The sequence below is a fragment of the Rhipicephalus microplus genome, chromosome 4 (genome assembly GCF_043290135.1).
Source record: "Rhipicephalus microplus isolate Deutch F79 chromosome 4, USDA_Rmic, whole genome shotgun sequence".
In the NCBI taxonomy this organism is placed as follows: Eukaryota; Metazoa; Arthropoda; class Arachnida; order Ixodida; family Ixodidae; genus Rhipicephalus; species Rhipicephalus microplus.
Genome location: NC_134703.1, coordinates 33,540,639 through 33,684,817, shown reverse-complemented (window position 1 = coordinate 33,684,817; position 144,179 = coordinate 33,540,639). Strand labels below are relative to the sequence as shown.

At 46.4% G+C, this 144,179-nt stretch overlaps 3 protein-coding genes across 3 annotated transcripts; 1 reads left to right on the top strand and 2 right to left on the bottom strand.

The window, feature by feature from the left end:
* Positions 1-3,137: 3,137 nt before the first annotated feature.
* On the bottom strand, positions 3,138-7,970 carry LOC142813879 (uncharacterized). The gene is made up of 3 exons (XM_075891838.1): positions 7,765-7,970; positions 5,507-6,844; positions 3,138-4,133 (listed from the first exon to the last, which is right to left on the bottom strand). Exons 2-3 carry the CDS (start codon positions 6,636-6,638, stop codon positions 3,556-3,558), a joined length of 1,710 nt encoding a protein of 569 aa, XP_075747953.1. The 5' UTR covers positions 6,639-6,844; positions 7,765-7,970; the 3' UTR covers positions 3,138-3,555.
* A 59,284-nt stretch (positions 7,971-67,254) lies between these two features.
* Positions 67,255-140,946, top strand: LOC119171853 (amine oxidase [flavin-containing] B). The gene is made up of 15 exons (XM_075892502.1): positions 67,255-67,386; positions 88,054-88,321; positions 116,549-116,643; positions 120,960-121,103; positions 121,712-121,819; positions 126,454-126,545; positions 127,731-127,872; positions 130,273-130,333; positions 133,179-133,267; positions 134,892-135,051; positions 136,654-136,753; positions 137,493-137,604; positions 138,503-138,600; positions 139,885-140,062; positions 140,271-140,946. Exons 2-15 carry the CDS (start codon positions 88,273-88,275, stop codon positions 140,409-140,411), a joined length of 1,569 nt encoding a protein of 522 aa, XP_075748617.1. The 5' UTR covers positions 67,255-67,386; positions 88,054-88,272; the 3' UTR covers positions 140,412-140,946.
* Positions 69,884-74,620, bottom strand: LOC119171854 (carboxypeptidase inhibitor). Its single transcript, XM_037422716.2, has 3 exons — positions 74,463-74,620; positions 71,113-71,229; positions 69,884-70,132 (listed from the first exon to the last, which is right to left on the bottom strand). Exons 1-3 carry the CDS (start codon positions 74,512-74,514, stop codon positions 70,008-70,010), a joined length of 294 nt encoding a protein of 97 aa, XP_037278613.2. The 5' UTR covers positions 74,515-74,620; the 3' UTR covers positions 69,884-70,007.
* Positions 140,947-144,179: the final 3,233 nt, after the last annotated feature.

Below are 144,179 nucleotides of genomic sequence, written 5' to 3'. Positions count from 1 at the left end.
TTGTCGGCGGGTCGACGGAACCCCAGAAAGGAAATTTTCCGCGTGAGTCATGTGAGCAGTCACGCGAGCGGCCCGTCGCTAAAGCGTCCGGCGCGGTATGCGTAGGGGGAGACGACATGGCGCCATTGAGTCAGAGCGAGAGGGTTGCAACGCTCTCGCCTGTAGCGCAAAGTTGGAGCGAGCTGTCGAGGGATGATCGAGAGACGCCCATTCAAGAGCAGCGCGAGGACCTCTCTATTAAAGCGCCAGTGGAAAACCACATGAAAGCTTCACAAATGTTGTCGAAGGAGTACTACGACAAATCGGCGAAGAAGCGTGCTTTTGAAGTTGATAATCAGGTAATGCTGCTGCAGCCGTCCAAAAGGAACAAGCTTGAGATTCATTGGGAAGGGCCCGCCAAAGTAATATCGAAGCTTTCCGATACGAATTATGAAGTGAAATTAGGAAGGCGGCCAAACAAAATTTACCACAGTGATTTGTTGAAACCATACGTTCAACGTCAAGTGGTCGTAAATCTGCTGTTGAATGCTCCAGAGGAAGAGGAAGCAGAAATTTTGAGTTCGAGTGACGTAATCGAAAGGAAATCGGAGGTAACCTTGGAGCAGTTGAACCTAGAGACTAGGTCAAGTGAGGTCCAAAAGGAGGACCTGAGAACGATTGTTTCCGAGTTTGAAGACGTGTTTACGGACCGCCCCGGAAACACGAGGGTGATGGAACACGATATCGGGCTAACCGGTGAGGAATCAATCCGTAGCAAGCCGTATCGTTGTTCCCCTGTGCAACGTCGCAAGTACGAGCAGCCCTTAGTACCGCATAGGTATCGTCGCCTAAAAGTGGCCGGTTACTGAAATGGAGGGTGATACTCCAACAGCGCAACTTTGACGTTCGCTAAAGAAAAAAAAGGAAAGCCTAACGCTAATGCAGGTGCATTGAGCAGTGCGTTCTAGCTAGTACCCTCTCAGCCTTTCGGTTTCTCGCTGGCGATTCGGGGCAAAATTTTGACCTCATCACGACCTGGGCTGAGCGCTCTCGTCCAGAGTGAGCTCAAGGAGCCAACTTTATGTTCTATTCTGATTCGTTACGTTGTTGTACGTGAAAAAAATTTGAGTTGTCATTTTAAGTCTTGTGTCCCACATGTGCCTCTTGATGTAGAGGGAACGAAATTCCGAAAGACACGTAGCTAGGTAATTGTTCTACTATATTTTGTCTGGTGTTCTGTCGGGTGACCGAGGGCACTTGCTTGTGTCGTGTGTTGTCTGTTGTCGATCCGTTCTTGACAAGTTGCAGAACCATCGACAAGTGCTGAAACCAAAGATTGTCAGAAGAGACGAGCGAAGCTGGTCGACAAGTTGTGGCGACAAGCCAGTGGAGCTGGGATCCGTCCTCAAGAATGGGATGTGTTCCCGGAACGGAGTCTGGAGCTGCATTCTCCCCATGGCCCTGGAGGCGAACCTGGAGGGACCTGGCGAACGAGCGCGCCTGTCATCCGAGCCACGTGGAAGCAGCTCGTCTTTTCGGCGCATTGTCTGGAAGCGGGGGTGCTGTTATGCCTGCGAGTCCACAGCGGACGTTCCTGCCTCTGAAAAAGGCAATCTGTGTCAAGGCTAGCCCGCCTGACGCGAACAACTCAACGGCGTAAACACGCGCGGCGCCTTTCTGTCGCCCACGTGCAGTGAGTCAACGCAGCCAGCGAGCCCGTCGAGTAAACAACCGGCGACTTCCTGTCTGGGGGGGGGGGGGGGGTGACGCAATGCGCGGCGACGTCACTCGTCCTTGGGTGCAGCCACCTGCAGCGCAGCCTCTCCAGATTCGATGAGAAAGAACGACGCGGCCCAGCGGCGCCCTCATTGGAGGATTCTGACCTCGCGACCAGCGGCGCTTCGGGTTGGACGTTTGGGTTGGACCCGGGGCATATAAAAGAAGCCCTGCGGCGCGTCGAGGAGACCCATTTTAGAGCAGACCTATGTGTTAGAGAGGAGAGCTCGGCTATTCGAGTCTCTGTCAGCCCTAGTGCCGAATTTGTAACGCCTCTGTATATATGCTGTACATAAACCTTGTTTAAACTCACCGTCGTCTCGTCCGCTCGTCTATCAGCTCTGCGCAGAAGCAGTCGCGAGCTGAGAAACCTACGCTACCAAACGGCTGGTGACCTTCCCTGCGGAGTTCGAAGCAGTGGCGCCTTCGGGACCGTGTTGGCGTCGCAGTCTTTCGAAACAGTGGTAGCAGCGGTGAGATTTCGAGGCGCCCTTCGTAACGTCGTCGGAGGTGCGCTTCGCAACAGCGTGTGAAAGCCCTGTTTAATGTGCTTGCGCTGTAATGAACACAGCGACAGTTCACAGATTCGTGGTGTCATGTAAGAAGCAGGCAATTTTATGGCACAGAAAATTTGAAATGCTGCAGAACGAATCGCAAACAATATGCCATAATAAAAATAGTTGATTATCTTATTTTTTCGTTGTTTATAAGTGGTCCTTACGTGATGGATATATATATATATATATATATATATATATATATATATATATAAATATATATATATATATATATATATATATATATATATATATATATATATATATATATAATATATATATATATATATATATATATATATATATATATATATATATATATATATATATATATATATATATATATATTCCAGCTGACGAGCGAGTTATGTTTGCTCTTCACTTGCAAAAAAGTTGGTACGCGCCTGGCCGCGCCGCGCCAGAACTGTTGCGTGTGGTCAGGCTTTTAGCCATGAGGGCGCTGAGCTCGCGTTGTTCACTGGTCATGCGTCCAGTGAACGGAGGCGCGTTCGGGAGAATCGGAAGGAGATGGTGGGGGCGATCCGTGGTCGCTTCTCGTGGTAAGGTACGCTATGCGGTGAAAACAACTTATCAAGGAATGTGAGCCTCCCCGCAACTTTACTACGTTTCTTATTTTAGCCCCGCCGTGGTGGTCTAGTGGCTAAGCTACCTTGCTGCTGACCCACAGGTCGCGGGATCGAGTCCCGGCTGCGGCGACCGCATTTCCGATGAAGGCGGAAATGTTGTACGCCAGTGTGCTCAGATTTGGGTGCACGTTTAAGAACCCCATGTGGTCGAAATTTCCGGAGCCCTCCACTACGGCGTCTCTCATAATCATATGGTGGTTATGGGACATTAAGCCCCACATATCAATCAATCGTTCTCGTTTTAGGTTTCCAGTCAGTTTTTGTAATATGCTGCCATCACTGCTGAAGAGCCATGCGCAAATGGTAGGTCACAAAAATGCCTTAGCCAGTCTATGCCTACTTACTTGTCTAGTCCTTGGAATACGTATACATATTGTCGCGCAGAGATGGGTGAAGTATAGGCAATTATATATACTTCGGGCGTGATGAAAGTAAACGACCTTACTATATTTTAATGTACCCGAAGGCTGTCGTGATAACATTTGTAAGCTTATATTATAGAGTTGGCGGAAAACATGCAGTGTTAATTAGCACACCTAACATGTCGGATGTCCCGTAATTGCGAAGAAAAGTTGTATTGTTCAAAATGAATGTAGTTAGGTGCACGGGTTCTTGGGTGGTCTGAAGCAGTTGAAAGCTGTCGCGAAGCTAAGAGAAGTGCGGGCGGCATACTGGAGGCTTTTCACCGCTGACGTATCTTCGCCACAGATAGACATGGCGTATCGCAAAAAGAAGAGTCGTTGGTGCAGTAAGGGAGACCGAGCGGTTGACCTTTCTCTCTGTAACGACTCGAAGGATGCATTCATGGACCATTGCATGTTGACGTATCGCTGCCAGTCCGTCTTGTCAAATGGTATGGCGTTGTGCACTGTGAACTCGTCCAGGCAGTCGACGTACTTGGGGGAATGCCTTTCGGGAAATGCGGCGTCAAATAGCATCCGGGCCATGTGGCCGCCAAGAGTGCCGTAGTTGATGCTGGCTTCTGTGGAGTCGTTGTAGTAGAAATCCGGTACAAGAAGTTCCGTTGCCACTTCAGCTTCGTTCTCGGTGGGCAGCATATAGGGGCGGAGCTCCACTTGCTTTCCCGTGTGTCTAACCAGTATTATCAAGTTGGCCATAAAGTCACTGCTGTACGACACTTGCAGCAGGCCCCCATCCGGCTCCACGTCGTCTCCTGCAAGTGAAGATTGGAGACATTATCGCTACGTAGTTCGCATCATTGATGATGTAAAGCATCGGCTGTTTCACTGTGGTGGCATTTTTCCCGCATGTACAAAGCTGTACAAATGCTGTATCAACGATACTTAAATATGTTTTTTTTCGAACTCTAGCATGAAGAACTTCAGATTTATTGAAAAAAAAATTGTAAGCGCTATAGTTTGAACAAGAGAAGGAAACTGAAGAGCAAGTTGCTTGAAGTTTTGTGTGTTCACAGTGTCCTTAAATGTTAAGGCAAAAAAGTAACAGTCAAACAGATCTATCCTCTGCACCAGAAACTGTTACGTCTTTTTATTCCGCACTAGGTCACGCGGAACTCCCAATTTCAAGTATGACGAAGTTTCGCATCCTATGTGAAAAGCGGACTGCTCACGACAGACCGCATAATCTGCTTGGAACAGTTTTGATGATCTGGCGGTGGCCAAAACGGCAGTGAACAAAAGCATGATGACTGGTGTAATGTTGCACGCATGCTCGCACATACGCAACGCTGGTCAACTGGAACTGCGGTTGCAACGCGGTTTGACCGACTCCTCCTCTGAAGTTACGCCAGCTGCATGATGCGGCGAGCGGTGCGACCAATGTAGCTCTGGCTATGAAACTTTCTTATTCGATTATGCATACAGATGCGTACGTATGTGTGTTAACGAATTGGTGAGAGCGATGGCGAAAACCCGCCCAGAGTGTCGTGTAATTTTTTTTGTTGAAAATAAGTCTGTCGGAATGTGGGCGGCTTGCAAGGCCGGACTAACAGCGGAGCTCGTGGCTGATAAATTATTAGCGTGACTTCAATTTGAAAAACCCTAATCAGTGATTCCTAATTAGAATGTATCAATTACCATGCTCCTTATTACCAAGATTATTTCTCCGATGCTGTTTAGGTCACTGTATTTTTAGTGTGCCTATTTTGTTTTCAGAAGGCCCAGGCATTGAGGAAGTGCTTACATCATAGAGTTTCTCAATGACTTACGTTGCACACTCATCGTGTCAACTTCAATAGGTGTGCTGGCCACGGTTATTATTATCCACTAAAATACTAGGTGATACGTACAAAAGCGTACAATACCTGTTTTCATTTCTGGGATGTACGTCGCCAAGTCAATCTGTCTTTATCGTCAATTCTATGATGAAGAAGACGAAGATAGAGTGCACCAGCCGAGTTAATGTGTTGCACGCGCTGTATATAGCTGGTCTAGTTGTTACGCTACGCGAGGTGCCATATATGATTGTTTTCCGGTCATGCGAGCCGACTGAACGAAAGCTGTTTGTCGTTACCATGCAGTTTACAATTTTTTTGCACGTAGAGAATACTAGTATCGTCATACTCACTGTGAGACTTGAGCGTTGCGTTCAGCAGGGCGTCTCTGCTTAGCTTGAAGCCAGTGCCAACGTAGCGTAGAGCTTGGGATTGCTGTCTTATATTGTTCCACATGTAGCTACTTGCAGCCTTGTCAGTGCCCATGACTTGCATTAGGGTAGCGTGTGCGCTAGGTCCAAACATCGCGTAAAGGTAGCGAATGCATAAGCGGGCCATCATTGAATCTGGCAGGAAGCTTCGTCGAGATGCTGCCCTGAGCTCGAAGCTGACGTATCTTGCGAAAGGAACAATCAACAAGTACATCTTGGCGGCGTGTAACGGTGCTGAAGCCAGTATCTGGAATATCTCGCGAATGGCGCCTTCACTGTTAGTACGTGGAAGGCGCTTGAATCCAGCTGGTGGAGCGTATTTCATCAAGACGTCGCCCCAATAAATGCCATGCGCTGGAAGATCTGCTCTGGTCGTCAAGGCTTCATGGAGTGTGGTGTCTTCTAAATGAGCATCTGTGATGTTCATGATAAGTTTGTCCAGCGTTTCCATAATACCGATTATCTTGAAGACACCCGTGTCCCCTAATGACGAGGCTAGTTGCTCGAGCAAGGCTTCTTCAATTTCTGGTATGAAAGATGCCGAGTGCATCGAGATTCCTGTCAGGACACCTACAGTAGCGTGTGTCATGGCGTAGACAACCTTCACGACTGACGTCAGCCTGGTCTCAACGTTGGTTTGGATCGTTAGTTGAAAGAGCTGTGAAAAGTTTTTAACATTGATGAAAGCTCGAGGATTTACACTGGCCGCCTTGAGCATATTTTCAAGGTTTGTTGACGAGTTGGCCCAGAAGCCGACACAGGAGCTGTAGGCCTGTGCCATGTTGTAAGCGTCGGTGCCTTTAGCCTGCGGTGAAAATAGTGTGCGGGCGAGGGCTTCGTACACCATGGAGCTGTAGTTGAAACGAAGCGCCTTGGCATAGGACATCTTAGGACCAACCGGTGTTTTGGCATCCCAGAGGCCGCACACGAAACCGTAGAAGTCCGAGCAGATGTCCACACACGTATCGCACGATGCGTTCAAAAGCCACAACGCTTGTCGGCATCCGTGAGACTCGCAGATGTTTGCCAGATCGTGGACGAGCTGCAGCCTCATCGTCAGAGCGCTGTAAGATCGTATGACCTTCCTTGCGGCTATGAACGTGGCGACTACGAAGGATGCGATGATAAAGACAACGGTGCTGCAGATCACGGCGCTGGCCACTGAGGTATATCTCAGCGTACGTCCTCGTTCACTGGCTGGTGAAGCGTGCGGGCTGTCCTCTGGACCCAACGGATTCTCTGGCAGAAGAACCAACGGGTCTGCAAAAGTGATTGCGCTCACTTGAACACATCTCTGAAAACATATCGATGAACGATTCTGGCGGGAACCCTGACTGTGAACGTTATTACGATTACCATCGAAGCTATGCGGTGCCATCCAATACTGACTACCATAGCTCGCCAAGCGTCGAAGTGAAAACGGCTTTCGCCTTACTCTCACCTTATAGCGGCGAAAGCTTGAAATCGACAGTCGTCGGCGGTATCAAGAAAAAAATGCATGCAGTTTCACTTGTAAGAGCTGTAGGAAGTGTGGGGCAGTTATTCGCCTGCCGCTGTTCGCGGGCGGACAATGGTAAACGTGGAAAGTTACAGAAATCTAGCTCAGTCTGCCTGCGACCGTATGATCCCGTGCAGAAAATGTTAGTGTATATATATATAATTTTTTCTGGCCCGAGTAACACGTGAAAAGTTGAAAGAAAAACAAATGAGTTGCTTTCTTTTGTCCCCTATTCACAATATGTATTTCACGTCAGAAACAGGTGTGCATAGAATAGGTCAAGGGCAATAATAATTATACAGTTTCACACATTTTCCACGTGTCCTTTTTTTGTCTCATGAAAGGACCTGCTTGTATATGGGACAAAAGGCACGCAGAAATGATTTGTGATTTTCTATGTACGACTATAGGCTTCAAGATCAACTGTCACGTCTGATAGTTGGGTACTATAAATCAGAACTTTGTGGCATTTCCTCCTTAAAGGCAGATGCACGCAAGCCTGCACCAATGGCCACGCACATGAGACTGGCGTCATGAACCGGACGGCCGGTGAGCCTGGTTGTGCAGGAAATTGCCCTGTGCATGCACGGAACTATTTGCATATTTCGTGAAGGTGATCGGTTGCCGAACTTCTGTGTAATACGGATGGGGCACCTTCTAAGCTTCTGGTTGACGGCCTCACCACTTTTGCTGAGCTCCTTGCAGTAGGGGTCTTCCGTTTGGCCAACGGGTGGTGCTGTAGTGATCAGCCTTCCGGCTTGGTTGCGCTCTTCGACTGCACAAAGTTAGCCCTTCACAATTAAAAAAAAAGCAGTGCTACGAATTTTAAGGTAGTAAACGGTTGTCACATCATAGTCTACTGTGTAGTAACCGAATCTATTACTAATAAAGTATATTGCTAATTCTACTGCTACAACTGTTAGTACTAGTAAATGACGTGCTACTTGCAGTTACTGCCCGCAAAGAATCAGTTACAGAGAATTATTCACTTCTCTGACAGCCTCAAATAGATGAACTGAGACTAGTATTGTCTGTTCATATTTGATTATCCTGGTAAATACACACCACAGTGACAACCTCAGATACGCAATACATACATGCCCAGATTCCCAAGGCTTCTACGCGATACTAACAGTAACCAAAGGCATGCATGCGTGCGTGCAGATGAAAGATGGCTTTACTTTGGTTGCTCACATTGTACAGGTTAACTCACCATCAGCTTTATGTTTTGGCAGTATTTTGCATAGGACTCGCAATTATAACGTAACGCACCACAGTCTATAGGGTTAGTAACGTTTATTAAGTGGTCACACACGCAAGTAGTGATCACCTTTAATAACCCCTACACACTAAATATGAGAACAACAATTACAATGACTTTACAAGTGCTAACGTTGGACGATAGTAAACGTGTAAACGGGGTACTATATGCCCCAGTTACTGCCTTCAGCTCTGCCCTCACGGTCGTGTCATAGGTGTCGTGTCTCTTTCGTAACACTTTTATTCATTTAATAATTTATTTAATTTATTTATTTATTCCTTGAAGTACGGCCATTTTGCTTTAACCGTGTGTGCAATCTTGTTTGTAAATGGTAAACACATGTACTTACTAGCCAGCAGCTAGTAAAGATAGTAAATTTTGTAGGACGACTGAAAGCTGGGCAGTTTGTCACAGTACTTTAACGCATTTTAACGCAGCGTACGACTACGCGGACGCGAGAGAAGAAGGGGGCGCTGGGGCTTGTCCTTTCTGTTGTGTCCACGGAGTCGTGCGCTGTGTTAACATATTGTTACGGGGAATAAAGTATACACAATGGATATACTGGCGAGCAAAATGCGTACAACGCTGCTGCAGTCCGAGGACGTTCCCCAGAGCACTTCGTCGTCGTCATCCTCAGGCATCTACTTAGCCCGTGACATTACCCGCCGGCGGCAGAACCACCGTTCCGGTGCGATCGATTCTCGGGGCGTGAGTAGTATGATTTAAGCCGTGAGACGTGCACTATATCGGTCGGGACTGAAGCTGGTACTGACGTGGTATGGAGTGGAGCTATCTCATAGGTCACGCTGGTGACCTTGCGTATGACGCGATATGGGCCAACGTAACGGGACATAGTTTTTCGCAGAGACCAACACGACGCGATGGTTACCACAGCAAGACGAGCGACCCCGGAGAGTACTGTACGTCGCGTGCCGGCGATCGTAAGCACTCTTGTGGTTAAGCTGCGAGGCACATAAACGATCCCGGGCGACTTGGCGGGCGATGTCAGCTCGGGCCAGGGCATCACGAGCATAAGCAGTCGATGAGGGGGCGTCAGATTGGAGCGTGGTGTACATGGGCAAAGGTGGGTCATAACCAAACAGTAGGTAAAAAGGTGAAAATCCAGCTGTATTGTGACGTGAACTGTTGTATGCGAAGGTAACGAAAGGTAAGTGGATGTCCCAATCTTTGTGATCCTTGGAGACGTAAATCGCTAACATATTCGTCAGGGTACGGTTGAGGCGTTCCGTGAGGCCGTTGGTTTGTGGGTGGTACGCTGTAGTGAACTTGTGGTGGGTAGAGCAGGATCGCAGGAGCTCGTCGACTACTTTGGATAAAAAACAGAGGCCGCGGTCGGTGATCAACTGACGAGGAGCACCATGACGCATAATGAAGTCATGAAGAAGGAAATCGGCTACATCAGTAGCGCAGCTGGTGGGGAGGACGCGTGTAGCGGCACACCGCGTTGCGTAGTCGATAGCAATAGCAATCCACTTATTACCGGTGGCCGACACGGGAAACTGTCCTACAAGATCGAGGCCGACTCGGAAAAATGGCTCATCTGGTACTTCAATGGGAAGGAGGGTACCAGAAGGTCCCAGAGCAGGTGTCTTGCGGCGCTGGCAGAGGTCGCATGCCGCAACGTACTGTCGCACGGAACGGTAGAGGCCAGGCCAAAAGAATCGGTGGCGAACGCGGTCATACGTGCGTGACACCCCTAGGTGTCCAGCGGAGGGGGCATCATGGAGCTGGGCCAAAACATCTGAGCGAAGATGCGCAGGAACAACGAGTAAAAGCTCAGCACCATTTGGGCGGGCGTTGTAGCGGTGCAAGATGTCGTTGTGAAGAACGAACAGTTGTAAGGAGTGGTCAGGGGGGGGGGGGGGAGTGCAGACCATTGATAATAGCACGCAAAGAGGGGTCGCGGCGTTGTTCAGCAGCTATGTCGGTGAAGTCGGTAATTGAAAGAACGAATACCTCTTGTCCATCTTCCATTATGTCAGGGGGATCGACTGGGTAACGGGACAAGCAGTCGGCATCCTTGTGAAGTTGTCCGGATTTATAGGATACGGAAAAAGTGTACTCTTGTAAGCGCAGCGCCCAGCGACCAAGGCGTCCCGTAGGGTTCTTGAGTGAGGAGAGCCAACAAAGCGCATGGTGGTCCGTAATAACTGAGAATGGTCGGCCATAGAGGTATGGTCGGAATTTCGCAATTGCCCCGACGAGAGCTAAGCACTCGCGTTCTGTGATCGAATAATTTTGTTCCGAGCGCGACAACAGTCGGCTTGCGTACGCGACGACCCGGTGCATTCCTTGTTGCCGCTGCGCCAGCACTGCGCCTATGCCGTGGCCACTGGCGTCAGTACGAAGCTCCGTGGCGGCAGATGGGTCGAAGTGTGCTAGGACTGGTGGATTGGTGAGAATCTCAACGAGCGACGAGAAGGCGTTTGCTTGCTGTTGGCCCCAGGTGAATGCGACATCGGTTTTGAAGAGGCCGGTTAGAGGACGGGCTACTTCAGCAAACTTCTCGACAAAACGACGGAAATAGGAGCACAGTCCCAGAAAACTTCCGACGTCCTTGGCTGAGCGGGGTGTGGGGAAGTCGCGAACTGCTCGGACTTTCGCAGGGTCTGGTTGAACGCCCGCAGTGTCAACAAGATGTCTGAGTACGCAGATTTGGCGTTGCCCAAAGCGACATTTAGACGAGGTAAGTTGCAAGTTGGCACGTCGGAAAACATCAAGCACTGTGGACAGACGGGTAAGATGGTCGTCGAAAGTAGTCGAAAAAACAATAACGTCGTCAAGATAGCAGAGGCAGATGGTCCACTTCATGCCTCGAAGGAGAGAGTCCATCATGCGCTCAAAAGTCGCGGGGGCATTGCATAATCCAAAAGGCATAATCTTGAACTGATAAAGTCTATCAGGAGTCACGAAGGCCGTCTTCTCTCTGTCTTTGTCGTCCACAGTAATCTGACAGTAGCCTGACCGATGGTCTATTGAAAAGAAATATTTGGCACCGTGTAAGCAATCGAGTGCATCATCTATGCGCGGTAAGGGATAGACATCTTTCTTGGTAATATGGTTGAGATGGCGGTAATCAACACAATGAGGGCAATTTTCCAGTACAGCAAACAGAACTGAAGTTTGATGCTCAGAAATCGTTATTCGCGCAGTGCACATTCCAAGGACAGCAGGAGTATACTCCCATCCGCTGTACGAACGGTAGGTGCAATCGCAGGCGTCAGAACTTTTTGGAGGTGGCAGCGGAGGTCTGAGCTCATCACAGATATTTGCGCACCGGTATCAATAAGAGCAGTTACACGTAAACCATCAACGAGAATTGTGAGAAGGTTGCACCGCTGGTCGGGAGTAATCAGAGGATTTGCGTCCGAGTCGTGTATGCAGCGTCACCTCCGGGGGCTGCACCGGCTAGTTTTCCGAGCGACGGTCGTAGGGAGACCGAGAACGGCGGGGTTGGGGCGAGCGGGACTGACGACGCACGGGCGATGGCGAGCGGCTGGTCCAACGTTCTGAATTATGCTCTCCACCTGTCTCTGCATGGTAGGACGGGGCATAAGGTGCACGTTCGGAGCGAGGTCCCCAATCGTAGAATCTCGGTCGAGGTGATGAGGTCCAACGGTACGGCAATGGCGAGCGATGTGTCCTATCCGATGGCACGTGAAACATATGGGCCGATCATCATGAGTGCACCATTCAGCTGGGTTTCGTCTTGGCGCGAACTTGCGGTTCGGAGTGGCAGCCGCAATGACTGGAGCCGAGCTGGAAGTAGCAGGGGCATTTTGATGAGGTGGCGAAATGCCCATATTCGCGATCTCTTGGCGAACCACGGCCTGTATCATTGAAACAGCATCGAGGTTGTGTCCTGGCGCGCTGACGCTAGACATAGCGGGTGCCATAGCCTCGAGTTCCCGACGGATTATTCTGGTGACGTTTTCCGGCATTGGTGGTTGATGCAGTGTGGGCAAATCTTCGCAAGAGGACGTAGCAGCCGTGTTGGGAAGGCGTTCAAATCGGTGAACTATGCGCCTAATTTTCGCCTGTTCGAAGCGACGACATGCTTCGATGACCGACTCCACCGTCGAGCAGTCCTTGCACAGCAGAAAATTGAAAGCGTCATCGGCGATTCCTTTCAGGATGTGTCCAACTTTGTCCTCGTCGAGCATGTCCTTGTCGACCTTGCGGCACAAAGCCAACACGTCCTGGATGTACGCGATGTATGGCTCTGTGGATGTCTGGGCACGAGTCGCAAGCTCTTTCTTTGCGGCCACTTGACGTCCGATGGGTTTGCCAAACAGATAGCGCAATTTCTGCTTACAGACGTCTCAGCTGGTCAACTCTTCTTGATGTGTCTCGTAGCAGAGTTTTGCCGTGCCACGCAAGTAGAAGATGATGTTCGCCAACATAAGCGTCGGATCCCAATGGTTGCTGCTGCTGACGCGCTCATATAGGACCAGCCAGTCGTCGACGTCTATGCCACTTGTGCCGTTCAATGGGACTGGGTCACGAGGTTGCACCACAACGATCGGTTGCGGGGCTGACGGCTCTTGTTGACATTGAGTAGCCTGGTCAGTTATCGTGGTAGCTGCAATGCGCCGTCCGCTGCGAAGATCCAGCTCGTGGGGCTGTATAGCGAGTTGTACCCCGCACCTTCCACCAATGATGTTACAGGGAATGAAGTATACACAATGGATATACTGGCGAGCAAAATGCGTACAACGCTGCTGCAGTCCGAGCACGTTGCCCAGAGCACTTCGTCGTTGTCAACCTCAGGCATCTACTTAGCCCGTCACAATATGTTCAAATTTGTTCTTGTAAATTTTACCGTTTCAAGCCTGGGAAGCTTTCTTAGTGTTTTTAGCTAGGTAATTACTGAGCCATGAATATTGCCTGATGCCTTACATTTTGCCGTAATGCTGTACGATATTTTGCCGTAATCGTGACAGCCTTAAGCAAAATTAGGACAAAATAATTTTTTATTGTGTTGAAATAACATTTTCGTGCTACGTAATGGCAGAAACATATTCATAATGGTACAAAACGTTGCGTATATAAAAAACGTCGATTATTGTTGTAAATTCTGTGGTTTCTAACAAGTTCGCGATGCGCATTCTTTAGTAGGTGCACAAATAGCCTTCAAGCTACTGTTACAGTAGATACTGAGTACGTAGAAGTCTTGATATTTCGTGTGTGCCTTCGTATGTGTGTTCTTGTTTGTGGTCCGTTCAAGCTCCTATGTATGTCGTTGCGATGTGTACTTACCATTGTAATTACTTGAATTAATTAGCGGTCACTATTTAGTACGTGAGAAAGATGCCGTTTTGTTGTTTATTTAGTCTTATATGTGACTTTGAAATATACAAACAATAAACCTGATACGGCAATCCACACGCACATACGAACAAAATTCGCGTACACCTCTATTTGGCTAATGGTAGTTCACCAGAGTTGGTTACGGTTAATAAGTCCTTCTGCGCTTACTAAAAGTTTAGCAACGGGCTATACAACCATTCCAGTCAGTACGGCTCACTTAATAACCAGGTAGTGAGGCCTGCATTTTACTAGCTTTGCTTACTAAAACGCATGATGTTTTTCGTTTGCTGTATTTTTGTGATGATGGAGCTTGCTCATGTTTGTGGCTGTTCCGCGTTGAAGTGGAACATTCGTGCTTGTTTGATGTTTTTACTTTCAAAAACAAAGGAACAGTATCCTCAATGAAAAACTCTCACAGTTCAGTGATTTGTCTGAAATGGTCGAAGAGTGGTAGAGCGTGAACGTGCATGGCGTCCGGCAGCATTTCATGTCTTGTTACTTTCTGACTGTATGAACTGCATGAAGCTTATTTCGAATGCAGGCTTAGTGATGTGTCACTTGAAAGCACCAGCACCAGTCGCGCACACTGGCAGGTGTAACAGCGAGAGCACACTGGTTCATCCGAGCACACAATGCATCGTGCATTGTGCGTAGTGGCCTCGACTATGAGCTCTTGTGTCTGTATACACTTCTTTCTCTACTCTATACTATAGCTTTGCTTACTAAAACGCCATAGTGTTTCTTGTAAAAAGTAAACGGTCAGTATTTAGTTAGTGAATATGTCGACCTTTGTTTCTAAGAGTGAGAAACACGCATTCTCTCGTGACTTTGAAGGCATAAGGAAACTCGTGGCTTGAGCCGCGGTTCTTTGAGTCGGGATGAATTTCTAAACCAGAAATCGCTTCCGCAATAGCGTGCAGTTCAGGTGTATATGAATGTTACTTGCATACGAAACACTGCAGCCGATGTAAACATGCTGCCAATAGACACAATCATACAGTGATCCTTTACGAATGATGATGAAAAAGTTTATCTATGCACTCCGCGTAAACCAGTGCAATTTCGGCCGCACATGAAAATGTACACAGCATACTACTTATACAGAGCCGGCGCCATCTTACATTATTTGATTGGCTTCGCGAAATGTGTCTCTTAATGTTATTAAAGGAGGCTATTAGGAAAATTATGTACAGCTGTTGAAAGCTCTACGACAATTGTAATAATAACAATAGGGGGTCTTACTTCCCAAAACCACGATGCCGAAGTGGAGGGCTCTGAAAATTTGGCCATCTCTCTTTACAATGCGTCAACATGGTATATATACAGTACACGAACCTCTAGCGATTTGCATCCATTGAAATGCGACCGTCGCAGCGGGAATCGAACCCACAACCTTTCGGTCAGCAACCGAGCGTAACCACGCATCACCGAGGCGGACCGGTGTTGGAAACTCAATAGGATGGCTTGGGTATAATACATCTTAACGTTACAGACACCGAGACGGGGACAGGCACGTCAGCGCTGCGTCGCCTTCCTTTGTCCCCGCCTGGGTGCGCTGTGTCCGGTGAAGCGGTTACGGCACTGGACTGGTAATGCGAACTTCGTGGGTTTGATCTATCCCAGGCGTGATGGTTGAATTTCGATGGAGGAGAAAACCTATAGAGTGCGAACACCAGATGGTTGGACTTTCTGGAACCCTCCACTACGGCGTCTCTCGTAATATTATTGTGGTTTTGGGACATTAAGCATCCAGTCTTATTATTATTATTATTATTATTATTATTATTATTATTATTATTATTATTATTATTATTATTATTATTATTATTATTATTATTATTATTATTATTATTATTATTATTATTATTATTATTATTATTATCCTGTGGGCACTTTAACCTGTCTGTGTGAGCATCTCTTTTGGGTGTGCTTCCGATCCGCGAAAATGCGAATGTGTAACATCACATTACCGAACAGTGCAGCGATGCGTTGTGCACGTGTAGCGAAATGATATTCCCCAACATAATAAAGCCTCGGCTTGAGGGCGACATACCTGGGAGTTCGCTTCCCGCCGGTTGTTCCCTGCATGGTCTCGGCGCCTCTTTTGCGTTCCTTTCGTTGCTGCCAATCTGTCAATGCGGGAAGAAACTTAACTCGGGCGCGTATCACAAATAGCTCGCCACGTTGTTCCAAAGCTCGTGAAAAAGGCCAAATTTAAATGAAGTTAATTAAGACCTTACGAAAAGTACTGGCCTCAGTCGCTGCAACGCGGAACACGAGCACTGTACAATTTGTCTTGGCAATGAAGGGATAACCACGGGGGTGGTGCTTCTGCACACGTTCAGAAGCTCCACTTTGTGTAGCCTACTTCGTGCGGCCTAGTTTGTGTTTTACACGAAGTAGGCCAGCTTGGCGCGGGTTTCGCACCACAGTGAATGGCTGCACGAGAAAACCGCTCCGTACTATTTGCATTGCCTGCTCATATTTGTGGGTGAAATGATAGACAAAATTGTCTGAGTTGTGCAGACGGAAGCTCTGCTGAAGGCAGGAGTGACGGCAAGGAATTGTGAGAGGGAGTCTTTTGAACTCCTCTGCCCTTTTGCCCCCGTGTCTTGTAACTATCCCTTTGCCCACCTGCAAAACGTCGGGGCATTTCCCTACCCTTTTGCGCTTCCCACCAAGCAACACTCGCGTGGATCGTAGACCGGTGACGGCAGAAACCATTCTGGAATGTCGTGCTGAGATGTCATCGCGGGTGAAGGCGGCGAAGGAAGTGCTCAATATCATCAAGGCAACAGACTTGCACAGGTGGTTATAGACTTATTATGACTGTCAAGTATGACGTTGTGTGTGCTAGCTGTCTCTTCTTTTTCTCGTCTATATAACTCGCCATACCTTCCCCCAGTGTAGGATAGCATAACCGGTCCTTCTAGACTGGCTAACATTCTAGCTTTTTCTTCCCCTCCTGTCGTTTGCTTCCTCCCATCAAGCAACACCGGCACTTGCTCGCACGCAAGTTGCACCAGTGCTCTCCCCTTCCCCGCTCCATGATGCAACACAGGTTCGCCCCCCCCCCCCCCCCCACCTCTCAAGAGAAAATATTCCTATTCCTTATGCCTGAAAGCGCACTTGCTATTTTGTCTCTCAGGTACACACCTCAAGTGTGCGACATTCCCACACCTGCGAAAATTGCCTAAACTATTTCGCCTCGGCGTCTTATTTTCAAGCGGGACGCCCACACAAGATTAAACCTTCTCACGTGGAAAACGTGAGCGCGATAGGGCGCGATTCATGAACAAGAAACACAGTGACTCCTTGCCCTTTCTTGTGAGCTTTCTGCAGATAACATCCATAGTATACCAGTTGATATACAGTAAGAACGGAATGGTTCAGACGAAAGTTCCTCGATTGTTCCCTATAAAGAGAAAAATCTAGAGACTTTAGTTCACACGCAATCGACGTTCTTTCATTGATGTTCCTAAACTAACAATGTTCATCCATTCCCCGGTGCATGCTTCCTTGCATCGCTTTTGATATTACTTGGATGGAAAGTTCGGCTCAATTTCACGAGCAATCGCGAAATAACAGGTTCCACTGACCTTGAATGAGGCTTGTCCCCTCCCCCTCCTTTTTTAGCATGCTGTTGATGCGATGGCATACAGTGCTTTCTTTTCTCCCCATGTACACATTTATTTATTTCGCCTGTTATGTAGTCCATTTATATGGGCTAATTGTTATACATTCACTTTACACCACAACCACCTTGGACTCAAAACTGCGGGATGATACAGGGCCTGTGGGCTAATATGAATATGTTGAGTGACAGTGGCCGAGCTTGAGCAAAGGACAGACCGTTCCCGTCTGACTTGCGCAATTCTTATGAAAATTCAGGACGCAGACTTTCGTTTGCTCCAAGTTAAGCAGTTCCCTGCAGCGCAGGAATAAGCAACGCGCTTATAAAATCAAACTGTTTTGCGTCTGTTTACAATCTGTCATTAGAAACTTCCTATGCGAATCTGCCCGATATTTACAGGGAATCACAACGAGAGTCTTGTTCTAAGACGGGATATGTAGAAAGAACTTCATCGTGTGCTACGCTTGTTGCTTTAAACTCCCTGCATGGGCACAAAATGTCAGAGATGTTCACATGTCTCTCAACAATTTATAGGTTTTTCGGCGACCCTTGAACGACCTGAGAGCTAGGTGGAGCGCACAGGGGCTCAAAACATTGCACCATCCGTAGAGCGCGCAAAATCAGTAACATACGAAGCCTGCCTATAGGCTCAGGTGGATAATTATGAAAAGGATGCAAAGTTTCGGTGCAGCCGCAGCCTACAGGCCAAGCGAGCGAAGCCTCTTAGGCCTCTTAATTGGTTCTTTTGCATCCACCCATTTCATTCACTTTTTGGCGTTACAGAGGGTTCTGTATGGTTTATTTGCCTTGTTCATTTGCCCCTATTTAGGGTGTCCACTTATAAGGCCAGGGTAACTGATCGGCCGTGCTGATTGGTAAATTTGGGCCCTCAGTGAACGCCACTTCGTCGCCATTGTCACGCTTAAAGGCCAACTCCGGTGATTTTTCTACAGTGGCAAGTTAATGATGTTTCTATATTCCTGAGACACTCTTGTCACGAGTCCAATAGCTGAAATGCTCACGAAATTCGAAAATAATTTTTATAAAGCAAAAAGATGCGAACCCGAAACCGAAAGCCGACCGGGCGCCCTGTCTGCGTATGACTTACTATTTGGTAAGAACCGAAGGTCATATACTGGTCCCGCCGGCACGTAGTATGAAACTTGTGAAGGCCAGACCACTCATTTAGCTCCGACCAAACACCGCAGAGGAATGAAGGAAGCTTTCCTGTGCTTTACCAGTGCCAAACACCGCTGCCGTCGTCTTGTGGCCAGCACAATAAACGCTGTAGCGGCCAAAGTGGCGATGCCCTCGGCTGCGTCACTTCCGTTGACATGCCAAACATGACGTCACACAGACAGTGTTGCCAATAATTCTGACAATCGACGTGAGCTTTTCGGGGCGATATTAAAAATTCGTCAGCAAACAATCAGCGCATCTCTCAAGCCCGTAATTTGGCATAAATGACGGAAATGTGCAAAGGAACATACCCAAGAAATTTTATTGAGATCCACTGACCTCGAAAAATCGCCGCAGTTGGCCTTTAAGGCCTGACCGCAAGCAGCCGTTGCAGCGCGTCAAAAAGCCATGCTCTGACGTGGCGTCGACCGTGCCCCTCCCCATGGAGAGAGTGGGCGCGCAGCTTCGCGCAGCCACGCGCCCAATCTCTCCACAAGGAGAGGGCACGACGCCGCGTCAGAAAGATCCGCGCTAGAGTGTCCCGCGTTGACGCGCTGCAACGGGCGCATGTGGGTGAGTCTCCCAGGCTTGCACGCCGGAAGGCAGGCCGCGTCTGTTTGGCGCCTAGCGCCGATCGGCGACCCCCTTGCCATGGTATGGCCGTCTACCCAAAACAAAAACTTCCCCCTAACACGAACCTTGGGGGAGGGGTGAAGACATGCCGGGACAGTCGAATGGATGATGATGGGTCGATGAGTTATGTGTGACTCTGAGACAAAGCGCCTTCGGCCCCGCGTTTCCTTTCTATCTGACAACGGCAAGTGAGGGTTAAGAACATTGCGTACGTGCCTTCAAGGCGGGGTCCTCCTGATCCTTGAGCAATACGCCAGTTTTCTTAGAAGCTTGACTCGAACCGTGCAATGTGCCGTGCTTGCTGCGGCGCTTGGTCGCCGACGGCGAGGTTGGCTTGCTTTCGACGGGCATTCTCAGTGCCTGCTTGTTCGCTTGTTTCTACCCCACTACAACAAAAAAAGGAAAGGAAAGAAAGAAAAAGAAAGGTTAGCAAGATTGAGGACGCAATTTCGATTGACCTCGTAAAAAATGAATGTTTTTAAATGACAGCGCTGTGCAGATAAAATTTAGCAACAATAAAGTGATTTTGCATGCGTCGTTGGGATGTACCAAAATGTTTAACAAAAAAGGAAGTAAACTGACCTCCTTAGGTAGCACAAGAATTCTCTCTCTATTTTATATTTACTTATTTATTATAATTTCTTCCACCGTAAAGGGTTGGGCCATTCCTCCGGGAACCACCATCATTAACATTGTAACTCGTAGTGCACACGTTTATGTTACTAATTGGTGCAAGAACTTAATTTACGGAACAAAATGTCAAAATATTATCTGTTAGGTTATTAAACAGCAGTCATTGTTTTGAGGTTATTCATAGATTAACAGAGGAAAAACAAGAACGGAGTCACATCTATACGCCGTGGCGCATATCATCTGCTCCATGTTATAATCACATTCACTCCGTGAAGCATCTGTAAGAAAGAGTTATGGCGCATAGTAGATGACACCAGACCCGACAAATGTATGCACGAAAATTTAATGGAGGTCGCCGGGATATCACGAGAGATATTTCCGATTAACTTCTGGAACACCGTTGATCGTCCTACGCGCGTTCCATTGTCGGCTGCGATTGCACATTGTACGCTCTCCGCTATTATAACATTGTAACAAATGTCACTTGTCTAGCATTTGGCTTTCTTGCCGACGCGGCGGTGCGGCGACGAACGCCGCTATACAGTAAATCAATGGACTTATAAGGAGGAGGGCTCTACGTCGAACCTCTCCCTCCCTCCCTTGAGAGAAAACCTCAAGAGGCTTGGCAGGAAGCCCTCAAGAGCAATCAATACAAGCTGCAACTACAGGCGGTCCAGAGGGCCCGGGACATCGCTACAAGCCTTCGGCTGCCAGCGCCATCCTGGGCGGAGCCTCCAGGTTGAATTAAGGGTCGGAATGGTCATTTCTCAACCTCCTCGGGATATGTAAATAAAGTCAATCTCTCTCTCTCTCTCTCTCTCTCTCTGAGGGAAAACCTCGCGCCCACCATTGCTGGTAAGACCAAGTACAGCTACTCGCTTCCCAATGGAAGCCTATCCAAACCCTCGGCTTGAAGGCGAGGAACATCGAGATGACGCAAGATGTCAATTCCAGCAGTGCACGTGGGACCTTCCGGAGGTTGTTTTCAGTAATTGCCCGTGCGGTCGAGAAAATCATCATCGGGAATTCGCGTGTGCACGCACTCGATACGTGCCTCGAGATGAGAAAGAAGAAGCCATGGGCCGCCGGAGGAGGAAGCGGGACGACCTGTCGCCGCAGCCCGTGTACTGGGACCCCCGGTACAAACGCTACTTCTACGCGGGCGTCCTGCCACCCCTGGATGCAGCGGTGTTCCCGCGAGTGGAGCTCGAACCGATCAAGCCCACGCGCCGGCCCTCGATCCTCGTCACCAACCAGGCGTCCGAGTCAGTGGTTCGGTTTGTTGTTAAAAGCAGTACATGACGCACGTGTTAAGAAAAGCGTGTAGGCACGTGCAGCTCTGGTATACACCCTCGTAGGCCCTCGTAAGAAAACGAAAGATACTTGCTCAGAACAACCATGGAAACGCGCTTGACCGCACTGGCCTTGCTTTTGCACGACCAGTAATTCTCGCTTATTGAAGGCTAACATCAAGATTTGGCATGGATGAAATTTGGCATGAGTGAGCATATATGTACCATTGAAACAATCTGGGCAAAGGCGCGCTGGTGTATAGTGGCAGCCTTCAAACATACGATGAGTGCGCCGGCTGGCTGCCATTGCGGCGTATATATGCACGCCCTTTCCACGATTCTCATGACGCCATGACCAACCGCTGTCACTGACTTCTTTAGAAAGGCATGCCGAGTAGTGACGGGCGTTTTTAGTCGGGTATCACTTCCGGATAGCAGTAATTATAGTATTTTCTTTAGTCGGTTGATTGCAAACGGCAGTCCTCTTGCTAGTTTATAGTGATGATTCTACTCATTTCAAATGTCATTCTACGAGCGTATTATACGTTATTGATTGGTATGTGTGGTTTAACGTCCCAAAACCACCATGTGATTATGAGAGACGCCGTAGTGGAGGGCTCCGGAAATTTTGACAACCTGGGGTTTTTGACGTGCACCCAAATTTGAGCACACGGGCCTATACGGCATTTTCGCCTCCATAGACACGGATGCGAAGTGGTCCTAGAAGTATTTCTGATTAAATTATTTTTGCGTTACGTGTTAGTCAGGCGCTTACAATCGCGGCTAGGCACTGCATGCGTAATTTCTCGGGAACATGTTAATGAACGTTATTTGTCTGGGCAACTAGCCAAGTTTACTTTTCTATCCGGCTAGCGCGGTACGTTTTGTAGCATGGAGAGGGAAGCATTGCTACTATACATACCGATCACCGTCACATGTGCGAGGGAGACGTGATTTGAGCAGCAACGTCTGCTGTGATGTCACTGGTATAGCGCGGTACGTCGCTCTACACTCTGCTTTTTGTGATGTTGGCAGAACAAGTGACAACCGCGAGGTGGCACGGAGTGTGTTTCCGTAGCCCCACGGTGACACCGCGGGCAAACCATGCACCTACACTGGCAGATACTTTTTTAACGTCAGCCAGAATATTTCGTTCAAATTTCGGTGGTGGTTTTACGCTACATGCGACGTTTCTTCTCAAATCATGTGACTCTTCAGCATGCGTGCCAGATAGCGGAAGCTCCGCTGCCGCTTCCTTACACACAGAAACACGCATTTATGCGATGGTCGGTTATGTAGTTTTGCTACAGCCCAAAGTAAACGCCTACGACGATTCGCGAGCCTCAAAACTGTCGACTGCCTTTTCCGTCAATCGTAGGCGCGAAGAGCGGCGAGAACGCCACATCTCGTGGGGCCCGCCGGACGACGACGACGACGACGAAGGAGGCGCCGCCGAAGACGACCAGCGAGTCGCAGCTCCAGCGTGGCGTCCCGCCGCAAGCGCCACGAGCCTGGTGGTGGCGCTCGCGCTGCTTTCGCTGCTGGCAGTCGCTTTCGCACTATGGGCCACGGACACACTCGAGTACGCGGGACATGGTGCCCTGACCGCCAGGCAGGACGTATCCGCGACGGAGGCAACAGTTGGAACGACGGTTCAGTACCGCGAGGTGTTCGAGACAGGTGCAACCGCTGGAAAATTGGCCAGTGTCGGTCGGCGTCTTCCCGTCACGACGCTGACCGACGAAGCGGAGACGAAAATAAACACGAAAGCCGGTGCGACGCCAAGTGACGGACAACGACGATCGCGCAAGCCTCGCCGACGAACCCTCACGGTGACTCGGGTGGCAACAAAAAACACGAGGCGCGATGACAAAAGAACTGTGCCTCTATCCTTGCTTTCTACAGAGTATCGCGATTTACGACGGCGGCGAAGACCAGACGGTATTACGTCGGACACGCACTCTCGCAATAAAAAGGGGTGAGCAGGTTTGTGGTTCAGCCTATCGTCCACAGATATTCGCCCCTGCTGCTTGGTCTGTGGTAGGAAGCCTCGGCACCATAGCATTACCTGTTGTATTCTGTCTTCACTATTTTTCTTTACAAAGTAAGTTTTATTGCGATAGCAATATGGACAGTTTCGGCTGGTTTTTACCGTCACCACCGCCGTCATTCACGTATGTGTTTGTGTATATATGTATACGGGGAAAGCTGCGCTAGCCTCTTTCTGCGGAGCGAAACATCGCCTTGTCCGGCCGGCGTCGTCTGCGCGCGCGCTTATCTCGTGAGTGAACAGGGGGTCGGGTGCGCTTATGAATTGCGGCAACGATCAGCGCGCGCCTTGTGCCCCCACAGCGGGCGGGAGCTTCTACGGGCTGCGCTCTGAACATGAAAAAAAAAAAAACGGCTCCAAAAGTGTACTTGGAGTGGTCGTGTTCTCTTATGGCACGTTTACACTAGACACGACACCGAATTCGGTCTGCCGACTGTCTTTGGAAGTGTTTCTTGTTTTGTTTTGTCGTATTTACACTACGACGACACACAGTCCACCGACGGTCTCTTAAAGACTCCGTCCGTGCCAACGTTTCTAGAACTCCGTGCCTTGTCGTATTCACAATCGATCGTTGTCACACTGGAGGCACACCCAGCGACACCGACTGAACTTGCGCACCTGCACCTCATTTTCAGCTATGCCCCCTGCATATTTCAGCAGCCCTCGGCATAATCCACGGTGTCGAGGGACGGCTGTGGGGATATACAAAAGGGAAGTGAAGGAAAGACTTCCGTGGGGTGTGCACGATGCCTATTAAAACGGCGTGGAAGCCTCGGAGAGGGTATTGTTATTGACACTGTACAATCACCCGTTTGCCTTCGTTTTTTGTAGAGGCCGACCACCGCTGTAGTTACAGCTTGACTGGTAGGCGCTGACATTCCAGAAGGTTTGTTCGGCCTGGTTTGTTTGTCCCTTTGCCCATTTTATTTCTTTCAATTCGTATCGTAATTATTGTTGCAGTACAGTTAAGATACTATAATACAATGTTTCCTATTCTCCTTCTTTGGCTTCACTAGCTTTTATTTTTCATTAAGGTTCTGTCTAACATGAAAAAAAGAAAACACTCTATTAAATTTCCCTTTTTGCTTAAACATGGGTGTATTAGCCAGCGGCAGTGGGTGTGGAACTCTCTACTTTGCAAGAAGGCGTAACGCAAAGCGTGATGTTTTTTTTTTTTTTACGAGCTGGCAGCTGACCAATAAACCATCGCATACATCCACCTGAAGGCGTGAAGTCTGGCGCGAGTTGGGACGACACGTCGAACGGCGTTTTAAGGCCTCGTCCCCGCAAAAAACAAAAGACATGACTAGCCAGGGAAAGTATAGGGGACGTTTGGGGCCTCTTATCTATACTACAATAGTTATGATCTAAAAAAAAATAGTGTTCGAGGAGGCAACTTGCCGCCGTCAGAAGCGAACGTCCAACCTAAGAATAACACGGCCTATTGCACTATACAGGCAGTCGTCCTCCAGTCCATTTCATCGGGTATTTATTTGTGCGCATGTGAACTTGGGAGGGTTGATTAACGCCGATTCAGGGCATATCCCAAATCTACCTCGACCATGTCCATGGCACTACAACATTTATCTCTCACTCATCCGTCTTACCATAATGCGCCATGAGAGTGTGAGTCATGCTCACGCTTCAAGTTTGCAAAAGAGAGGAAGCTTAACACTACAACAGGAAATGAGTCCAACGGAAATAAGTCCAGATGTTCTAAATCAATCTGAACAAGAACATGCACGAGAGCCGATTCGATGTCAAGCTTGCATTTCTCTCGTGAATGTTCAGTATACAACTTTGGTTCAGTGTGTTTAAACAACATGTGTTCTTGTTTTACTGCATGAAGTTCCAATTCCAAATTATTTTGTCACTTTGGTTTACTTTATAACTCCATCAGTTTAGCAAAAAATCTGGCTCTCAGAGAGGCAGTTGAAATATTTGATATCCTAAAAACTGTATGTCTAGTACTAAACGATATAATCTACACATCTGTACACAAATATAGTTAAAATCAGCAAGATCAATAGTGAATTTACCCAATTGCAATGTGCCCACTTTGGAGGGAAAATAGACCTTAAAACCGCATGTGCATTAGATTCGAGTACAGATTTAGCTGTATTTTTGTTTTTGGGTCACTGAAGTCACGTGCACATTGGGTTTGGGTAAATACGGTGTAGAGTTTGAAAAAATTCTTAAGGAGCAGCGTTTCTATTAATATCCAAGGCTCTTGAGTACATTTTGTTTTTGAGGTGCTGTCACATGGTGCACAAATTTCAATGTGAATTACGCATGAGAAAATGGACTTCTACGAACTGATCAAACTTGAGTTATGCAAAACATTACGAAGGCATCAAGCAGGTATTTCTCGGCTTATTTGTGTCACTGATCTACAGCAATCTTCATGGCACTCCACATGCAGCACAGGGGCACGTTGTACTATGGCCTTTTCAAGGTAACACTTGCCACACCAAAAGTAGTGTATCTGTTGCCAAGACTGAACTGCTTCATTTTGCATATTTAGATTCGCGATATCGTCTTGCTTTAAGCTTGGTGGTAGGTACAGCATATAAGAAAACATAATTCATTTTATGAATTCTTGGTCACTTACTAAAGCAGGCACGGCAAACAAAAAGTTTAAGTTGGTGCTTTTGTACCAATCCATGCAGTTCTGTGAAAAGAGGTTATTGGTTTTCATTAGGCATATTAGGGGCAAAGGTCACCTTTATGCAGTCAGATTAACTAACGATAGTTTTGCTTTACACTGATTTAGCAGTTGATTTGTTTGTGGCTGCAATCGCTGGAGCGTCATGAAAAATTTAAAGCTTACTTTTTGTTGCTTATGCCCGAAAGGAAGCAATGGAGCTTCATTTTTTCAAAGACATGTAGGTGATCATCACTTGTCTTGCTGCAAGGAAACGTTCATCAGTAGGCCAGTTTTACAAGTGCCATTTCTTCATGGTACAAGCTTTGTTTCCTCCTAATTAAGACTGGATATGATTGAAGTGCTAGGCAGTGGATAGATGCAAAGATAATTTTATGAGGGGCATTTTTGCTGGGTCAGACAAAGTGCAGTGTCTGTTGATTTATATTTCGTGTATGCGATCTCTCCGATAGTGCCATATTCAAAATAAAATATGCTTAGTGCCTTCATTTTTGAAGTGATGTATAACAAGGGGTTTTATCAAAAAGGTAGAGAAAGTGTTCTCTACTTTTCTTTAAGTAGGTTTCTCACAAATTTGAGTCTCATTTAGGCTCATAAATGTTGGGCACTTTTCCTGCTTCAATCTTTCAAACTTCTGCCTGCAAGGAAGGCCATGAATGCAGTACTTGGATTTGGCGCCATTCAGCATGCGTGGCCAATTGGATTCCTTGAAAGCAACAGGCTCAAAGATAAACAAAGGAATGGTGGCTATAAGGGCTTGTTTTTTTTTCGTTAGATCTATCGTCAATTAAAATTAACAAACTAGAAAGCCAAGGTAGGTATAGGGGATGTCATTTTAGAGTAAATATGATGTTAATGTCAATAAAGCAGAGTGGATGAAAAGATAACTTTCCAGTGGCAGGCACTGATTGTGTGACCTTCAAATGACTCGTAGAATTTCGCCAGCAGGCAAAAGAATATTCCACACTTGCAGTCATGGTTGTTAGCAGCGCTGACAAACACTTCTAGGTATAAATGGCCATCTATACCCAATAAAGTGGACAGGGATGACCGCTAGTGTAGCTCAGTCGGACGAGTTGTTCGAAGGCTGCAGGTTCGATCCCAGTCATTGGCTAGTTGTCTTATTATCCGCCTTACTTTTATTACTACAAAATGTTTCTGTTCACCTTCTCTTGTGGCTCCTATCCACCGTGGAGGATTGACATTCCCGAGACTTCCCTCGGCTTTCCATCTCTTCTAGTCGACGCTCAAAGATGGCGAGACGTGTTATGCAACCAGCCAAATTTGGCCACAGATTGTGTCGCTATTCAAACAGGCACGGCTCCTTAGCACTTATTTTGTACGCTCCGAGAACTTTTGAAACCATCTCCATAGCGCTCATTCGATTTGAGGAAACGCATAGTGGCTGGCCATACTGCTGCGTGCAAAGGGCCTGAAGCTCTGCAAGGAATTTCAAATAAATATTTGCTGTCAACTGTTGATGACTGGATGTCAGGTTCGTTCTTTAATGGAGTACAGATGTGAATCGTAAACACTGAAGGCAAGAAAAAAAAAGTGTCATGTAGTTCCAAAATGCATAAAATATATTTTTAGTGCCGCAACTTTCAAAAATGCTTTTGGTATTGATGTTAAGGGGTGTCATTACAGTGCATCACTAAGTCCGGCCATGTAGGAACAGCAACTTGGTGATGTATTATGAGCAACAGCAGCTCTGTAATATGTTGTCACTTGCATATGTTAACAAGGATGTGAGAATAGCCGCCCAGCCGTAAACGTGTGCAGAGTTCCCCGTCAGGGTAGGCAAAGGCTCCTCCCAGCCCCCCCCCCCCCCCCCCCCATCATATCAATATTGTGACGGAGCGAGGTCTTGGCTTACAGGACAGCGTCCACCGAGAGTCGGCAGCCGAACAAGATGTCTGAGTTGCCTCTCGTGCAAGCGCCTAACACACAGGCGTCTTCTTCATCTTCGCTAAGTGCCACGCTTGCTCCTGTCGATGATGCACCGTAACATCACTTCCCTGCGGCGGAAGCGCCGTCACGGCGCTTAGTACGGCGGCGACGAACGAGGATGGTGATACGGTTTCAGTCTGGAAACGTGTACAACGTCTGTCTGGAGTGAGGTGGTCGAAAAGGCATTGTTTAGGGGTGCGATCTCGTAGCTCACGTCACTAAGTTGTCGTAACACTTTGTAGGGGCCATGGTAGTGTGATAGTAGCTTCTCTGATAAGCCGACTTGGCGGTTTGGTGTCCAGAGAAGTACCAGAGACCCCGGCGAGAAGTGCACGCTTTGGTGGCGACTGTCATAGCGGTCTTTTTGCTGCGCTTGCGACAAGTGCAGCCGATCACGGGCAAGCTGACGGGCTGCATGGGCTCGAGAAACGACATCGCTGGCGTACTCAGTAGACAAGGGGGCAGCCGAAGGAAGGAGCGTGTCAGATGGTAATGCTGGATGTCGACCAAATAGCAAATAAAACGGCGAATAACTAGCTGTGTCGTGCCGTGAAGAATTGTACGCGAACGTGACAAAGGGGAGTGCTTTGTCCCAGTTACGGTGATCTGGCAAAACGTACATTGACAGCATCTGCGTCAGCGTTCGGTTCAGACGCTCGGTCAATCCATTTGTCTGTGGATGATAAGCGGTGTAAGCTTGTGCTCAGTGGAGCAGGCGCGGAGAATATCATCCACAACACGTGAAAGAAAGTACCTTCCTCGATCAGTAAGCAGCTGCCGCGGAGCGCCGTGATGAAGAATGACTTCATACAAGAGAAAGTCAGCGATGTCAGTGGAACAGCTTGTCGGCAGTGCTTTAGTGATGGCAAAGCGTGTGGCGTAGTCTGCGGCGACTGCAACCCATTTATTTCCGGAGGTGGACGTAGGAAACGGGCCCAACAGGTCAAGGCCAACACGGAAGAATGGTTCCGTTGGTATGTCAATGGGCTGTAGGAGGCCAGACGGTAGCACAGAGGGGCGCTTGCGGCGTTGGCAGCGGTCGCAAGCAGTGACGTAGCGAACCACAGAACGATACAGTCCGGGCCAGAAAAAGCGACGTCGCACACGATCGTAGGTACGAGAGACGCCTAGGTGACCGGCTGTAGGTACGTCATGTAGTTGTTCGAGAACGCTGGTATGCAGGTGATGGGGAAGCACGAGTAGTAATTCCGGGCCATCAGCGTTGAAGCTGCGACGGTACAGAATGTTGGCGTGCAGTTCGAACAGGCGAACGGAAGGGTCTGTCGGAGCAGAGGTCAGACGCTCGATAATGGAGAGTAACGACGGGTCACGTCGTTGTTCGCTGGAGATATCACCCAAAGCGTGGATGGAGAGAACGCAGGGGTCTGAATCAAGGTCTGTCAAGTCGGGCGTTTCAACCGGATAACGTGACAAACAGTCTGCGTCTGTGTGGAGGCGTCCCGACTTGTAGTGGACCACGAATGAGTATTCTTGCAGACGGAGCGCCCAGCGACCAAGACGTCCAGATGGGTCCTTTAGCGATGACAGCCAGCAAAGAGCGTGATGGTCCGTAACAACGGAAAAAGTTCGGCCATACAGGTAAGGCCTGAATTTCGCCACGGCCCACACTAAAGCTAGGCATTCACGCTCAGTGATGGAGAACTTCCGTTCGGCAGGTGAAAGAAGACGACTGGCGTAAGCAATCACGGTCCTTCCCGTGCTGTCGTTGGCCAAGGACCGCTCCAATTCCATGGCCACTGGCATCGGTCCGAAGCTCTGTAGGTGATGCTGGGTCGAAATGGGCCAGTAGTGGTGGCGTAGTCAGCAGACGGATAAGAGCCGAAAAGGCGTCCGCTTGCTCTATACCCCATGCGAAGGGAACGTCCTTCTTTAAGAGATCAGTAAGCGGTCGAGCGATGTCGGCGAAGTTGCGGACAAATCGACGAAAATAGGAACATAGCCCTGCAAAACTTCGGACGTCCTTGGTTGAGCGTGGTTCAGTAAATTGTTGTACTGCTCGCACCTTTTCGGGATCTGGTTGAACACCATCGGCACTGACAAGGTGGCCGAGTATGGTGATTTGGCGACGTCCGAAATGGCATTTTGAAGAATTGAGCTGGAGAGCAGCTCTTCGAAAAACATCCAGAACAGCTGACAGACGTGTTATATGGCTGTCAAAGGTGGGCGAAAAGACGATGACATCGTCTAAATAACATAAGCAGATGGACCACTTATATCCTCGGAGAAGGGAGTCCATCATGCGCTCGAAAGTTGCCGGCGCATTACACAGTCCAAACGGCATGACTTTGAACTGGTAGAGGCCGTCGGGCGTAACGAAAGCGGTTTTTTCACGATCCATGGGGTCGACGGAAATTTGCCAATAGCCGGATCGAAGGTCGATAGACTAAATGTATTGGGCACCATGGAGGCAATCGAGGGCGTCGTCAATCCGAGGCAAAGGGTAGACATCTTTGTGGGTCACTTTGTTTAAATGGCGATAGTCCACGCAAAAGCGCCAGCTGCCATCTTTCTTCTGAACGAGCACGACTGGGGAGGCCCAGGGGCTGGATGAGGGTTCTATTACGTCTTTAGTAATCATTTTATCCACTTCATTTTGGATTACTTGGCGTTCCTTGTGAGATACGCGATATGGACGCCGCCGTATAGGACTGGCATTACCAGTGTTGATCCGGTGAGTCACTGCAGTTGTTTGGCTGAGAGGGCGGTGGTCAAAGTCGAAAACGTCTCTATATGATGTTAGCAGACTACGGAGGCTGGCAGCTTGCGCTGCAGTGAGGTCGGGAGCAATCATCTTGTTAATGTCATCTGCAGGCAGAGTGTAATGGCGGCCAAGACAGGGGGATGTAGTATCGGTGTCCAAACCAGTAACGTTGCAGCTGTCAAGTGGAGATAGGGTGGCCAAAGACATGTCTTGCGGAATAACTTGAGTCAAGAGACTCACGTTGAGTAGTGGTATAACCACTGTATTATTAGCGACGGCGACAACAGTGTGAGCAAGGGCGACGTCTCGGGCCATCAGTACGTCGACTATAGGAGTGACGAGGTAGTCACCGTCGGGCACATGACGTGAGCACGACAAAGTGACATATGTAGCAGCTTGCGGAGGCAAGCGAACGTGGTGACGAGAGCGTAAACGGGGAGAATAGTCTGCTGGAAAATCGGCAAACTGCGGCAGTTCAAGCTGAAGAGCACCAGTGGCACAATCAATGAGCGCAGAATGACGTGACAGGAAGTCCAAACCAAGTATTAGGTCATGAGGACACATTTCAATGACGGCAAACTGAACTAATGTAGGATGACCAGCAATGGACACACGGGCCGTGCACATCCCTTGAACATCAGGGGTCCTCCCATCAGCGACACGAAGTTTGTGGGAAGCGGCAGGCGTGAGCACTTTATGTAGGCGTCGGCGAAGGTTCGCACTCATTACAGAAATGTGCGCTCCAGTATCTATAAGGGCAGAAATAGGCACACCGTCAACGGCAACGTCTAACAAATTTTGTCTCGTCGGAAGCGTCAAGAGAGGATTTGTGGAGGGAGTCGAAGATGCAGCGTCACCTCCGGGCGCTGCACCGTTTAGTTTTCCGGGTAGGCAGGAGCGGGGTTGAATGGAGATGGCGGCCTGCGAGTCTGCGGTGTGCGAGACGACTGGCGACGTCCTGGGGGCGAACGCGACTGATGACCATGCGGTGACGGAGATCGGCTGTTGAACCTTCTGTAGTTGTTTTGCGGAGAAGGCTGCACGGCAGACGCGAAGCGGGTGCTGTCCTGTCGGTAGTGAGGCTGAGATAAAGTCCGAGGTGGCGAGGACCAGCGGTAATTGCAGTAACGGACGACATGACCGATACGGTGGCAATGAAAACAAATTGGTCGATTGTCGACGGTTCTCCACGCCGCAGGGTCGCGAGATCGGGCCGTGAACTGCTGCTCGCGATAGGACGAGGGTGGACGCCATGAAGCTCGCTGCGGGCTGGGCAAAGCGCACACCGAGGGAATACCTATGCTTGCGAGTTCTTGGCGGACGATGGCTTGAACCATGTTAGCAGTAAGTGGGGTGGTGTCACTTGCAGCGGTGTGAGCCGGAGCAGAGGCAATGGCTTCAAGTTCGCGCCGTACAATTCGGGTCACCTGATCCGATGAATCTAGAGGTGGTGGCTGTGTTCTTGCACGGTCTTCGCAAGATGATGTTACGGCCGTATTCGGAAGGCGGGTGAACACGCTGTTAATCCGCCGGCTCTTCGCTTGCTCAAAGCGCCGACATTCTTTTATAATGGCGTCCACTGTAGAAAAATTTTTGCAGATGAGGAGGTTGAATGCGTCATCCGCAATCTCCTTAAGAATATGCCCGACCTTGGCAGCCTCCGGCATATCGGCATTGGCTTTGCGACACAACGACAACACATCTTCTATATAGGAGACGTAAGACTCGGTCGAGGTCTGCGCCCGAGACGCGAGCATTTTGTTCGCGGCCATTTTTCTTCCAATCGGCTTTCCGAACAGGTCTAGCATTTTCTCCCTGCACACTGCCCAACTCACAAGTTCTGTTTCATGGTTCTCATACCACGATTTGGCGGTTCCCCTAAGATAGAATAACAGGTTTGCCAGCATAAGAGTCGGGCCCCATCGGTATCGAGTACTCACACGTTCGTACTCTGCCAGCCAATCTTCAACGTCAACTTCATCTGGATCGCCGGAACCGCTGAACGTGCCAGGATCCCGCGGGGGTTCGAGCACAAAGGTTGTGGTCGCAGAAGGAGATGTAGTTACCGCATCATCTCCGGCCGCAGGAACACCAGGAGCAGATGCAGACGCCGTACTCTCCGTCATCGTTGTGTAATGACCCTTCAAACGTCGGCCGCTGCGAAGTTCCGTTGCGAGGCGGTTACCCAGCACCTCCACCAAATGTGACGGAGCGAGGTCTTGGCTTACAGGACAGCGTCCACCGAGAGTCGGCAGCCGAACAAGATGTCTGAGTTGCCTCTCGTGCAAGCGCCTAACACACAGGCGTCTTCTTCATCTTCGCTAAGTGCCACGCTTGCTCCTGTCGATGATGCACCGTAACAATATATATGGGGCCGGCTTTGCGCCCGGAATTTCCACGACGCCGAAATTTCAGTGAAACGAGCTCTTAAACGCCATCGCTCCGCTTATGTATTCAGCTTTGCACACCTTCTTGCAACACGCAGTCATTTGTGTTCGCTGTACCATCTTTGATTGAAAGTAGAGTGAAAGTGAATTTTTGCCGCTTTACTATTTCCTGTGAGGTTGAACAAACCGAACAAAAATGCAGTTTATGCGTTGGGTGGAAACCTCAGCCCCGCTAGCCATATTGTACGAATATCATTCCAGTGTGACGCGACCAATGCAGCGTGGTAGGGAGTACTGTTGCGAAGCCACCTCCGAATCCCACCGCTGACCTCCACTGTTGCGAACGACGGACCGATCCCGCCGAAGCCACCTCTGTTGCGAAAGACGGCGATGCCAACACGGTCCCAAGGCGCCACTGCTTTCAACTCCGCCGGGAAGGTCACCAGCCGTTTGGTAGCGTATGTTTCTCAGCTCGCGACTGCTTCTGCGCAGAGCTGATAAGACGAGCGGACGAGACGACGGTGAGTTAAATAAGGTTTATGTACAGCATATATACAGAGGCGTTACAATTTCGGCACTGGGGCCGACAGAGACTCGAAGAGCCGAGCTCTCCTCTCTAACACATAGGTCAGCCCTTCGCCTAAGACCGCTGACTCACACACATGTCGGCTCTCCGACACGGGGACTCCTCTCCTAGGACCTCCGATCGCGACGCGCCGCAGGGCTTCTTTTATTTACACCGGGTCCAACCAAAATGTCCAATCAGAAGCGCCGCTGGTCGTCAGGGCAGATTCCTCCAATGGGGTTGCCGCGCCATGCGTCAGACCACCAGACACGAGGACGCCGGCTCGCTGTCACGTGCGCAGCTGACTCACTGCACGTGGGCCAGAGGGGCGCCGCGCGTGTTCCCGCCGTCGAGTTGATCGCGCCAGGCGGACTGCGGGCTGGCCTTGACCCAGATTGCCTTTTTCAGAGGCACGGACGTTTGACGAGGACTCGCTGGCATAACAGTACACAGCGTATAGGGAGCTGGTGAATAAAAGCCGGTCCACGGTATTCGGCCGACACCGTCATCGGCATCCAGCAATCGAGAGTCCGACGTTGACACCTTGTGGCGGTGCCGGCAGCCCTAAAAGTGCATATTGGGTGTTCTCGCCCATGCGGTGACCACGTGTGCCTCCTTGGAGACCTGACTATTTCAACGCCATGTAAAGAGGTTCTGGGAGTACTAATGGCCACGCTGCACATGGAGCGGAATTCCATTGCCACGCCAGATGGTTTTAGCAGTTGAGCTCACATAAAGGTAGCATATACAGCAATTCCAATGGCACCTATCACTGCATCTTCCCAGGCGTCTCGCAAACAAAGTAGCGCAGCACATCCTGCTCTTGCTGGTCAATCCATGTGGCCCCACTCTCAAGGCCTCACCACACGCACCCGTTGCAGTGCGTAAAATTTATTTTGACTCAGCGCCGCGCCATCTCCCAATGGAGAGAATGAGATGGAATGGATGGATGGATCGATATGGCTGTACCATTTAGCCGTAATAATTAGTGGACCAACAATAGGTTTATCTCTTTTTTTTCCTTTAAATAGTGAAGTTTAGGACTGGTACTTTCCAATCAAAGATTTAATTTTCACTCGTGTCTTGCTTTTAGCCACCAATCAGATAACTAGTTGTTTCCAGTTATTTTTACCCACTTAAAGTCTATTTTACCCTCGCTGTCCCTAAACCCCAGTGCTTTGAAAAACTCTGCGCCATCATCCTGAACTATGGGGTGAAACCCTTTACAGAACATTATCAAGTGTTCGGCAGTTTCTTCTTCCTTTCCACACGCACTGCATACTATGTCTACCCCTTCGTATTTGGCCGATATGTCTTGGTTCGCAGTACTCCCGTCCTTGCCTCAAACAGTAGAGAACTACCCCGAGTATTATCACAGATCCTTTCCTTGGCAATTTCCTGCTTAAAACATCGATAGATCTCTAGTGTGGACTTTCATGCCAATACTACGCATGTCGGTCTCCGTTTCCTTCAGCTTTTTTTTAATCGATAGGTATTTTCGGTTTGGCCCCTGCTCATTTCTAAGTATTTACCCGTCAATTTTCTGGTTCGCTTCCTCCTATTTGTATGGACATTCCTCATGTACAAGTAGCTGAAAACCTTCATAGCCCAACGCTCCTCCCCCATTTCTCTCACTCGCTTTTCAAATTTTATCTTGCTGCTAGCTTCCCTGCCCTCAAATGATGTCCATCCGATATCACCTTGTACTCCCTGATTTGGTGTATTCCCGTGAGCTCCTAAGGCAAGCCTACCTATTCCACGTTGCTTAATTTCTAATTTTGCTTGAACTTCTGGTCTTATGCACAAGACCGCTTTTCCGAACGGCAGGCCAGGAACCTATATTCTATATTCCTCTCACAACATCATACCTATTGTAATTCCACAGTGCCCTATTTTTCATCATGCCTGCATTTCTGTTACCTTTAGTCGTTACATATATTTCGTGTCGCCTTAGGTACTCTGTCCAATTGCTTATCCATACACACAGATATTTGTATTTATCTGTTACCTCTAGCATGAGCTCCTGTATCCTAAGATCACTACCTTCATTATCATTAAAAATCATGACTGCTAATTTTTTCTTACTGAATCTCAAATCTAACCTATCTCCCTCATTACTGCAGATGTCCATTTTCCGCAAATATTTCTTGTTGTCGGCCATTAGCACTACATCATCTGCGTACATCAATGCTGGTAGTGCCTGTTCAATGAGTTTTTTTTGTTTGATGAAGGACAGGTTGAAACCAAGTCCACTCCCCTCTAGTTGGGCCTCTCATTCTGGTAGGTACATCATGAATAACAAAGGTGGGAGAGGACACCCCTGCATAAGCCCCCATTTTATCTCTGTGGGCTTGGATACCTGTTTCTGCCATTTTATAACTACCTTGTTACTTTCATAGATATCCTTTGAAAGATTAGCGACTCCATCTTCTACACCTAGTGTGTCCAGTATTCCCTACAAGTCCTCTTGAACCACACTATCGTACGCTACCTTGATATCCAAAAATGCTAGCCACAGGGGCCCATGTTCCTCTTCTGCTATTTCGATGCACTGCGTCAGTGAGAACAGATTGTCTTCCAAACTCCTGTGTTTCCAAAGACCATTCTGGAGTTCCCCCAGCACCCCCTCGTCCTCTATCTATTCCTGCAGTCTTACCTTTATAAGCTCCATTGCCAGCCTGTAGACCACGGATGTCACTGTTATAGGACGGTAGTTGTTTATGTCAACTTTGTCCCCCTTTCCTTTATAGATCATGATCATCCTACTAATTTTTCATCCATCGGGGACTTCACCATCGATTATTGTTTTGCTCGCTGCCTCTCGCAAAGTACGCTTAGACTTGGGTAACAGGGCCTTTATCAGCATAATTTGAATGCCATCTGGTCCTTTTGATGTACTACTAGGAACCCTCTTCTCAGCCCTTTCCCACTCTCGTTGTGAAAGTGAAGCCACTGCTTCACTTAATCCATCCTTGTCTATAAGGTGCATAAGGCACTTCTTGGTTGAAATTTTTCTGTCACCCTTATTCTTATATATTCAATAGCTTCATCGCCTTCTAGCTTAGCACCTTGAGCTGTACTTATAAACCTCTGCTCGAGGCTTGTCTAATTTATTAGGGAGTTTAGATGATTCCAAATATTTGCAGCTGCCTTTCTATCCTTTTTATGTACTTCTGCCAGTCACTGAGCCCTCTTCTAAATTTTTCATTGATCAGAATGAATGCTTCCCTTCTACAGCTTATAAAGATGTCATATTTTTTTTTCAACATCATCTGTTGGTTCACCTCGCTGTTTAGCATGTCTGTGTTCCCTAGAGGCTTCCTGACGTGTTGCTATGGCTCTCTTAACTTCCTCATCCCACGGACTTTTGCGTTTGTGTCTCCTTTTTTTTTTCCCGGAGTGACTTATCACGTGCCTTAGCAAGCTCTAGCTCACACAGTCTAAATAGATTAGATGTACGTCCACACTGTTTTATTATCCTCGGTGATTACTTTCTCAATTTGTTTAGTAGCTATATCTATTTGCCTTTCTGAATGAAAATTCCCCTGTAGTTGGTCATCTTGTCTCTTTCCCACTTTCATTGCTCTTCCTAAACTTAGCTTGATACGTTTGTGATCACTACCCAGACTTCTGGAGCCACATTCATCTATGTGCATTCCCCTGAGCCTATTATACATTCTTTGTGACATCAGTGCATAATCTATCGTCGACTGCAGTCTTTCTACCTCCCATGTTATTTGCCCCTCACACTTCTCGTTACTGTTGCAAATGATGATGGTGCATCCCTCAAATAAATGTTTCATGTAGCCACGCCTCGCCCATAGGCATACCAGTCGAGGAGGCAAGGAGGGGCGTGAGCCCCCCACTGAGAAAAGTTAGGAAGCCTGAGCCCCCCACTTTCGACATTGGGGATAGCAGCACTTTCGACACTGGGGTAAGCAATAATTAAGGCAAAGTTTTCCTTCACCACAGTAATCACTTAATTATGCTGTTACTAGGGAATATTATAATGTAGTGAAATTTCTGCAACATTTTTTCTATGACGTTTTCTTCTTGTAGGCTCTAGCGGTGGGGACTGATTATGCGGCGCTTTCGCGCCTTTTGCTATAGCATTTCAGAGCCGGCCAGCACTGAACAGGGGTCCAATAACATTGCATAACTTCTACACGCTTTCCTTCTTCTGTGACTGGCCGATGCAGTTACGGATGCAAACGATCAAACTTTTTATGGACATGTCAAATCGTCTGCTGCTTCAGGAAGATTAGTTTTCTTTTTTTGATCAAAAATGAATGTCATTACCGCTACTTTGTTGAAGCTGCTTTGAGCTGATGAACGTTATGAATATTCTTTTATGTTATAGTGTTATCAGGAAGTGCCATGAAAGGGTTTCCACTTTAGTCTCCGATAAACCTGATCAGCCTTTCTTATGGTACCTTGGAGCGATGGTGGCAGCTTGCAAAGTGGTGACGAATAAGGCAGTGGCCTCGAGAAGAAGCTGAAAGACTATGGTGTTTAGCACTATGGAGGTTTATTTGAGAGTCGGGATAGTAGGTTTTCATTCAAGTTGAATAATTTTTAGCATCTCCAAATACAACTTGGACAGCAATGAAGCACACACATGCAGCGCTGCTTCTTTCTCTCTCTTCCTCTCTCTCTCTCTCTCTCTCTCTCTCTCTCTCAACAAGGATGATCTCACAGAGATGTGTGCCTGCACACACTACTAAACAATTTCATGCTGCAGGTGAAAATATTTTATAAACTCGTAATACTTCATCTTGTCAGCTGCTTTAAGTAGCCGCTGATAGTGTGGGTGGCGGCCGGCTAGTCTACTGGAATAATATTTAGAAAAAGATGCTCTTCGACTGCCCTAAAAAGATTTAGGTATTGTACAACGTGTGAAAGCCCTGTTTAATGTGCATGTGCTGTAATGAACACAGCGACATTTCACAGATTCGTGATGTCATGTAAGAAGCAGTGTATTTTATGGCACAGAGAATTTGAAATGCCGAAGAACGAATGGGAAACAATATGCCATATTAAAAATAACATATATATATATATATATATATATATATATATATATATATATATATATATATATATATATATATATATATATATATATATATATATATATATATATATATATATATATATATATATATATATATATATATATATATATATATATATATATATATATATATATATATATATATATATATATATATATATATATATATATTCGGGACAATCGGAAGGAGATGGTGGGGGCGATCCGTGGTCGCTTCTCGCGGTAAGGTACGCTATGCGGTGAAAACAACTTATCAAGGAATGTGAGCCTCCCCACAACTTTACCACGTTTCTTATTTTACCCCCGCCGCTGTGTTCTAGTGGCAAAGGTGCCTTGCTGCTGACCCACAGGTCGCGGGATCGAATCCCGGCTGCCGCGACCGAATTTCAGATGAAGGCGGAAATGTTGTACGCCAGTGTGCTCAGATTTAGGTGCACGTTAAAAAAAACCATGTGGTCGAAATTTCCGGAGCCCTCCACTACGGCGTCTCTCCTAATCATATGTTGGTTATGGGACATTAAGTCCCACATATCAATCAATCGTTCTCGTTTTAGGTTTCCAGTCAGTTTTTGTAATATGCTGCCATCACTGCTGAAGAGCCATGCGCAAATGGTAGGTCACAAAAAACAAAAATCCGTTAGCCAGTCTATGCCTATTTACTTGTCAAGTCGTTGGAATACGTATACATATCGGCGCGCAGAAATGGGTGAAGTATAGGCAATTATATATACTTTGGGCGTAATGAAAGTAAACGACCTTACTATATTTTAATGTACCCGAAGGCTGTCGTGATAACATTTGTAAGCTTATAATGTAGAGCTGGCGGAAAACAAGCAGTGTTAGCACACCTAACATGTCGGATGTCCCGTAATTGCGAAGAAAGGTTGTATTGTTCAAAATGAATGTAGTTAGGTGCACGGGTTCTTGGGTGGTCTGTAGCAGTTGAAAGCTGTCGCGAAGCTAAGAGAAGTGCGGGCGGCATACTGGAGGCTTTGCACCGCTGACGTATCTTCGCCACAGATAGACATGGCGTATCGCAAAAAGAAGAGTCGTTGGTGCAGTAAGGGAGACCGAGCGGTTTCCCTTTCTCTCTGTAACGACTCGAAGGATGCATTCATGGACCATTGCACGTTGACGTATCGCTGCCAGTCCGTCTTGTCAAACGGTATGGCGTTGTGCACTGTGAACTCGTCCAGGCAGTCGACGTACTTGGGGGAATGCCTTTCGGGAAATGCGGCGTCAAATAGCATCCGGGCCATGTGGCCGCCAAGGGTGCCGTAGTTGATGCTGGCTTCTGTGGAGTCGTTGTAGTAGAAATCCGGTACAAGAAGTTCCGTTGCCACTTCAGCTTCGTTCTCGGTGGGCAACATATAGGGGCGGAGCTCCACTTGCTTCCCCGTGTGTCTAACCAGTATTATCAAGTTGGCCATAAAGTCACTGCTGTACGACACTTGCAGCAGGCCCCCATCCAGCTCCACGTCGTCCTCTGCAAGTGAAGATTGGAGACGTTGTTATCGCTACGTAGTTCGCATCATTGATGATGTAAAGCATCGACTGTTTCACTGTGGTGGCATTTCTCGCGCATGTACAAAGCTGTGTAAATGCTGTATCAACGATACTTAAATATGTTTTTTTTTCGAACTCTAGCATGAAGAACTTCAGAATTATTCAAAAAAATTGTAAGCGCTATAGTTTGAACAAGAGAAGGAAACTGAAGAGCAAGTTGCTTGAAGTTTTGTGTGTTCACAGTGTCCTTAAATGTTAAGGCAAATAAGTAACAGTTAAACAGATCTATCCTCTGCACCGGAAACTGTTACGTCTTTTTAATCCGCACTAGGTCACGCGGAACTCCCAATTTCAAGTATGACGAAGTTTCGTATCCTATGCGAAAAGCGGACTGCTCACGACAGACCGCTTAATCTGCTTGGAATAGTTTTGATGATCTGGCGGTGGCCGAAACGGCAGTGAACAAAAGCATGATTACCGGTGTAATGATGCACACATGCACGCACATACGCAACGCTGGTCAACTGTAACTGCGGTTGCAACGCGGTTTGACCGACTCCTCCTCTGAAGTTACGCCAGCTGCATGATGCGGCGAGCGGTGCGACCAATGTAGCTCTGGCTATGAAACTTTCTTATTTGATTATGCATACAGATGCGTACGTATGTGTGTTAACGAATCGGTGAAAGCGATGGCGAAAACCCGCCTAGAGTGTCGTGTAATATTTTTTTTTCAAAAGTAAGTCTGTCGGAATGTGGGCGGCTTGCAAGGCCGGACTAACAGCGGAGCTCGTGGCTGATAAATTATTAGCGTGACTTAAACTTGAAAGACCCTAATCAGTCATTCCTAATTAGAATGTATCAATTACCATGCTCCTTATTACCAAGATTATTTTTCCGATGCTGTTTGGGTCATTGTGTTTCTAGTGCGCCTATTTTGTTTTCAGAAGGCACAGGCATTGAGGAAGTGCTTACATCATAGAGTTTCTCAATGGCTTACATTGCACACTCATCGTGTCAACTTCAATAGGTGTGCTGGCCACGGTTATTATTATCCACTAAAATACTAAGTGATACGTACAAAAGCGTTTAATACCTATTTTCATTTCTGGGATGTACGTCGCCAAGTCAATCTGCCTTTATTGTCGATTCTATGATGAAGAAGACGAAGATAGAGTGCACAAGCCGAGTTAATGTGTTGCACGCGCTGTATATAGCTGGTCTAGTTGCTAGGCTACGCGAGGTGCCATATATGATTGTTTTCCGGTCATGCGAGCCGACAGGACGAAAGCTGTTTGTCGTTACCACGCAGTTTACAATTTTTTTTTTGCACGTAGAGAATACTAGTATCGTCATACTCACTGTGAGACTTGAGCGTTGCGTTCAGCAGGGTGTCTCTGCTTAGCTTGAAGTCAGTGCCAACGTAGCGTAGAGCTTGGGATTGCTGTCTTATATTGTTCCACATGTAGCTACTTGCAGCCTTGTCAGTGCCCATGACTTGCATTAGGGTAGCGTGTGCCCTAGGTCCAAACATCGCGTAAAGATAGCGAATGCATAAGCGGGCCATCATTGAATCTGGCAGGAAGCTTCGTCGAGATGCTGCCCTGAGCTCGAAGCTGACGTATCTTGCGAAAGGAACAATCAACAAGTACATCTTGGCGGCGTGTAACGGTGCTGAAGCCAGTATCTGGAATATGTCGCGAATGGCGCCTTCACTGTTAGTACGTGGAGGGCGCTTGAATCCAGCTAATGGAGCGTATTTCATCAAGACGTCCCCCCAATAAATGCCATGCGCTGGAAGATCAGCTCTGGTAGTCAAGGCTTCATGGAATGCGGTGTCTTCTAAATGACGATCTGTGATGTTCATGATGAGTTTGTCCAGCGTTTCTATAATACCGATTATCTTGAAGACACCCGTGTCCCCTAATGACGACGCTAGTTGCTCGAGCAAGGCTTCTTCAATTTCTGGTATGAAAGATGCCGAGTGCATCGAGGTTCCTGTCAGGACGCCTACAGTAGCGTGTGTCATGGCGTAGACAACCTTCACGACTGATGTCAGCCTGGTCTCAATGTTGGTTTGGATCGTTAGTTGAAAGAGCTGTGAAAAGTTTTTAACATTGATGAAAGCTCGAGGATTTACACTGGCCGCCTTGAGCATATTTTCTAGGTTTGTTGACGAGTTGGCCCAGAAGCCGACACAGGAGCTGTAGGCCTGTGCCATGTTGTAAGCGTCGGTGCCTTTAGCCTGCGGTGAAAATAGTGTGCGGGCAAGGGCTTCGTACACCATGGAGCTGTAGTTGAAACGAAGCGCCTTGGCATAGGACATCTTACGACCAACCGGTGTTTTGGCATCCCAGAGGCCGCACACGAAACCGTAGAAGTCCGAGCAGATGTCCACAGACGTATCGCACGATGCGTTCAAAAGCCACAACGCTTGTCGGCATCCGTGAGACTCGCAGATGTTTGCCAGATCGTGGACGAGCTGCAGCCTCATCGTCAGAGCGCTGTAAGATCGTATGACCTTCCTTGCGGCTATGAACGTGGCGACTACGAAGAATGCGATGATAAAGACAACGGTGCTGCAGATCATGGCGCTGACCACTGATGTATATATCAGCGTACGGCCTCGTTCACTGGCTGGTGAAGCGTGCGAACTGTCCTCTGGACCCAACGGAAACTCTGGCAGGAGAACCAACGGGTCTGCAAAAGTGATTGCGCTCACTTGAACACATCTCTGAAAACATATCGATGAACGATTCTGGCAGGAAACCCTGACTGTGAACGTTATTACGATTTTCATCGAAGCTATGCGGTGCCACCCAATACTGACTACCATAGCTCGCCAAGCGTCGAAGTGAAAACGGCTTTCGCATTACTCTCACCTTATAGCGGCGAAAGCTTGAAATCGACGGTTGTCGGCCGTATCAAGAAAAAAATGCGTGCAGTTTCACTTGTAAGAGCTGTAGGAAGTGTGGGGCAGTTATTCGCCTGCCTTTTGGTGACGCCGCTGTTCGCGGGCAGACAATGGTAAACGTGGAAAGTTACAGAAATCTAGCTCAGTCTGCCTGCGACCGTATGATCCCGTGCAAAAAATGTTAGTGTATATATATAATTTTTTTTCTGGCCCGAGCAACATGTGAAAAGTGGAAAGAAAAACAGCCGAGTGTCTTTCTTTTGTCCCCTATTCACAATATGTATTTCACGTCAGAAACAGGCGTGCATAGAATAGGCCAAGGGCAATATTAATTATACAGTTTTCCCACGAGGTTTCACACATTTTACACGTGTCCTTTTTTCTCTCATGAAAGGACCTGCTTGTATGTGGGACAAAAGGCACACAGAAATGATTTGTGATTTTCTTTGTACGATATATAGGCTTCAAGATCAACAGTCACCTCTGATAGTTGAGTGCTAAAAATCAGAACTTTGTGGCATTTCCTCCTTAAAGGCAGATGCACGCAAGCTTGCACCAATGGCCACGCACATGAGACTGGCGTCATGAACCGGACGGCCGGTGAGCCCGGTTTTGCAGAAAATTGCCCTGTGCATGCACGGAACTATTTGCTTAGTTCGTGAAGGTGATCGGTTGCCGCACTTCTGTGTAATACGAATGGGACACCTTCTAAGCTTCTGGCTGACGGCCTCACCACTTTTGCTGAGCTCCTTGCAGTAGGGGTCCTCCGTTTGGCCAACGGGTGGTGCTGTAGTGATCAGCCTTCCGGCTTGGTTGCGCTCTTCGACTGCACAAAGTTAGCCCTTCACAATTAAAAAAAAAAGCAGTGCTAGGAATTTTAAGGTAGTAAACAGTTGTCACATCATAGTCTACTGTGTAGTAACCGAATCTATTACTAATAAAGTATATTGCTAATTCTACTGCTACAACTGTTAGTACTAGTAAATGACGTGCTACTTGCAGTTACTGCCCGCAAAGAATCAGTTACAGAGAATTATTCACTTCTCTTACAGCCTCAAATAAAGAACTGAGACTGTATAGTATTGTCTTTTCATATGATTATCCTGGTAAATACACACCACAGTGACAACCTCAGATACGCATACATACATGCCCAGATTCCTAAGGCTTCTACGCGATGCTAACAGTAACCAAAGGCATGCGTGCGTGCGTGCACATGACAGAAAGCTTTACTTTGGTTGCTCACATTGTACTGGTTAACTGACCATCAGCTTAATGTTCTGGCAGTATTTTGCATAAGACTCACAATTATGGCATAACGCACCACAGCCGATAGGGTTAGTGACGTTTACTAAGTGGTCACACACGCAAGTATAGTGATCACCTTTACTAACCCCTGCACACTAAATATGAGAACAAAATTTACTATGACTTTACAGGTGCTAACGTTGGACGGTAGTAAACGTGTCAACGGGGTACTATATGCCCCAGTTACTGCCTTTAGTGCTGCCCTCATGGTCGTGTCATAGATGTCGTGTCTTTTTCGTAACACTTTTATTTAATAATTTATTTATTTAATTAATTCATTTATTCCTTGCAGTACGGCCATTTCGCTTTAACCGTGTGTGCAATCTTGTTTGCAAATGGTGAACACATGTACTTACTAGCCAGCAGCTAGTAAAGATAGTAGGTTTTGTAGGACGACTGAAAGCTGGGCCAGTTGGTGACGGTACTTTAACGTATTTAACACAGTGTACGAATACGCGGACACAAGAGAAGAAGGGAGCGCAGGGGTTAGTCCCTTCTCTTGTGTCCACGGAGGCGTGCGCCGTGTTAACATATGTTCAAATATGATCTTGAATATTTTACCGTTTCAAGTCTGGGAAGCTTTCTTGGAGTTTTTAGCTGGGTACTTACTGAGCCATGAATATCGCCTAATGCCCTATATTTTGCCGTAACGCTGAACTTTATAACAGCTTCGTCCTATGCAATGGCAGAAACATATTCAGAATGGTACAAAATGTTGCGTATATAAAAAACGTCGGTTATTGCTGTAAATTCTGTGGTTTCCAACCAGTTCACGATGCGCATTCTTAAGTAGGTGCAAAAATAGCCTTCGAGCTACTGTTATACAGTAGATACTGAGTACGTATATATCTTGATATTCCGCGTGTGCCGTTGTATGTGTGTTCTCGTTTGGGGTAGGTTCAAGCTCCTATGTATGTCGTTGCGATGTGTACTTAGTATGGTAATTACTTGAATTAATTAGTGGTCAATAATTAGTGTATAAGAAAGATGCCGCTTTGTTGTTTATGTCCTCTTATATATGACTTTGAAATATACAAACAATAAACCTGATACGGCAATCCACACGCACATACGAACAAAATTCGCATACACCTCTATTTGGCTAATGGTAGTTCGCCAGAGTTGTTACGGTTAATAAGTTCTACTGCACTTACTAACTATTCAGCAACGGGCTATACAAACATTTTAGTGCCACCATTCCAGTGAGTACGGTTCACAGGTAGTGAGTTCACCAAGCCTGCATTTTACTAGCTTTGCTTACTAAAACGCATGATGTTTTTCGTTTGCTCTATTTTTGTGATGATGGAGCTTGCTCATGTTTGTGGCTGTTCCGCGTTGAAGTGGAACATTCGTGCTTGTTTGATGTTTTTACTTTCAAAAACAAAGGAACAGTATACTCAATGAAAAACTCTCACAGTTCTGAGTGATTTGTCTGAAATGGTCGAAGAGTGGTAGAGCGTGAACGTGCATGGTGTCCGGCAGCATTTCGTGTCTTGTTACTTTCTGACTGTATGAACTGCATGAAGCTTATTTCGAATGCAGGCTTAGTGACGGGTCGCTTAAAAGCACCAGCATCAGTGGCGCACACTGGCAGGTGTAACAGCGAAAGCACACTGGTTTAGGTTAGGTTAATTTGGTTTTTTATGGCGCAAAAGCAACTAAGGCTATGCTGCGCCAGACACAAGACTTTCAGAAATGGACACTAAAAAGATGAGATTTTAAAGCTTATTTAACAGGTTACATTCTTTCAGAAACTTTAGCAAATCAGGCAGAGGTACTAGAGGGTCATCTCATAGGAACAAAGCAGGGTGTAAAGGTACGTGTTGTTTGTATAGCTTGCTGAAATGTTTTTGTCTCTGTGTTTCAATGGTAGGGCATGTGATTAGGATGTGCATAAGTGTTAACGCTTCTTGGCATTTTTCAGACGTTCGTTGTTCTTCCTTTGCGAGTAAAAAGTTGTGTGTCAGGTGTGTGTCCAATGCGAAGTCGGCATAATACAACTTTAATAAACCGTTGCTGGTGACGGCAGGTCTTCCATTCCCCGAGTGTAGGTTTCACCAAGTGGAGCTTATTGTTCGTGCAGGTGTCCCATTGCTTTTGCCATTTTGCTAGTAGGGCCAGGCGAATGGTTCTCTGGATATCTTTAAGGGGAATTTTTAATTTTGTTACTGTTTGATGGGCTGCCTGGGAAGCATACTTATCTGCTTTTTCGTTTCCAAGTATCCCAACATGACTTGGGACCCAGCAGAAACGGATGCAGGTTGCCTGGCTGTTTAAGTATACCATATTTAGAATGTCGCCTACTATAGGCTCACATTCGGATTTTATATGTAGTGCTTTTAGTGAAAGCACACTGGTTTATCGGAGCACACAATGCATCGTGCATTTTGCGTAGTGGCCTTGACTATGAGCTTTCGTGTCTGTATACACTCCTTTCTCTACTCTTTACTATAGCTTTGCTTACCAGAACGCCATAGTGTTTCTTGTAAAAAGTAAACGGTCAGTATTTAGTTAGTGAATATGTCGACCTTTGTTTCTAAAAGTGAGAAACACGCATTCTCTCGTGACATTGAAGGCATAAGAAAACTCGTGCCTTGAGCCGCGGTTCTTTGAGTCGGGATGAATTTCTAAACCAGAAATCGCTTCCGCAATAGCCCACTTCAGGTGTATATGAATGTTACTTGCATACGAAACACTGCAGCCGATGTAAACATGCTGCCAATAGAAACAATCATACAGTGATCCTTTACGGATGATGATTAAAAAGTGTATCTATATGCACTCCGCGTAAACCAGCGGAATTTCGGTCGCACATGAAAATGTACACAACGTACTACGTATACAGCGCCGGCGCCATCTTACATTATTTGATTGGGTTCGCGAAATGTGTCTCTTAATGTTATTGAAGGAGGCTATTAGGAAAATTACGTAGAGCTGTTGAAAGCCCTACGACAATTGTAGTAATAATAACAATATGGGTCTTACTTCCCAAAACCACGACGCCGAAGTGGAGGGCTCCGAAAATTTGGACCATCTCTCTTTACAATGCATCAACATAGTATATATACAGTACACGAACCTCTAGCATTTTGCATCCATTGAAATGCGACCGTCGCAGCGGGAATCGAACCCACAACCTTTCGGTCAGCAGCCGAGCAACGTAACCACGCATCACCGAGGCGGACCGGTGTTGGAAATTCAATAGGATGGCTTGGGTGTAATACATCTTAACGTTACAGGCACCGAGACGGGGACAGGCACGTCAGCGCTGCGTCACCTTCCTTTGTCCCCGCCTGTGTGCGCTGTGTCCGCCGTGGTGGTGAAGCGGTTACGGCACTGGACTGGTAACGCTAACTTTGGGGGTTCGATTTATCCCAGCCGTGATGGCCGAATTTCGATGGAGGAGAAATCCTATAGAGTGCGAACACCAGATGGTTGGACTTTCTGGAACCCTCCACTACGGCGTCTCTCGTAATCTTATTGTGGTTTTGGAACATTAAGCATCCAGTCTTATTATTATTATTATTATTATTATTATTATTATTATTATTATTATTATTATTATTATTATCCTGTGGGCACTTTAACGTGTCTGTGTGAGCATCTCTTTTGGGTGTGCTTCCGATCCGCGAAAATGCGAATGTGGAACATTACATTACCGAACCAGTGCAGCGATGCGTTGTTCACGTGTAGCGAAATGATATTCCCCAACATAATAAAGCCTCGGCTTGAGGGTCACATACCTGGGGGTTCGCTTCCCGCCGGTTGTTCCCTGCATGGTCTCGGCGCCTCTTTTGCGTTCCTTTCGTTGCTGCCAATCTGTCAATGCGGGAAGAAACGTAACTCGGGCGCGTATCACAAATAGCTCGTCACGTTGTTCTTGTTCCAGAACTCGTGAAAAAGGCCAAATTTAAATGAAGTTAATTAATACCTTACGAAAAGTACTGACCTCAGTTGCTGCAACGCGGAAAACGAGCGTTGCACAATTTGTCTTGGCAATGAAGGGATAACCACGGGGGTGGAGCTTCTGTACTCGTGCAGAAGCTCCACTTTGTGTAGCCTACATCGTGCGGCCTACTTCGTGTTCTACACGTAGTAGGCCAGTTTGGTGCGGGTTTCGCACCACAGTGGATGGCTGCACGAGAAAGCAGCTCCGTTCTATTTGCATTGCCTGCTTCTATCTGTGGATGAATCAGGTTAGAGGAAATTGTCTTAGTAGTGCACACGATAACTTTGCTGAAGGCAGGGGTGACGGCAAGGAATTGCGAGAGAGAGTTTTCTGAACTACTCTGCCCGTTTGCCCCCATCTCTTGTAACTACCCCTTTGCCCTTCTGCAAAATGTCAGGGCATTTCCCTACCCTTTTGCGCTTCCCACCGAGTAACAACACTTGCATAGATCGTAGACCAGTGACGGCAGAAACCATTCTGGAATGTCGTGCTGAGATGTCATCGCGGGTGAAGGAGGCGAAGGCAGTGCTCAATATCTTCAAGGCAACAGACTCGCACAGGCAGTTATAGACTTATGATGACTGTCAAGTGTGACGTTGTGTGTGCTAGCTGTCTCTTCTTTTTCTCGTCTTTATAACTCGCCATCCCTTCCCCCAGTGTAGGATAGCATACCGGTCCTTCTAGACTGGCCAACATCCTAACTCCACCCCCCCCCCCCCCAACCCTGTCGTTTGCTTCCTTCCATCAAGGAACCCCGGCACTTGCCCGCACGCAAGTTGCACCAGTGCTCTCCCCTTCCCCGCGCCATGATGCAACACAGGTTCGCCCCCCCCCCCCCCTCTCAAGAGAAAGTATTCCTATTCCTTATGCCCGAAAGCGCACTTGCTATTTTGTCTCTCAGGTACACACCTCAAGTGTGCGACATTCCCACACCTGCGAAAATTGCCTAAACCATTTCGCCGTGGCGTCTCATTTTCAAGCGGGATGCCCACACAAGATTAAACCTTCTCACGTAGAAAACTCGAGCGCTATTGGGCGCGGTTCATTAACAAGACACACAGTGACTCCTTGCCCTTTCTTGTGATTTTTCTGCAAGTAACATCCTTAGTATACGAGTTGATTGATATACAGTAAGAATGGAATGGTTCAGAATAAAATTCCTTCATTGTTCCCTAAAGAGAAAAATCTGGAGACCTTAGTTCACACGCAATCGACGTTCTTTCATTGATGTTCCTAAACTAGCAATGTTCTTCCATTTCCCGGTGCATGCTTCCTTTCATCGCTTTTTATAGTACTTGGATAGGAAATTCGGCTCAATTTCACGAACAATCGCAAAATTACAGGTTCTACTGACCTTGGACGAGACTTGTCTCCTCCCCCTCCTTTTTACCATGTTATTGATGGGATGGCATACAGTGTTTGTTTTTTTTTCTTCCTATGTACACAATTTGCCTGTTATGTAGTTCACTTATATGGACTAATTGTTTTAATTTCACTCTACACCACAACCATCTCGGCCCTCAATTGCGGGATAATACAGGCCCTGTGGGCTAATATGAATATGTTGAGTGACAGTGGCCGAGCTTGAGCAAAGGACAGACCGTTCCCGTCTGACTTGCACAATTCCTATGAAAATTCAGGACGCAGACTTTCGTTTGCTCTAATTTGAGCAGTTCCCTGCAGCGCAGGAATAAGCAACGCTCTTATAAAATCAAACTGTTTTCCGCCTGTTTACAATCTGTCATTAGAAACTTCCTATGCGAATCTCCCCGATATTTACAGGGAATCACAACGAGAGTCTTGTTCTTAGACGGGGTATTTAGAAAGAACTTAATCGTGTGCTCCGCTTGTTGCTTTATACCTCATGCATGGGCACAAAATGTCAGGGATGTTCACATGTCTTTCAACAAAGTTTTTCGGCGACCCTTGAATGACCTGAGAGCTAGGTGGAGCGCACAGCGGCTCAAAACATTGCACCATCCGTAGAGCGCGCAAAATCAGTAACATATGGAGCCTGCCTATAGGCTCAGGTGGATAATTATGAAAAGCATGCAAAGTTTCGGTGCAGCCACAGCCTATAAGCCAAGCGAGCGAAGCCTGTTAGGCCTCTTAATTGGTTCTTTTGCATCCACCCATTTCGTTCCCTTTTTGGCGTTACCGAAGGTTTTGTATGGTTTATTTGCCTTGTTCATTTGCCCCTATTTAAGGTGTCCACTTATGAGGCCAGGGTAACTGATCGGCCGTGCTGATTGGTAAAGCTGGGCCCTCAGTCAACGCCACTTCGTCGTCACTGTCACGCTTAAAGGCCAACTCCGGCGATTTTTCTACGGTGGCAAGTTAATGGTGTTTCTATATTCCTGAGGCACTCTTGTCACGAGCCCAATAGCTGAAATGCTCAGGAAATTCGAAAATAAGTTTTATAAAGCAAAAAGATGCGAACCCGAAACCGAAAGCCGACCGGGCGCCCTGTCTGCGTATGACTTACTATTTGGTAAGAACCGAAGGTCATATACTGGTCCCGCCGGCGCGTAGTATGCAACTTGTGAAGGCCAGACCAGCGAAGCACCGGCCAAACACCGCAGAGAAAGGAAGGAAGCTTTCCTGTGTTTTACCCGTGCCAAACACCGCTGCCGACGCCTTGTGGCCAGCACAATAAACGCTGTAGCGGCCAAAGTAGCGATGTCCTCGGCTGCGTCACTTCCGTTGACATGCCAAACATGACGTTACACAGACAGTGTTGCCAATAATTCTGAAACTCGACGTGAGCTTTTCGGGGCGATTTTAAAAAATTCATTAGCAAACAATCAGCGCATCTCTCAAGCCTGTAATTTGGTATAAATGACGGAAATGTGCAAAGGAGCAAACCCAAGAAATTTTATTGAGATCCACTGACCTCGAAAAATCGCCGCAGTTGGCCTTTAAGGCCTGACCGCAAGCAGCCGTTGCAGCGCGTCTAAAAGCCATGCTCTGACGCGGCGTCGACCGTGCCCCTCCCCATGGAGAGAGTGGGCGCGCAGCTTAGCGTAGCCACGCGCGCAATCTCTCCACAAGGAGAGGGCACAACGACGCGTCAGAAAGACGTGCGCTGGAGTGTCCCGCGTTGACGCGCTGCAACGGGTGCATGTGATAAGTGAGTCTCCCACGCTTGTACGCCGGGAGGCAGGCCGCGTCTGTTTGGCGCCCAGCGCCGATCGGCGGTCCCCTTGCCATGGTATGGTCTTCTACCCGAAACAAAAACTTCCCCCTAACACGAACCTTGGGCGGAGGTGGGAAGACATGCCGGGACAGTCGTATGGATGATGATGGGTCGATGATTTATGTGTGACTCTGAGACAAAGCGCCTTCGGCGCCGCGTTTGCTTCCTATCTGGCAACGGAAAGTGAGGGTTAAGAACATTGCGTACGTGCCTTCAAGGAGGGGTCCTCCTGATCCTTGAGCAATACGCCAGTTTTCTTAGAAGCTTGACTCGAACCGTGCACTGTGCTGCGCTTGCGGCGGCGCTTGGTCGCCGACGGCGAGGTTGACTTGCTTTCGACGGGCATTCTCGGTGCCTGCTTGTTTCTACCCCACTGCAACAAAAAAAAAAGGGGGGGGGGGGAGGAAAGAAAGAAAAAGAAAGGTTAGCAAGATTGAGGACGCAATTTCAATTGACCTCACAAAAAATTAATGTTTTTTTTAAATGACAGCGCTGTGCAGATAAAATTTGGCAACAATAGAGTAATTTTGGATGCGTTGTTTGGATTTACCGAAATGTCTAACAAAAAAAAACTAAAGTGACCTCCTTGGGTAGCGCAAGAACTCTCTCTCTCTCTCTCTCTCTTGTATTCACTTATTTATTGCATTTTTTCCCCAAATTTTATCGCCATTTGTTTTGTGGCTGATTCTCCGTAAGGTGTTGGGCCTTTCCTACGGGAACCATCATCATTAGCATCGTAAATTGTTGTGCAGACGCTTATGCTACTAATCACTGCAATAACCTAATTTTCTGAACAAAATGCCGAAATATTATTTATTATGTTATTAAATAGTAGTCAAAGTTTTTATTTTATTCATCGATTAACAGAGGAAAAACAAGAACGGAGTCACATCCACGCCGTGGCGCATATCACCTGCTCCGTGTTATAATCACATTCACTCCGTGAGGCATCTGTAAGAAAGAGGTATGGCGCATAGTAGATGACACCAGACCCGATAAATGTATGCACGAAAATTTAATGAAGGTCGCCGGGATATCACGAGAGATATTTCCGATCTACTTCTGAAACACCGTTGATCGTCCTATACGCGCGTTCAATTGTCAAATGCGATTGCACATTGTACGCTCTCCGCTATTATAACATTCTAACAAATGTCACTTGTCTAGCATTTGGCTTTCTTGCCGACGCGGCGGTGCGGCGACGAACGCCGCTATACAGTAAATCAATGGACTTATAAGGAGGAGGGCTCTACGTCGAACCTCTCCCTCCCTCCCTTGAGAGAAAACCTCGCGCCCACCTATGCTGGTAAGACCAAGTAGAACTACTCGCTTTCCACAGGAAGCCTATCCGAACCCTCGGCTTGAAGGCGAGGAACATCGAGATGACGCAAGATGTCGATTCCCGCAGTGCGCCTGGGACCTTCCGGAGGTTGTTTTCAGTAATTGCCCGTGCGGTCGAGAAAATCATCACCGGGAATTCGCGTGTGCACGCACTAGATAAGTGCCTCGAGATGAGAAAGAAGAAGCCATGGGCCGCCGGAGGAGCAAGCGGGACGACCTGTCGCCGCAGCCCGTGTACTGGGACCCCCGGTACAAACGCTACTTCTACGCGGGCGTGCTGCCACCCCTGGATGCAGCGGTGTTCCCGCGAGTGGAGCTCGAACCGATCAAGCCCACGCGCCGGCCCTCGATCCTCGTCACCAACCAGGCGTCCGAGTCAGTGGTTCGGTTTGTTGTTGAGAGCAGTACGTGACACGCGTGTTAAGAAAAGTGTGTAGACACGTGCAGCTCTGGTATACGCCCTCGTAGGCTGGTTAAGTCAAGAAAACGAAATATACTTGCTCCGAGCAACCATGTAACCATGCTTGACCGCACTGGCCTTCCTTTTGCACGACCAGTAATTAAGTCTCGCTTATTAAAGGCCAACACCACGATTTGGCATGGATGAAATTTGGCATGAGTGAGCATATATATACACCATTTAAACAGTCTGGACAAAGACGCACTGATGTATAGTTGCAGCCTTCAATCATATGCGATGAGTGCGCCTGCTGGCTGCCATTGCGGCAGTTTCCAAGATTCTCATGACGCCAGCCGCTGGCGCTGACTATACTTGAGAAAAGCATGCCGAATAGCCGCACGGGCGTTCTTGGGCATCACTTCCGGATAGCGGTAAATATAGTATTTTATTTAGTCGGTTGATCGCAAACGTCAGTTCTTTTGCTAGTTTATCGTGATAATTCTCATATATAAAATGTCATACTATGAGCCTAAATATACGTTATTGATTGGTATATATGTGTTGTTTAACGTCCCAAAACCACTATATGATTATGAGAGACGCCGTAGTGGAGGGCTACGGAAATTTCGACAACCTGGGGTTCTTTAGCGTGCACCCAAATCTGAGCACACGGGCCTACGGCATTTTCATTTCCATAGAAAATGCAGGTGCCGCAGCCGGGATTGTTATATATTGTCGTCACGTAAGTTCCTTGCGTGGTTGCGTTGCAGTTGACCTTTATTGAAGTGTATGTAACGGGACTCATTGCTCTTGGAATGTTCAGGCTTCACTCATGTATACTCTTGACACATATCATGTGAATACATTAGTGAAGTCGCGGTAGAGAAAATCGTGACCCGCGTGCTGCGGCTGTGCCAGTCCAGTCACATCGGATTTATGTATCATTGCAGACAAAATTATTAATAATTACTTGGCTTTTACGCCCTAAAACCACGATATGATTGTGAGGCCCGCCGTATATAGTTCAGGATACTGAAAAGTTCGACAACTTAGGTTCTATGGCGTGCTTCCAGATTTAAGTCCACTGGTATATATAAGACTTTCGCCTGCATCGAGAATACGATCGTCCAGGGCGAAATCGAACCCGCGACTTTCAGGTCAGTATCTGAGCATCGTAGCCACTGTACCACCGGGTCGGCCAAAGCTTTCAAAGCTTTGGCCGACCCGGACTACAAGCCAAAGCTAGAAGCTTTGGCTTCTAGTGGTCCTAGAAGTATTGCTGGTTAAATTATTTTTGCGTTACGCGTTAGTCAGGCGCTTACAATCGCGGCTGGGCACAGCATGCGTAATTTCTGGGAACATGTAAATGAACGTTCTTTGTCTGGGCATCTAGCTAAGTTTACTTTTCTACCTGGCTAGCGTGGTACGTTTTCGTAGCATGGAGAGTGAAGCATTGCTACTTTATATACCGATCACCGTCACAGGTGCGGGGAGACGTGATTTGAGCAGCAACGTCTGCTGTGATGTCACTGGTATAGCGCGGTACGTCGCCCTACACGCTGCTTTTTGTGATACTGGCAGATCAAGTGACAACCGCGAGGTGGCACGGAGTGTGTTTCCGTAGCCCCACGGAGACACGGGCAAAACATGCACCTACACTAGCGAATACCTTTGAAACGTCAGCCAGAATCTTTCGTTCAAATTTTGGTGGTGGTTTGACGTCACATGCGACATTTCTTCTCAAACCATGCGACTCTTCAGCACGCGTGCCAGATAGCGGAAGCTCCGCTGCCGCTTCCTTATACAGAGAAACACGCCTTTATGCGATGGTCGGTTATGTAGTTTTCCTACAGCCCAAAGTAAACGCCTACGACAATTCGCGAGTCTCAAAACTGTCGACTGCCTTTTCCGTCAATAGTAGGCGCGAAGAGCGGCGAGAACGCCATATCTCGTGGGGCCCGCCGGACGACGACGACGACGACGAAGGAGGCGCCGCCGAAGACGACCAGCGAGTCGCAGCTCCAGCGTGGCGTCCCGCCACAAGCGCCACGAGCCTGATTGTGGCGCTCGCGCTGCTTTCGCTGCTGGCAGTCGCTTTCGCACTATGGGCCACGGACACACTTGAGTACGCGGGACGTGGTGCCCTGACCGCCAGGCAGGACGTATCCGCGACGGAGGCAACAGTTGGAACGACGGTTCAGTACCGCGAGGTGTTCGAGACGGGTGCAACCGCTGGAAAATCGGCCAGTGTCGGTCGTCGGCGTCCTCCCGTCACGACGCTGACCGACCAAGCGGAGACGAAAATAAACACGAAAGCCGGTGCTACGCCATGTGACGGACAACGACGATCGCGCAAGCCTCGTCGACGAAGCCTCACGGTGACTCGGGTGGCAACAAAAAGCACCAAACGCGATGACAAAAGAACTGTGCCTCTATCCTTGCTTTCTTAAGAGTATCGCGATTTACGACGGCGGCGAAGACCAGACGGTATTACGTCGGACACGCGCCCTCGCAATAAAAAGGGCTGAGCAGGTTTATTTATGGTTCAGCCTCGTCTACAGATATTCGCCGCTGCTGCTTAGTCTGTGGTAGGAAGCCTCGGCACCATAGCATTACCTGTTGTATTCTGTCTTCACTATTTTTCTTTACAGAGTAAGTTTCACTGCGATAGCAATATGGACAGCCTCGGCTGGTTTTTTTTTTTTTTTTTTACCGTCACCGCCGCCGTCATTCACGTATGTGTATGTGTATATATGTATACGGGGAAAGCTGCGCTAGCCTCCTTCTGCGGAGCGAGACATCGCCTTTCCCGGCCGGCGTCGTCTGCGCGCGCGCTTATCTCGTGAGTGAACAGAGGGTCGGGTGCGCTTATGAATTGCGGCAACGATCAGCGCGCGCCTTGTGCCCCCACAGCAGGCGGGAGCTTCTACGAGCTGCGCTCTCAACATGAAAAAAAAAAAAACGAGCGGTGCCGAAAGTGTAGCTGGAGTGGCCGTATTCTCTTAAGGCGCGTTTACACTAGACACTACACCGAATTTGGTCTGCCGACTGTCTTTGGAAGTGTCTTTTGTTTTGTCATATTTACACTACAACGACACACAGTCCACCGACGGTCTCTTAAAAACACCGTCCGTGCCAACGTTTCTAGAACTCCGTGCCTTGTCGTGCTCACAGTCGATCGTCACACTGGAGGCACACGCAGCGACACCGACTGAACTTGCGCACCTGCACCTCATTTTCAGCTATGCCCCCTGCATTTCAGCAGCCCCCGGCATAATCCACGGCGTTGAGGGACGAATGTGGGGATATACAAAAGGGAAGTGAAGAAAAGACTTCCCGTGGGGTGTGCACGATGCCTATTAAAACGCCGTGGAAGCCTCGGAGGGGGTATTGTTATTGACACTGTACAATCACCCGTTTGCCTTCGTTTTGTGTAGAGGCCGACCGCCGCTGTAGTTATAGCTTGACTGGTAGGCGCTGACATTCCAGAAGGTTGCTTGATCGGCCTCGTTTGTTTGTCCCTTTGCCCATTTTAATTCTTTAAATTTGTATCGTAATTCTTGTTGCAGTACAGTTGAGATACTATAATACAATGTTTCCTATACTCTTTCTTTGGCTTCACTGGCTTTTATTTTATCATTAGGGGCTGTCTAAAAAGAAAAAAAGAAAACAATCTATTAAATTTCTCTTTTGCTTAAACATGGGTGTATTAGCCAGCGGCAGTGGGTGTGGAACTCTCTACTTTGCAAGAAGGCGTAACGCAGCGCGGGATCTTTTTTTTTTTTTTTTACGAGCTGGCAGCTGACCAATAAACCATCGCATACATCTACCTGAAGGCATGAAGTCTGGCGCGAGTTGGGACGAGACGTCGAACGGCGTTTCAAGGCCTCGTCCCCACAAGAAAACAAAAGACATGGCTAGCCAGGGAAAGTATAGGGGACGTTTGTTGTCTCTTAGCTATACTGCAATAGTCACGATTTAAATTCGAAAAAAAATTAAATTGTTCGAGGAGGCAACTTGCCGCCGTCAGAAGCGAACTTGCAACCTTTGAATAACGCGGCCTATTGCGCTATAGCGGCAGTCGTCCTTTAGTACACTTGATCGGGTCCTTGTGCGAAGGTGAGGGTTAATCAACATATTTGCACAGCGCAAGACTACGAGTAGTTACGACGTAACTGCAGAAGAAACAAGGACAGAAAGAGCGCTGACTACTCGTAACTACTCGTAGTCTTGCGCTGTGCAAATATGTTGATTCCCAATCACCAACTAGCCCAAGCATCTGTCTTACCAGGTTAATCAACACCGCTTCGGGGAATATCCCAAATCTACCTCGACCATGTCCATCCCACTACAACATGTATCTCTTACTCATCAGTCTTACCATAATGCACCGTGACTGTGTGAGTCATGCTCGCGCTTCAAGTTTGCTAAAGAGAGGAAGCTTAACACTACAACAAGAAACGAGTCCAACGGAGAGCAGAACCCAGAATTCCACGGAGCGATGAGAGATATCTCGCTTATTTTGCTTTTCACCACCATTCCCGTATCTCTCACTCTCAATGCACCATGGCTGCGTGAGTCATGCTTGAGTCACAGTAATTTATCACTGATAGGTAAACAGTACACCTCAACGTCGTGTGCCTACTCACTGCGTTGATAAAAACGAGGGTTTAAAAAGCAAAAGATTTTAAGGGTCCTCTCGAGTCGCAAGCAGGTCAGTGGCAAGTGCATGGCCGGACCAACCAAACGATCTCGAGTGATCTAGACGAACGGATCGCCAGACCAGTCAAACTCAAGACAGACGCAGTTGCTTCCTCGGGGAATTTTCCGAAAAAGTGAGCACAGGTAAGCTTTTTCGTGTTCCTTCACTGCGTCCAGATTTCGTTCTCATTTTTCAATGTCTGAAGTCTTAGTCAGCCGAAACCCCAGAATTAGAAGTTACGAAGCGTTTCGTATCTCCCTCGTTCTAAGTGTAACTGTGACAGAAAAAAAAAAGAAAAAAACTATATAGCAACCAGCATATGGATTTGTATAAGCGTGTCTATATAACGAATGCGAGGAATTTCTAACAATCGTGTTTTATTTTAAGCAATTATATACAAATTTCACTACTATTTGCAATGAAGCTCTCCCAAGGCTCCGACAATGCTTAGTGCGCGCTTCACACATTGTGCTAGCTCAGAACATGAAAATAAATAAAGTCGCAAAAGTTTGCTAAAAACGTATTCATAAGAACACGAGAGTGTTAGTTTCGCGGTTAGCTTGTTTGTGAGGAAAGCTGAAAGTGGTGTTGCGGAGTTATAGAAGAGGTAAAATAATTGTGATCATTTACAAGCTCTCATACAATCTATGTCTGCACAGAGACGTCTTTCTCTTTGTTCCTCGTGTTCGGGGTCTTGAGTACAGAGCATACACATTTCCAATACAACACATACCCTCAGTATTAATGCTAGAGCATGAAAGAGTGCCTTTCACAGAGATTCCGGCGTTGTTGGTTGTGAGTGAAAAATGTTAATAAGCTTGAACTACGACCAAAAAAAAAGTGACACAGATGCAAGTAAAATAAATAAAGCCTGCCGATTCGAAATGAGGATCAAACCCAGGCTGTTTATGTATCAAGCAGGTGTTCAACCGCAGACGCACGACGTTGCCCGAAGTTTCTTTGAAAAAAACAAAAGCAAATGTACGCTTATTTGGACGGACGAGGTCTCCTTAATGCCTGTAATATTGCGTGACAGCATCCTTAGAATGGCACGAGGCATCAGAAGTGAATTGTGCAACGAGTGGGTGGTTTTAAACTGCCCACCCATTACAAAGTGCGCAGCTGCCAGGTTGCGCGTGGCATATTACGGGCGAGTAGTGGATACCATTCGCCAATAAGCCGAAGGAGGAACTATGACGTAGAGGGCGCATAGCAAATGCATACATCCAGTGGACATTCCGGGATAGTCTCAAATGGCCAATGTTACACTCACGAAGTTCCTTGCGGCATGGTTGAAGACAATACGCCCAAGGCCCGATTGCGCTATCGCGTTTTGAAGAGGAAGCCCAAGCGTGCTCCAAGTTTTCCCTCATCGAGGGAACGCTTCTTCGACGAGTCTTCTACCGACGATCGTCTCACTGCAATTGTGCATGATGTTACAACACTGCCTCCGAAGAAGCTGAAGACGATAGATGGATGGATGTATCCGGCCGTGCCTTTTAGGTCGGGTGGTGGCTCATGCCACCTAGCCATAATGTTGAGTACTATCACTGTATGTTTAAGGATTGAATTTCACTCGCGCCTCGGTTGTAGCCACCGATCCGTTCGCCTCCTTCTGGTTATTTCTACCCGCCTAAAGTCTATTTTGCCTTCACTGTCCCTGAACCCCAATGCTTTCAAAAATTCGGCGCCATTGTCTTCGACTATAGGGCGGAGCCCTTTACAGAACATTATGAAATGTTCAGCCGTTTCCATCTCCTCTCCACACGCACTACATACCGTGTCTGTGCCTTCGTATAATGCTCGGTACGTCTTGGTCTGCAATACTCCCGTTCTAGCCTCGAAGGGCAGAGAACTACCCCGAGAATCATCGCAGATCTTTTTTCTTGCGATTTCCTGCTTAAAAGTTCGGTAGGTCTCCAGGGATTATTTCGTATGCTTTTCTATCTTCCACATGTCCCTTTCTGTTTTCTTTTGGCTTACTATTTTGCTGTTGTCTAAGTACTTGCTTAACAATTTTCGAGTTCGCTTCCTCCAATTAGTATCAATATTCTTCGTGTATAAGTAGCTGAAAACTTACCTAGCCCAACGCTTCTCTCCTATTTTTCTCAATCGCTCCTCAAATTCTATCTTGCTGATAGTTTCCCTGCACTCAAACGATGTCCATCCCATGTCACCCTGTACCCCCTGATTTGGGGTATTCCCGTGTGCTCCCAAAGCAAGTCTACCTATGCCACGTTGTTTACTTTCCAATCTTGCTTGAACTTCTTTTTTTTTTCATTCACAAGACTGCACTGCCGAATGTCAAACCCGGGACCATGACATATTTCCAAATCCCTCTCACAACGTCATACCTATTGTAGTTCCACAGTGCCCTATTTGTCATTACAGCTGCATTCCTGGTGCCCTTAGTCATTATGTATCTTTCGTGCTCCCTTCGATACTCAGCCCCGTTATTTATCCATACGCCCAAGTATTTATACTTATCCACTATTTTTAGCGCGACTTCCTGTATCTTATGCTTACTGCCTTTGTTATCATTAAAAGTCATATTGCCGATTTTTCCCTGCTGAACTTCAAATTTAACCTATCTTCCTCATTACCACAGATGTCTATAAATCCCTGCAGATCTTGCATGTTGTCGGCTATTAATACTATATCATATGCATGCATCAATGCTGGTAATGATTGTTCAATGTGTCTTTCCTTTCTTGGCAAAAGAGAGACTGAAGCCGAGTCGAGTCCCCTCTAATTTGGCTTCTAGTCCCTGTAGATACAGCATAAATAACAAAGGTGACAAGAGACATCCCTGTCGAAGCCCGCGTTGTATCTCTATAGGTTCAGATACCTGTTCTTCCCATTTCATAACTACCTTGTTACTTTTATAGATATCCTTTAGAAGATTAGTTATTCCTTCTTCTACATCTAGTGTGTCCTGTATTCCCCGCAGGTCTTCTTGAATCACACTACCGTAAGCTCCTTTGATATCTAGGAATGCCAGCCACAGGGGCCTGTGTTCTTTTTACGCTATTTCAATACCCTGCATCAATGAAAACAGATTGCCCTCCAACCTCCTTCGTTTACGGAACTCATTTTGTAGTTCTCCCAGCACCCCCTCACTCTCCACCCATGTCTGTAGTCTTTCCTTTACTATCTGTATCACCAGCCTGTAAACTACTGATGTCCCTGTTATAGGACGGTAGTTGTTTAGAATGGCTTTGTTCCACTTTCCTTTATAGATCATGCTCATCCTGCTTAGCTTCCACCCATTGGGAGCTTCACCATCCAGTATTTCTTTGCTCGCTGCCTCTCTTAATGTTTGCTTAGTGTATGGTCCTAGTTTCTTTATTAGCATGACAGGGATGCCGTCAGGGCCTGTTGATGTGCTATTAGGAAGCCATTTCTCTGCCCTTTTCCCCTGTCGTTGTCCCAGTGGAGCCGCTGATCTAATTGGTCCATCCTCATCTTGTACGGTGCATGCAGCGCTTTCTTGGTGTTTGAATTTTTCTGTCACCATCGTTTTTATATATTACATTGCCTCATCCCCTTCTAGTCTGACCCCGTGAACCCTAGTGATAAACATGTGTTTCATGCTTGTCTTATTACTCAGAGAATCGCCATATGCGAAATTGCTGCCATCTGTCGGCCGTCGTGTGCATGTTGGAGGCGCAGCGCGGCGCGCGTGTGTTTACGTATACATAATCCGTATCGAAGTGAGGCGTGTATTGGCTGATAATAGCAATGCCGGCGTATTGCAGCGTCCCTTGCTGCACACAAACAGGAATCCGAAATGCCGAAGGAAAAAGATTCGGGAGTTCCGGCGGGAAAGCTCACGCGCTTGCCGGACACGTATTTTTCGCAAGACTGGGGCAACGATCGAAGTTTGTGTACAACCACTCTTTAAACGGCCCCTTAAACAACTTCTGAAAATACGAAGTACAGGGTCGTCCACTCTTAGTACGAACACCGCGCCGCGTGGCTGCGCTCCGCGGGGCGCCAGCGCTAGCGGTGCGGCCGCGCATCGAAGCTTATCGGCACAGGCGCACAAGAGCTTGGAGGCGGGGCTTCGTTTCGATTAAAAGCGCGGGAGCGCGCCGCGCCTGTTTTGCCGTGAAGCAAACTTAATGCACCTGAGAAACCACAAAGCGTTGCCGGAAAGCGGGCTTCGCTCAGCGCAACGTGTTTTGTAGTTACGGTATTTGATAAATGAGTGGTCCCTCTTGTTTAAGTACCATAATACCAGTGTAATGTATACATTGTTGCAAACTCTAGAGTGGTGGTTTTGCTTGGTTTGCGGTGTTTAAATCCGCGAAATAATTTCGCCACTGAGCGGCGCTCTGAGAAGTTTCGACTACCGGGAAATATTTAACGTGCCCTGAAACTGCGTGCGCACGGGCACTGTTTCATTTTCTGTCCATGACGAAACACCAGCTGAATATTCATCCCGCGACGTTGGTCTTAAGGTCTCTTGTCTTTTTTCAAAAGTATCAATATCACGTAACATCGGGGCGTTTATATTCTGGCACTTACTTTCCGCGGAGGCCTGCATTGCACCTCTTTTATTCTGCTGTATTGTTATACGAATAGCTTCGTTTGCTCCGTCCATTTAGGTTTTTAGTGGGAAACAGGGGCCCCACTCTTTGTCACCACTTTATACGTGTCCACCCTTCTGCTTAAACATGTAATTCACTGCAATATACCTGCGCGAGTAATGACACCGTGATCACCACTTAAATGCCCGACCGTCGGAAAACAGCTTCTTCTTGAGGGTCGCATCTTCCAGATTCTTGTCTTTACTACCCCCTAGCCAAACTCAAGGAACGCAACAATTTATAAGTTTTCAATGTGTGATAAAATCCCAAGGACTGCGTCAGCGCCTTGACGTTCTTCCCCTCCTCCTTCGTACTTTAGTACCCTATACTTCTGATTTAATTTCAGCCTTCCGTGCACTCAGCCGACGAGCCGTACACGCCACACACAGTGCTTGTATGTGTCGTGTCTTTTCTTCGGGGAGTGTCTTATGCGAGTTCGCCCTAAGTTTAACCTCAGCATATTTTTGGACAATAACTTACAATATTCTTGGGGCCACTGCTGAAGTAGCCTGCCGTCTCACCCACGTGCACGTTATCGAAACATAAGTCGCTCAAAGAAACACAAACAGGGAAATGGACGGGACGGCGCTAGCGTCTGTGGTGTCTGGTTCGCTTTTTTTTCACCTTGATCGTCAGTACACGTGTAAATGAACTCGTCCAGAAAGTTCCGCTGGGCCGTCACATTCTGGCCTTCCAAGATCACCCTAAGCGGGCCTGTTGGGGTTCATGTAGTATGGGCATCACACATTCTTATCTCCTGGCGATACGGATACGGGGTTGCACATGATTCTCAAGTTAACTGTGCCGTCTGTCCAATGAAAAGCTGTATACGCTCGAGTCAGAAGACGTTGTTTTACTGAGATTATATTGATTGGCTGGCCTAACATCACGCTATGAGCATTTCAGTTAGGAACTGTGGTCTTTCTATTTTGTTGCTCTTTTATGGCATTCGCTCGGTAAAAAAACGGCTGCGACCTAGGAAGGCTGCATCACTTTTCGGTGAACGTTTGACAAGCAGCTATGTCGCGTCTTCCCGAAAGCGAAAGGAGGGACATTGTGGACCTGAGCCTGCAAGGCCATACGCAAAGGCAGATATCTGCAATGAAAAATCGGCCGCTCTCCACAATTAACCGTATAATCCAGGCGTATAGGAACGAACGAAAGATTACGGATGCTCCACGCAAACCTCGCCCGCAAGTAACAACCGAAAATGAGGACATGGCCATAGTGGCAGCAGCTGTGGACAATCCTAGCGCAACTGTTGATGAAATCAAGCAAAGTACAGGGCTGACGCGTGTTTCTAACACGACCGTGAAACGTCGCCTGTACGCGGCAGGCCTTAAGTCTCGAACGGCAGTTCAGAAGCCCATCGTAAGTGGAGTGAACAAGCAGAAACGCCTCGACTTTGCAACAGAGCACCTGCAATGGACCGAGGAACACTGGGCGAAGGTCGTCTTCACTGATGAATCTTCGTTTACGACAAGGTGGGACCAGCGGCAGCGGGTTTGGCGGCCCCAAAACTGCCGGTAGGTAACACTTACTTAAGTTCCCGTATTCCAGAACGTGTTTTGGTGGCCCGAAACCGTTATGAAACTACTTCAAAGAAGACAAATGCCGCATTGCCTGCCGTCACTGCATTCTCTGCATAATAACTACCACAATACCTTTTAGATTCAGGAAATATTGTCCTTACGATAAATGTGTTCATATAAGCGAAAGTAATAATAATAATAATAATAATAATAATAATAATAATAATAATAATAATGAGAATACTTCTGTTTCAGCGGACAGATATGATCAGCTGATAATAATGCCAGTCCAAAAGTTTAAATTTAGTTTAAGCCATGTTCAGGCAAACTTTGGCCAGAAGATACTGGATGTAATAGAATAGAGAGTATTTGCTCCAATAAAATAGTAGATATGAAAGAAACAATTTACTCGCACTGTGCGATACTTAGAAAAGACGTTCTGCCAGAGTCTAGGGGTATGTTATAAATTGTCATCTATGTTGCGATGTGAGGTGAGAAAAATACGGCGCCGTTTGCCATATTTTGTATGACGTCATCAAGTGAAAACTTGTTTGGTCCCGTCAATGTAGTACAGCCGCCAATTTTTTAACCTGAATGCGCGAGCATCGACCATCGAGTCTGTAAGCGCATGTTTCGGGCGTCCTGGTGTGCGGTTCCCGAAACAGCCTAGCAGAAGTCAGCTGCACAGGACTGTTCATCGCAGGGATGCACGTATTCTCGTTTATTTTGCCGATGTGCTTCGTTAAACGGCGCTTATCGACTGGGCGGTCGACGTTCGCGCGTTCAGGATAAAAAAATGGGCGGCTGTATATCCAACAGCTACAAGAGTGAACCACCTAGAACATAATTCATGTCCTTCGGATTTGATTCAGACGCTAATAACTTATGTTGATTTTTTGCAGGTATATGCCGGAATACATGCAACGAGTGGCAGCCAGCGGTCGTTCGGCAGTGAGCGTTTGGGGCGCCGTAACCGCTCAAGGGCTGGGACCCCTTGTCAGAATTGAAGGTCGCTTCACGGCAGATGCCTACTGCGGGCTCTTGGACGACGTACTGCTCCCATATCTCGTTGGGGGACCATTCCCAGAGAACGATTTCATCCTGCAGCATGACAACTCCCCCATTCATAAATCAAAGAAAGTTGCTGCATATTTAGAGCGTCGCGACGTGGCAGTTCTTGAGTGGCCTCCACAGTCGCCTGACTTAAATATTATTGAAAATGTGTGGGGGAACATGAAGCTTGCGCTGGCGCACCGACAACTCCGTGCCGTCTCAGCGGACGTGCTTTGGGCCATTGTTCAAGAGGAGTGGGAGCGAATCAGGGCCGACACCAACATTTGTCGGTCCCTATACAGCAGCCTCCCCAATAGAATTAATGCGGTTATTGGAGCTGGAGGGGAACCTACCCGCTACTGATAGTTGCGAACTTTGGGACACGTAGCGCACAAGCAATAAACTTCGTGTCCAACTGCCCATGTCTGCAAACTTCTTTACACTTGTAAAGCTGTAGAGCATTCCGATACTTCAGAACAAGCACGCAAAGCCAATGTTTTAGACCCGTGAATCTCGATACTTGCAGAGTGTGCAGAGCCGTCAGAAAGCCCCGCTGCGGAGGCTTAGTCGTCGAGAGCTCAGCTAAAATTAGTCGGCAGACACAAGTTCGACCGCGGCAGCATGTGCCGTGTTTAAATGCGGGAGAAATGCAGAAATACCCGTGCGCACGTAATTTCAGTGCACGTTAAATAGTTCTCGGTAGTCGGAACTTCTCAGAGCACCACTCAGTGCCAAAATTCTTTCACTGACTTAAGCACTACAAACCAAGCAAAACCAATACTCTAGAGTTTGCAACAATGTATACATTAAACAAGTATTATGGTACTTAAACAAGAGGGACCGCTCACTTCTCAAATACTGTCAACACGTTGCGCTGAGCGAAGCCCGCTTTCCGGCAACGCTTTGTGGTTTCTCAGGTGCATTAAGTTTGCTTCACGGCAAAACAGGCGCGGCGCGCTCCCGCGCTTTTAATCGAAACGAAGCCCCGCCTCCAAGCTCTTGTGCGCCTGTGCCGATAAGCTTCGATGCGCGGCCGCACCGCTAGCGCTGGCGCCCCGCGGAGCGCAGCCACGCGGCGCGGTGTTCGTACTAAGAGTGGACGACCCTGTACATCAAGCGCGCTATTTTAGCTCTCTCTGCGTTTTCCATGTTTGCGGCACAATTCTTGACGCCGGAGCAGTCTGCTTATGGGAATTCAGGATGATAACAAGCTCCCGATCGGTCGATAAAAACGAGATATATCGGTTGTGCAGTCCTGTATTGATTCTGATTTGTCATGCAGTCGCACACCCGTTCTAGCTTGTGTCGCATGACTATCATGCACGACAAACTGGTTTCGCTTCATTTGCTGCGTTTGCGAATGCGCAAGAGGAGACAGCAGCGTCGCAAAGAGCGAAATCCTGGCTTGTCCAACCCTTGTAGTGCCAACATTCTACGCGTTTTATTAGGAAAGCAGTGGCGAGGTGGAGATAGCGTTTGTAGGAAGCGAGGTGAAGGCGAGAAGGAAACTACTATTTCACCTTCGAACTCGGAGGCGGACGACTGCAGTTTTGGACGGCGTTGTGCCAGAGACATGGTTCTCGTGCGGGAGCCCTTCTTTCCACGGAAACGGAGGCATGCCACTTATAGAGTTCCAGCGAAGACATCCCCCCCCCCCCCCTGTTCCCGCCAAGCACCGGGAATCGATCTCTGAGCAGAGACAGGAAAGTTATTTAAGGTCATGTTTGAGGGATTGGCCCCAGCCGACGTCGTCGTGCTGGCCGGCTTTGTACTAACTATAAGCTGCTGTAGTAAACGTTGCTGTTTTTAAAACGACCGCCCCTCGATTTCGCCTGTGGGCGCAGGCTTCAGCGACGTCTATTCGGCTGCTCGCCACTCTCGGCGACCGCTACCATCGCGACACCGCAGAAATCATAGCAACGGATGATGCGTGACCAGATCGTGGTGACATAGATGATTCAGCAACGCAAACGCACCTCCTGGAAGCCGCGTAATCCGACAGACAGCTAGCGACTACCGTTGAAGCTGAGAAAGACGATGCGCATAGATCAGCATCGACAAAAGATACAAGGGCAGCCACTATCGTGGAACGACCATCGATAAGCGATGCGGTTTAGCGGCAGTACTGGGAGTACTGCGTGCGAGCCCGAGTAGACACTCGGCGACGTGCTGTCGACGCAGTGTACTAGTGCTTGCGGCAAGTGCAGGCTAGAAGACAGCTGACAAAGGTCTGCGGCGACGCGACGGTGAATTGGGGATGTCGGATGGAACCACGTGTGGTACAACGAAGAAACAAGGTCCCTCAGCAACAGCTTGAGTTCACGGACCCTCAGTACTGCATACGGACAACGCACGTGGCCCATGTAGGCAACACTTTTCCTTAGTGACTACATTGGTGATGTAATTGGTCGACGTCGGTGCGAGCATCTGCATCTGAGGTGAGGACACGTTAAACGTAATTTTCCTGGTATCGAGATTCGCGTGCTGTGGCATTGAGTTTACAAACTACTCAGGGCAGCTATTTGCATTCCAGAGAAATTCTGGGCTTCAGGCTTGTTAACAGCACGAAAAGTAACGATGCCACTATTTGTTGTGGAAGTACCATGTTCAAGGCTGCTAGCTTGTGACTGCATTGAGGCATTCGCTACAACCTTATTCAAACCGAAAGAGATGAAGGTTCGCTCATGTTACAAGCCATCGTCAAGGAACTTGAAGACTTTTTTTTCTGACAAGCTGGGTACATTAAAAGTCGTAGGGGTCAATATTTCACTGAAGATTAGGACGAAATTTTTTTTCAGAAGAGGCAGGTAGCATTCGTACTAGAAAATAGAGTAATAGAAGAACTGCAACGCTTGCAAAATCGTAACCTCTGCCGTCCGAACCTCGAAGTGGGTCACACATGTCCTAAGCGTAGTCAAACAAGATGGTTGTTGTGGTGTTCCGTAGAATGCTGTGTATAGGATAGCGCAGCAAGCGATAATACACAAGAAAACAACAAATGGACGCAAGTGCCTGTGTACGTCTTTATTTCATTTGTAATTGTTTGATGTTGTGCTATACTGCAAGTGAATGAACAATGAGAGACCAACAAGCACACGTTGAAGAATACTCGCCGATTCTGGGTGATTTTAAGGTTGCTATTCATCCAGTAGGGGTCAAAGAATGATATCTAATCTCCAAAATTAATCTGCTTGACAAACCTAGTGGCAGCAAAGTCGAGTTCACTGACTTCACATCAGTGCCGTATGCCAATACGTCCACTTGGAACTATAGTCACAGGAATTTGTTACAGTCAATGCGCAGAAAAGTCAATTGCTATTCACTAGACCTCCAGTTGTTGTAGTGTGAGCATTGCTTCAGCTCGAAATGCACAACTTGCATCGAGATGGATCACACTTCTCTCTGATTTGTCCCCATTCGAGAAGGGTGCTTGTCCTCTGCGTCGAATTTGAATTACGTCTCGTGTTTCTCTCACCCCCATTCGAAATCGATTTGCTTGAACGTTTCACCCAATACTGAAGGTAAGATGATGGGTTGATAATACTTTACATAAAAAAAAATCCCTGACCAAGGGATGTCGCTAGTGAACTATAGTAAACATCTCTTCGTCAAGGCACCAAATGTTTTCATTAACGGCGCGTATGTGTACGCTTTGCTCACTCTCTCCCAAACACAAACGAGCAGGAGGAGAAGAGGGCAGTTTGAGCGAAGTGCCCGAAAATAAAACTTAGAAGAGTTTCAGCGTCCGGAATATCACACTTCCTTATAGCCATCTATGAGGGTTGGAGCCTTGTCATGAAAGCACGTCCTAAGAACCTGCTACTGTGTCATCCTTATCACTGACGTGTGTCGCATATAACATCCGATATTACAGTTCTATCCCAACAGCTTGTTGTCTCATTATTTTGATTTTTTTATGAAACACATTTACGCAATGCCCGGTCAAACCAACGGAATTTTCGTGGTACTAGGATATTGTTATATTTGGGCATGACTGTATTGCCACATTCCTTCATCACATTTTGTTATCGCCCCGTTAAACTGCTAGTAATTCTCGGCGCGAACTGCACCTGCAGTGTTTGGGAAGCATCAAGGCTGTATTAGATCGTTTTGTTAAGATTACGCCCACTTCGCGAACATTATAGATTATTCTGGAACCTACGGGGCCGCTAGCGTTATCGCAAGAATGTTCGATGACACGTGTATAAATGCCGACGCGCTTTATCGCTTGTCAGTTGATCGACGGCCGACGCCCAGCTCGCCGCTATCAGTGCCACTGCCTTGCTGTAATCTGACTTCCTTTTTTCGTGGCCACAAGTTCTGCCCAAATAAACAGGTAAATATATTCGACCTGCAGTCTGCTCCCTTCGTCCACATCATGACCCCGCGAGAGCGTTTATAAACCGATCGTCTCCGGAACAATGTAGAAGTGTAGCCCTGGCTATGCCTTATGAAAAGTCAGATATTTCAAGTGATCAGGCGCCACACAAACTAACGACCTCACATAGAACGCCATGTTGCTAAACCGTGCTTCCAAGATGTTGGAACGATCTTTCTCACGTCCTATTGTTTGCTGAAACTGTCCTTTTCTGTGCTAGCCAGGACTATACGCGCGGCTATAAAATTTGTCTCAGCTAGAAATGATTCTACATACTCACCTCTCTATGTCACAATTGTCATCCGTTAGTCTTCTCCCCTTACCCCTCCCCCAGTGTAGAGTAGCAGGCTAGAGCAAGCTATCGCTCAGGCCGACCTCTCTGCCTTTCTGTAAATACCCCCCCCCCCTCTATCTCTCTGTGCTCAACAGCAAGACCCTTACAAAACGTTCTAGATGACCTATAGTGGCGAGTCGTATCCGTCATACGCGGTCATCCATGCCTACGACGACTTGGTTTATTATTTACGCTCGAGGAAAGAGCAGAGGTTGGCAGCATCTTATTCGTGTCATAGAGAATGTTTATTGGTCACCTTTATTAGCAACTCGGTGCGATATCCTCGTGATCCACGACGACATTGTGCGCCGCCCCTATAAGAGTCACCGAACGTTGACGAAATGCGGTTAGTGGAGCCAGACGCAGCACTTCTTGCCCTTTCCGCAGGATGCGCTTTCAGCTTGCAGTTCTTTGCATTGGCGGTCGAGCGGGTTGCACTCGCCTCCCTTGCCTTTGCAGCCAGTCAGTTTCGCTGAACAATAATAAAAAAACAATGATACAATGGAACACTTTAGGTTACATATAACGAGCCCCCTCCCCCGTTAAACCACACCACGTTCAAGTGCAAAACGGCCAAGTGTATATATGTTAATTAAACGAAATCTAACAGAAAACAATGCCAAGGAATGTACAGGGGTAGTTATTAGACCCAATCGTAATGTATATATGAAAAAAGAAAAGTGGATGAAAAGATAACTTGCCGTAATAAGAAAAACCACACCCGCTGCCATGGCTACAGGTGGCGCTGACTGACACTCCCATGTTTAAATTCGCATATAAACCCAATGAAGTGGTTGGTGGGATAGCCGCCGGGGTAGCTCAGTGGTAGAGCATCGAACGTGTTATTCGAAGCTCGTAGGCTCGGTTCCTTCTCACGGCAAGTTATCTTTTCACCCACTTTTCTTACTTCACATTTACATTACATTGGTTACCATTGGAGGCAACCTGCTTACCATTGCAGGCAACCCACTGCTCACGTCAGCCCGGCTGAGCGTGCGAATTCATGTTGCACTACGAAGGTTTGAGTCACATGCGAGCCCCTTATGGAAGTGAGTGACCATTGTTCTCTGTTACTTCGAGTTTCACACCCACCATGCCCATATTTAACGAACGTAAACCTGACACGTTATGCGGAATACCTTTAAAACGATAAAACAAGCGGAAAGAAACATTGTTACAAGTGGCGACGAACAAAAAAGAATGCTTGATCGAGGCGACAAAGACGCAGATTGCTATTGCGCTCGCGTTGTTGGTGGTGTTCTGCCATCTTGGCTGTATGACTGCCCGTGTAATATTCTGCATATACAGTTCATCCTTTCTTTCGGATATCCTCGTTCCTGTGACAGTATGTTTCACTGAATGAGCTAATATTTTCGTATAAAAATGGGTCTTATTTTACTCAAACAAGTGTGCCTCGAAAACGGAGGCTGATTATTGAGAAAACAGACTTACACAAGTCGCAACAGACGGTCGAGCATCCCCCGTAGCTCAGGCGAGCCTCCTGTGGACAGTCTGATTGAGGGAGACAGCCGAAGCCCTTGGAGACGCATTCGTTGGCCTGGCTGGACGCTTCATGCGAGCAAATAGAAATCTTGTGGGTGAATAAAAAAATACCATGGTATTGAGACGACGCTATATCCCCTCTTCAAAGCCCCAAAAGTATTCGGCATTAAGTAATAAGTATCACTTCACTCACACTATTGCTCTCATTGTAAGTTCGTAATGCGGTTTCGGTGACCGGGAACAATGATATCCGATTCGAGGGTCCAAAACCACGATATGACCAAGAGGAAAGCTCCGGAAATTTCGACCTCTTTGTGTTCTTTAACGCGCCCTTAAATCTAAGCACATGGACCATCAAGCATTTTCTCCTCCATCGAAAAGACTCGCTCACTGGAGTCCGTGCCGACCGGCTGTGCCCTCGCGATCTCTGAAGACAGTGCAGCTCTGGCCGACTGGGTTGGTCCTACGCCCCCTCCAGACGCCGTTCTCCGACGACGTCGACAGCGTAGCTCTGGCTGACTGGATTAGCCCTACGCCATCTCCTGTAGCCGACAAGAGCTCTCGTCGCCAGTGGTGTCCCGTCCTCGGATTCCTGCAACCGTGTCCATCTTTCCTGTCTTCTCCTTACTTCCGTCGTTCGCTGTCCCTGCGCCTCGCTCTCTCCTTCTCTCTCTCTACCTTTTAATCCTATCCGTTTAATCCCTTCTCTTCTACCCCCATCCTTCGTGAGCTACTGTTGAGTGTCCTCCCCCTGAGAGAGTTATGGGGCTCACTTTTGTCTTTTTTTTTTTCATTTAAAATCACCCCCCCCCCCCATCGAAAACGTATAGCTGCCGCCGCTGGGATTCGATCCTGCGACCTGTTGGCCAGCAGTCGAGTACCATACCAAGTGGATCACCGTGGCGGGTCGATAACAGGCACTCGAGCGGCCAGCTTTGCGTTAATAGTAGATCAGCTTTACATTTGGCACAAGGAAGAGAACACGCCAAGCAACGAGAGTATCATGACCTCCTGAACTTGAAGCTTGCGCCTATAGGAGCGCTGACACAAAAAGATTGTCCCTTTTTCTTTTTTTTGTTTATTTATTTGTGTGTGGGGGGGTCATGTTATGACCCGCTGATCAAAGCGGGAAACATCATTGGCGTGAGTGCGCAAAGGTTATTTATTTAGAGGCGTTTTTAGAGCGCCTTAGTCTCAGTTTCGGTTTCAAAGAGCAGCAAGCTAGAGGCAGGAGCAGTACCAGTGTTAAGGTAAACACAGCAGACCACGTGACCGTAGAAAACTGTGGCGTGGCGTCGCATGCGAGCGGACGCCGTACTGACCAACGTTACTAGCTCCGGTGTAGTAACGTTGGTACTGTCCAATGTTACTAGTATTCAATATTGTTTGTCAGTGCCAACGTTACTAGTATCTATAGTAATGTTGGCACTGACAGCCAGCACACGCATAGCTGCAGGTACAGAGGAAGAAGTCGCAGTTAGCGCAAGCAACCATGCCAACACAAACTCGTGACGTAGGTTTGTTTACATAGCCACCGCATGAATGTCGGCGACGCGAGGGGCTCCGCATGTCATTCAGTTGTGCGGCATGGCTTTTAATATTGATTTTAAATATGTTATAGGCTGTATTTGTCCTTGACACTTCGTAGATGTGTATGCCTCTACAGAAATCTAGCTCACTGATAGTGTCGTCGTCAAAATTTTGTTTCAGTGCTCCTTTAATGTTGCAGAAAGAGCTGTGTGCCGGCAATTAAGGGGAAAAAAGCGGCTTTCCTATCCTTTTCTTTAATTTTTTTTGTTTTCGCACGCTTTTTTGTGTTTCCGACTTGGTGACGATTATCATAATAAAAAAAGAAATAAACAGGTCAGGCGTGTAAAGAAACGTTGAAAGCTTGTCGAATGGGTAGCATGTAAAACATGAGCTGATAGTTATTGTTAAAAGCTTTTCATTTATTTACTTGCTAGGTGTTTATGTACTTCTCAGACTTCCACAACAAAAGCACAACTTGTTAAGCAACCATCTGATAATAGCTTGCCCTAGTTATGCTTCTGGAAGTGAGAGAGACAGCATCGAATCGGTACAGCATCGAACGCGATATCTGAAGGTTGTATAGGTTCGGTTCCAACAGACGGCAAGTTGATTTTTTTATCCACCTTCAGTTCTATACTTTCACGTCACAATTATTACACTACAGTTAAAAAGGACCAATAATGTACCCTATGCCGACGTTGGCTTCGTTCTCCGTTTTAATTATGTTGCGGCCGACAAACAAACGAGCCTTGATTCATTTCGCCCTATTGCCTAATAGCAAAGCAGACGTGAAGTGCAGAAATTTTCAAGAAAAAAAATTGCCAGCTGTTTTTACACCCCCGAATATCAGTGCATAGCCATGCTCCCTCAAAAAACGCAAGAAATTATGTCGCCCTTCTTCAGGACTATTATCACCATCGTCATTGCAAGAGACAACTCTGGAAGCTGGAGCTGCAGTGAAGTTTAGTGCGCATATTATAGCAGCTTTGTGGGCCATTAAAAAACCGCCCGAAGCAGCTATGCAGCCATAATCGCAGAGGATTCTACTATTTACAGAAACTGCACTTTAGACGTTTTCCACCAGTATTTTAAGGACAGCAGCCCATCAAAGCAACACGTCACCTTTATTAAAACGTAGTCGTACTTGAATTGGTTGTTGCTTGAAGAAGGCAATGAGGAATGAAAATATTTCTCAAGCTTGACTGAACTGAACCCGATGAATATAGTTAGTGCGTTTAGTGCACTTTATTTGGCGCTGAAGGCGAAAAGAAGTTACGCAAAGCACCACAGATGGTCTATCTCAGTTAAGGCTAATACGTCATGAGCAAGATGATCAGCAAATGCTTCAAGCTTTCGATTGACTTATTCTCAGGTGACATAAATTATCTGGGTGATTAATTCGGCGTACGGTTACGTGTGGGACCTGTTTTTTGGGGTGGCTATGTCGATATGTTTTTTTTTTTTCGCAATTTATATTTGCCTTTAACCTGAAATAATAGTAACACGAATCGTTGTAGTTTTACGCCTCAAAACAACGATATGCTTATGGGAATCATTGCTGCGGAATGCTGCGGAAACTTCGACCACCTGCAGGGTTCTTTTTTTTTTTTAACATGCACCTAAATCTAAGCGTCCAAACAAACCCTACAGCGCGCCTCTCTGTCGCCGTATTCCATAACGTTGTTAAGTGCACGCCATGACCAAACCATGCGATGGTTCGAGTGTGAGGCTTGTAGGACGACTCACGTGAAACTGTTCTGGTGGCTTACCGAGAACCAGGGCGAAGACGACGACGACGAAGACTGGAAGCGTGGCTGCCATGGCTGCGAGGCGATGTTTCTTGCTGGAAGGTCGGCTCTCACTCGGACTGGTGGCTGCTTTTCAATGCCCGTCACGATTGCGAGCGGCGCGTTTTATTTCTTCCCCCTTTCGACGGGATGTGCAGACCACGTGCTTGAGAGGGGCGCGTGCGAAAGTTGTTTTGTTTCCGCACACTCGGCGGGAGATCGCGCAACTTTCCTAGCCTCCTTTTCACTGCATTCATTCGCTCGTTTTTTTTTTTTTCTTCTTTACCTTCCGGCGTTGCGGAGGGCCAGCTGGTTTCGCGATGCACAAGCATGTCCTTGTGCAATTACGAGTTGCACGCGGCGGTTGCAAGTGAACCGTGACGCGTGGCCGCTTGTAGAACTAAGTGTGGGGATATTTATTTAAGGGAACGTTTTGGCATATAAAATGGCCAAGAAGAGCCAAAATATGGCTGTCATAGCAGGCCAAGATTTGCACTTGTAGTGGCAATGGTTCATGTATTTTGTAGCGACGTATCATGAAACGGAAGTACCATAAGACGGGAGGAACACGCGTAGCACTATTGTTGCTATTAAACCATGACGTAATGCGAACAGGCTATTACAGGAGACAACTAGTTGTTATGGGAGCTGGAAGGAAGCTACGTGTTCATTGCGATGCATCGATCGAGGGCGCTCTCTGTGTGACCTGTTGGCCTCGATGGGAAGCCGTATGAACAGCCGGAAAAACAGTTACGTATACTTCCTACAAAATGGTAGGTGCAACCTTAAAAGACAAGAAGATAACATAGTGGATTAGGAAACAAACTGGGGTTAAGGATACCATAGTTGAAATCAAGAAGAAGAAATAGACATGGGCTGGGCATGTAGCGCGTAGACAGGATAACCGCTGGTCATTGAGGGTAACTAACTGGATTCCCATAGAAGGCAAGCGGGTTAGGGGGGGACAGAAGGTATAAAGCTGGGCAGATGAGATTAAGAAGTTTGTGGGTATAAATTGGCAGCAGCAAGCACAGGACCGAGTTGACTGGCGGAACATGGGAGAGGCCTTTGTCCTGCAGTGGACGTAGTCAGGCTGATGATGATGATGATCATGTCGAAGATGGTGATGATAATACCTACAAGCGTGGCACTGTTCGTCACGCCTTTCGAGCACTGTCCTTGACACTGTTCCTCTCGCTGTTTCGCGAATAACGAAGACATCGATAATCGCAGAACGCTGATTGGGTTGCGGCGGTTGCAAGAGTAAGCTCGGTTAGCTCACTTCCGGGCTATAACGCAATTAGTTAGCTGCTTTGCAGCACTTATTGAAGTGGACGGAGGACACAACCAGTAGTACCAGCCAGTTTCTCTTGAAACAACTCAGTTCACCTCTTTTGGTCGCTTCATCACGAGCTCAAAAGAGTTACCACGTTATTTTCTTCCCTGCATCTCGTTTGAAGTGCCTTTTGCCCCGCCGCGGTGTTCTAGTGGCTAAGGTACTCGGCTATACTGACCTGCAGGTCGCCGGATCGAATCCCTGCTGCAGCGGCTGCATTTCCGATGGAGGCGGAATTGTTGTAGGCCCGTGTGCTCAGATTTGGGCACACGTTAAAGAACCCCAGTTGATCGAAATTTTCGAAGCCCTTCGCTACGCCGTCTCTCATCTTCATATGGTGTTTTTGGGACGTTAAACCTCACATATCAATAAATCAAGTGCCTTTTCCATTTATTTTAAATATTTATTCTATTCCGTGCCTCATAAAGAAATGTGCGCCTCCGTTTAGTAGTGCGATGAGCATAATGGCGCACGACTGCGTTCCGGAGCATGTCTGTAGGTAATTTCATGACGTCACTGAAATTTTATCTTCAGTCCACTTTTATCTGTTTCTACAATGAGCTCCACTTGCGAAACAAACGTATTTGTTTTGTAAGTGAGCTCTTGAGTTGCCTTGTGCTCTGCCATTTTGCTCCCCTATTTTGCTACCACCTTGAATTGCAGTCTGCAATGAACGAATGATTGAGAGGATTTAAATGTATTATTTATTTTTATTTTTATTTTTTTCATTTCAAGAAGAGCTGCATTTTTACTGACAGTTTTGTTGAACAGGTTTTAGCCGCTTTTCGGCAATGTGGGAAGGACACTCGCTTGAGACGTGAAAATCATCTGCGTGATTCAAACTTATTTTTGGAAATTTAGTTTTTCCTAAATAAAGTTTGCTTTTGTTAGTCATATGTATCCCGCGGTCGCACATAGGTGTCATGCAATATGAAACCACTCATTCAATTGCCACATTCCAGCGAAAATACACGCTCATCAAGGTCACCGTAACCGCTACATCAACTGCGCTTTTTATCAGAAAGTGACTCAAAATGTATGCAAAAAACAGAACCGTACATTCCTGTGCGAACACAGAAATATATGCAGGCTCTAGCACGCAGTCTTTGCTAAGCACACCTATACCAAGTCCCTCATGATATTCCCAGAGACGATATTTCTGTTATCGTGCAACTTCACCGAAGCCTGGCTGCCACATGCTTGCGACAGTGTACAGACGTGCGCGGCTACAACAAGTGCACGTGTCGTTTTGTACCTACGTCTAAACAGAATAGACAAGAGAATAAAAGTGAAGGAATAAAAAACAGGAGTACAACCACACTACCGGAAGTTCAAAGCTAAATAAGAACTACAAAGAATTTTCTACTATCAGAACAGGAAGTATTTCATTTTTTCCCTTTTCTCTCGCTTGCATCTCTCTATGATAAATTTGTGAAAATATGGCGTAGACCACAACGTATTACTATTCAGTTTCTATACACTTGTCACTCGGGTCGAATCGTATGTATGGGGGCACACCTTCTTTGCATGTCTTAGCCACTCAATTATTACGTTCGTCGCTTCACCATTGAGAGCGACACATTAGGTCGTAACCATAGGGGCATTGCTGGTGTCATGCATCCTGAAGCGGTTATCATCAAGTTAGATCAGTTAAGCCTTACTTGCGCTTGAAGGTATAAAAAGCTCAAACAGAAGACACACCAACACACAAACACACACACGACATGGGCTCTGCATCGCAGGAGAGACTAACAAGTTGCCCTGCATCGGGTTCTACACGATGGTTAATCTTCTGGAGCTCAACTAGGCAGCACGGCATTCTATCTCACCCGGTACGGTCCTATACAATATACCATCGGCTCCGCAGACATGCCCTCAGATTCTGGTCAACACCAGCATTACAGTTTATACATTTATCTGAATAAGCTCCCGGGTGACATACACTGTAGGTCACTGGGTTTGTGAAGGATGTGTTTCGTAACGGACGACATGCGATTGCCTGGCCTGTACTGATGCGGCGGCCGCGTTTTCGATGTTTAGGCGGAAACGCCCGAGGGCCGTGTGTAAAGATTCGGGTACACGTGAAGGAACCCCAGGTGGTCTTAATTTCCGGAACCGTCCACTACGTCGTCTCAAATAGTCATATCGCGGTTCTGCAACGTTTTGTGGTTATAAAAAGGGAAAAGAAGAGAAAAGTGAGCCCCGTAACTGTCTGCATCAGCGTGCGACACCTGAACAGTAGCTCACAAGGGATGGGGGTAAGGAGGGATTAAAAGGATAGGATTAAAAACAGAGAGAGAGAGAAAGAGAGAGAGATGCGCAAGGACAGCTAGCGATGACAGAAGAGATAGGAAAGATGAAACACGGTCACAGAAGTCCGAGGACGGGGCACCACTTGCGAGAGCTCTTGTCGGCGACAGGAGATGGCGTGAACCACATTACGTATTACTATATTATTATTGATTCAGTAATATGTAAGTTTGATATATAAAATAAAATACTCTTCACTGACGCATCCGCTTTCGTGCTTCCCAACAGAAAAAAAAGTCATTTTCTACTTCAGACGTAATCTTCTCCACTCTAAAACAATATTGGTGTATCGCTTAATTCTGGCGTGCAACCGCAATAGCTGCATTGCAAAGCCACAGGTAAAACAGGACATCTGTTTTCCCGCATTGTTCTTTTAATATTGTGTTCATGCACTGTTGACCGATGTACTGTTTATTTCACGAAAAGGAATCACGCAATGCATGGCATCTGAGATCTCGCAGGCCATGTGGAATGCAAGTGAGTTCTGCGAAATCCCGCAAGGTGGCGGAAGGGTCCAAAAAGAGGGCTCGTTTTTTACAGAAATTTCGCGGCGATCTATTCGCGAGACAATAAGCTCCGACACTCATGTTATTCGATGATTACTTGCAAAAGTGATTCCGGACCCCTTTGATACGGAACTGGAACAAATTATCACATGCTTCTCTCGGTTATTGCTTACTGATGGCACGTCATATGAGGAAATACAGCACTTTTCATGTAAACTATAACGCCTTCAAAGAGTCTTAGGATTCATTGCCCTTGTGTTCGCAAGACATTCCAGTATTATGATTCATATAGAATTAGAGGCATTCATAGTGCAAAATTTAACGTAATGGGAGCTCTAGAAGTCCGCTGCGTGGAAGTTGTGGCATGGATTTAGCATTTTCTTAAAGGCCCCGGCCATGAAGAATGGTATTGGGCCACAGGCAAGTTAATCAGGCCACGGAGAAACTACTTGTGTACTCGCCATCTCAGAGGTCACGCAAACGTCACAATAGCGTCCACAAACACATATAAGGGAAGTCTGTTCGGGCACGGTATCATTCTACTCTTCCGCTGCCACGCTCGCATACGATGACGTGTCGTTCGCGACACTCGCAAGTTTTGTTGAGTTCGCGACCGCAGAGATTGCAGCCGAGGAGGGCGACGACACTCTGAGTTTCGTGAAATTGTGAGCGTGCCGTTCGGACAAGGAGTCGTCGGCCGACGTGGTCGTCTCGAAGACTCCGGCGGCAAGGGCGGCATCGTCCAACGCACCTGACACCCCGAGCGCAACGGCGAGAATGAGAAGCACCGCGAAGGCGCACAGTGTGCACGAGCAAGCGACCAAACGGCCCAAATCCCGTGGGCTATTAGTGGGCTCCGGGACGTTCTTCTGGGCACGATCGGGAAGCCAGGAGACGTGGCGGCGTCTCTTGACGGGGTGCCGCCCTTCGGCGACGAGAATCGAGCTAGGCTTGCGTGTGGGTGCGTTCGAGACGAGCTCCACGAACGAGGCACCGTCGGCGCCATTGGTCGCGTCACTGGGCGCCTCACCGGGACGTGGCTGCAGGTTGCCCATGAAGAAGTACCGATTGTACCGAGGGTCCCAGTACACGTCTTGCGGGGACAGGCCGTTGATGATAATGATCCTTGATACTCTGGCGCACACCCACAAAGGGGGATCGGCCAAAAACCGGGTGGCAGGATCTTAACTAAAAGGCTTATGGTTTTTCAAACACAACGTAATTTTTGGTTGAAAAAAATATATAGAAAGAAAAGCCGAAAATCGAAAAAGGAGTATATCTGAGCAGTGAGCGATGCAGGCTGTCAGATGCGATTGGAGACAGAGGGCTTTGATTGACTTCATCTTCTTCTTCGTGCCCATATCTGCTGCGAGCAAGATAAGCGAAGGAATGGTGAAGATCGCGGATACCACTTGGATAGTATGAAATTATCCTGAATAAAAGAGGTACCGGGACATAACTAGAAATATGGATATGTTGCGTTAGGTTTAAAAGGGTTCGTTCTTACTTGTTAGTTGTTACCATTTCAAGGGCAGTCGCAGCGTTGACCATAGCTGGGTACGTGTTTGGGCGGGGGTGTACAAATATTCGAAAAGTTCCAATACCGAATCAAATAGCGTCCTATTTCCTTCGCAATTCAAATTCAATAGTTTGTACTCTCAATAGCGAATATTTTTCGAATAATCAGCCACGACGAGAAAAGTCCATAGAAGCGACGCAAAAGAAGAGCGAGGGGTTGTTTTTCGTTTGTTTTAATAATGCAGTGTCGACTTCCTTCCTCCGTGGCAGCGGCCGAGGGCCTAAGCTTTTACGGCAGCATCGACGACATTTATTTCGCAGTGGGAGAGCATTTTTGCTTAAAGCTCCGTGCAGTGTGTCCAAAACGGAAGTACCATCAATATACTATCATGATTATGATTGGTTATCATCATGCGAAAGTAGTGGTTATGTATGCGGTTGCATACAGATTCTGAAGTGAAAGTTTCGTGCACTCTTTGCAGTGTTGCCGTTGGTGGCTTGCGCCAATTCGGAAACTCTCAAGTTGGCCTTTTGTTTATTATTTGCAGATTATAGGCCCATTGTTTTGCGAGTCTTTCTCGTCCCTTCGCCAAAAGGCTGGTGCGCATTGAGACAACCTCAACGTGCCGCAGTCACAAAAATGGAGGGACGCTTGGACGGCCTAAGACGCGTTGCAGGCATTACTCATGCCATCTATTTGCTGACACCAGTTTCTAATGCACAGCACGCGCTATTCTCAGTACACTCTATAGAAACGTAGATACGCAACCAGAACTGCTTATCATCATCATTCACATCAAACTATACTTAAAGCTGGGTTTATTCCAAGAAGAACGGCTATTTGGTCTAGTTGGTCTAAGCCCATTATAATGAGGGTTCCCCGCTGCGGTGTTCTAGTAAATAAAGTACTCGGCTACTGGCCCGCAGGTCGCGGGATCGAATCCCGGCTGCGGTGGCTGCATTTCCGATGGAGGCGGAAATCTTGTAGCTAGGCCCGTGTGCTCAGATTTGGGCGCACGTTAAAGAACCCCAGGTGGTCGAAATTTCCGGAGCCCTCCACTACGGCGTCTCTCATAATCATATGGTGGTTTTGGGACGTTAAACCTCACATATAAGTCAATCAATAATTATAATAAGGGTTGCAGCACAAGCACGGAAGTACTGGAAGAAAAGTTAACGAAAGGCGAGGAACGGAAGGCAAAGAGGCCTTGCATTTGCTTTTCTTCCAGCACTTTTGTGCTTCCGCTGCAACTCTCATTATAATGGGGTTAATTCAATCTGCCACTTCGAAAATAGCGTGAAACCTTCAATGTTCTTTCGGACTCGTTGGCTGGAATGCTACAAAGCTACTTTGACACGCGCTACATGGGGCATAAATCATATGCAGGCGCACTAATAGTATGGGGGATATCAGGCACCTCGACCAAGATTTTATTATGAAGCACACCCTTGTGAACGGCTTTGGAAACGTCGGCCATTATGGCGTCCTTTAACGTGCACCGACAACGCAGTACACGGGCGTCTAGTATTTCCTCTCTGTCGAAATGCGACCGCCGAGGCCGGAATGGAACCCGTGACTTCCGGTTCAGCACCGCGACCACCGTACTACTGAGGCGAACGTAAGTGCAGTGAAATTATTAAGATATCTATATTTATTTTCAATTTATACTTAAGAAGAGCGAATGGACGTGGGCCGGGCATGTAGCGCGTAGACAGGATAACCGCTGGTCATTAAGGGTAACTAACTGGATTCCCAGAGAAGGCAAGTGGGTTAGAGGGAGACAGAAGGTTATGTGGGCAGATGAGATTAAGAAGCTTGCAGATGTAAATTGGCAGCAGCAAGCACAGGACCGGGTTAACTGGCGGAACATGGGAGAGGCCTTTGTCCTGCAGTAGACGTAGCCAGGCTGGTGATGATGATGATGATGATGATGACTTACGGCTTGGCGACTAAACGACAGTGGAAATGTTAGGCCCATACTTCTCACATATTCACATATATTCAAAATTCGCACATATTGAAAATGACATCATTTATTGTTCGGTAATGTGAGCTCCATATCATAATACTGCTTATATTCTATTTGGCTACAAATTTGGCGATCGGAAAAGCCAGCTGGATTTGCTCGACCAAGCCCAGCAAGCCGCAAAGGCCATTGGAGCCCTGGACTGAGCCCCCCATCCACTAGCCCAGAAACCTTTTATCAAATAAAAAAAAAGTTGCCTCTCTCTCTATGCGATAAAATTAAACGGCAAATGGCTACTTTTGGCTGCATTAGCTTGAGTTTGAACTTCGTTTTCAAATATACCCAACGGAAACTCTGACCCGTTTATGTGAGATACGAATGCATTTGCGGGATGGATGGATGAATAAATTTATTATGGTCTTTCGGTGCGTGCGTTGTGTAAATTAGTCACCGCATTCAACGGTGATGTTCATCTGCCTTTGGTTCAATAACACCCAATTTGAAATAACCAATTTGTCTGATTAATGAAATATTTAGCTGAATTGGTGTGTCTTATTTTGAAATAATTTTAACTGTTATGTCTGAGCTTTATTTCAAGGTCTTTTACTAGGTATCACATTGAATACTGTAGTCACTGCTGTAATTCATTCTATACAGTTAAAAATATATACATCGAAGGCTGCGTACAAGCTTAGTTCAGTTTATACAACTGTGTTATTCTTAAGGCGACAACCTCAAGTACTTCAATAGACTAGTCTTGAAAATGCGGCATGTGGCTCGAAAAATACAAGTAGCCCTAATAAATCAGAATTCAATTCGGTATAGAACCCAGATACCCTGAGTGGCACTCAACCGCAGTACAGCGATGCCACTTCAGTACTTGAAACAATAATTTGCAAGAAGACCCTGTTCAGTCGTCATGACGGAAAAACGGATACGTTAACATTACGTGGCCGAAGTGCTCAATAGCACCAGGGGTAACACAAGCTGAATTACAACATTAGGACGGCTGTAAGCTGCCAGGGGCTGAGATATAATCAGTCGTCATCAACAACAAAAAAATGGCAGCATATTCACGGAGTGAATGATGGAGAGTGGGGCGAAGCATCCGTCCGTTCATTCGTTCTTGCTTCCGTCCGTCTGTGTGACCGTCCGTGCGTCCATTCGCCCGTCCGCGCGTGCGTCTGTTCGTGCGTCCGCACGTCCATCCTTGCGTTCGTCCATGCATCGGCCCCTGCGTCCGTCCGTGCGTCCATCTGTTGGTGCAGCCATTCGTGAGTCCGTCCATGCATCTGTCTGTGTGTCCGTTCGTTCGTCTATTCAACACTCCAAGTACCACCATCTCGCATATTTTCATCATATATTCCGCATATGCACCGCCATGCAGCGGACATTTCAAGGACTAAACGAGAGGTGGCACACGCACACTTTCTTACGGCTTGCGCTTCGTGTCTACTTCCCACCTTCAACCACCTCGAGTTCATGGTATAGACTAGTTCACTGTTTTCATGGCACTGTGGCTCAACGCTCGCTAAACCTTTCTAAAACCAAGGAGGTTATGCCCAGCGAATATAACGTAGCTACCCTTTTTTATCAGACAGTGCTCAATGTACATGCCAATGGCTGCTAAAGGGGAATGAGAGACAGGAGAATTCGGCTTTTAGTTAGCGCGCACGCTGCGACTTTTTTATTGTTCAACAACGCACAGAAGAAATCTCTCACCGACACCGCCTTGGAGGTGAAAATGTGAGACTGGTTACACACTACGACTACTACTATGACTACGAGGGACAAACAGGTGCTGCTATAAGGAGCTTCGCCCCTAAAAGTAAGAAGCTACACAGGTGCTCGCACAGCACACGTGTAGCAGATATACTTCGCAACTCCTATTGAACTTGCGTTACCGCTCATGAGGCGCTCGAGCCACGTGATCTTTTCTATCACCGCCGTCTATGCGTCTAATAAAAAGAAGCGCAAGTAGCACGTGACCTGACCAGCTGCGCGTTAACCTCGCCTTTGCGGGGCTAAAGCCCTGATATCCCATTTCGCATTATGAAACGCGTGCGGTAAAATGACCATTCCGAATTATGTTGTAGTGGTCTTTGGCGAATGCAAAAAAAAAAAAAAAAAACTTGTGAGGTTTTTTTTTTTTTTTTGCGCTAGCAATTATTTCTGGACACTCTCAGCTGGTTTTCACCGTCGGCGTCGCCATCCAGCTTCAGATCAAAGAGGTAAAGAACTTTGTTTATTTATTTAATTTACCTCTTTCATGTGAAGCTGTATCCAAGCAGCCAAATGTGGGGCTGATATTTTGTGCTTTTCATGCCGTATGGCGAAAAATTATGGAACATCTCCCCGAAGAAAACCCTGATGGAATGCGAAGCAGCAGTGGTGCGCATGGCGTTGACCCGGTTGAAACGGGCGTCGACGCTGGTGCCGGAAGAACGGTTTCAAGCGAAACTCGGTGTAGCGTTTACTCGAGTGATCGTTTGTTTGAGACGCAAAGACACGGGATGCGGCTTGGGATTCCTGTAAGTATCATCGCAGAAAGACTGTTCGATCGATGTGAGCTTGAACATTGTGAGCGATGGAGAGGGTTAAGCGAGAGAGATGACACGCGACGAGCGGCGACAGCCTAGAGAGAGGGTGACGTCAACGCGCTCACATTGCGAGGGAAGGCGTGACCTACTTGGCACCGCCCCAACACCTGCAACCAGGAGAGCGCGGTGTGGACGGAGGGACAGCGTTACACGTGCTAGTCAAAGAGCCGCTTCGCATCTAAAAAATACGTGGCGGGGGGGGGGGGTAATTAAGTTTCAGCTTTACCAACAATGGGCACGGTGTGGCAAACCCTGGCTAAGCCACTGACCATAACCTTGTGCATAAAAAATGATGTCAAAGGTCCGACTAAGCAAATCTTAACTCCCCTCCTCACACGATACAATTAAGCAACTAAGAGTATTTTCTTTCTATGTTGCTTGGGGCTACAAATGGGTGGTTGCCTCCTTTTCCTTTTCAAACCCTTGCGCCACATTGCGGGTTTCCGAAGAACTCATTTGCAATCTGATGGAGGGAACAACCTGGCAGAACTCGCTGCATACGACGCGTCACACGTGCCAGGACATCTACCACGCGTAAGCGGGGGTGAAAGAGCGTATCAACGACGTTCTTCCGCTCTCCGCCTGCGTGCATCAGGTGTCCCGGCGGCGCGTGCTCTGTGGCTGTGCGGACAGCGCGTGAATGGGAAGCCAAAGCAACGCATGGTGGCGCTGCAACTCCGGACAGCCGGCGCCATCTTCGGTTGAAAAGTAGTAATCAGGCATGTAGATGATGCGTTTTCTCTTCGCTCCAATGCGCTGCCGCTCGCTTACGTGCTCGTGCAGAGAGCACGCGTTGCATTTGAGTCACCTCACAATTTACCGCCTGCACTGCGGTTTCACAAAAATCTCTGAGCTGGTAAAGCACTTCCGAAAAGCGAATCGAACAAACAGGAAGGAAGCTCGTTAGTCAATTTATGATGTGGAGCAGACGACGGAAGAGGAGGACGCCCGATTCACTGAGAAATGCATTTCTCGGCTCCTACCTGATAATACCGTGTATGATGTATGCCTCGAGGTAAGTCTCATTCTGGCGACGTGAAGTCGCATACTCTATCGATGTGCTGTGTTGACGTGTATGGAAAGCATATAATTGTTGTTTTGAAGTGGTATCTATAGCAGTAACAGCTGTGTACTGTCCTGGGCAAACGTTTGCGGCGTGCTGAAAAAATACATAAAAAATAAAGTTATATGGTCATAGCATTAAAATATTCGAGAAGTTTTGGAGTTACGTCCCCTGTGCCAAGCATGACTCGTTTACATGGCCGCGAAGCATCAAGCTAAGTTTAATCCCAGCGAGTCAAGTTGAAGTGTTTGCCTTCTTTTTTTTTTCAGCTCTCATGTCATGTTTGCTCTATCTTTCGCGAACGTGGCTGTGTTCGCCGGCTGTGACTAGATAGGACACTGATACAGCATTACACGTGGAGAGCGTCCCTTGGTGTTTCCTGCATTGCTGTGGCAGCCCAGAACACAATACTTCGGACCTCGCTGACGCTTCCGTGGGGCCGCTTCTTCCATCGCGGAAAGGCAACTTCGCACAGCGAGCGTCTCGTTTTAGCGCGCCAAGCTGACAGCATGGCGCCTAAGTTCCCCGTATTCAAGAACCTCTCTTCACTCGACGCTTCGCCTTCTCTTGAAAAAGCCGATGAGAGCGCCATCTTCAGGCACGGAGAGTTACTGCATATCAGCGATAGTCTGCTGCGATTCTTCAGTAGCGCAGAGTTATTTTCAGCCGAGTGGTGGCGCAGTGCTCAACTCTGTCAAGTGAAGGGTGAAGGTCAAGTGGAGGAGCGTTTGTGAATACGGGGGTAAGTTCCTCGCATCGACTACGCAACGCGTTGCGCGCGTGTCGCACGCACTCCTGTTTCGGCGAAACACGCCAACACCTCCGAAATGTTGCGAGGTGTTGCGAGGCGAGGTGTTGAACACACTCGCCTGTGACCTCTCCCGCGTCTCTCGTCAAGTGTTCTGAAGCTCGGCGCCAGGGCCAAGCGTGGCGTTGTCATCGCTCCGCAAACATGAGCTTCGGTTCCCGATGGGTCCTGAAGATCATAAAAGGGCACACCGTAGCGCATTGCAGCGCATGCGGCTGCGAACCTCGCTCTGAGCATTGCACTCATTTCACAACCATAATATATAAGCTGACACGGGAAACCATTGCACAATGTTTTATTTGTAATGAAAAAAAAACATATATGAATTAGCCACCTAACAGTGTCATTATCACAGAGTTGTTTGCATTCGATTCAGGAAACATAGAGAGTAGGCTATTCTCGTACACATTATGTGAATGTCTGAGTGGTAAAAACATGCTCATTTTTGGTTGTCACCCTTGTTGTTGTGTAATGGTTTCCTAGTGTACGTGACATGATCGTGTTTAGAGTTATTTGTTTAAAAGTAACTAACTTTTTAGTTGCGAGGAAGCGCCCGTCTCGTTTGTCTATCCCTTCATCCACGTGTTCACGCTGTTTCTGTTTCCTTTTTTTAGAGATTAAGGCTGGTGACCTCGCCCAATTTGCTGTTACTACAATTCATAAGTTCACGGTCTCGACTATCTACATTTACGATTTATATCGCAGAACTGACCTACTTTTGTGCATGTGAGTATTTAATACGTTGGACAAACCTGCAAAAATGGTTGCAAAAATGGAATAAGGTTGCTTTTTTAGCTTACGCTCCTCGATGGTACCTATTGAAAGAGTTGCGTAACAATGCAACAGTACTATTACCCGATTGTTCTAAAAATGCTCGTCATTATCGCCAATGTGAATGTGTATCGGTGAACAAATCGCTTTTTGATTGGTGCCTGTGGACGTAGAAACATGAGAAAATTAACCAAGAACTACTCGCACTATTTATGGACTCCAAACATTAAATTCGTCTTCAAAGTGTAAAAAACAAGTGAAAATTTACAACTGAGGATTTGCGCATTTTGTAAAAAGCTGACAGCTACATCGTTGCGCTGATCGCGCTGCTTTGTAAGTGTTGGGAGATTTTTGTGATAGTTTGGACTTTTTTGTGATTAGTGTCACTCTTTTATACCTTGCTTCGTTATGAACATATATCTGCGTATTTTAGAGTTTTTAATCATTATTCACTGTGATGTGCCACATATGTGTGTAAGTTTTTTTCTTCTTGTGGTATTGTCGCTTTTCTGTGCCTGTAATTTTGTTATATTTAGGGTGAAGCAGCCTGTCGAGTTGTGAAATTCAGCTTTTTTTTTTTTTCTTCGCACCAAACCGTGGATATACTGTGACCTTATGCACCTGTCACGTGGTAAAGTTATCTCGGGCCCCAAACTGAACCGTGCTGAAACGCGCCCTTGTTCTATTCAACCAGGCTCTGGGGAGCTGCCCTGATCGACAGCCTGTCAGGGGACTCGCAGACGTTGGGATTCCTGCCAGCTCCGATAGGAGCCGCTGGCAGCGCTCTCCAGGGGAGCTCTCCACCACATGCCCACGGCGCCGCCTCCTCGTGCTGCTGCTACTTACAACACACGCTGTGCCGGCGCAGCGGAGGTCTACTAGCAGACGAGCTCCACTCGTGTCGCGACGAGCCATGGCTGATAGCAGTGGGCCTGTAATCGTCGTCGGTGCCGGAGTAAGCGGTGAGTGCGATCCCCCGTGGCTTGCTCGGCAGCATTCACCTGGTTCGAGAGTGAGGTCGCGGGTACGATTAACAGTAACGACAACCACGTTCCAGTGGTTGTGCGAAAACGCTCTTGCTCTTCAAGTCGTCGGCATGTCAAAGAATCGCACAATTTACGTTCAGGCCACACAGAATTGGCCTATAGGCGTTAACTATGTATGTGGAATTTTCTGCTGAATTTTGTTGTCCTAGAAAATGCATTCGTCTAACAATTATCTTAATTATAATTTATTGTCATTGCTTAACTATATATGCACATGCGAGTGTCTCTCGTTTGGTTGATAGATGCCAAATCGCTTGTGCAACCTGTACTAGAGTGAGAAATATTATATACCGTCACGGTCAAACATGTTACAGAAGTAAATGCCCTAGGCGCAAAGTAAAAAAAAAATGAAGTGTCCTTTATCGCTTTCTAAAAGTTCACACTAATGTGAAATATAACTTTGTTTTGGGTCATATAAGTTTATTTAAGTCTATCAAAAAATTACTTACAAAATCCACTCACGAAACAACACAAGTGCAGTCATATCCATACGCTGTATTGTTTACAAAAGCTGCGCAAATTTGTGTATGGTCAGTGACTGATGGTGTCCAGTCGGCGTTCTTTGCAGCATGCGGAAAAAAAATGACAGCCTTCTCTTCGCACTTCTGGCTTGACGTTGATGGCATTTACGAAAAGAGATATATGAAAGATCACATCGTTTTCTAGCCGACTTAATTCTTCAATGAAACGGAAATTTCGTCGTCAGCACGTGTGACCGGAGTAGTGTCATTTTCGACGAGTATTTCACGTCGCTTAAGCTAGCTGCGCGGCGATAAACCTATAGAGTCCATGTTTGTAAACAGCAGCAGGTGCCGTGGACACATTGAGGCGCTTGTAGTGACGTCATTGAGGCGCTTGTCATGACGTCGCAGCGCGCAGGCTCCGCCCAGCTTAAAGCTCGCCCCGCTCTCTATGATGACGTCACAACTGGCACGGCAGCTGCAAAGCTGCCTCGGAGGACAACGCGTCACGCGCAGCACGTCGCTACAAGCGCCTCAGCTTGTCGACAGCGCCTGCCGCTGTTTACAATTACGGAATTTATGTATAGGAACCGACCAGAGCTAAGCTAGGTTAGGGTTGCAAATGACAGCAGAAGTGTACTCTAGTTTACTCGTAGTTATTCTTTTGTATATATATGCAGGGGGCTGCGATGAGTTGTCTCTAAAGGGGCGCTGTTTATTAACTTGTCCATGTGACTGGCTAAAATCCGAAATATTGTCTGCAACCACACATTGGTAACAGACCAAGCAAGGTAGATTTCGAAGTATATAAGACATGTACTACGTCACACTCATGTTGCCAACATGCAATCATCAGATGAACGGCATTCGAGAAGTTGTACGACTTCGCCACGCATGTAAAATATTTCGCGAAAGTTATGCGGGATTGCAGGAATTGTCAACCGTGTGTCAAATGACAATGCTAGAATTGGACGATCTCAGATTAGAGTCGTCGCCAAGTAATCCACAAGGTGTGACTTGGGGCAGCATTTACAATATGAACTTCCAAATCCTGATTACCCTCCTGATCTTTGATTGATATGTGGGGTTTAACGTTCCGAAACCACCATATGATTATGAAAGACGCCGTAGTGGAGGGCTCCGGAAATTTCGACCACCTAGTGTTCTTTAACGTGCATCCAAATCTGGGCACACGGGCCTACAACATTTCCGCCTCCATCGGAAATGCAGTCGCCGCAGCCGGGTTTGATCCCACGACCTGCGGGTCAGCAGCTGAGTACCTTAGCCACTAGACCACCACGGCGGGGCACTCTCCTTATCTTCCGACCTGGAAACATCTTTCTGATGTTTGCTGCAAGATTTTTTATAGGTATAAAGGATGAAAACTTTTAGACTCGATAGCATTAAAGAGCTCGTTTCGCAGAACTGATTCCGGCGTCGGCGTCACTAGTTGTGAGCGAAATATTATCGTCTTATGCGTGACCTAAAAATCGAGAACGATGTAAATCAAATAAATGATAAAAAATTATGAATCAGAGTGAGGACCCAACCAGGGTCAATTTGGTTTGAAAGGGGATCGAATCCGGGTCGTTTACGTGACCAGCGGATGTTCCACAACACGGCCACGCGTATTTTTTTCTTTTTTTTTTCTTTCGTGCTATCTATTATAATGCGTATTCGAAATTTTAACATTTGCTTTCGCGTATAAGGATGCATTCACTCAGCGACAATAGTCGCACAACTGCTGCACAAGCATTCAAAGGCTTACATACATACAACTTAGCTATAGTCCAAAAAAAAAGAGGAAAAGTTTTTCAAATGGTTGGTAAGGATGAGCACCTCGACAATTTTGTTTGCGAATATTCGAGTAACTAATTATTGTGCGTATTAATTCTCGCTAAGCGCCGACAACAAAAAAATATGCAGTATGTGTGAGGCTACCACCAAGAAAACGACGTTGTTAGTGGCATTACGGCAGCAGAACAATACATTTTCTTAACGTTATGCCTCTTGCGGAAGACGCTTGACAAGCCTCGATGGAGTGGCATTCACTTCATTCTCTCGAGAGCGACAGCTTCAGAGGACAATGACGGCTGTCTGCAGCATGTCACTCACTCCCGCTACTTGTTTTGCAATTGATCGGCCATATGTAGTGATACGAGTGAATGAGTAGCGAAAAGTGCACCATCCTTGTGTTTGTTTCACTATGCACAGCTGCGACCAACGATATCTGGTTTACACCGCTGCATACAATGCAACTAAGCGACGGAAACTCTGCCGTGCGAGTAAATCGCTCATAATTCGCGGAAGTGTTTTCATTCAGTCGGTTACACAACGTGGATCCGATAAACTTGTGCCGCTTTTCGCTGCGTGCGCTGAACGGGCTACAACTATCACGTTACTTGAAGCAAAAACACATCCCGGAAATGTATATAATTTCGTTATACACCATTCTCGTTTCATCGCGTGACAGGCACGTAAAAAAAAGGGAACGCCCACATTATCTCAATTTCCTGCGTTTCAACAGGTGCGTTATACCCGAGAGACTCACAACGCCTTTCGCATACAGCCAATGGGGACATTTCTCGAAAGCCCAGCTCTGCGTGAGTAATTAGCAAGAGCAGACAAATGTTACGATGTACCCAAATACGTAAGGCGTGCCTCGACACTGAATGTTCCCAAGTTGTCCACCGTCCTACTAACAAGCATACATAGCAAGTGAGCGTGTTACAATTACTGCAAAAGTTTTATCGTACTCTTGAAATTGGCGATGATAACTGCCTGCCCTTACGTGTGCCACTGTGCCTCACCAAACCGAACATAAAGCTACGCGAGCACGAGGGGGGGTGGGGCAGCCCCCCTTCCTCTTGCTTTAGTCACATAAGAGGGGGTACGCATCACATCGCATCACATCATCAGCCTGACTACGTCCACTACAGGACAAAGGCCTCTCCCATGTTCCGTCAGTCAACTCGGTCCTGTGTTTGCTGCTGCTACTTTATACCCGCAAACTTCTTAATCTCATCTGCCCACTTAACTTTGTCTCTCCCTAGCCCACTTGCTTTCTCTGGAAATCCAGTAAGTTATCCTTAATGACCAGCAGTTATCCTGCCTACGCGCTACATGCCCGGCCCATGTTCATTTCTTCTTCTTGATTTCAACTATGATATCCTTAACCACGGTTTGTTCCCTGATCCACTTTGCTCTTCTCTTGTCTCTCAAGGTTACACCTATCAGTTTCCTTTCCATCGCTCATTGCGTCGTTCTCAATTTCAGCTGAACCTTCTTTGTAAGTCTCCAGGTTTCTGCTCCGTAGGTAAGTACCGGCAAGATGCAGCTGTTATATACCTTCCCCTTGAGGGATAGTGGCAATCTACCAGTCAATATTTGAGAGCGCTTGCCGAATGGGCTCCACCCCATTCTTATTCTTCGAAATACTTTGATCTCGTGGTTAAGCTCCGCAGTTATTACCTGTCCTAAATAGACATAGTCTTCTACAACTTCAAGTGCACTGCTACCTGTCTGGAAGCACTGTTGTCTTCCGAGGTTGTACTTACTTTAGTTTTGTGCAAATTAATTTTAAGACCTCCCTTTTTGCTCTCCTTGTCTAATTCAGTAATTATGTGTTGCGATTCGTCCCCTGAGTTACTCAGAAGTGCAATGTCATCGGTGAAGCGCAGGTTACTAAGGTATTCTTCATTAACTCCTATCCCGCACTCTTCCCATTATTGGCATCTGAAAACCTCCTGTAAGCACGCGGTACATAGAATTGGGGAGATAGTAACGCCTTGTCTTACACCCTTCTTGATTGGTATTTTGACGCTTTCTTAATGGATCACTATGGTGGCAGTTGATCCCCTGTAGATTTCTTCCAGGATGTTTATGTATGCTTTGTCGACTCCAAGATTCCGCAGTATCTGCATGACTGCTGAATTCTGGGGTGCGCATTGACAGAAATCACCATACTATACAGGGACGCTCGTACTAAGGAGGGGAGGGGGGCACAAAGTCAGCACCATACATTGGCATAAGAGGAAGGGGGCGCTGCTACGAACCTTCACCCCGTAATGTCGAGAGCCCTGCACACGTCTATATCTATAGTGCTTGGCTACGATATTCATCATGTGAATGCATCGTGTGAATGATATTCGTCTTGTGAACGCAGTGCTCCCACTGTTTGTTTGCTTTCATTCATGACAAAAAAAGCAAATTGTTTTTGAGCGGGGACCGTAGGCGTGCGCACCGGGTAGGGAGGATGTAAGGGGGATGGCTGCTTCCCAAGCCCTTAAGACTAAGGTGGGGGGGGGGGGCATAACCTGCCCCTAAATATTGACTTAAGTCAATGGCGATTTCTGAAATAGCAGTCCAGAAACCTTGGAGTGCTACTTTTGTGGCACGAAAGTGCTTATTTTGAAATCAAATCACGTTTTAGTGGCCACATCGTGTTAGCACGCTTCAAATTACGTGCCTCAAGTTGAACCTCTCACGTCAATGTTGCCGTACACAACGTTGCCCTGCTTTACTGCGCGGCCGCCAACACTAGTAGCAGCAGAATGAAAGTAGCGGAAGCCACAGCAGCCACAGCTGCCATTGAACAATGCTCTGCCTTGGCCTCCGAGATGGCAGGCGTGCTTGGTTCAACTGGTCCCCGCTAGATGGCGTGACTTTTCCTGTTTAACCAGGCGAAAATTGAATTCTTGAATTATTCATGCCATACCCCATAATAACGTCAGGCGGTTCTTTTTTCCATGAATGAAACAGAAACGAACAAGCAGCATTTTATTACGTCTCTTGATGCACGGACGGTTCTTTATTTAGCGCAGCTAGTTCCATTACAAGTGATTTATTGTAGGCGGTAGCTGTGACGTCATAGGGGTCATTTTGTAAATGTCCTACTCGTGGCACATGTGTTCTAGTGCATTTACCTTATACGGTATAAGGCACTCCTGTTGATAATATTGTCATTTTAGACGTTGTCATACATGCAGCTTTCCCCCTGACAGACGATCACCTATCACCTGAATCTAATCATACGGGCCTCAAGCATTTCCCTTCTATTGTAAACGCGGCTTAGGCGGCCGGAATTTGATCCATAGAGCTGTGGGTCAGCATTCAAGCACCCTAACCACTAGGCGTGTCGTGTGTGGGACTGTTCTGATACAAAATCTCGAACAAGTGAGCTTTTGCGTTTCGTCGTTCGAACGGATGTTATTTCGAAATGTGACAGTTGCAATGATCGACATCTGAACGATGCACGCACCTGTTGTTGCAGCTTGGGCCGCTGGCCTGTAATAATAAATGCCGCAAAAAGCGTGCTGTACTTCCATATGGTTGGAAGAGGCCCTGCATACAAGTGTTGTTAAACGTGCATGTGGCCTGTATACGACGCACGTTGGGTCGTTGCCTCTTCGTCACACCTGATTTGCAATCTGACATCTCAGCAGCATGAAGCTGTGAGGACAAGCTGGGTCACATAAGCTGATCGACTTTAAAGTCGCAACAACTGAACGCCGTTGGTCTCCTTCTCCACCTGCTGGGATCTGCTGTTCGTCTGCTTGTAACGTCACAGCACACAACACGAGAAACTTTTGCTATCAACGCGTCGTGCTGTTGAGATGGCATCGCTTGGCGACAAGTTTAAGCATGCTTTCTAGTCAACCAGTGTTAGATGTGTAGTCATACGTAGCACATGTCCTTACCAAAGACCGCTTTCGACGGGCGAACATGATGCCTATCACCAATCGTCTAAAAGCACGCTGTGGGAGACACCAAGAGATACTCCACAGCGGAGTGCACGCGTGCACACATACACACACACGCACGCACGCACACGCACATTGCATCCTAACGAAGTGCGTTAATAGATTGATGATGATGGCAGTGTTAAGTACTTCATCGTTACTGACGCAAACTTGTCGACACCGCATCCCGCACTCTCCATGGAGAGTGCGTGGTCATTTTGACAAACACAAAAAAGTGCATAAAACTATACTCAGGGTCTCTCATGCATTCGCCTAACGCGACATGCATTCGCCTAACGCGAAAACCACGAGGCGTGGCTATTTTGCCGCGGACTTTATATTACGCGAACTCCGCTTTTTTTTTTATCAGAGTCTATTGTTCTGCGAACGTCTATTTCAGGTTGCTATATGTTCTGCACGTCACAACGCTATCTTGAAACATAAAAATCAATGGTATTCTCATTAAAATTGTATACTCGTGAAATGCAGGATAATGTGGAGAAGTATTCTTCTAATTCGACGTTTCAGATACCTAGAATGTTGCACCTGGAGCAATACAGCTGGCATAACAATGTATGAGATCGGTAGCCTTAAGGTTAAAACATGCATGTTGTATATTTATGTGGTGTACGTCTTATCGTTTTGAGGAGAGTGTTGTCATATTGCACATGAAAAGGATCAGGAGCGTAGACAGGGGTGTAGCACACCGGGCCAACGCCCCCCCCCCCCCCCCCCCCAACTTTAAATGCGAAGCATTTCTTAGCGAACTTCGACAACTTTGAGCGCATCTATCTATCTATCTAGCCGCTTACGTTTGGGTGCTCTCGTGGTCACCCCCTTAACTTGATGTGAACCAAAATTAGTATGGTAGGGTAATATGGATTCAGAAATATGACGCGCTGACCATGGAATGAATATTGTCAAAATCCCGTCACGTACGTCGTCAAACACTTCTCGTCAGACAGTGGCACATACCAACGGATGGGTATGTGCCGCTGGTATGCGGGTAAGTTCCACGGGTGATTGACACTTAGTATCTACCCAGGAACGACGAGAGCACACATGGATAACATTAAAAACTTGAACGTTAAGAAATACTTGACATTGGTAGCTTCGACGGGAGTAATGCAAAGAATAAATGCCAATGTTAAGGAAAACCTGCCATAGGAAGCGTTGACCCCCGACGAATGCCGATAATAAATTTCAGGGTCCCGACAGGAATCGAACCCGATCATTCTACGTGGCAGTCAAGCATTCTACCACAGAGCTATACGGCAGGTCTCGGAACTACTTTTCAAATAGACTCTAGTCTTCCTGAAACGTCAATAGTGGTTTCAGTGCTGCCTACCCAAATTTATAAGCATTACATGTGTACTCCTTTGATACAGCCGTCACGTCGGGTTAAGGTCAATTGTGGGTAGAGGTGTCATGCGCTGAAGTTTATGAACAGTGTCCAGGGCCAGCATCTTCGCGAGTATTAGCGCTTCATATCAGCTTCTGGTGTTGCTAATACGCATGTTCCAGTTGACATCGTTGCGCGAGAGCAAACAACTGGTTATATAAACATCTGCAACTCTTCAACATATGTCTGTGCGTGCAACATCTGTACATATATTTAGCGTAATTTCATGACGTATCGCTCTATAAAAAATTGCAACACAGTCACCTTCCTTCCGCATGCTTCGCATAGGTAACGTGAATTCGCAGGTACGTGGAATCTGCCGAATTTTTTTTTCGCCACGGCATACAGAGCAAAAAATGATCATATCAAAGAGGTGCCCCCCTCTCCCCCCCTCCTGGAAAAAATTCTGCTTAAGCCCCTGACGATGATACCCAACCGCAATCTACTCGTCATGCTAAACGGGGGATCGGTATTTTGTGCTCTTTAACACCAATGAATCACTTAGGCTGACGTACAATGTACAACTTCAAGAGCAGGAAAAGACCAAGGATAGTGCGTGCTAATTACTCCCAGATCGGCAACAAAGGCGTCTTTTTCGATACGCACAACACTCACTTAATACAGACAGCTGACTCCTATCTACACATCTCCAGCATTGTTATCAGCCTTACCTGAATTTACTTTATACTTAGTCACGTCTATTCACACGTATTTTAAACCAGTATTCTTCCTACGCCAATTTGATATTTATTGATCAGAGGATGTATAGGGGTACCTTGACTTCCCCCCTCCACAACTCTTCCAGGGAAGTTCTTATTAAATATATCTCACGTTGTCGTCTCATTCAAGAAAAAAAAATGTCCGTCCTCTTTTCCAAACCACCCAGAACTCGTATTCCAAGGTGCAATATCAAAAGGCATTACGTAGAGCACCGATTACCTGAGATATTGTTCTTAAAGAGTATTGACAACATGGTCGAACAATAACTCATTCTAGAGTAACGGTCTCACGAGTCGACTGACTTAGACTCAGTTCGAGCCGTGAGTCTGAGTGAGTTAGGGTGCGTAATATTTTATTGAGTTTGAGTCCGAGTGAGTCCGGTTGCAGAAAATTTTCGTGAGTGCGAGTGCCGGTGAGCTCGGCTAAGTATGAATTTGGGTGAGTCTGAGTGCGAGTCAGCCCTAAGCATAAAATATATTTTTTAATGAGTCCGAGTAGAGTTCAACCATTTTTCAGACGTTCGGTTTTAACACAGCATGTTATTTCCCCAACGCAATACAGCGAAATTCACGTCAGAAATGCGACGGCTTCGACATGACAGGCGTCATGTCAGATTATAAACTTCATATTTGACATGCAATGACCAAAGTTGCTGTGTAGGGCTGTTAAAATGCGTTTCTATATTTATTATTACCCGAAGATTGCTTATTTCAAAAGTCACTGCTGTAGACATCTTCAGATTGAATGCCCTTAATTTTAGCCATGTGACAACTCGGGCAAAAAACATTGTCCTTTAGGAACCCAATCCTTGAACTGCTTAATGTCATTTTTCGTGCCCGTGTGGCACAGTTATTAGTTAGAAGGAGAATGACACGATAGTTGCCCGCATACTGCTAGCGCTATTCAAACATCCCGCCTCTCGAGGACTCGTGATGTAAGTGTTCCCCCAACGCCGCTTCCCACGAACGCAACGCCAACACCTTCCATTATTTGGCAACATTGCGTCTCTACCAGAAACGCAATCGAGAATGCTTGCTGTTATGCTCGTTTCTCTAGCTGCTTCTTATAGTGAAACTATACCGCTGCTGCTTGCATTGTAACCCGACGTTTTCCGCCGAAGTGCTTGATACTCGGAACCTGCTAAGTCGTGTCGGAAAGCTGCATGCGATGCGGCCATCTATGCGGGAACACTGGCTACCCGTGTGCATGTGTGTGATGGCGCTGCTCGGCAAGCCTCTGTTGCCGCCGAAATGCGACACTATCTCTACCCACGTATACCACAAAATCTGTGCGAGTAGCCTTTCCTTGTGTGGTCCGGGTCAGAATAATGTGCATCCCCTCCGAAGAGTCCTGCAGAAGGTGCTTGACGACTCATTTAGCGGAGGGCATCCCTGCGAAAACTTTTGAACCACCCCACTAATTGAAGACAAACGCACAAGCGGCATTTATTAGGTCTTGCAATGCACAAAACGTTATTTTTAGTGTAATAAATTTGTGTACCAATGATCAATTGTAATCGGGACTCTTGACGTCATCAGGCTCACGCCAAAAATGTCCCACTGATGGCGCATATCGTGTGCTACATTTACTCCGATTTATCGATTGGTAGAGCGCTGCTCGGGCTTGTATACCGGTGTTTTAGACGTTCCCAAGCATACAACTTTCACTCGGAAACAATGCTAATGCTATTTGCCTTTAGTGTCTCTTTAATGCTATCGCGTTAAAAAGGAGCCGTGTTGCACACGTACACAACCGAAAAGCTGCAATGTTGGAGCGTCGTACGATAACTGGGTGTGCTTGTTATATGGCGATAACGAGACTGAAGTGCTCCTCTTTATCAGGTCTACGGCCATTGTGCTGCCAGAACGCGTAACGACTTTGTTGTACTACCTCAGTGTACGGAGGTACGTGATTTTGTTTTATGTGCACAGTCTTCGAGAGAGCTGAAAAAAAAACCAGCATTTAAACATAGTATGGCACTGGAACCAACGCTGTCACAACTGGACCTGTCTTCGTCAAGGCAGGAGAAGTATCTTGCTATACTGTTATGAAGAAGGGTCCACTTGTCGAGGCACTGGCTCCGCGGTTACATTTCGTGTTTAACGATTCCTTCTTCTATCCCAGCTTCCGTTTTCCTCTGAACGTTTCTTGTTCAGTCTTATAGGCGAGCGCATCAGGTGGGCACAGGGGGCCACCCCATAGTCATTTAAGAGGGGGGTGCGAGATCGGCTCCTTACATTGTCTAGGGGGCGGGGCGACCTTCTGGTCAAGAAAGAGGGGAAGCGTGAAATATGCCCCATACATTGACCTAATAGGGACGGGGGAGAGGCACTGCCATGAACCTTCTCCCCCCCCCCCCCTTAACGGGAACCCTAACGCACGTCACTTTTGTTTCTCTGGATAGAACTTCGAATACTTAAAAAAAATGTGAAGTGCAGCATGATTTGCTTTAACTTGCGTGCTTTATATTCGACTGAATGTGGTAAACGAGATTGCGACAAAGCAGCGACTGATGCAGGAGAGCAGTTGATTCGTGGGGTTTAACGTCCCAAAACCACGATATGATTATGAGAGACGCCGTAGTGGAGGGCTCCGGAAATTTCGACCACCGGGGGTTCTTTAACGTGCACCCAAATCTCAGCACACGGGCGTACAACATTTACGCCTCCATCGGAAATGCAGCCGCCACAGCCGGGATTCGATCCCGCGACCTGCGGGTCAGCAGCCGAGTACTATAGCCACTAGACCACCGCGGCGGGTGGAGAGCGGTACTGCAGACCTATGCCGCTGTTCAATGCGAGCAACGGCCCCGGTACGACTGCATGGGAACCATAGCCATGTTTTGCAGCGTGAACTGCTAACAGCTTGCTGTAGTGCCAAATTTTAGAGGTGACGTCATCCAATCCACCTTCGTCGCTCTCGGTGTCCGCCACAGCCCACGCCCGTAATGATAAAACTATTTCCCCGTTATGTCATCAAAAGTTCGAAGGACTCCCATGTGGTCGGGGAATATCATGGATGAAGGCGGCCAAAAAATATATATATTCATGAAAACAATTTTATATGAATACATTTCTACATCTACCTTTTAGTTGTTTTGATATATGTACTTGTCACTTGCCAGCTGTCCATGTCGCAACGCTTTCAATTACACATCATCGAGAAGCAATCTCGCTTAAAGCTGATTGTCGTGTTGCATCCAGCACAAAGGCTTTCCTTCTGCGATGGTTATAAACATCGAGTGATCGAAATCTTGTTCCTGCGTGTCTGACCACCTGTAGAAAGCCCCGTTGCTATATAATACACAAACCGAAGCTGTATTTTATTCCCTTGTTTCGCCAAGTCACACATCAATAATGACATTGACTTACGCGTTCGTTCACATTATAGGCCTATATTCTTCTGGTCAGATATAGATTGTGCTCCGCAAGGATGTGAGCTGAAAGTTTTCTTCCGGGAGGATCCTATACTCTCTTTTATGTATGTTCGCGGGAGTGTCATACGTGCGCGAGCGGAGACTATTTTACCCGACTAATTAGACAAATTGGTGCGGTCATCTTGGGCTGTTGAGCCGATGTGTTTTTTTTTTGTTTTTGTATATAACCACGCGACTTATACTAATATTATGAAACATCGTATGCCTCAACCCGGTCGTTTTCATGCGTATGCACCTACCATAACACGGTTCGTTTCGTTGTTAAAGATGCAAAACGGAATGGTCAACAACCACATAAGGCGGCGCTGATACCCATCCGTAAAATACTGTCTTTATTTATTTATTTATTTATTTATTTATTTATTTATTTATTTATTTATTTATTTATTTAGGGGACACAGCTGAGTAGTAGTCCCCACGGTGAATCTCAAGCACCTCGAAATAGACGCAGTTTTTTGTGTATGTAACCCTTGTGTCAGACAGACAACAATCACTGTCTACAGACGTTACATGACGTTCACTTTGTTGCGCATGCATCCGCTTAGCCCCGCTTGCGCTGACTCGCCGTCCCTGTCAAGGCCGAAAATGAACGAGCTCAATCAGCGGTGTGTCTGGCTGCAGAATTCGCACATCTGGTGGCGTTGTGTATACTCCGTCTTACGAGAGTCCATCCGGGAGGGGGGGGGGGGGGGGCTTAGCTTTTGCTGCTTTTGTATATCCGCGAATTAAGGCCCCAATTTAATCGTTTAGGGACGTCGCAGATTCACTCTTTTCGTCCGTATACATTCGTATCGAAATGCCACCGCCGTGACTTGGAGTCGAACCCGCGCCCTCGTGCTGAGCAGTGCTCTACACCTCAGGTGCTAAGCTACGACTGCGGGCGTCTGCAGTTCGTTGCGGGCTGCGAATACCACAGAAACCTAAGGCGACCTCTGCGTGCAAGTCCGTCCTTCGGTGACCATTCGAAGCCGGACAGTCAGTGTTACTCATCTCTTCTCAGATTTTTTCAGCAGGCACTTTGAACGTCGCTTGCTTTTGTGAACTGATTATTTGACTCGATTTACAACTAGCCTAACAGTATCCGGACCATTGCCGAAGCAGCTATATACAAGCCTCACACTGTTTCAGTGCGCTTGTATACGTTCTTGTCAAGTTGGGCATCGAATAACCAAGCGATGTGTTATGTATACACAAAATTTTTTGCAGTTTGAGTGCTGCTTTGTCTCTATCCTTCGCATTCTACGTATTTATTTATTTATTTATTTATTTATTTATTTATTTATTTATTTATTTATTTATTTATTTATTTATTTATTTATTTATTTATTTATTTCCTCGGGAGTACCAGTTTAGGGGTTTTGCGGGAAGCGGAATGTTACATCACACCAAGCGGCCATAGTTATGCAATGCTAATAGGTCAAGTATGCAAGAAAATAGTACTAGTTGTGCTTAGAAACAAATGAACGATAAGGACAATGATTAAACTGAAGCTACGTAGATATTAGCAAGATGCTTGCCAATGTCAGCTGAAAAGTTGTAAGTTGCGAGTGTTAACGGATGAATTCATAAATAAATCACACGTGGAAAAAAACTATGCTAATCTATTTCATAGCTCGTCCGTAGTGGCACGAGCTCAGAAATATATTATGTTCAAGGCATGAGAGCTGTTGGTGCAACCTTTATTATTCAATGTGATGAGGTCACCGGCCAGAATTGTAGTTATTGAATGCATATAGCAATACTAGCGCTTTGGCGCGGTAACGAGGCAGTGGTCGTTTAATATTCAGCGTTTGAACAGCCAATGTTGGTAAGAAACCGTAGCTTTAGTTCTGAGAAATGAAACAAATACATTTTCGTATACCAGGCGATTTTTTTACAATGTATATAAGGGAACCAAGGTAGGGATACATATTCTTAAAAAAGGGAAATTTTTCTTTTATCTAAAAGGAGCTTAATATCGCAACAGTTTTTGTGTGAGGTGTGGCGCAAATAGCCTAGTTTTCTTATTAAGCGTAACTAGTTTAAGGAACATTTTCTGCTAGATAGCTAAATATTTGTATTGGGAAGTTTGTTTACGTTGCATATTGTACACAATTGCAGTGAAAGGGCAACTGTGATTCACGAATGTCATCACGACTGTTTCGCAATAGTTGATGTTCTTTTGCTCCGTTAAAGGACACGAGAGATTGTACAAGACGGTTATTATCGTCAATGGAAACAAAGCAATTGTATAGAACATAAAAATCTGCTTCTGTTTTTAGAGTAGGGGATGAAGAGTGTCAAAAAATGAGGAGTCGGAGCTATGGTAACGGGTGCCGAGCCCAACTCGCCCAAGGGCATACATGCTCGGATGGAGACACTGTCAGTTTTCTGAGCCTTGCATCCGTATCGGAGCGATATACAGACAATGGCGGCGTTTGTTTTCTCTCTCTTCACTTCATTCTCGCCGCATATCAAACCACTCGGCGATACGGTCAATTTATCTGGACAGCGCGTGTCCGGCATGTCAAGTTATCTGGAGTGCGGCCCTCCATGCTACTTCCCGCTTTTGCTGCCTGAACTGTCGCGTGTGGCTTGATCGATGCCCTGAAACATCACCTTGAAAGCACCTTCAAGTCAAGAGATGGATTCTGAATATAGGCGTGCTTGGGCTAGTTTTCTTGCTTGCTTACGCGTGTCCACTGTGCTGCATTCATTTAACGTTCGTGAGGAATGTGCTGCATTCATTTAACGTTCGTTTGCAAATGTACAACGAAAATAATACCGCCTTAATAACGAAAAAATAACGACCAAAACAAGCAAGTCAAAAATCAAACGATCAGTCCGACGACCGAGCCGACATAACTAGGAAAACACAATGCAGTCACGCCATGACTACATTGACAAACTGAGTTTTCAGATATATCACGTGATATTTTTAACGAAACGTCTTTCAGTCCTTGGCTTCAATACCAGACGAACATCTGAAATCTAACCACAGAAGCAGCGAGGATAGTTACACCAAATGCCTATACAGAAGAAACGGCCGAGCCGGCCAACAGAAAAGGACGGAGTGCCTGTTTTGGCCGGATCAGCCGTTTCTTCTTACTCTTTATGCTCTGGACCAGTTCAACTTTAACAAGCTGATTCGCCCAATTTTCAGAGTGAGAAAGAGAGATGAAGGAATGACAGGGAGGTTAACCAGAAAAAGGCTGTGGTTTGCTACCCTGTACTTAGGAATGAGAAAAAAAAGGGTGTAAAAGAATGAAAAAGAAGAGTTTGTGACTATAGGGGAAAAGTGTAGTGACTGCAGAGTACTATAGGTACCAACATTGTCCGTGAGCAATCACAGTTTGTCTCTCAGTCCGGTTGTCTACAGGAACGACAGAAATTGTGAGCGAACGTGAAAGGCAATGGCGCCTGTGAAAAAAACCCCGAAGCATTGACAAAGTGCCCGCGTCGTGTCTGTGACTGTCTGTGGTTGAACTCGAGCCTATCTGTAGAAACAAATTAGCATCGCTTACTTAAATTGTAGCAACGATCTAGAAGAAACAAAATTACCCTGCAGAATAGACCATGCAGTTTCTTTTTTCAAGGCTTGGCCGGCTTAGTGGAAGCTTCGACGATTTTTTTTGTTTGCATTGTTCGGTTACTAATACAGACCAAAAAGAAAAGATCTGAGGAGTACCTGAAGAAACGTCCTCCTATATAGGAGGCTACACTTTGTTTCTAGTGAATAGGTATGGCGTACATTAAAGCGATTTTCACCATATCGAAACGGAATACGATCGAGCTTTTCTTTCCTTCAGCATAGGTTCCAAAAAAATAAATAAACAAAAAATAACTCACTTATGCTCAGTGAAGAAACACATTTTGCTCTGCGAGCTCTCTTGGACTCAGACTAAGCGAAATTTTCCTCCCCAAGGCTCACTCGGACTCAGATTCAATAAACTTTTTCTCAACCGGGTTCACTGGGACTCAAACTTAGCAACATATTGCTCAGCCGGACTCAATGAGACTCAGACTCATGGGTTGACCTGAGCCTGAGTGGTCCAGAGTAAGTCGAATCAAGAGTCCCCTGGCGTAAAATTTGCTTTTCTGATCGTGGCGTCTTTCCTGATCTTTAACGCCACTATCTCACAAAATCAGTACTCTACGATACGCATTTTCATCCTGCAGCTTCAAGTGCAAGTTATCAGTGGTTGGAATCCAGTAAGGACGTATATATGAAATATGTGACTCGCACGGGATATTTCCAGCAAGAACATCCCGTGAAAGATTTTTTAGATAGAGGCATTGGCCCCCACAGTTCTTACTTATGCTTCTGATGAATAAACATTGGGGTGGCGCATGAACACTAATGCGTTGAAATTTGTGTGGACATACTGGAGCACAAACGTAAGCCCATGTGAAGTCTACAATAAAGCTGATAGGACCACATGCCAGTGATAAAATGTAGAGCACATTTAAACTCACTCAAGAGATATATGTTGCACTTAAGGCTCGTTCGAACTCAGACTCATTAATGTTTTACTCAACCGGACTCGCCAACCTATGCTACGGAGGAACGTGACCTGATCGCGTTCTCTCTGCTGCTGCTTCTCAAAGTGACAAAACAGGCAGAGAGGGCATGTCTGAAACATAGCGACATAACCGTAATGATACTGTTATTTTTTAAACAAAAACAATTTTCTCAATTGTAGATACATCTGAATGGATCACTAGGGCCCACAGGTTTTTCGCGTACGGTGATGTTTATAGACAACGGACAGCCACATGCACATTGAAGCCCTCCGAAGATGTCATATATAAACCAATATATAGAATTGCGATATATGGCTGTATCATAAATTGAGAATATGTGGCCATATGTGGGTAGCTAGCACAGTCAGGTACTCAGGAGGTAGAACACCTGGCCCGTGCCCCTCCCACTAAATATTTTTTAAATGCGAAGCATATCTTAGCGAATGTCGGCGACTTTGAGCGTATCTATCTATCTATCTATCTATCTATCTATCTATCTATCTATCTATCTATCTATCTATCTATCTATCTATCTATCTATCTATATCTATCTATCTATCTATCTATCTATCTATCTATCTATCTATCTATCTATCTATCTACCTATTTCGTTCACATGACAGTTTGCAAAACTGGTATGGTATGACATGACTGCATGGCCAAAATAAATGACAAGCCTTAACTCGGAAATTATGACATGCATATTGAGTTCCATGTCATGACTAGTCTTGACTACATGCCGTGGTCATGGTGCGCTCGCAGTCGTTTCGCTTGCTCTCATATACCAAATTTGGTATTACGGGACGTGAATGGATGACGAAGGTACATGACTGGTGCAAACATGACAATCATGACATGAGTGTAATATAAGAAGGTGACAACATACCACGCTCATGATGCGCTCTAGACCCTTTCACTAGCTTCGCATATACCAAATTTAGTATTACATGACGTGAATGAACGATCAAGGTAAATGACATGTCCAAACATGATAATCATTACATGCGTGTCATGTTAAACATGACTACATGCTACGCTCATAGCGCACTCGCAGACGTGTCGCCGGCTCCACATATATTAAATTTAGTATCACGTGACGTAAATAGACGACGAAAGTAAATGACACGTTCAAACATGATAATCATGATATGCGTGCCACGTGAAACATGATTACATGCTACACTCATAGCGTGCTCGCGGCCGTTTCGTTAGCTCCACGTATCACGCCACGTGTTACTAAATTTGGTATCGCATGATATGAATAGACAATGAAGGTAAATGACACGTCCAAACATGATAATCATGACAAGCGTGTGATGTAAAACATGACAACATGCTACGCTCATAGTGGGTTGGTGGCCGTTTCGCTAGCTCCACATATACGATATTTGGTATCGCATGATCTGAATAGACGACGAAAGTAAATGACACATCCAAACATGATAATCATGGGATGGAAGTCATGTACAACATAATTTAGGTCCACCTCTCAACGTAGTGCTCATTTTAAAGTGACATATCAACCTCCCTTTTCGTGCTTCGAATATCGTCGATTCCCACAGGACGTGAGATCTGCGAAGTTTTTTTACCGCGGCATACCTATATATATCACAAAATGGCCCTTGATCCCATTTTCTTGCCCGGCCTCAACTTTAGATTAAGGAGGTGTGCCCCACTCCCCCCCCCCCAAAAAAAAAAAGATTGCTACCTACGCCCCTGAGTTCCCATATATGGCCTGATACGTCCATTCTTTATATGACCATATTGAATAAGCCCTATCAATGGATTTACGTAATATATGGCTTTATATATACCTAATGTTATATCAGGCTACACATGGATGACTGTTATGTATGAATAGGACTAACGTGGATGCCATTAGTTATAGCCGGAGAAATAATTTTACAGCTGTAGTGTATGATGTGACAAGAAAGTTAGGTGTAACGCTCTCTCATTTCGCCTATCCTTCTTGATGGTTTGTGTCGTCTAACTCTCCTGTAGCATGCACCAACTAACCCAACAACAAGTTTTGCTAAAATGAATGATGCCCCGAAGATCTACCGTCACTCTCCAGCTGTTTGTACGCTTTAATTTTTATTGGAATCTTTGTAACATAACGCTTAGTACGCTGTGCTACCAGACGCATTGCGTTTCCAACACACGGGTTGTAAGCGGTTTGACTATACTCTCATGTCAACAGCTGAGTGCGCATCCGACCGCAACGATCGGCTGCAGGGCACCTTGCAGGAGATGCCTTCGTGAGCGGGTTTCGGTGGAACGAGCTTCCTTGGAACTGAGCCAATGTGTTCTTTTTTTATCTCGCTATGTAGGTTGGGGCTTGCGAGCAAGAGTACACACAGACGTCCTTGACTGCTCGTTCGTCGGATCGAGCGATAATTCTTCACTCACCGCCCATCCGCCGTGGAGCTTCGAGGCGCGCCGCTTAACGCAGCGCTGTATCGCTCCACAAACACAGGGCGAACGAATCTGCCGCACGGAAATCTGCCGCTACTTATAAGACGACGTCTACTATACTAATAAATAGAATCTGTGCAGCAGACGAATTTTTACAGCGCCGGACTCCGCGGCGCAAACCAATCTTAACCTCGCAACAGTTGTGACAGTGCAATCCTAATTGTTCTTCCCGCCTTATTGTTCCAGATTTCGACCGGCGGGCATTACTGGAACAATGTTCAAAACTAAATGACATTTCCGCATGGTTGAAACAAATAATACGGTCATGCTGTACAGTGAGGAAGAGGTAGACGACGAGTTCGTTGTGGTTGTTGTGCACAAGATCTGCGTCTCTGTCAGATCGGTGCTATACCCCGACTGGCAATCACTACTCTGTTCACAATAAATCGTCATACGACATTTGGTGGAGGTGCTGGGTTTTCACACGCGCGAATGCTTGCATGAACGAAGAGGAGAAAGTAAAACGTGCATTCAAAGGCATCGAGGACGAGGCATTCCAGATGTATCTTGCACGGAATCCTGCTTCTGTCTCGGACGTCGTCTTCCTCTTCCTCACTACAATGTGAGCTTTGGCAAAGAACGCTGAAGGCAAAACTCCACCATGTGTGACCCGACTTCAGCTCATGCGCCAAGCATTCGTGTTCCTCACGGTTTACACATGCTGCGAGTTGCGCGTGCGTGTCATTTTTTAATGAGTGACGACAAGCAGAAGTGCGGATCAGACTTTTTGCCGGCTGAATACCATCTCCGTATAAAGGCTATTGCAAAAACATCCTTGCACTGAAATACCCATAACGCCACAATAATAATCTATTCTGTGTTGTTAGTACGTGCATGCTCGTAAGTGGAGCACCATTTTTTTTTTCATGAGATGGTTGTCTACGATAACTGCAGCGTCAAGGAAAGTTCATATCGCCACTGTGTATCGGGAAGCACTGTACATGCAGATTGTTCAGGATCCTCATGAGCAAGCTAAGAATGACAGCTACAGAAGAAAAGTGATACCAATGTGAACGCGGAGATGAATGACACAATTTGCAGCTTACAAGAAGAAGAAGAAAAAACGCTATGTTAAAATAATAGACTATGTTCGACCATTTTTATGGTTCTGTGATGATAATTAGACCATAATAATTATGTGCTCAAGAAGCTCAAGGAGAGCGAGGACATCAAGGTGTCGGGTAGCCTCGCTCGAATGACACGAGCGAAATCTGTTTGGCGAATAGGTGTTCAATTCCTTTCGTGACTGTTTCAGTGATCCACACAATGGTCTTCATCCTTCAAAAGAAAACGGACTGTAGTAATAAAGCACTAATGAGCAAACCATCCAAAGTTTTATCAGTTACTTCAGTGTACTTCAGCTCCACCGTGACTGGGCGCAGTTTGTTTTTTTCCATCCCCAACTACAGCCATGATTTTATTTTGTCTGCAAATCAACATAATTGCACAGCGCAAGACTACGAGCAGTTACTGCGCAATTATGTTGCGCTGTACAATTATGTTGATTCCCAATCACCAACTAGCCCAAGCATCTGTCTTGTCTGCAACGCAGCAACGGCAATGTGATAGTTACTGGACGTGTTGGTATTGCGCGATTCGAAAGAAAAGGTGCAAAGAAGACGGACGAAAAGGGAGACACATTCACCGAGAGGGTGCCTCGTGTGTGTGTGTGTGTGTGTGTGTGTGTGTGTGTGTGTGTCTGTGTGTGTGTGTGTGTGTTTGATTGATTGATTGATTGATTGATAAGTGGAGTTTAACGTCCCAAAACCACTATATGATTATTAGAGATGCCGTAGTGGAGGGCTCCGGAAGTTTCGACCACCTGGGGTTCTTTAACGTGCACCCAAATCTCAGAACACGAGCCTACAACATTTCCGCCTCCATCGGAAATGCAGCCGGGATCCAAACCCACGACCTGCGGGTCAGCAGCCGAGTACCTTAGCCACATGACCACCGTGGCGGGGCTTTTTTCGAAGGGGGCACCTGTGTGTGTGTGTGTGTGTGTGTGTGTGTGTGTGTGTGTGTGTGTGTGTGTGTGTGTGTGTGTGTGTGTGTGTGTGTGTGTGTGTGTGTGTGTGTGTGTGTGTGTGTGTGTGTGTGTGTGTGTGTGTGTGTGTGTGTGTGTGTGTGTGTGTGTGTGCGTGCGTGCGTGCGTGCGTGCGTGCGTGCGTGCGTGCGTGCGTCCTCACTTTCATCCGTCGTCTCCTTTGCGCCTTCTTTTCAGAATCAGCAACACAAGAGTTCTCCACAAGAATTGGATGTCTGGGCTGTACAGCTTTTCTAAAAACCAAAAGAAACAAAAGTTCCTTTGAATTGATTTGGCACACTGCATGTGATGCTACAGTGCTTGTGATTTGTGACTATCTTCTTAACACGCCCTCGTCGGAGGCCGAGCCAGCGTTGGCAACGAGAGCCTGTTCGCGAGACCTCGGCGTTCTCCGCGTGTTTCGTTGCAGTGCAAAGTGTGGAGGGTGGAAAGAGGGCGCACAGCCCGTGGGGCGCACCTGCTGGCGCCTTGCGATGCACCGCGCTGTGAGGCATGCGAAGGCTGCCGGTCGATAAATCAATTGTGGTCCGAGACAAAGTGGCCGTCTCCGCGTGACGCTCTCCAAGGCCGCAGCTGCTCCAAATGTCGGCCGTTTAGGTCCGACAGTCCATCACTCGGTTGGGGCAACGGTGGCTGGGGCATCTGTAAGTCACTGATGAAGGACAATGTAGTGATTGCTCGCGCAGCATGGGCAGATAACTCAAGGAACGTTAACATGCACTCTTATCTAGTAACTTGTATTCTAAGGATATTAAAGAAAAAAAGACAACGTGGGTGTTGATGAAACTGCACGCGTTCTGGAGAGATCACAGTTGAGTCGGTGCTCCTTTCTACAGGCGCGCTCAGTGTTTCTGTTAGGGCAGGCAGGGGGGAGCGAGCTGAAGTGGGCGAAATGGGACGGCAGCGCCTCCCCTCCTCCATTAGGGGCCACACCAACGGGAGTGACATGACCCCTCCCTACCCTTAAATATTGCCTATCCCCCATGCCCCCTCCCAATGCACAGCACGTTCTCCGCTTCCCTGTCCCCTGAAGGAACTCACTTGCCGTCGGTGTCCCCCCTTTCCCCTGTATATGAAAAAAAAAAAAGTCGATGCCACCCCAACTTTTATCTCAGACCCATCTCTCTGAGGTCATACTGCAAAGGCGATGTATATGCTGCAAGGGGAAGGAAAAAAAGTGGCCGTCCCCTCTGCGCGCACGCTTACATAAGCATTACTCGTTTCTCATAACGGAAGCGCACTCAGTGGCCTCGTGGGCAAATCCGATGAAGAGAAATTGTGCCCACGCCTGTGGGTTTTATTTATTTATTTATTTATTTATTTATTTATTTATTTATTTACAGTAAAGCTGCTCTTGGACGAGCCTTTCATGTCCAGAATCTGTTGTAGCGCTTGCGGACATCATAAATGGGTATGCACTGTAGATTCTGCGTAAGTGCGACGGCTCACCCACTAACATGAAGGCATTGATCAGCCAACAAAGGATATATTCCACCCAAATTCGCGCGACATATTAGAAAAGTATCATCATAATCAGAAACGCGTACGTGCCACAGAAATGTAGTACATACCCCTACACTACACAACTTCCACTAAAACAATTGGCCCTATATCTACATGTTACACTGCAAATGTCGTCGAAAGACGATAGTCTTGCCTCTGGAAAGAGTGGACAAAACGTTTATTTGATGATCTGCGCAAGAAAATTGGTGAATGGTATTCTGGAGGCGCTGCGTCAGAGTGCCTCGAGCGTGCAGCGGAGGCGAACTAGCGCATCAAGTCACGTCACACGTGAGACATGAGCGCTATCTGGCAGTTGTCTTAGAAAACGAAGCGCAGCGCGTGCGCGCCCGTCTTGGAGGCGATAAGTTGTAGAACGCAAGGACGGGTAGGTGCCGCCACCGTGTTGTCTTAGCAAAGCGTTGGAAACACTTGCATTTTCGTGCAAGCGTTGCATTTACAGCGCAGCGTGATAAATGCTATGGTCCTTATAATTACTTATGTATGCCTTTTCTAGTATAAAGGCACACATACAGAATATTGACGTGTTGTTATGGTGCCTCAGATATGCGCAAAATTGGTTTTTAATTGACAACCTCACAAGTATGAACGCTAGAACTTGAGCAATATTAGTGGGCGCTGTGGATGGGTTCCGCCGTTTGAGGTATTTTTGATGTCGTTTGGGGTACCGTTAAAAGCGGACAAACAGACAAATGTACAGACGGACAGACAAAAATTTCTGCGTCGAAGCCCAAGAAAGACTATCGTCTTTAAAAAAGCGAGAAAGCAACAATAGCCCAACAAACGACGCGATGGTTATCGTAGTCACACCATCGTCACGTGATACTTTGTGGTTATAAAAGGTGGCGGCTGTATTACACCACCTCTAAGCTTAACAAAGAGTGCTCAATGAAGAGCACTGATGCAACATATATCAGAGTACCGTAAGCGAAGGCCTCTTTGAAAACCTGTGTATAAGAGCGGCATGGTTAAGATACAGTAGAACTATACTTATATATACCTCAAAGCCAAACAAAGAGTGTTTAATAAACAGCAGTAGTATATTAAATGTGAAAGACTCGTAAAACATAGATATGCGTCAACGTGACGAAGGGTATGCCACCAGCTTCGATGTTCCATCGGTGTCCGCGAAGAGAATCATTCTTTATTTACAATAGACCCATAGTCCATTGTGTGTTAGTAGTGGGTCTAAAATACCTAAACGTAAACCCAGAAATAAGAATGATCGATTGAAACAAGGAAATGCTACAAACCTAGTGGTCGACAGGTACCCTCAAAGTAGAGAAAAAGAGAAACACAGTTAACGTAAGAAAAAGTATTGGTCAAGGCACGGGCATGCATTCACTGACGGCTGTTTTCAATGCAAATGTGTATTTGTACCGAACAAACGTGGCTGCACTTGGTATTCATCTTGCACAAAAAGGAGGGAGATTCAAGCATTCGTTCAGTGGCGTATCAACGATAGTCGGATATAGCTTGCGAAGTCCGCACCATTTCAACCTCACAGGTGAATGCGCAATGCAGCATGCGTAAGGCTCCAGATTGATGTCACGGGCCGATCGGCCGGTGACCCCCACGTTCGGAGTACATTGTCGAGTGCAAGAGTGGCACTATGTCTTTAGCCGTAGAGGCGATCTGCTGCAACAATACATTGGTTATTCTTTCCTGGTGGTTTGTCTACGTCTAATTTTCTTGCGATCTGCTGCTGCTGCCTTGCTTCGGGCATCTGGACTATATAGATATCTAGTGGGGCATTGAAGCAAACACCTCCGTCTTCCTCCACAATACCCAAGACTATTACTAAAAGAAAAGAAAGAGAAAATAACATAGCACCTAATAACACGGCAGTACAGTTCAATCAAAGTGCGAATACTCAAACGAATAATCGAACGGCCTTATTGGTGTTTGGCTTGTCAATCAGTGCTGGCCGGGCCTGTTCGCCCGCGGATTGTTTGTACTCTTCAAAGCCCAAGTCTTCCCAGGGGTTTGCAGAGTGCAAACATCATTTGTGTCCGGACCAATGGATAAAAATGCAGCCGGAAACCTCACGCGGGCACGCGGACCAAGCAATGCACATATGACACACAGCTACGTGGCTTGCGAGCAGACAAGGAGGCGCCAAATTAAGTACCGTGGCCACGAGGACTCCCTGGAGTGCTGGGTGGGATGGGAGGCGTGTACGAGTGGGACGCAGTAACCTGATAAGTAGCCAGTCATTCACGACGTAGGCAACACGACAATTTGCTGGGACATAGCGGGCTGATAAGTGCAATGGCGAGGCGAGAGCATAGATCCAGCTGCACAAGTCAACGGAGAGGGAGAATGTGTGAAAGGCAGGGAGGTCACTTATGTCCAGCTTTCTATCCTACACGAGGGTGTAAAAGACAAGGGGAGAGAAAAAATGCCAGGTTTGCGCGGAAGGGGCAGCACAGTCACGGTGAAAAAGCTAGAAGAGCAGCCTTTCAGAGCCTTTTCGAAACACTCATTGGGTAACTACTGCAAGCACACTTACTTGATACCCACTCGGGTATCAATAATAAATTTTTGGGGGTAATAGGCCGACATTCGCTATGCTATTTTTCGTCATTCTTCTGAGAAGCGTGGTATCCGCTAAGGACTTGCAAGGAATGGTGTGCCAATTGTTCGTGGAGTGGCTGACGACGATGAGGTATTATGCCTGAAGTGGGTATGCGCCACATTTAAGAGGGGAAGAAGAACAAGTTATTGTGATGGGTTGGAGCATTGGACGGTCCACTCGTTACGCTATTCGCATTGTGCGACGTCTGGTTGTTCTTTCGCTTTTTTAAAACGCTTTGTAAGTCGTATTAACGCGATTGCTTTCCCGACATCAAGCCTGCCTAAGGCAAGTTTGACAACAAGTCACAAGCACCGGCGTAGCTCGGTGGTAGAATACTGGGCTGACATCCAGCAGACCCGAGTTTGAGCCCCACTGTGCCATTGGTGCTAGGTCTTTTTTCTGATTTCGCGCGATGTGGTTACGGACACCGGAAGCGGCGGACAACTGCGCGTGACCCGAGTTGTTATCTCATAACAGTTCTGGGTGTAAAATAAAGGTACAAAAGCCTTTCCACAGCAGTGATCACGAGCGTACGTGTGCATAGAAAGGGGTTGGGGAGAAGCTTTATTGCGCCCCCCCTTCCTTATTGGGTCAATGTATGAGGCAAACACTGCGCTACCCTCGGCTTTTACGTGACTAAAGGAGGAGGCCGCCCCATTGCTGTGAGAAAAAAATCACAGCATATCCACGGAGTGAATGATGATGAGTGGGGCGAGGTGTCCGTCTGTTACTCCGTTCGTGCGGACGGACGGATGCATGGACGGACTCACGGACGGATGGATGGAAGCACGGACGAACGGATGCACAGACGGATGGACGGACGGATGGATGGACGGATGGGCGCTTCGCCCCACTCATCATCATTCACTTCCTGGATATGCTGTGAAAACCACTAATGCCATCTTGTTATATTATATATTCACAAGGACATACACACAACGCTATCTATTGACCAACTCATTTATTTATTTATTTATTTATTTATTTATTTATTTAAAAATACTGCACCCCCATACAGGGGTGTAGCAGAAACGGGATATTATAGAATACAAAAAGCAGGGGGAAAATTTCGAGAAACTAACACAAATGGCAAAACAAGAGCACTCAAAAGAAATCAATATGGAAGAGGAAGTTGATTATACCCTGAGAATATGTTCATCAATAGCAACAATAAAGTAATAAACTCATAAACTTGAGGTGGCTGCATACTACTACTGTACTACTACAGAGGAGGGAACGACCCACGGCCTAAAAAGCTTCGCCCCTAAGATGAAAAGTGGACGAAAATACTGACAAAGACCAAACCTATGGCCTTCGAATAACGTGTCCAATTCTCTACCAACTGAGCTGCCGCGGTGGCCATCCCCCCTCCTTTTTATAGAATATATAGACGCATTTAAATTTGGGAATCTTTGGCGGGAACGCTAGTAGCGATGACAACAAATGTTTGTTATAGTTCGTTAATATTGTGTCTAACAAAGAACAACGAGCTCTTAAAGTTTCCACTCCTGAAGAACTGGCCACGCATGCATTGTACTATCAAACAACACAAGCATCTCGAGCTTCCAAAGTTGGTGTCAGGCGTCCTATAGGAAAACAATGTTACAATAAATTACATTTCATGTCAAAGGCTTAACATTACGGTCTTCTTTAAATATCATTGTTATGACAAGTTCCACTACGTGTTGACGTGGTAAGCAGCAGTGTGGTGACCTCATTGCCCGATTTAAACATTAATCCTATTAATATTGATGCTTTGACCAATGCTGATATTATCTACAGTGATGCATCAGTGCACGCAAGCTAGAAATGAACAATATAGATGAAACAAGGCAAGTGAAGGAAGTTAACCAATTTAGGACAGCCGGTTTGATACCCTACACATGTGAACAGCGTGGGGGAGATTACATAAAAATAGGTGCTTCAAAAGTGTTCAAGCTTTTTTGTTCATATGAAAGTTATATGCGCATCCTTTTGAGACCGGAAGCCTATAGTTTCATAACCGCAGAGAAAGCAGATCTCACTATCAGTCACCCAATTTTTCTTCTAATTCACTCGTGGCCGTGAGTCTGCGCACGCACTGAGTTAAAGACAGTGGTTATTGAAGAAAAGGAAGCAAGGCACCTAATTTCGGTCTGCCATAAGGCGACATAGCGCAGTGCCTGTCAAAACACGTGCCGGTGCTGAATTCTCAAAGTTGACGGAACTCCCGATATACTTTTTTAAACTACTGCGGCCTTCCGTAAACACATCTAAAGGGGTCTGTACACCAGATTGCCGATGACCCCGCTGCGGTCAATGAGCCCGTGTCACCGATTCTGAGTGTTTTCTCGCTCGGGTCAAGTAGAGCACGTTTGTTTTCCTTGAGCACCGACGAAGACAATGCGATTAGGGGCGCGATAGCGTGGCCACGCAGGACTGACCTGCAAGCCATTTTTTGTAGCACCTTTAGGACGTGACTGGAGAGCAATCGAGGAGACAGCGAACGATAATCTGAAGGGCTGTCACGAGCGTTGTCAGGTAGCCTCGATTCGGGCTTTGTCACTTCAGCTTTGTCACAATTCTTTGCCACAATGTTTTGCCACAAAAAAAAAAAGCTCGTCTACTAAGTCATTCAGAGTTGATTTGGAACTCCCTATGATCACATGCCTCATAATGTGATCATTAGTTTGGCTCATAAGACTTCAGAAATAATATTTAACGTATATCGAGCTTCTCTAAATATTATGTTCTTTGGACAACACGGTCACCTCACAAGACTTCAGAATTAATCTTTGGCGTATATAGAGCTTCTCTAAATATCATGTTCGTTGGACAACACGGTCACCTCACAAGATTTCAGAATTATTCTTTGACGTATATCGAGCTTCTTTAAATATCATGTTCTTTGGCCACTTTTTTTTTAATATTCTTAGAATTTCAAGTACACAAGCTGTAATTTTGCACATTGTATTGACCCCTGTAGCAATATATGGATATCTTGTTTAACTGCACACATTGTGGTTTTACAGTGTGGTTTTCATTTCGTAGTTATTCGGTAAAATCCTGCTTTTGCGTATTTGAAACTTGCATAATCCCACAACTCTCGTAAAAAAAGCTCCCCGTAATATATTTCACTTTTGTTGTGTCCCTTAAATCACATTTTTTTCTTATTATTTACAGTGTGGTTGACTGGAAGAGCACATTTCGCGTGAAGTGGTCTAGTTTTTTTTGTTTTTTTTTTTCGGCGAAGTGTATAGCTTATCGTTTTTCTTTTCAGGCTTGGCAGCGGCTCGGCACCTTCGCAAGGAGGGCCTCGATGTGGTCGTGCTTGAGGCCAGGGACCGCGTCGGTGGACGAACTTACACCGTGCAGGTGAGGCTCCGGACAGCACTTGGATCGTATGGTCCTCTAATGTCTCGTTGCGCGGTGACAGGGCAGAGAAGATCACGTGGGTACCACTTAACTCACCTTAAGATAGATAGATAGATAGATAGATAGATAGATAGATAGATAGATAGATAGATAGATAGATAGATAGATAGATAGATAGATAGATAGATAGATAGATAGATAGATAGATAGATAGATAGATAGATAGATAGATAGATAGATAGATAGATAGATAGATAGATAGATAGATAGATAGATAGATAGACAGACAGACAGACAGACAGACAGACAGACAGACAGACAGACAGACAGACAGACAGACAGACAGACAGACAGACAGACAGACAGACAGACAGACAGACAGACAGACAGACAGATAGATAGATAGATAGATAGATAGATAGATAGATAGATAGATAGATAGATAGATAGATAGATAGATAGATAGATAGATAGATAGATAGATTGAATTAAGGGGTACCCACGTGATCTTCTCTGAGCTAGAGGCGTGTGGAGTCCGTGTGGCGGTGGTACGCTGGTACGGTGCTCGACTGCTGGTTTCAAAGTCGCGGGTTCGATTCCTGCCCCAGCGGTCTCATTTTAGACGAAGGTGCGAGGTGCATGTACTGTGCGATGGCAGTGCACATGAAAGATTATAGGACACCATGTGGACGAAATTTCCGGAGCTCCTCGCTATGACGTGTCTCATAATTATACCGTACGTGACTTAGGCACGTAAGACCCCAGTAACTATTATTTAGAGACGTCATCGAGCAGAGGGAGTGGCGTGTCGTGGCCTTGTTGGAAATTTATCCTTTCGTCTGCTTTACTTTCTTTCTTAATTTACGTCACAAGTATACCTCGAATAACATCTTCTGCACTGCACTTGGGTTTATTGTCTGTTATTTTTTCGTTAAGTTCGTGTCTAACAAAAAAAAAACGAGCCCTTAAAATTCTTCATTTGTTCATTCACCAGGCCTTCAACACACTGGCGAATTCTTTCAGGCGTAGAAGTAGAAATTCCAAGAACGAGCTGCTTTGATTTCGTATTTAATGGCGGAATCGGCTGGCATAGCGACCGCTTTGGTTTGCCATCGGCCGTACCACGTGCGTGACTAGGCCGCCGATGTGCGTGCGCCGATCCAGCTTATACATTAGCACATGTGCATAGACGGACATTCAAATACACCTATTTCCACTCCAAAGCTGTAACATGCTCAAGGGCGACTGTTTCAGGGCGAAATATGAAGCGTGACAAGTACAACTTCACATGCACAAGCATGTGAAGTTGACATACCGGCAGTATCTTCACATGCACAAGCATGTGAAGATACTGCTGCCTTGCCACAAATGACAAATGCTCCAATATTTATTTATTTATTTATTTATTTATTTATTTATTTATTGTGTCGATTTGCTTTTTCTAATTTCGGCAACACGTATTGTGATTTGGTAATGTACACAAAAGGAAACACGAAACAAAAAACAACACCATTTTCCACAAAAGGGAACCATGTGTATATGCAAAGCAGCGGGCGCTGACGCTTACGCTGGCGACGGCGTTGACGCTGGCTCTCGTCGCGACATTGCTCAGAAGAGAAACCTGGGGAGGCGCAAAGTACGCCGTGATAAACCGGTGGTTCTCACTGGCACATGTCAATCGCTGCTAATGGGCAATGAGAGACGGAAGGCTCCGATCGGACACGAGCGGCAGTCCACATTTAGCGAACGCGCACGCTGCGAATTTTTATTGCTCAACGCACAGGAGGATTCTCCCACGTGCACTAACTTGGAGGTCAGGATCCAGTACCTATATATACGGAGTAGCTAGTGACCGGTTGTGCAGCGCGAGCAGTCACTGGTGCGGTTAACGTTTTTTTTTTTTTTTTTCAATCAGACAACTCGTAGCAGGCGCTGCCTGCGTCAGCGTTGCGAACTTGCGAGGCGAGAGACGAGTAAGCTTAGGAGAGGAGAGATATGGGGAGGGGACGCGCATGCGCACGGGTGTGCTAACGCTGCTGGGAGGGATGCCTATAGAGGAAAGAAGGGGGAAGCGAGTACAGGTGCGGAGAGAAGGGGAGGGGAGCGCATGCGCCATGGGTGGTCACGCCGCACACCGGATAGAGCTCGACCGTAAGAAGTTTCGCATCTAAAACGTTAAGTTCCTAAATACTTTTCCTGCATTTAAAATATCTGTGGCATCCAAAGGTGCCCACCGAGTGTGCTTTTAAAGCATCGAAATACTGTACCGCTTTTTCTAATGAGTACGTTTTTCATCTTTGAGAGAACAGTAAATAACATTTCCGGGCGTGACTAAGACGTTAAAGTCTATACTGCTGCTACCCGACTGGGCATTATTTAGGTTGCAGTAACTAAATTAAGTTTTGTTGCAGCGAGTAATGTAGTAAATTACTTCTTTCGGCTGGTAATTTCGTATTATAACAGCATGCTTTAAGCGAGCAATTTTGAGGAAGTTACTCATTTTCCCAAATGTTTTTGACTGAAATATACGTGTCCACTGCCTTTATGAAACTTCACCAAAGAACTCGGTGCCATTATTAACTAGGAGAAGAGAGGTGACTAGTAGAAAAGACGGGCGCGAAATGTCCTCTGGAAGTGCGTTTGGGAAAAGTATATGTCAACACAAGACGCTCCAGGGACATAACGAAGGAAGGAAGGAAAATAGGAGGAAAAGAACGGCAGGGAGGTTAACCAGCCTATATGCAGCCGGTTTGCTACCCTGCGCATAGGAGGGGGAGAGGGGAGATGAAAGATAGAGAGTAGAGAGGGAAGAGAGATAAACATAGCACATTCGGCAGCACACGCGCACACACTTGGTCATAGTCCAGTCTTGTCTTTCGCGGTGTGTGACATTGCTGTTACAGCCGCTTGTTGAAGTCCGTGTCGCGTAAGAATTTCAACAGAGCTTTTGTCGCCACAAAATACACTGTTCTGACTGTGGCCTTCCCGAGAAATCTGCTTTCAGACTGCACCAGCGACTTCTTTTTCGTGAGCATTTTGAACACATGCACTTCTAATGATGCTATCGTTAAACCCACGTCTGACGTGAAACTTCCGCAAGTGATTATTTTTTGTTATCACTACATTTATCCATGTCAGATTTATGAATTTATTTCAGAAAAGGACCTTTAATTCCGCCACCACGAAAGTCAACGAAGCCATCATAGAGAAGTGTTTACATTTGTGTAACGTCGTGCACACTGCACGTTTGGGTCGATCAAATGTGTTTATTTTATGCATACATGGGTTTTTACCCCAGCGTTTACGACACTAACTTTCGAAGTGTAGAAGCCTGCGTTCAAATCTAGCCAAGAAAGCTTACTGTTTTATTAATTTTTTTCTTCATTCCGCATCGTTTTCTGTTATGCATGCGTTCTCAAACTGACTTCCGGAAAGCCCAGATTTTTCGTGAAGGACACATTAGGGTTCCGCGATTGGCCAGAACGACTGCAACCCGTCTTCGTTTCACGATCAATGGCAGCCAATGTATTTGTTATAACGAGCAACATTGCAATGATATATTCATTCAACCAAGCCATTGCACGTCGCGTTGGCGCATCGGGTGTCTGCGGATAGCGAGGGACCCACGTGGTGGTCGTCTAGTGCGTGCCTTGAGACTCGCCCGATTTGCGGACCCGTAGTGACAGAATGCGTGCTGGAGCGCTTGTAATTCATGCTCGCGAGCATTCGAACTGGCTCAAACGACATTATCGCGCACCTCGGCTCTTTATTCGGGGCTCATGGCGCATCAACGATCACGTGGCTGCAGTTTTCATATACGCGGTGATTTGTTCCTGCTCCACGTCGGCTTCGTAAACAACAACAAAAAAAAAATACACGCATCTCGACAAAGTGGATCGTGACGAGTGAGCGAATCTGTGGGCATCGTTTCGGGGAGTAGCCGTATATACGTTAGCCGAGTTCTGCCTGATTTAATGTACATTTATTTCGCATTTAAGCCGTCTCAGGCAACATCAAGGAGCATTTCGAAAATTGGAGGAGTGGAGATAAGATAGGCATCGAAAGGAAATCGAAAAACTCGCCATCTTAGCCGTGGCAAAACACCATTTAAATATTGGTAATTTGTTGATATTGGTACGGCTCGACATGTGTTTTTGTGTAACAGGTTTAGTAATAGTAATAATAGCATTCGGTGGGCAGTAATTTGCAACGCCATCATTGACGACTGAAAAATAAATAGAAAGGAAATTATTATAATGTAGTTTTACTTCTTTCGTATAGGAGTAACTTTTTCAATATCTGGCACAAAAACACAGGGTGATCACTATGGCTACCTGGACATTGGCGGAGCGTACATCGGCGCCACCCAGCGTCACCTGCTGCGCGTACTCAAGGAGCTGGGCCTGGAGAAGCACCTTTACTGCGTCTACTACGAGAACTGGACCGTTTTTACAATACTGGTACGCCCTCCAATGCACTCCACTCGTACGCAAGGAAACAACTGTCCCACAATAGCGACTGACAGCTGATGTAGCTTCACAAGCACTCAATTGTCTTTCATTTTCTACTCGAAAAGATTTAAACAAGCGCTTACTAGTCAGTGTATGGTACAGACCGTAGATTCCACTTGCGCAATATGTGCAAACGGCGACATAGTCTGCAAAAGTTTTAATAAATAAGCAAGCATTTCCGTTGTTGTGCACGCCTCAGTGACAATTGATGAGTAGCTGTATGTACGTTACACATGTTGCTAGGATTCTTTCGTGACTTTGGCAAGAAATACCGGGACTCCGCGTAGGATGACTAAACTACTAGGGCAATGTCAAACAATGAAATAGCTGTAAATGTGACACCAACAGTTCTGCTGATTTCAAGTCAGTGAAGCTGCTCGCATTTTTTTTTTCAAGTTAAGTGGCTACGAAGACGTACGTGCGTGGTTCCAAGGTCCGTTCACTGCTTAGGACACATAAGACTTCTGGTAGACATGAGTGGGGCTGTAATTAGATGCATCGAGATTCACTTACAATCCACCGTTGCCCTAAAGCGCCACTTTGCGTCGTACGAACAGGGCCGACGCTACGTCACCACCGGCGGAGACTTCCCGTCGTTTTGGAACCCCATTGTGAACATGGATGTGAACAACTTCTTTCGCAGTCTGGATCAGATGGGAGAAGAGGTGAGTGAACGCCAGTGGTCTGCCGAATGCATGGAAATGGTTAGCTCTGTTGGCAGTGTGTGTAAAAATAAAAAGATGTTATACGTAAAAGCAAAGAAGTCGAGGCTGACATTTGCTGGGCACGCTCAAAGAACTAACAATTCTGTGCTGTTTTGAAATTCAGGCGGGTCTCTGGATAGCTTTTGCCTTTTGTAGTTCCTCTTATAAGGACTAGCGTTTATTTGATATAGTTATTCAGTGCGAAACTCGACCGCCAAAAAAAAACGCTGTGATGCCAAATAGGTACGAGAAAGAAACCGAGTTTTTTGTGTGAACGTGACACAGTCTGCTCTTAGAAGGCCGGAAGGCGACTTGCTACAAACGCAAGTACTTCTGCTGGTAATGACAGCCGCTGTCCTGGCACCACGACACGCAGTTAAAGAGATAACAACGTTTTTTTTTTTTCTCGTATTAGTGAATTACTTTTTCACTATATCAAGAACACAACGTTTCCCGCGAGAAAGTGCGTAATACGAAAATGCATGCAGACACCACCTTGAAGCTCCCGCGCAAGTAGCACTGACGTCACAAGTTTTGGAGGGATCTAGTCGGGCCTACGTAGCTCATATAATCGGTAAACGTGAAGTACATCGTCTTCCGAAGAAGCCAGAAGCTTAACATGCAAAATTTCATGAAATTTCGTTCAGCCTATGTAAACAGAACACGGACACCATGAAATCTAAGTCATCACCGTCGGGTATGGATGGATGGAGGGATCAATTTTATTGGGTCCTTGGAAACGTGCTTTAGCACGTTGCGAGTGTCTCCCACGTGGGCAACGAAATTTCGGCAGAAATGTTAAAGGTGAGAATTCTTACATTTATTTGGCATTCGTTAATAAACCTACGATGGTCAAACTAAGGGCACTAGAGATTTCAAAGCATGCTTAATCCTTCTAAGCATATTCATTGTTTAGCTTTAGTTCTGCGCGAAATGCGCAGCGTATAGCCACGGCAAAAGCCGGAAGAGCGGCCTATAGAGCATTTTTAAACACTCTTAGGGCAACTGCAAGTACACTTGCATGGCACCCATTATGCTATTATTTTTTATTCTGCGAAGACGATAGGTACGCGCGCTACGCATCTGCAAGGCATTATGTACACTTCGTTGACGTGGTGGCTGATGACGTGGTGTATTTCTGTTTTCTTTGTTTGTTTTTACTTATTTTTCTTTCTTTTTTTTTTTCGTGCTATAGCCATAGAGCGGTTACTGACATCCGCGGCGGCGGTGGCGGGCAACTATACGGCGTCAGAAAACGGCCGCTGTTGTAATTTTCATGACAGCTTTCGCTGTGAAAAAAACACACAAAAAAAACTAACTGGGAGGTCATTTTGCTAGAACGCTTCCTATAGAAACTTCGCTGCCTTTATGCCGTTGCACATCAGTAACCTGCACTCCTGCCTGACGAAGGACGTCTGGCGCGCAGCTCTACAGGCGGTCATGCGTATAGCGTCGCGTACCACTTCCGACGTGGCAAGACAGAAAGAAGGAACTCAGCAAAAGCGGATTGTGAACGTGGGGTGCCGAGGGGATTGCGAAAGAGTGCAGAGTGAAGCGGAATGAAAATACAAGATCTTCAGTATATCCCCCGCCGAAACAAAACAAAACAAGACTCCAGTACAAGGCGGAAAGCGCAGCACGTGCAGCCACAGTGAAAGCTGCAAAGGCGCCATCCTGTCGTAAACTACCTTGGGGCTAACTACTGCAAACACATTTGCCAGGCACCCTCTCAGCCCGATAAACCTTATTTTTTGTCATGTTGGGTATAGTACCCACCTACACCATTATTTGTCATTCTGTGGGTATTCGAGGTGTTCACCACAAGGGTATTATACGTGCACTCCGCTGATGCCTTGGCTGACGACGATGGAAAACCGTGGCTGAGCCCTTTGTAATAGGTTGGATGGCTTAAACGACCACTTGACTACGTAATTCTCGTTTTGTGACGGCCGCTATACGACAGCTGTGCTAAGTTTCCGCATTAGGCGATGTCGTAACTATTTAAAAACGAATACAACCTGATAAAAGCTTTACCGCTACCTTATTAATCAGTCTATTTAACGGTTCTAGGTGTTCGCTGAACTTCTTTCTAGTCGACTTGGTTAGACTTTACATTTACTTTAGGTAATTGACTTTCGTAGCTCGAGTGGACAGGCACGAGCGTCGCGCGAAAATAAAGTCACTGGAACTTAACGCGAAGAGCATGTGTCGCGCCATCTGGCGCTGGCGTCACCACACAGCCGAGAGCGAGAGATACGCGGCGTCCATTACGCAGCAACGTCAGCCCTTCCCTACAGCATCCTCCGAACCCTATTTAGAGTGGCCTAGAATACTGTGTAGGTCGCTGTACCCTATTGGAAACAAGGCATAGTTGCCTGTTCCGCTTGCAATAAGTGGATTTGGACTTTCCTTTGCAGAGTCACTTGTAGCCGTTCGAAGTGGCTTGCCACATTTTTTTTTTTTTTCTTCCTTGAAGGGATTAGGGAGGATTGATCGAGCTTCCCCGGAAAATATAGTTATCCCAGTGATCACCACGTGCACCATCATCTCGTGCAACCAGTTCTGAGTAACTACCGAAAGGCCAAAAACGAGCCAGGCAGTTTATGATAATTGAAGTGGAAGCACTTTACTGTTTGAAGCGAGGTATGGTTCCTTTAGAAAGCGTGGTTATAAAGCGAGATTTAGTAAAGAAGACGAACTATGGATGCACATTCTGTGGGGAAGATAAGGAAACCATGGAGCATGTTCCGATAGAACGTGGAGATATAAATCTAACTGCACGCTTGGACTCAAGCCTGTATACTGTATACATGGAGCCTTGGGTTTTAAGGGCAACAATGGAAAGCTGAACACGCCTGCGATAGATATGAGTAACAGATGGTTAGACAACTTGGGGGCAGACAACTTAAAAGAAAGCACAAAAATAAATATTATGAGAAATAAGCACATTTTGCTGTAAGGGGCAGAGAACAGGGCTGTGAATGTGCTTTTTTGTTTTCAACAGCAAATATTTTATCAAAGCAGATGAGGCATAAGGCCAACTTAAAAAATAGAAGTTTTTTTTTAATTCGGGGGATCTGGTGGCACACCACTTGTCACCACTTCGTTATAAATGGGGCGCTCATAGCATCCATTCACTCTATAGCGCGTTCATCGATGACTTTGGGTAATGAGTGTTGAAGTCAAACATACGTCGGGGCAATGTACAAACAACGTTATTCATGCACTGGTAAACGTCCATTGTATCTAATAGGGACTACCCTCAAGGCAAGTTTGAAAAGTAAATATGTGCTTACAACCATGATTGTGTATATACTCAATGTGCAAAATAATTGGATTTTTTTAGCTCCCCTTCGTAGTTGAGTGTCGTTTTTTGTTATACTATGTACTGAAAGTACTTTCAAAAATGTGAATATTCATTATATTGCTGCTTCTTGCACGATGATTATTTGCGCCTCGGCTCGTTAGCATATGGTAACTATGGAAACAAGCTATTAACTTTGAATAGTGTAATTAGGCAACTCGTTGATGTGAATCAACTATTGCACGTGTGTTACGCATCCCGATGGTTAGTCTTACTTACGCACGAAATGTCAGTTACCTGCATTTATTTATGGGAATAAACTCATCCATTTGCGTACATTAGTGAGCAGTACGACAACACATTGATGTGATAACGGCACCAACAAGTGCTTGTAGGACGTTATTTTTTTTTTTTTTTCGGGACGTTCCGGATCTTCAAGTTCGGACCAAAACTGTGCCAACACAAACTGTATCTGTATGGCAAGATACGCAATCTTAAACACGTGAACGGGCTTTACCTCATTATATTGAGCTGACGCAATTGGAGCGCACGGGTCAATATCGTTAGTTGGGACAGCGATGGTCGTCATCACTGTCCTACTCAACTTTTACTACTCTGAGTGCGCGTTAATAGACGCACGTTAAAAGTAAAAAAACATTCTTTTTTTCAGCGCCTCACTACGGCGTCTCTCGTAGCACCCAATTAAAACAAACCTATCTGGTCAAGACGGCTGCGGCAGGCTAGGAATTTTCTTCGGTGGGGGAGCGCTTTGCTGAAAACCTTGACTATTCTAGATAATCACCTCAACACCTATTTTCATTTCTTGTTTTCGGTAAAGCACCACGCTCCATAAGAATGTCACCCGCCACTGTGGTCTAGTGATTATGGTGCTCGAGTGCTGTGCGGGATCGAATCCCGGCTGCGGCGGCCGTATTTTCGACAGAGGCGAAAATGGTTGAGACCTGTGCTTATATACTTAGGTGCGCGTTAATCAAGGAACCTCATATGGTCGAAAGTTTCGGAGCCCGCCTCTATGGCGTCTCTCGGAACCATATCGTGGTATTGGGACGTGAAACCCCAGCAATCATTATTCATAACCACCTGAAATAGGGGCAACCCCCGGCTGCGGGCCTGTGTCGCCCGACATGTTTGCGCACATTTTGGGACTTGGCCAAAAGTGATGCTCGTCGTAGGATTGTTGTCCTTTTTGCAGAACAGCGGATCCACCTTGTCAATCTGTCTCTTCATCTACCTGGTGGTCAACTAGAACCGCTTTTATGCACTCTCTCAGATTCCCGTCGACGCACCTTGGGACGCACCGCACGCCGAGGAATGGGACAGGATGTCATTTCAAGACTTCATCGATCGCACCTGCTGGACAAGGTGTTCTTTCTATAGACGTCTACGTTTACCTAGCCATACTAGTAGCCTATGTTGATAAATGCCTGTAATATTTTTGTTAAAGGTTGCCTTTGATTATGTGCAACAAACAAACCGTGCTTTAAGCGGAGGCTCAACGTAATCATTCTTTCCCTCTTAAAGCACTGTTTCCTATACAACTTGAACCGAACAGTCCTCCTTCTACACTGACGCATTAGGTAATAATAATAATAATAATAATAATAATAATAATAATAATAATAATAATAATAATAATAATAATAATAATAATAATAATAATAATAATAATGTCATTGTTACCACAAGGACAAGACAATGAATCCAGCAGCCCATTTCTTTTGAACCGTGCCTTGTGTAACTCAACAAAAGGCTGGTGTTAGGGAAGCATGGTTGCTGCATTGAGCGACCTTCTTGCTATCAAACTCTGTATGAGGCCAATCGTCGGCTGTCATCGTACGCTTTCACTCGCAACTGGAACTTACGAAGGCGAAGCCACGTTGTTTTTTTTTTTGTTTTTTTTCTCTTGCCGTGGAGTTTTTGCGTAACTTCGCGGAGACGCCGACGGCGAAAGCGCGCAAGGAGCACTGGCGTAGCGAAAGTAGGGTGTGGGGGTCATCCCCATTCTAGATATTTGTCAATTTTGGATGCTATACCCCCCCCCCCACCCGAAAAAAATCTTCTGGCTACGCTACTGGCTAGGAATGGTCATGTAATTGCTATCGCAATCAAGCTAAACAGGCATTATTACTCTGACAGAACGCTCGTATCTGTAATCATGGCATATCACAGAGCAGCAACAGTATATAGCAAAGGTGCGGTACAAATTAGGAAAGTAGAACGGAGAACGTTTTGGTACACCACGATGCACACACTGATTCCGAAGTGCGGCAGCTAGTGCTATAGTGGCAGTGGCATTTAGTGGGTGTATAATATGTTATGGAATGGCTGCCGTGTAACAGATTCCATTAAGTACCGTCACCAACCCCCGGTAATAGCTTAGAAACAGACTTCGAAAGCCGCTTACAGCTTGTCGCTCAACTGCTCAACAAATGCAAAGGTATGCGAGAGCACGTTTCGACAAGTTCCAGACCAAGGTCAATTATTTTTATTCGCTCGATAACCTTTAATGAGCATGGGTCACCCGGTTTTATTATTTCTTTCTCGCAGTGTGGCCAAAGCAATGGCGAAGTTCTTTATCGCCATCAACGTAACGTCCGAGTCGTACGAGGGATCCCTTCTGTGGATGCTGTGGTACGTGAAGCAGTGCGGGGGCGTCAAGAGGATAATCTCCATCAAGAATGGCGGACAGGTGCTGGTTTTGCTGTTTATTCAGTTAATTATGCAACTCGCAGAGTCACCCGGTATGTGAATTCACGCGTTTGACGCCAATGGGCCCACTACCCCTCTTCTAGTTCACTGTACTACACTCAGACGCATGTACAGACGGGTCCACTGTTAAATGGAACACCTGCGTGAGCAGCATGTTTAGATTTCGTTATTTTACGGAATCATGGCGGCTTAGATATGCATAAAATTACTGGCTGTTAAACGTTCTGACTCCTATGACAGACTATCGACTTGCACGAAGATTGTTTCTTAACCCACATGCTCTTAGAGGGCCAGGAATATTGATGGTGTGCATTTGAGTGTTCCCTTTAACAGTGGAACCTGCTGTACATTGGTAATTCAAACGTAAAAAAAAATAGAACCTTGATGTTTCATTGCTTTATTTTTTTGAGGATTTCCCTCTGGTTCTGATTATTCGAAAAGCATCCTAAAGATGTTCGTTATTTAAATTATTCGCTGTTCTATTCAAGTAACGAATCGAACCAACCGTTATTGAAGATCTTACATATATCCATTCACACTTGCCGTCAGCCGGATCGGTATTAGTTCGCTCACGAGAAGATCAGCAGTTTCATTTTCGGATGTGAGCGAATCCTTAGCAGTCCAGTTCTTCGTGTGTCTCTCTATTTCTGTTTACGAACTCACCGTTGGCTCGCTTCCTCCTATATAGAGATACCGAGATGCGACGTTCGGCCAGTTACGATGGTGCCATTCACTCAATTGACGCACCCCATAAACCCATTAAAAGCAAATTGAACCTGGTGGCGGCTTTTTACTTTATGATATACTGGTACTCTACGTCGACATTACGGCGCGTGCCTCTTATTATCGCCCGCCCCGCCGCGGTGGTCTAGTGGCTAAGGTACTCGGCTGCTGACCCGCAGGTCGCGGGTTCGTATCCCGGCTGCGGCGACTGCATTTCCGATGGAGGCGGAAATGTTGTAGGCCCGTGTGCTCAGATTTGGGTGCACGTTAAAGAACCCCAGGTGGTCGAAATTTCCGGAGCCCTTCACTACGGCGTCTCTCATAATAACATGGTGGTTTTGGGACGTTAAACCCCACATATCAATCAATCATCTTATTATCGCCCGTTGTTTCGTATTACACGTGCGGCGGGGCAATCGTCGCGAGGATGGACCCACCGTTCTCGACCTCTCCGCATTAACAAATGAAGTCTGCACTTGAAGGTCCCCTAGGTCGCGGGTTCGAATCCCGGCTGCGGCAGCTGCATTTCCGATGGAGGCGGAAATGGTGTAGGCCCGTGTGCTCAGATTCGGGTGCACGTTAAAGAACCCTAGGTGGTCGAAATTTCCGGAGCCCTCCACTACGGCGTCTCTCATAATCATATAGTGGTTTTGGGACGTTAAACCCCACATATCAATCAATCAACTTGAAGGTCCCCTAAACAGCCCCTGAATGTACAAAAAAAAACGCGTATATTCTCTCCCAAGGTTTCCCGTTCTCGCGGCAGAATTCGTGACGTCAGCAGTTGACGTCAGGTGATGAAATAAACGTTCGATTGGTCAATATACGTTTGTTGTGAATCGTTTCGTACACTGTTTTACCATGCTGCCGCCTGCACGTTGTGCCTTCTACTGCAAGACTATCATGCGCGATAAACTGATTATTCACTTCGTTTTCTGCGTTTTCTATTGCGCCACCAGAGATAGCCCCGCGCGTGTAGTAGGCAATTTTTTGAACAATGCATCAAGTGTTTCGTCACTGTAATTGTATGATAATGAATTTGCTTTTGTATCTGATAGGTTGTGATTATAGTTGGTTGGGCTTTTCGTGTGATTATACGCGTGCGTGAGGGTTTCATAAGATGAGCTTCGGTGAAATAAAAGTCAGTTGCGAGAGTGCGCTTTTCCGAGCCTCTTCTTTCGTCTTCTTTCAAGTTTGCGCCAACAATGTTTCACTCACGTAACTGACCCAATGGTTAGTGCTGACATTCCACGCATTTATGAAGGAATAAGTGGCGAGATGGAGAGAGAGAGAATAAAAATGAGCGAAAGGCAGGGAGGTTAACCAGAAATTGGAGCATACGGTTTGCTACCCTGTACCAACCGGCGAGATGAAGATGACGCTTGTAGGAAGTGTGGTGAAAGCGAGAAAAAAGGCTACTGTCTCGCCTTCTAACTCGGGGTGGTGTAGGGGCCCTTTTATGGTATATAATAATTTGTACGTTCGCTCTGCTCTGCATATGCGCAACATTATACCAGCTGATGTGTAAAAAAAAAAAATGACGGCTCCCATCGGAGGGAGAGATGCTATAAGAGTTTCGTTGATCTACCAGTGAACTGAGGTTTAAACCCCGAAAATGATTCCAGCGACGTTGCGTTTCTTGTTGTCATTCTTGCAGGAAAGAAAAATGAAGGGAGGCATGATGCAGATTAGCCTCAAGATGGCGGAGTCCTTGGGAGGTTTGTAAACGTTCACTCATTTGTTTAGTCCCCGTAATTATTCCCGCTTTTCCTCGCGCATTCCGAAATCAGCGGGATGGTCACAATAATTTAATGTTTTGACCACTAAGCCTTAAGAATATCACGCGAATCCACCTGGCAATCGCAGAGATCTGTACGGTATTGCTGTTGTAAACTATGTGTTTTTATTTTGATGCTTTTGTTGCACCTTGTACTGTACCATACACCACTTCAGCGTTTTACTGTAATTATTCTTCGCATTGTCATTAACTATTATTATTGCTGTGCTTTCCGTTTTTCAGCTTGTTTTCCTAATAAATACGACATTTGTGACGTATACCTGTGTGCGGCACAGCTGTGTATGTGTGTATGGGCATAGAATAATCTACATTTTTTTTCATGCTTGTTCTTCTTCTGTACCCTCCTCCAGTGAAATGTTTTACAACGAAAGCTCTTATGAGATCACTTTTCGGGTCACGGCAGTTGTTGTGCCGCTGCCGCCGGTGTCCGTAACCACATCACGCGAAAATACAAAAAAAAACCTTGCACAATGACAAAGTGGGGGCTTGAACCAAGGTCCGCTGGGTACCAGCCCAATATTCTACCACTGGGTTACGCCGGTGCTTGTAACTTGTCCTTAAACTTGCCTTAGGCAGGCATGCCCGAGCACCAAAGGCACAGCGGGGCTCGAACCCGGCTCCGGTGGGTGCCAGCTCAAGCCCAGTATTTTACCACTGAGCTACACCTGTGCTTGTGACTTGTTGTCAAACTTGCCTTAGGCAGGCTTGATGTCGGGAAAGCAATCGCGTTAACACGACTTGTTGTAAAACGTTTTACAACAGTGAAAGAACAACCAGTCGTCGTACAATGCAAATAGAGTAATGAGTGGGGCCATCCAATGCCCCAAACCATCACAAAAGCTTGTTCTTGTTCCCCTATTAACTTTGGCGCATACCCACTTCAGCCATAATTCCTCATCGTCGTCAGCCACTGCATGTACAATTGGCACAAAAATTCCTTGTGTTTAGCGGATACCACGCTTCTCGGAAGAATGACTAAAAATAGCATAGCGAATGCTGGCCTACCACCTCAAAAATTTATTTTTAATGCCCTAGTGGGTACCAAGCAAGTATGCTTGCAGTAGTTACCCAAAAGGCTGTGAAAGGCCACTCTTCTAGCTTTCGCTGTGACTGTGCTGCGCCTATACCGCGCAGGCCTGGCGTTTTTTCATGAACGCTGCGGATACTCAATTGATATTTGAATAATTAATTTACTGCAACAGGAGCAAATATAACATCGGATAAACAGCGACATCTGCTGCATCCATGGATAATGTCACGTACAACGAATGGAATTGCAATAGGTGTGATAAAATACTTCGTCAGGAAGCATTGCTGTGACTCTGTAGGGCGCATGTCAGTGAAGTATTTTGAAAGTTTTCAGTGGTGGTTTCAGTGGACGTGGTTGCCTGCAGTGATAACGGTGCATGGATTCTGGCCTGAAAACGCCCGTTCGATTTTCGTCGCGGTGGTCACATTTCACTATTGGCCGACTGATTTCTCCAATGACATACTCAACATCAGCACTGGCTGAAATCTTCACCGGGAAACAAATCTATAGCGTGAGGCGCGATTCTGCGCGATACGGGCTCAATTCAGTTGGTAACTCGTCATATTGTAAGTAAATTTAGTGCATTTTTTTTTAAATCTCTCCAAAAACACTCACACATTCACACACACGCACACAAGTAAAAAAAAAAAAAAACAAGAGAGACACCAAACACAGCGCTCACTGAACGTTCTATGGTTCTCTTGAGTGGACTCGCGTGTGAACGAGTAAGTGTTTTTCGAAGGATTTCCAAGTTGCGCTAATTTTATACAATATATGAAGATATTTTAAGGCACCCATGCTACTTCGAGCCATCGTATTAGAGGAAACACGATGTCGGATTCAGACACCAACCACCTTGTTGATTAACAAAGAATGGCCGGATTTTTCGTATAAGGGCTGTTTCTTGTTCACCGAGTCACTGTGTCCCACATCATTGGGCGGTTTTAGAAGTTCATAGAAAAGCCTGGAATAAAGGTAATTATGCAGCGGGAATCCCCGTTTCTGCTACTCGAGTATCTTCTATCGCGCTTCCCTTAAAACCGTGTCCAGCGTGTTTATTTTTCAAAGAAGCGCAGTTCAATCTAGAGCTACATGCACGTGCTTAGAATTTTAGGAACAGCGCTACGGGTTGTTCTTGCAATTTTATCCTCCTCGTTCCCGGGGTGCTCAATGGGGTACCATTGATTTAAAGGCAACAGATTATCACAGTTCGATATCCGCGTGTCCAAATTTGTCTTGGCACAATAAAGATGACTTGCTTTCACAAAGCCCTGAGAAGGGGCGCCGCGTATCTATTGATATTCGCAAAACGAGCGAACGAAAATGACCGAGTACAGCACGAGCGCTCGGCTGTGGCCTCGTGATAAGCGAAAGTTTTTTTGTTTTTTTTTTTCACAGCTGTAGCGTGAACAACATCGTCTATAGTACATTTCTTCCTTCAACTGTGGACATCATTTAGATCATATTTCAAAGTCGTTTCGGTCTGACATTTTTGTTGCACTCAATTTTAGAGACTTCAAAAGATCAGGAGTATGCAAATAGGTACCATCACATTTTGAGACAACCGTTGAAATTTTCGGATTCATAATTTTTCTGCGTTTTTTAAAGGGCAGGGAGTCAAATAATACTAGTTTGCAAATGCTTTTTTTTCATTGGTGCATTCTTGGGACTGAGTAGGTTATTTTACCGTTAGCTTCTTCTCAGTCTCTTTCTTTTTTTTTTATTCTTTTTTCAGACAGGGTGAAGCTAAATTCTCCTGTGGTCGGCATAACTCAAGATAACTCGGGTGTCGTCGTCAGAACCCTGGACGGTAAAGAATACAAGGTGAGCATTAGAAACCTTCTAAATACGTCACAATACACACACACACAAAAGTAAAATAACAAATGGCTTAAAGAGAGAGGAAAAATCGGCCCCGTATCTGCATGTTACACTGCAAATGTCATCGAAAGACGATAGTCTTGCGTACAGAGACAGTGAACAAAACATTTATTTGATGTTCTGCGCAACCCATTTTCTGCGCAACCCATTTTCTTTTTTTTCACAAGGTGATCGTGCCACATCAACCGCGCACCACGACGGGGACGCTACACTTCCCCTAGCTATAGGGGGGGGGGGGGGGGGGGGCAGCGCACCACCTGCTGCGACTGTATTCAGTTTTCCCCGTCGTCCCTAATACCGAGACGCGATCTCTCAAATGCACAGCTGCGCACACAGCAAGAGGACGCGTCCATACCAATTCAAGGTGCGGTTTATTCTGGTAACTAAAACGGCCTCATAATTGCACAGCGCACACACAGCAAGAGAAGGCGTCCCAACGTCTGCAAGGCGCGGTTCATTCCGTTAATTAAAACGGGCAGCGTCGCTCATGCACTCGCGAAATTCAGCGCGGACGACACCAAACCCTCACAGAGAAGCCACAACTACAAAAGCAAATTTTTTGCTAAGTTTAGCGGCAGTCTGGCAACATTGATTCTTCAAGTCTGGCAACAATTCATGCAACGCCAAACAGAACCTAGCCGGCATGTGTGCGTCTGATCCTTCTAGGTCAGAAAATGCACCACGGACAACACCAAACCCTCACAAAGAAGCCACAACTACGGGGGCAAATTTCTTCACCAAATTTGGCGGCAGTCTGGCAACAACCCCCCCTAAGTTTGGCAAGTGACTTATGCAACACCAAACAGAACGTTGCCAGTCCTGTTTTCATAAACTCACCTTTTATCATTCATATTTCTACAAGCAACATCCTCTAGTATCATACTATTTGCATTTTTCAGCGTATATGCATTTTTTGTATAGTACAAGTACAGCCCTCTATGGCTAGTTCAAGAACTAACGAGAGGCAGTTTCGCACAACGACAACGGAGGACGCACGAGCCACACCATAAGGAGCTTCGCCCCTAAAAAAAGTGGGAAGGTCGGTCGTGTTTGTAAGCAAGATATGTGATTTTGTCAATAGGCAAGCACTGGCGGCAGGTTGGGCCGTGCTCGATGGGAATAGCTTATAGAATTCTATTATGGTCATGTGGTAAAAAGTACTTCGCTGCATTAACCACCGTCCTTTAGAGCACCACACCACTGTCAAGAACTAGGCTAGCGCGAAGCCAGCTGCGCATTGCAGAACGTGCCACGGTGAACCAATGTTTTATAAACCGAGATAATGTATGGGGGTAATAGCCAAATAAATCGCGAGATTGTGGAACTTTACGAGCACGTGAAGCAAACAAAGTGTGTGCGTCAGCCAGACGTCTATCGCGCTCAATGATAAGGAATTGCAATTGTTGAATGGTTGTAATCAAATCACACCCTGCCACGACGTGTACATGCCATATGTGATGTGGCCTCACGTGCCACTTCCATGTACTGACGACAGCTGTGGCACAGCCTTCCCGCTGTCCGCAAATTCGCGCTCATACTATGACTTCGCTCGTAATGTTACCTGCAGGGCAGCCACGTGATCATGGCCATGGCTCCTCCTATGCAAATGCGTGTCCACTACTCACCGCCGCTGCCTCCAATGCGCAACCAGCTGCTGCAGCGAATGCCCATGGGTTCCGTGTGGAAGTGCCTCGTTTATTACAAGGAGCCCTTCTGGAGGAAAATCGGTGAGCGAACCTCATTCTTGGATGCGAGTGTGTACCGTGGAGGCACTTTCTGTGCCTGCTGAAACCCTTTGCTACCTCTACTTTCACTAAAGATAGCCCACTGAGAAATGAAGTATGCTATCTCTAATGAATGTGAGGCAGCAGTGTTCAAGTATACCTTAAGGTGAGAGCCCTACGTCACTCGTTGCCTGGAGACCTTGAGCAAAACACTGCGGACGCTAGAAGTGGTACAAAAGGTCCATGTGACCTTTCCGATGTGAGCAGTGTGTGGAGAAAGAATGAGCTCAGACAGGAAGATGCTTTTTGCGACGTGGTTACGACGTCATATGATAGTATCATCACATGACACAGATGCTTGGCCAAGGGTGGTGGGCCGACCTCAGTAATCCAACCTGTGTCGATCGCTCCTCATGTCTTGCATGATGCGTGGCCCCTGATTGTATATAACTAAGAGGAAGCGCAGCACCACATGAGGTAAGCAGCTTAAAAAGTTGGGCAAGGTTGTTCATCTTAGTGAAACTACGGTGGGAATTAGGGACACGAACAAGAAGGTGTGACAAACAATCGCAGACTGCCTATCAACTCTAGGGTTTATTGAAGCCTCAAATCCACCTTTGAACGGTCTCATCCTACGCTAAGATCGGGCACAATTTGGTGGTGAAGGTAGTTTTTTTCACGCTGGCTAAACTTTTTTAATAAGCGTCTAACCTGGCAAGGAAAAAGAGAGACTGGTGTGTAGGTAGTCGTGTAGAAATGAATTTGTTGTCCAGCACCGGAATAATTATGTACCTTGCACTGTCAGTGCAGATACGGTTTGCAGATTCTATTAACATGTCAAAAATTGTACATAGGTAAGAGCGCACCACATGGTAACGTATGCGAGTAATGGAGCATGAGCAGTTTCTTTATTACGCCCCATCTTTGCATCTGCTTGTGCACTGCCGGGAAAGGCGGTTGCTAGGCAGTTTTTCAAGGACACGGCAGTTCTGGCCAAGGAAGGAAAGCTATTGAGCCACAGGCTAACAGAAACCTTCCATAACAGTAGGAAAGGTAGCCGAGCATCCTAAGTGATAAGGAATATGCGTATCTATGCTTCACAAGCCGCATATAGCCAGTTTACTTCCGCAGTTTTCTCATGTATAGGTAGATTCTCATGCAATTCATATCGTGCCTTTTTATACCTTTCTTGGTTACCTTTTTGCGACTTTTTGTTGCTAATTGTTTATACTTATGGGGGGCATGAAAGTAGCTGAGACCGTTAGAAGCCTTATTTGAAGCATCAGTAAACCCAGTTGATATGCTGCGCTTGTTTTGTCTCTCGTCTTTTTTTGTGTTGTATCCTGTCGCATCGCACAGAGTGACCAAGATAAACCACAAAAGGTGCACAAGGAGAGGAGTGGGTGAGAAGGGGACGCAGTAACAATGAATTGGACAGGGTAATCTAATGCATGTCTTTCACCCTGTGGCTTGTTTTGTCTTGCAAGAAGTCTGTGTTTGTAGATTGTATGAAGTGATGCGTCACCAAGCGTGCAACAGGTTTTTGACTTCGAGTGTTATAAACAGTGTAACATGTTGCCAGTTTTCTCCACTTTTTTTTCATAGGATACTCCGGCTCCATGTTGTTCACCTTGTCTGAAGACTGCCCCGTCGTGTACACAATCGATGACACAAAGCCGGACGGACAGTACCCGGCCATTATTGGGTATGCACAACCTCTATTTGGCAGCTCTATATGTAACTGGCATCAGTTAATGGGCCACAATATTTAATCTAATATATGCATGAAGTAGCCTTATTTTGTCTATTTTGACAGTGAACTTGCATTGCATGCGATTGAAAGCATCCGCGCAAAATCCGACTGGAGTTCTTCATGAGAACTGATTTACTTTGGCCATGAAATGTGTGATATACCAGAAAAAGCCTAGTGCAATTAGGATACTTTTAGTGCTCGTTTATAATTAAAGGGGCATCAAAATTTTGTGTGCCCTTCAAGTGTGCATCATTTTAGTACTATCGAGGTTGTCAGTGTTAAATTTTCTTACATCAATGTTATGCTTGAAAGATACGTGAGAATTTTTTCATTTCTAAAAATAGCAAGCTTTTCTCAATGAAGCACATTGTTAAATGTTTAAATGTGCCATTTAAAGCATTGGCTATAACCGTTCACATGTTTCATTACTAGGTGGAATGAAAACAAATGTTCGAAAATGCTCGGCGTTATGTCTTCTGGAACATCGCTGAAAAAAGTTTGTGAACTACGAAATTGAGCTAGTACTTCGTTTACTGTGAAGTGTAATGGATGAGCATGCTCTCAAACTGACTTGTTTCTTCGAATTGAAACCGCGTTTGTCCAGAAGGTGCCACTTGAATTTCCTAGCACTAAATTCACTGAGAGTGTCTAGGTTGTGCACTTTTTGTGAATGGTACGCCTTTTCTTGCAGGTTCCTGCCTGCCGGCAAGGCGAGGAGTCTGGTGAATCTTTTGCCTGAGGAACGCAAGAATATGATCATCAAGGCGTATGCAGCTGCCATGAAGACTGATGAGGCCCTCCATGTGAGTGCGCTACACCTCCATATTAAAGGAACCAGTGCTTGGCCATTCACGGATGCTAGAAATGATCCAGCTGTTCATTTGCGATATGGTTTGTGTAACAGTTGCTACAGATTCTGTTCCTGCAAAAAAGAAAGCACGAGAAACAGCACTGTGTTTCAACCGATCTTGTTCATGAAAGCGCCAGCTATTCTTACACAACAGAAAAGAAGGTGGACGCATGCACAGGAACTCTTGTGACACTGTCTGCACTGCAAATGCAGTTATAATAATGATTTACCAAACTCACAACCATAGACGAATCATTTCTTTAAATTGGAAAGCTTGTAAAATAGCGAATAGAATATTTTGCTTCTTTGAAATCTAAACGTGAAACATATACTGAACCCAAAAGATATGCCTATATATAGGCCTATGCACGGGAAGAGGACGAAGTCTGCCCCATATATTCGACTTACTATGGGGATGCACTGCAATAAACTTTTGCTCCCCCCCCCCCTCTTCGCACGTATATAGCTGTATCGCATAATTGTATCTGCCACTCAGCAACACCGTGCGTGTGAAAAATTCGCTATAGTCGCCCTGAACATCCCCACCCCCTCCTCCATGATTAACACCACTACGTTTAGCAAATCGGGCTCTGCTCTAAAGATAGCAAGATTGAATGAAGTCGTAGACGGTGTTTTTGTCGCTCGAGGATCCAGAAGAGTATCTAGGTGTCCCGAACTCCCCCTCCTATAAGCTGACCACCTAACCTCCTCGTAAAAATCTTGAATTCACTCCTGGTTCTTGTGCGATTTCTCCGTTAGTGAGAGAGGATGATACGCTTTATGTTCATTGTGATACGTATGTGGCCAAGAAATGTGTTGATATGGTGCGATTTCGTGTTCTCTGATTACAGCCCATTCACTACGAAGAGTACAACTGGGCAGGAGAGCAGTACGCAGGAGGCTGCTATACTTGCATGATGCCGCCTGGATTCCTCACCACTTTCAAGAAGTAAGCCATTTACACTTCTTACGGGCGAAATCAGCAAACAGGACAACACCAATCATTCCGCCGTTTTCCTCTGCACTAGAGAGATTAATGTATGGGACAAGGGTTGTTCACTTCGACAATCAGTCCTAATAGTTCGTATTCGGCATGTTTCACACACAAAAAAAAAGAAAAAGAACTTTGCAAAAAAAAAACTGAACTGAACAAGCGGCTTTAACAGTAATGTCGCACTCCACGCCAGATTGATGGACTGTTACTGACTGCGGGCTTATCTTTGTGCTGTGCTATCTCTCTTTCTATTTTCTCCCCCATCCCGTTTCCATATTTAGGGTAGCAAACCAATCAATCATCTCTGCAGGTTAGCCTTTCTATCTTTTCTTCTCCACCAGTTATTCTATTTTCCCAAAAATGTAGCAGTTTTATTTCACTATCAGCCTAGCAAAATTTAAGGCGGAAGCCTTACAGCAGGCAGAAAAAGTGACTCTCTTCGGCGACAACATGAATACGAATGGTACGAAAATCGAACGTCATAGAAGATTACGACACAAGTCACGAAGGATGTGAAGTTGCGGCGTCATTATAACCAATGACTATATAATCACATCACACTGTCGCTCAGTTGAAGGTGATCCTAACCTAGGAGGGAGTGACGGACACAGCCCCCGGCATAAATCTTTCGCATCTGAAAATAAGCCACTCGTTGGATAAAGGAGTTTCCACACGCCGCAGACAATGCCACAACACCCCAGATCTTAATATACTGCTTCGGTGTTGAAGGATGACATACGCAGTGCCAATGCCAAAAGAGCGCTTCAAAAAAGCCCGCAATGTTTTACAAACACAGGAAATACGAGCATGTGATACTGGGCATAAACGAGAACAAAGGGCGCTCACACATAGCACTATATGACGAATTATAGTAGGTGATCAGCAGGGAAAGCTTTTGCAATGCATCATTCCGCTCCAGGAAGGAATTCTACGTGGATCTTTTTTTTTCCAACAGAATGTCGGGAAATAACTACAGCTGACACAAGCGAACTCTCACTGGGAAATTCGTGCAGTGACTTAGTACGCACATCAACTTTAAATTTGGTTGGCATCCCTAGACTTAGACCTAACAGGGGGTCTGGTTATCACAGCTGAGTGCAAAATTGTGAATATGCACCCAGCTTTTTTTCTTTTTTTTTTTCGCATTTCAGTCCTTCTCATGTTTGATAGTCGAAAATCAGCTGCGTGCGCAATTTGTTTGCCGCCTACATCGCGATTGCCGTGATCCTCCTGGCGCAGTTTAATCAGAGAGCCCATTGGACGGCTTCACTTCGCCGGCACCGAGACGGCGAGTCAGTGGTCGGGCTACATCAACGGTGCCATCCAAGCTGGCGAGAGGGCTGCCAAGGAAGTTCTTCACTCACTAGGCTTGATCGACGAGGAGCGGATCTGGGAGCCCGAACCACCAGTCGATGATGTGAGTCTTCCATCACTACAATGCTTGAGGGGAGAATCATGAGATGAACACTAAACCAGTCTTGAATGTTCAAAAGAATCTCTCTCCCCTACACACTGTGCTTGTGTGTTGGGGAGGGTGATTCCAGGCGCCGCGCACATCAATTAAGTTTTGTAACAATGTTTACAGCTCTATTTGCAGCATTGATGAGTGCATCGTTCTGTTGCAGGTGATCCCCGAGATCCCGTTCACAGACACATTCATGGAGAAGCACTTGCCCTCTGTCAACGGCTTCCTGTCGCTTGTTTGCTTCCTAGTTCCGGCGGTGGGCGCCACTGTCAGCTGTGCGCTGCTCTGTTATCGTCGATAACGTCCCTAGAAATAACTGAAGTAGCACCATTCGTTTCACCGTGCAGGCTCCTCCTCTCTACCCCATGCATGGTAGCCTTGGTAGTGCAAGCATCATCTTGTCCGTCCTCAGTCGCATGTTTTCTTATGCTTCCACGACAACACCAGCGATGAGGGGGTGCTGCACGGGCTTACCCTTTACTGAGCCCTAAGAGAAGGTATGCCTTAGTTCGTAGTTTCTTGCTGGACGCTGCAGGGGTGCTGAGCAGCTGCTGAGAGAGGAGGAAGAAGCGAGGGGTGGCGCTACTGTAGTTTTTTAGGGACTTTTACCGCCAGCCGTCCTTTATGCATTGACAATGCATCTGCTGCCAAATAATATTCATCTCATCCCTCCATTTGTTCAAGAAGGCCCGAAGAACAGTGAACGTCCTTTTGGCGAGCAGTTCACAAAAAGATCGGGCAAACAATCGCTTTAATCAGCGGGAAATTTACGTTTGTAACATGGACAACCTGTTAGCGCAGACAACTTCACACTGCCATAAATACTTGGATTACAAGCGTTGTTTGTCTTGTTTTGCAAGCGTAAAAAAATATCGACACAAGCACTCACTAACGCCAAAAAATGGGCGTTTTCAATTTGCACGTTTTTACGCACACACCATTTGCCCAGAACTGCAAGCTACGCCAATGCTGCTTGACTCATGAGTTTTTGTATTCCTTTGTGTGCCTCACCGAATTATTAAAGTTGAAAATATGTATTCACCAGTGGCGTAACCAGGGAGTGGCACACCGGCCCATGCGATCCCCCCCCCCCCCAAATCTTCTATCGCCATGACATACAGAGCAAAAAATGACCATTTCAAAAAAGTTTGCCCCCCCCTCCCCCCCCGCCCGACTTCAAAGGCTTTGTGTGGTAGGGCCGTGCCCAGGAATTTCTTTTGGAGAAAAAAAAAGGGGGGGCTGTGTAAAATGGCGACTGGTGATAGCTTTTGCAAAGTGTAAATATTTATCCAAAACGTTACAGCATAAAAAAATTGCGATGGGGGAGGGGGTCGAACCTCCTATTTGCGGCCCTGTAATGTGTGGCAACTAAAATGAAGAAGCTACAGCTTGCAGGAGACTCCCCTGGATGGTTTTCCGCACACATTCCGAGAGAAGAAAAGCCCACGGGTACAATGCATGTATTTTTCTCGTGCTCCACAATGGCCCACATCATAGTGTCACACCATGTGGCCCAAGCATATGGTGTTCTGGATTCTTGTACACTCTAACTACTGTCCATGCACAAGCTGGTGGTATGAAATAGACTAACCTAGTTTGTACACTCTCCCAGCACCATAACAATTATAGCTCTATGTGGGTTATGGATATCATGAGTATAGTGGCTGGAAAGGTTAATCACACTGAGACGAGCAGCACACAACAAAAGCTTGGGGCTGACCTCGACAATGTGACTCGCTGCGAAGCATCGCATGCGGTCGATGTGAAGAGGTGTAAAGCAACTCAAAAGCCGCAGTCAGCGCCTTCCAAAAGGGCCGCATATTGACACAGGCCAGTTTCACCATCAAAAGGATTGTCCCTCACACCATATATTGGTTCCCCGCGCATGTCGGCTCGGTGAAGTGCATTGGCCTGAAGCCAAACAAGTCGGAGCCCACAGCAGCGCGCGCGCTCTCCGACTGTGCTGATCTCGATCTAGGCTATGGCTCCAGCCCTGACGACACGGGACATATAGACACCCCTACCACTCACAATGAGATTACCAAGTGTTACTACATGGTGAGGTTGGATTTCCCGGTGCCATATTCAAAACTCAATGGAGCGCAGGCCTCCCTCGTTCCACTTACCTCAAACCCATTCGTACCTGCCGTTAGCATACCTAAATTAATCTCCACAAATTCCCCGACATCGCCTGCGGACAGACCGCTACATTAGCACACATGCTTTGGGAGCGCGGGTCGCTAGGCCCGACTTGTAGCAAGGCCAAGTGTGAGTCTAGTATTGCTAATAGGATCAACAATGGCGAGCAATCTAACAGCACGGTTGCCCATGCGTGGCAGCCCTCTGAGGCAATGAAGAGTTGCACAAAGTTTACACTGGTTCCTGTTGCAGTGGCTCAGGCATGTTGGCGTTCAATTATTAGCCACTGTGCCCACAGCTCAACAGCTGTGATGATGGATAGGGATCCGGAAAAGAAACAACACAGCTGTACTTGCACAACACTGGGGTCATTTGTAAAACCCACGAGCGAGTCAGCATTAGCATGCACACAGCTGTCTATCAATATATTTTCCTCAAGTATCGGTGATTTTACCGATACTTGAGGGAAATTAAAGGCAATCAACAATTTGTGTCAGAATGAAAGATCAATGTATGGTAATGTCTAAAACATCAATATTATAATGAAGGAAGATGATGTGATGGGAGAACGTTCCTGGAGCACTTGTATGGCTGCATGTACCACCCTGCACTTCTGATTTATTTCCCAAGTTACTCTCCAATGATCATGGTCCCTACCGCATGATCGAGTGTACATTACCCGTGAACTGCACCATTGAGCCTTTCACGCCACCGAGCGACCGTCGTCAGCGTGGACGTGACGTCGTTCACGTAGACCATCTCGAGCCCTACTTCAACCCGCTTGTTCCCAACGATTGCCAGGATGGCTTCATCTTTTTAGCCGGGGGTAATTACAATGAAGAAAGACATTGATACCATCTGCTCAACTATCATTACCACGAGTAAAAGGGACGAGATAGACGATCGAGTAACATCATCTTGGTCTGCCTACGCTCTTTCCGAGCTACCATCCGCTAGCTCGGCTCGCTCGATTAGCCCCCTTTACATTATTATCAACAGCAGTGTTCTACTAATAGCGAAATTAGGATAAATATATGCACCACAAGTGAAACATTTTGAAATGATTCCAATGACGTCAAAGGCTCGACTACAATCACAGGTAATCAACATGGCTACAGTATATAAAGAACCTTCTAAGCATTACAACAAGTAATGAAATTCTGCTTGTTTGTTTGCCTGATTCATAGAAAAAATAACCACCTGGCATTACCATAGAGTTAATACGACAGACTGTTATATTAACTCAATAGTTTGAAAGTTCCAGTTTCGCCTGGTCAGGTGGTGTCATCTAGCTGTGTTCAGTTGAGCCAAGCAGGCACAAAATTTTTTAATGGCTGTTGTTGCTGCTGTGGCTCCCGGTACTTTCCCTCTTCTGCTAATTGTGTCGGCATCTGTGCAGTAAAGGCGGGCAACACTGGCCACGACAACTGTGACGTAAAAGTCCGCTTCCAGGCTAACGATTTCAAGGGCGATACCACGATGTGGACCACTAAGTGCGATTTTACTACTTTAAAATGAGCACTTCCTTGACATGAAACTAGCACTATGAGCTTTCTGGACCACTATTTAAGCAATCTCGACTTATATATTCCTTTAGAGGCCCTTTAATCATGTAATTGTTCAACATGCCATATCACTTCACAAAGGTGTTCTATAAGTTTCAGAGTGGTAAACGTGCACTGGAGAAGGTGGCACAATAAAAGAACACACACTCACACACACAGCATGTACATTCCTTCATGCGTAGTCATATTTAGTGCACTTTCACCATGCAGTGCAGATTACTTTTACCATGCATAGGAAATGGATTGCCAATGTGCCCAGATTACCACCTTGATGATGATTCACCTAACAGCCCGAGAAACTCAAATTGCCAGAGCTGTATAGCTCTGGGTCTACACTTAACTCCAAATATTCTGAGTGCCACCAC

Coding starts and splice junctions, on each gene's coding strand:
- LOC142813879 (XM_075891838.1), bottom strand. CDS start 6,638: ATGAGGCTGCAGCTCGTCCACGATCTGGCAAACATCTGCGAGTCTCAC. Junction 4,134..5,506: donor CGCAACGCTCAAGTCTCACA/GTGAGTATGACG, acceptor CTTCACTTGCAG/GAGACGACGTGGAGCCGGAT.
- LOC119171854 (XM_037422716.2), bottom strand. CDS start 74,514: ATGGCAGCCACGCTTCCAGTCTTCGTCGTCGTCGTCTTCGCCCTGGTT. Junction 71,230..74,462: donor CGTCTTCGCCCTGGTTCTCG/GTAAGCCACCAG, acceptor GCTCGCATGAAG/CGTCCAGCCAGGCCAACGAA. Junction 70,133..71,112: donor GACCGTCTGTTGCGACTTGT/GTAAGTCTGTTT, acceptor ATTATTGTTCAG/CGAAACTGACTGGCTGCAAA.
- LOC119171853 (XM_075892502.1), top strand. CDS start 88,273: ATGGCTGATAGCAGTGGGCCTGTAATCGTCGTCGGTGCCGGAGTAAGC. Junction 133,268..134,891: donor TGGACGGTAAAGAATACAAG/GTGAGCATTAGA, acceptor TGTTACCTGCAG/GGCAGCCACGTGATCATGGC. Junction 135,052..136,653: donor GCCCTTCTGGAGGAAAATCG/GTGAGCGAACCT, acceptor TTTTTTTCATAG/GATACTCCGGCTCCATGTTG.